Consider the following 144,179-nt stretch of genomic DNA (forward strand, 5'->3'; position numbering starts at 1 on the left):
TGCCTGTCAGTAGGAAGATAACAGGAACGGATCTAGCTGAACACTGTGAGCAGGACGCACTGTACTAAATGTAAATAGTCTAGCTGCCTGACCGTGGTACTAATAGGATCAAATAGAACACCTGTAATTTTCTTCAGGTAGCTTTATATACTGTAACCAGACAAGCCTGCCTGTCAGTAGGAAGATAACAGGAACGGATCTAGCTGAACACTGTGAGCAGGACGCACTGCACTAAATGTAAATAGCAGGAACGGATCTAGCTGAACACTGTGAGCAGGACGCACTGTACTAAATGTAAATAGTCTAGCTGCCTGACCGTGGTACTAATAGGATCAAATAGAACACCTGTAATTTTCTTCAGGTAGCTTTATATACTGTAACCAGACAAGCCTGCCTGTCAGTAGGAAGATAACAGGAACGGATCTAGCTGAACACTGTGAGCAGGACGCACTGTACTAAATGTAAATAGTCTAGCTGTCTGACCGTGGTACTAATAGGATCAAATAGAACACCTGTAATTTTCTTCAGGTAGCTTTATATACTGTAACCAGACAAGCCTGCCTGTCAGTAGGAATTTAACAGGAACGGATCTAGCTGAACACTGTGAGCAGGACGCACTGCACTAAATGTAAATAGTCTAGAAGATAACAGGAACGGATCTAGCTGAACACTGTGAGCAGGACGCACTGCACTAAATGTAAATAGTCTAGAAGATAACAGGAACGGATCTAGCTGAACACTGTGAGCAGGACGCACTGCATTAAATGTAAATAGTCTAGATAGAAGATAACAGGAACGGATCTAGCTGAACACTGTGAGCAGGACGCACTGCACTAAATGTAAATAGTCTAGAAGATAACAGGAACGGATCTAGCTGAACACTGTGAGCAGGACGCACTGCACTAAATGTAAATAGTCTAGATAGAAGATAACAGGAACGGATCTAGCTAAACTGAATACAGTGTATATATATATATGCAACACCTGGGATGCATATATATACACAATACACTGTAAGTGCAGCTAACTGACTGACTGTTCTGCCTAATCTATCTAACTCAAATCAAATGACACTGTCTCTCTCTCTCTCTATCTCTCAGCACACCGGAACACACACTACACAGGGCCGCCGTGCAGGCGGCCTTATATAGTGTGGGGTGTGTACTAAATCCCCTGAGCCATAATTGGCCAAAGCCACCCTGGCTTTGGCCAATTACAGCTCTCTCTACTGACGGCGCTGTGATTGGCCAAGCATGCGGGTCATAGTGCATGCTTGGCCAATCATCAGCCAGCAATGCACTGCGATGCCGCAGTGAATTATGGGCCGTGACGCGCCACACGAATTTAGCGCGAACGGCCCATAACGTTCGCAATTCGGCGAACGATCGAACAGCCGATGTTCGAGTCGAACATGGGTTCGACTCGAACACGAAGCTCATCCCTAGTGCCATCCAAACTCTGGGAGCCCCGCTCATGAGGGAACTCCACTTGTAGATGTTATTGAAGTCACCTAAGTATCTGTGACATCTTCAGACTCACCCACAAGGGAACTCCCCATGTAGATGCTGCTGCAGTCACCTGAGTATCTGTGACACCTCCAGGCCTGCCTATGAGGGAACTCCCCATGTAGATGTTATTGTAGTTACCTGAGTATCTGTGACACCTCCAGACCTGCCTATGAGGGAACTCCCCATGTAGATGTTATTGTAGTCACCTGAATATCTGTGACACCTCCAGACCTGCCTATGAGGGAACTCCCCTTATAGATGTTATAGTAGTCACCTGAGTATCTGTGACACCTCTAGACCTGCCTATGAGGGAACTCCCCTTAGATGTTATTGTAGTCACCTGAGTATCTGTGACACCTCCAGACCTGCCTATGAGGGAACTCCCCTTATAGATGTTATAGTAGTCACCTGAGTATCTGTGACACCTCCAGACCTGCTTATGAGGGAACTCCCCTTATAGATGTTATAGTAGTCACCTGAGTATCTGTGACACCTCCAGACCTGCTTATGAGGGAACTCCCCTTATAGATGTTATAGTAGTCACCTGAGTATCTGTGACACCTCTAGACCTGCCTATGAGGGAACTTCCCTTATAGATGTTATAGTAGTCACCTGAGTATATGTGACACCTCTAGACCTGCCTATGAGGGAACTCCCCTTAGATGTTATTGTAGTAACCTGAGTATCTGTGACACCTCCAGACCTGCCTATGAGGGAACTCCCCATATAGATGTTATAGTAGTCACCTGAGTATCTGTGACACCTTTAGACCTGCCTATGAGGGAACTCTCCATACAGATGTTATAGTAGTCACCTGAATATCTGTGACACCTCCAGACCTGCTTATGAGGGAACTCCCCTTATAGATGTTATAGTAGTCACCTGAGTATCTGTGACACCTCCAGACCTGCCTATGAGGGAACTCCCCTTATAGATGTTATAGTAGTCACCTGAGTATCTGTGACACCTCCAGACCTGCCTATGAGGGAACTCCCCTTGTAGCTGTTATAGTAGTCACCTGAGTATCTGTGACACCTCCAGACCTGCCTATGAGGGAACTCCCCTTATAGATGTTATAGTAGTCACCTGAGTATCTGTGACACCTCCAGACCTGCCTATGAGGGAACTCCCCTTGTAGCTGTTATAGTAGTCACCTGAGTATCTGTGACACCTCCAGACCTGCCTATGAGGGAACTCCCCTTGTAGCTGTTATAGTAGTCACCTGAGTATCTGTGACACCTTTAGACCTGCCTATGAGGGAACTCTCCATACAGATGTTATAGTAGTCACCTGAGTATCTGTGACACCTCCAGACCTGCCTATGAGGGAACTCCCCTTATAGATGTTATAGTAGTCACCTGAGTATCTGTGACACCTCCAGACCTGCCTATGAGGGAACTCCCCTTATAGATGTTATAGTATTCACCTGAGTATCTGTGACACCTCCAGACCTGCCTATGAGGGAACTCCCCTTGTAGCTGTTATAGTAGTCTCCTGAGTATCTGTGACACCTTTAGACCTGCCTATGAGGGAAATCTCCATACAGATGTTATAGTAGTCACCTGAGTATCTGTGACACCTCCAGACCTGCCTATGAGGGAACTCCCCTTATAGATGTTATAGTAGTCACCTGAGTATCTGTGACACCTCTAGACCTGCCTATGAGGGAACTCCCCTTAGATGTTATTGTAGTCACCTGAGTATCTGTGACTCCTCTAGACCTGCCTATGAGGGAACTTCCCTTATAGATGTTATAGTAGTCACCTGAGTATCTGTGACACCTTTAGACCTGCCTATGAGGGAACTCCCTATATAGATGTTATAGTAGTCACCTGAGTTTCTTTAACACTTCCAGACTTGCCTATGAGGGAACTCCTCTTATAGATGCTGCTGTAGTCACCTGAGTATCTGTGACACCTCCAGACCTGCTTATGAGTAAACTCCTGTTGTAGATGTTATAGTAGTCACCTGAGTATCTATGACACCTTTAGACCTGCCTATAAGGAAACTGCCCATATAGATGTTATAGTAGTCACCTGAGTATCTGTGACACCTCCAGACCTACTTATGAGGAAACTCCTGTTGTAGATGTTATAGTAGTCACCTGAGTATCTATGACACCTTTAGACCTGCCTATGAGGAAACTGCCCATATAGATGTTATAGTAGTCACCTGAGTATTTATGACACCTTTAGACCTGCCTATGAGGAAACTCCCCATATAGATGTTATAGTAGTCACCTGAGTATTTATGACACCTTTAGACCTGCCTATGAGGAAACTCCCCATATAGATGTTATAGTAGTCACCTGAGTATCTGTGATACCTCTAGACCTGCCTATGAGGGAACTCCCCTTGTAGATGTTGCTGTAGTCACCGGAATATCCGTGATGCCTGCAGACGTGCTGATGAGGGAACTCCCCTTGTAGATGTTATCGTAGTCACCTGAGTATCCGAGACACCTCAAGTCTAGACCTGCTACTGATGGAACTCCTCATTTACAGTAGATTTTATTATAGTCACCTGAGTATCTGTGACACCTCCAGATCCATTCACGAATGAATTTCCCTTGTAGATGTTACTGTAGTCACTTAAGTTTCTTTAACACTTCCAGACCTGCCTATGAGGGAACTCCTCTTATAGATGCTTCTGTAGTCACCTGAGTATCCATGACACCTCCAGACCCGCCCATGAGGGAACTCCCCATATAGATGTTATAGTAGTCACCTGAGTATCTGTGACACCTTTAGACCTGCCTATGAGGGAACTCCCCATATAGATGTTATAGTAGTCACCTGAGTATCTGTGACACCTCTAGACCTGCCTATGAGGGAACTCCTCTTGTAGATGTTATTGTAGTCACCTGAGTATCTGTGACACCTCCAGACCTGCCTATGAGGGAACTCCTCTTGTAGATGTTATTGTAGTAGTCACCTGAGTATCTGTGACACCTCCAGAGCTGCCTATGAGGGAACTCCCCATATAGATGTTATTGTAGTCACCTGAGTATTTGTGACCCCTCCAGACCTGTCTATGAGGGAACTCCCCTTGTAGCTGTTATTGTAGTCACCTGAATATCTGTGACACCTCCAGACCTGCTTATGAGGGAACTCCCCTTGTAGCTGTTATTGTAGTGACCTGAGTATACGTAACACCTCCCGGGCTGCCTATGAAGGAACTGTGGCAGACTCACCCGGGACAGAGGCTTTTGGAGGGGACTGAATGCTATCCTCTTGCCTACCGACTATGGGCCCTGGTATTTGAGGGATTTGTAATGCAAAAGGTCATTATTAAGGAGACCATGATGGTCTCTGCCAGCTTGGGAATCAGGGGACAGATGTATGTGAAAGGAATGCTGATTAATGAGCTCTGGAAAGCCCGGGGTCTTTCACCCAATAGTTTAATGTGCTCATTAACACACCTTTATCTGCTAGCAAACTATTAGGGGATGTGTTTCTACTTATGTCTGCTGGTATTTCCTGATAGTCCCAGGCAAAGGGAGGCCACCCCTGGAGCTGAGCAGAGTCTAGCAGCTGTCTGTAGGCGATCTCCAGCTCCCATTCCTGAATGGCCAGAAACTCCAAATCTTCCAGTGCCCAGTGCACTTCCGAGACGTTCAGTAACTCTGCTCTGAAATCTATGATTTCATCCAACCGCCACTTCAAATCGCTCCCAAAGTTAGGGCCCCCTGTCAGCTTCACATACAACAGTCCCAAGCCGTCGTAACCAAAGCCTTCTGTTGGGCTGTCATCTGCTATCTAAGGGCATGCTTGAGATACATGCCACCAGAGGGCTCTGTAGCTCTCATCCAGCTTTATCTCTGTCCAGACCATCTGGCTTAATTCAGCTGTCTGCTCCTTGTTTCTCCCAAAAACAGCACCCACAATCCGTACTGCGACCAGTACCTTTCCTGGATGGAGGGGAGAACTTTTCCCTGGTGTCGCTGCTCACAGGCTAGTGTTTCTTCCAGAGTTCGCAATGGATAGAATCATACCGTCCCAGCAGGACCTGCTCTGATACTGGTCCTCTGTGCTGTATCTGCATCTCTCGCAACCTTCTTCTGAATTCCTCTTCCATGGTGGCTGGTATCTGTACCTCTCCTCTCCTGGTATCCGGACCTTGGATCCAGGTGATGGTTTGGATGTCCCAGACTGCAGGAAGCGTCCCACTGCTTGCCACCAATGTAAAGAAACGTCCCACACTCTGTTTGACTGCTTTCGTCATATACAGCTTCCTCCCAGCCTGAATATAGATATCAGATATTCCAACTGCTAACAACAACAAACAAGACAATACTCATTTGGTTGCTGAACATGGACTGAACTGATTTATTTGAAATGACACAAATATATACAGCAGGCTGACAATACAAACTGTAACCAGAAACCTAATTAACATGAGCTAATTATCTAATCATTTACCCAGGCTAGGTGACTCGGAGATATGACCTTTCAGGGTAGACGTGGTGTCTCTACGCTCCCAACTTACAATACACATAAGTAGAAACACATCCCCCAATAGTTTGCTAGGGGACAAAGGTGTGTTAATGAGCACAATAAACTATTGGGTGAAAGACCTGGACTTTCCAGATCTCATTCAGCATTCCTTTCACATACATCTGTCCCCTGAGTTCCAAGATGGCAGAGACCATCATGGCCTCCTTAATAATGTCCTTTTGTAATAAAAAAAACAGAATATCTTCCTAAATGCTTGTAGCTCCCTCAAATGCCAGGGCCCATAGTTGGTAGGCAAGTGGCTAGCATTTAGTCCCCTCCAAAAGCCTTTGTCCCGGGTGAGTCTGTCACAGGAACTCCCCTTGTAGATGTTATTGAGTCAAGTGAGTATCCATGACACCTCCAGACCTGCTTATGAGGGAACTCCCCTTGTAGATTTTATTGTAGTCACCCAAGTATCCGTGACACCTTCAGACCTGCCTGTGAGGGAACTCCTCATGTAGATGTTATTGTAGTCACTTGAGTATCCGTGACACCTCCAGACTTGCTGATGAGGGAAGTCCCCTTGTAGATGTTATTGTAGTCACCTGAGTATCCGTGACACCTTCAGACCTGCCTATGAGGGAACTCCACATGTAGATGTTATTGTAGTCACCTGAGTATCCGTGACACCTCCAGGCCTGCCTATGAGGGAACTCCTCTTGTAGATGTTACTGTAGTCACCTGAGAATCCCTGACACCTCCAGACCTGCTTATGAGGGAACTCCCCTTGTAGATTTTATTGTAGTCACCCAAGTATCCGTGACACCTTCAGACCTGCCTGTGAGGGAACTCCTCATGTAGATGTTATTGTAGTCACCTGAGTATCCGTGACACCTCCAGACTTGCTGATGAGGGAAGTCCCCTTGTAGATGTTATTGTAGTCACCTGAGTATCCGTGACACCTTCAGACCTGCCTATGAGGGAACTCCACATGTAGATGTTATTGTAGTCACCTGAGTATCCGTGACACCTCCAGGCCTGCCTATGAGGGAACTCCTCTTGTAGATGTTACTGTAGTCACCTGAGAATCCCTGACACCTCCAGACCTGCTGATGAGGGAACTCCCCTTGTAGATGTTATCGTAGCCACCTGAGTATCCGTGACACCTCCAGTCCAGACCTGCTTCTGATGGAACTCCTCATTTACAGTAGATTTTATTATAGTCACCTGAGAATCTGTGACACCTCCAGATCCACTCACGAGTGAATTTCCCTTGTAGATGTTGCTGTAGTCACTTAAGTTTCTTTAACACTTCCAGACCTGGCTATGAGGGAACTCCTCTTATAGATGCTGCTGTGGTCACCTGAGTATCAAAGACACCTCCAGACCCGCCCATGAGGGAACTCCCCTTGTAGATGTTATTGCAGTCATCTGAGTATCTGTGACACCTCCAGACCTGCCCATGAGGGAACTCCCCTTGTAGATGTTATTGTAGTCATCTGAGTAACTGTGACACCTCCAGACCCGCCCACAAGGACGATCCATAACTCAGCACAGGGTAATGTTTCGTTTATGTGATATCAGCATCCCAAGTGTCTCATGATTACTATTCAGATTTTAAGCCCCCCCAAGGATTGAAGGGGATTGTGGAAAAGCCTTGCAGAGATGATAATTTGTAGTATGGTGAGGTTATTTACCTCAGACACGCTGACCTGACATGATAGGGTGCAATCTGGGGACATTTATCGTGTATTGATGACAATCATCACATTGTATCCTCCACCACTGCCATTAAGAGAGTTGTGATCCTGAGGGGAAGACATTCTCCAGCACACACCTGTCTTCCTGACTCTGATCCCATTTCCTCATGAACAGCAGCCTTTCCCAGCCTGAAATGGTTGACTACCGAGAACAATGTACAGGGATCCGGAGAGGAAACACAACAAGAGCCATTTATAAACGGTACACAGGCCGAACACTCAGCACATCCAGCACCTTGGGGAGATTATTGATCATTGATTTTTTATTTTTTGTTCACCTTTAAATTATTTCAAAACTCTGTAGCCAACGAAGGGCTGAAATTGCCCCAATTATATATGCCCCCAATGGAGATCTGAGTAGAATGAAGGACACTGACATGGAGATCTGAGTAGAATGAAGGACACTGACATGGAGGTCTGAGTAGAATGAAGGACACTGACATGGAGATCTGAGTAGAATGAAGGACACTGACATGAAGGTCTGAGTAGAATGAAGGGCACTGACATGAAGGTCTGTGTAGAATGAAGGACACTGACATGAAGGTCTGAGTGGAATGAAGGACACTGACATGAAGGTCTGAGTGGAATGAAGGACATTGACATGAAGGTCTGAGTAGAATGAAGGACACTGACATGGAGATCTGAGTAGAATGAAGGGCACTGACATGAAGGTCTGAGTAGAATGAAGGACACTGACATGGAGATCTGAGTAGAATGAAGGACACTGACATGAAGGTCTGAGTAGAATGAAGGACACTGACATGGAGATCTGAGTAGAATGAAGGGCACTGACATGAAGGTCTGAGTAGAATGAAGGACACTGACATGGAGGTCTGAGTAGAATGAAGGACACTGACATGGAGATCTGAGTAGAATGAAGGGCACTGACATGAAGGTCTGAGTAGAATGAAGGACACTGACATGGAGGTCTGAGTACAATAAAGGACACTGACATGGAGATCTGAGTAGAATGAAGGACACTGACATGGAGATCTGAGTAGAATGAAGGACACTGACATGAAGGTCTGAGTAGAATGAAGGATACTGACATGGAGATCTGAGTAGAATGAAGGACACTGACATGGAGATCTGAGTAGAATGAAGGACACTGACATGGAGATCTGAGTAGAATGAAGGACACTGACATGGAGATCTGAGTAGAATGAAGGACACTGACATGGAGGTCTGAGTACAATAAAGGACACTGACATGGAGATCTGAGTAGAAAGAAGGACACTGACATGGAGATCTGAGTAGAATGAAGGACACTGACATGAAAGTCTGAGTAGAATGAAGGACATTGACATGGAGATCTGAGTAGAATGAAGGACACTGACATGAAGGTCTGAGTAGAATGAAGGACATTGACATGGAGATCTGAGTAGAATGAAGGGCACTGACATCGAGATCTGAGTAGAATGAAGGGCACTGACATGAAGGTGTGAGTAGAATGAAGGACACTGACATGAAGGTCTGAGTAGAATGAAGGACACTGACATGAAGGTCTGAGTAGAATGAAGGACACTGACATGGAGATCTGAGTAGAATGAAGGACACTGACATGAAGGTCTGAGTAGAATGAAGGACACTGACATGGAGGTCTGAGTAGAATGAAGGACACTGACATGGAGGTCTGAGTACAATAAAGGACACTGACATGGAGATCTGAGTAGAATGAAGGACACTGACATGGAGATCTGAGTAGAATGAAGGACACTGACATGGAGGTCTGAGTAGAATGAAGGACACTGACATGGAGATCTGAGTAGAATGAAGGACACTGACATGAAGGTCTGAGTAGAATGAAGGACACTGACATGGAGGTCTGAGTAGAATGAAGGACACTGACATGGAGGTCTGAGTAGAATGAAGGACACTGACATTGAGGTCTGAGTACAATAAAGGACACTGACATGGAGATCTGAGTAGAAAGAAGGATACTGACATGGAGATCTGAGTAGAATGAAGGACACTGACATGGAGGTCTGAGTAGAATGAAGGACACTGACATACAGATCTGAGTAGAATGAAGGACACTGACATGGAGATCTGAGTAGAATGAAGGATACTGACATGGAGATCTGAGTAGAATGAAGGGCACTGACATGGAGGTCTGAGTAGAATGAAGGACACTGACATGGAGATCTGAGTAGAATGAAGGACACTGACATGGAGATCTGAGTAGAATGAAGGACACTGACGTGAAGGTCTGAGTAGAATGAAGGACACTGACATGGAGATCTGAGTAGAATGAAGGACACTGACATGAAGGTCTGAGTGGAATGAAGGACACTGACATGGAGGTCTGAGTAGAATGAAGGACACTGACATGGAGGTCTGAGTAGAATGAAGGACACTGACATTGAGGTCTGAGTACAATAAAGGACACTGACATGGAGATCTGAGTAGAAAGAAGAATACTGACATGGAGATCTGAGTAGAATGAAGGACACTGACATGGAGATCTGAGTAGAATGAAGGACACTGACATGAAGGTCTGAGTGGAATGAAGGACATTGACATGAAGGTCTGAGTAGAATGAAGGACACTGACATGAAGATCTGAGTAGAATGAAGGACACTGACATGAAGGTCTGAGTGGAATGAAGGACACTGACATGAAGGTCTGAGTAGAATGAAGGACACTGACATGGAGATCTGAGTAGAATGAAGGACACTGACATGAAGGTCTGAGTAGAATGAAGGATACTGACATGGAGATCTGAGTAGAATGAAGGACACTGACATGGAGATCTGAGTACAATGAAGGACACTGACATGAAGGTCTGAGTGGAATGAAGGACACTGACATGAAGGTCTGAGTAGAATGAAGGATACTGACATGGAGATCTGAGTAGAATGAAGGACACTGACATGAAGGTCTGAGTGGAATGAAGGACACTGACATGAAGGTCTGAGTAGAATGAAGGATACTGACATGGAGATCTGAGTAGAATGAAGGACACTGACATACAGATCTGACTAGAATGAAGGACACTGACATACAGATCTGAGTAGAATGAAGGACACTGACATGGAGGTCTGTGCTATTCGTCCATGTTGAAGTTCCCTGTGCAGTAACACGTGCAGCATGCTCTGTGTGTCAGAGATAAACTTAGCCAAGAATTTGGCCGAGGCCCAGGTGTGGAGGACATTGGATCCGTACACCCCTCTCCCTCCCTGCTAACATGTTACTCAGCAATCAGTGACCTTCCCAAAACACCCAGACACTGACTGCGTCCCCAACACAGCTGAGAATGGTGATCCCCGGGGCTCCGATATTCCGGAGGGCCATGGCCACTGCAGCCCATGGACATGGATCCGGAGGAGGTGAGGAACCAGCTTCACTGCAACCTCTAATACTACTACTACCCTCCAATACTACTCTACTATTACTACTGTCCACACTACTCCGCTCACTACACCTTCCTCTACTACTATTACTTCTTTACCACTACCCCTATTACTATTCCCTTCACTACTACTCTTACTACCCCCCCATTACTACTCCCTTCACTACTACTCTTACTACCCCTATTACTACTCCCTTCACTACTACTCTTACTACCCCCCATTACTACTCCCATCACTACTACTCTTACTACCCCCATTACTACTCCCTTCACTACTTCTCTTACTACCCCCATTACTACTCCCATCACTACTACTCTTACTTATATATAACACACTGTGCAGAACTGATATATATGGAAACAATACTAATATAAATATATGACTCCAGTAAACACTATAAATAACGTAAATGTCTAAAGCATAACAACATATAAACACTATAAATAAAGTGCTGGTGCTCCTTGACCTTCAATTAGTCCTTGATGAGTATTTAAACTAAACAGCAAAAGTCCATATTAACACCAACCATGTGATAATTGTGTCTTCATGCGTTGTGCACACACAGCCCCCACCGGGTGTGCCCTCACCTTAGGGGCTTAAATAATAAGCCTGTGATTGATAGCAATAGCCTGCAGAGATCCTCCTGTGCTTCCTTTATCCTATGCAGGTTTATGGGACACTTGTATGGAGCACAGGCCACCTGCTCCTTCCCATAATAACCCAGCTCAGAGGTCACTATTTTCTCCTGGTTTGTTCAGAGACTCTCCTCATATACATCACATGCGGGAATGATAGAGGTATGAAATAGCGTTTAAAAAAATGTAATTGCAAACAGAACTCCACATACATACAACTCCCATTTCACATAAATAAAAACCGCCTTTTAAAGTGCTATGGTGCTGAGGGGTGGTAGAGTCACCTGTGGTCCGGTTCTGCATCCCCAGTTTATACGGCGTTTCCCCCATGTCCTATGCCAGCTCTGCAACACTTCCTGGTACCTCTCTTGTCAGACGATCAAGCTCCTCCTACCGGTTTCGTCACAGTCTCGTGACTTCCTCTGGGAGCAGGGCCGCCTTCAAGGGGGGGGGTGTTACAGCCGATACCCATGTACCTGGACCGAGCATCTGGAGGGGCTTCACACGTGTGTCATATAGGTGTCCGCTGATGTCACCATGTTCAAAGGACAGCAATATGGGCAGCATCACAGTGACTGTTATTAGTCCAGGTTCACTAAACTAGCCAATGCTCTGAAAAGATGTGGATTGTTTTTCAGGCCCCTTTCACATGATCGGTCCGATCGGGTTCTCCTTTACTTTTTTGAGGCAAACCTGTTCGGACCGCCCATTGTTCTCTATTAATCGACAGATTTCAATAGAAATGTGTCAGTTTCCCCCCCTTTCCCCCCACCTACCTCCAATCTGATCTGGCAAAAAGAAGAGATGGAAGACCTCCATACCCCTCCATCTGGTTGGATCGGAGGACAGTTGACTGTAGACGGACAGCATGAGTGGACACAGACCTGTCATTTACCCGCTCAGCTCAGCAAGGGATCCATGGACAGGCCCCCGGATCGCCCCCCATAAGGATGGCCCCCCCCCCCCCGAAGATTGCAGCTAGAGTGCAGATAAGGCCGGCCATGGAAGGTTTGAATCTCGGTCTGAGACTGGCCGAGATTCAAACTATGTATGGGCAGGCTGAATGCACCCAAGTTAATCGATCGACTTGAGTACAACCAGCCTGTCAGATTTTACATACAATTATCACTGGCAGCTCTTGTAGCCACTAGCAATAATCACTGTTTTCTCCAGGCGGTGGCGGTCGTGGTCATTGCAGCAGATTTCCCCTCACTTCCTGTCTTAGTGTCACCAGAACAGGAAGTGAGGGAATCTCCCTGTGGGGATATGGCCAGCCATTGTTTCTATATATATATATAAAAAATATAATATGGACATTATAAGGCAACAATTGCAAGCTATTTCCCCACAGGGAGATCCCCCCCCACTTCCTGTTCTGGTGACACTAAGACAGGAAGTGAGGGGAAATCTCCTGCAATGACATAACCCTGTAAGATGTTCTAGTTATGTATAAAAAGTATATATAAAGCAAGCAATTTTTTTCCCATGTTGGCTAAATGATGGAAGAGTTAAAACCATATTCTTTTTTTTACCATCTGTGTCCCATTGTAAGGTCCCATAGACACAACAGGTAGTGAGAGAGTAATGCCCTTGGAGACAGTTGCCACCAGAACCGGAGTCCCAGGATGGAGGAGATGGGACTGGAGGAGGAGGACATGGGATAGAGGACATGGGATGGAGGAGATGGGACTGAAGGTGGAGAAGGAGATGGGATGGAGGAGATGGGTCTGGAGGAGAATAAGGACATGGGATGGAGGAGATGGGACTGGAGGAGGAGGACATGGGATAGAGGACATGGGATAGAGGAGATGGGACTGGAGAAGGAGATAGAATGGAGGAGATGGGTCTGGAGGAGAAGGATGATGTGGGATGGAGGAGATGGGACTGGAGGAGGAGGAGATGGGACTGGAGGAGAATAAGGACATGGGATGGAGGAGATGGGACTGGAGGAGGAGGACATGGGATGGAGGAGATGGGACTGGAGAAGGAGATGGGATGAAGGAGGAGATGGGACTGGCGGAGAATAAGCACATGAGATGGAGGGGATGGGACTGGAGGAGGAGGTATGATGGATGAGATGGGACTGGAGGAGAAGGAGGGTGTGGGATGGAGGAGATGGGACCGGAGGAGGAGGTATGATGGATGAGATGGGACTGGAGGAGGAGGAGAGGGGACTGGATGAGAATAAGGACATGGGATGGAGGAGATGGGACTGGAGGAGGAGGACATGGGATAGAGGACATGGGATGGAGGAGATGGGACTGGAGAATGAGATGGGATGGAGGAGGAGATGGGACTGGAGAAGAATAAGGACACAGGATGGAGGGGATGGGACTGGAGGAGGATAAGGACATGGGATAGAGGAGATGGGACTGGAGGAGGAGGAGATGGGACTGGAGGAGAATAAGAACATGGGATGGAGGAGATGGGACTGGAGAATGATAAGGACATGGGACTGGAGGAGAAGGAGATGGGACTGGAGGAGGAGAAGGAGATGGGATGGAGGAGATGGGACTGGAGAAGGAGATGGAATGGAGGAGATGGGCCTGGAGGAGGAGGACGATGTGGGATGAAGGAGATGGGACTGGAGGAGGAGGAGGAGGTGGGATGGAGGACATGGGACTGGAGGAGGAGGAGATGGGACTGGAGGAGAATAAAGACATGGGATGGAGGAGATGGGACTGGAGGAGGAGGACATGGGATAGAGGACATGGGACTGGAGAAGGATAAGGACGGCCGTGGAAGGTTTGAATCTCGGTCTGAGACTGGCCGAGATTCAAACTATGTATGGGCAGGCTGAATGTACCCAAGTTAATCGATCGACTTGAGTACAACCAGCCTGTCAGATTTTACATACAATTATCACTGGCAGCTCTTGTAGCCACTAGCAATAATCACTGTTTTCTCCAGGCAGTGGCGGTCGTGGTCATTGCAGCAGATTTCCCCTCACTTCCTGTCTTAGTGTCACCAGAACAGGAAGTGAGGGAATCTCCCTGTGGGGATATGGCCAGCCATTGTTTCTATATATATATAAAAAATATAATATGGACATTATAAGGCAACAATTGCAAGCTATTTCCCCACAGGGAGATCCCCCCCCCACTTCCTGTTCTGGTGACACTAAGACAGGAAGTGAGGGGAAATCTCCTGCAATGACATAACCCTGTAAGATGTTCTAGTTATGTATAAAAAGTATATATAAAGCAAGCAATTTTTTTCCCATGTTGGCTAAATGATGGAAGAGTTAAAACCATATTCTTTTTTTTACTATCTGTGTCCCATTGTAAGGTCCCATAGACACAACAGGTAGTGAGAGAGTAATGCCCTTGGAGACAGTTGCCACCAGAACCGGAGTCCCAGGATGGAGGAGATGGGACTGGAGGAGGAGGACATGGGATAGAGGACATGGGATGGAGGAGATGGGACTGAAGGTGGAGAAGGAGATGGGATGGAGGAGATGGGTCTGGAGGAGAATAAGGACATGGGATGGAGGAGATGGGACTGGAGGAGGAGGACATGGGATAGAGGACATGGGATAGAGGAGATGGGACTGGAGAAGGAGATGGGATGGAAGAGATGGGTCTGGAGGAGGAGGACAATGTGGGATGGAGGAGATGGGACTGGAGGAGGAGGTGGGATGGAGGAGATGGGATTGGAGGAGATGGGACTGGAGGAGAATAAGGACATGGGATGGAGGAGATGGGACTGGAGGAGGAGGACATGGGATAGAGGACATGGGATAGAGGAGATGGGACTGGAGAAGGAGATAGAATGGAGGAGATGGGTCTGGAGGAGAAGGATGATGTGGGATGGAGGAGATGGGACTGGAGGAGGAGGAGATGGGACTGGAGGAGAATAAGGACATGGGATGGAGGAGATGGGACTGGAGGAGGAGGACATGGGATGGAGGAGATGGGACTGGAGAAGGAGATGGGATGAAGGAGGAGATGGGACTGGCGGAGAATAAGCACATGAGATGGAGGGGTTGGGACTGGAGGAGGAGGTATGATGGATGAGATGGGACTGGAGGAGGAGGAGAGGGGACTGGATGAGAATAAGGACATGGGATGGAGGAGATGGGACTGGAGGAGGAGGACATGGGATAGAGGACATGGGATGGAGGAGATGGGACTGGAGAATGAGATGGGATGGAGGAGGAGATGGGACTGGAGAAGAATAAGGACACGGGATGGAGGGGATGGGACTGGAGGAGGATAAGGACATGGGATAGAGGAGATGGGACTGGAGGAGGAGGAGATGGGACTGAAGGAGAATAAGGACATGGGATGGAGGAGATGGGACTGGAGGAGGAGGAGATGGGACTGGAGGAGAATAAGATAATGGGATGGAGGAGATGGGACTGGAGAATGATAAGGACATGGGACTGGAGGAGAAGGAGATGGGACTGGAGGAGGAGAAGGAGATGGGATGGAGGAGATGGGACTGGAGAAGGAGATGGAATGGAGGAGATGGGCCTGGAGGAGGAGGACGATGTGGGATGAAGGAGATGGGACTGGAGGAGGAGGAGGAGGTGGGATGGAGGACATGGGACTGGAGGAGGAGGAGATGGGACTGGAGGAGAATAAAGACATGGGATGGAGGAGATGGGACTGGAGGAGGAGGACATGGGATGGAGGAGATGGGACTGGAGAAGGATAAGGACATGGGACTGGAGGAGAAGGAGATGGGACTGGAGAAGGAGAAGGAGATGGGACTGGAGGAGGAGATGGGACTGGAGAAGGAGATGGGATGGAGAAGATGGGTCTGGAGGAGGAGGACGATATGGGATGGAGGAGATGGGACTGGAGGAGGAGAAGATGGGACTGGAGGAGAATAAGGACATGGGATGGAGGAGATGGGACTGGAGGAGAATAAGGACATGGGATGGAGAAGATGGGACTGGAGGAGGAGGACATGGGATAGAGGACATGGGATGGGGGAGATGGGACTGGAGAAGGATAAGGACATGGGACTGGAGGAGAAGGAGATGGGACTGGAGGAGGAGAAGGAGATGGGATGGAGGAGATGAGACTGGAGAAGGAGATGGAATGGAGGAGATGGGTCTGGAGGAGGACGACGATGTGGGATAGAGGAGATGGGACTGGAGGAGGAGGTGGGATGGAGGAGATGGGACTGGAGGAGGAGGAGATGGGACTGGAGGAGAATAAGGACATGTGATGGAGGAGATGGGACTGGAGGAGGAGGACATGGGATAGAGGACATGGGACTGGAGAAGGATAAGGACATGGGACTGGAGGAGAAGGAGATGGGACTGGAGGAGGAGAAGGAAAAGGGATGGAGGAGATGGGACTGGAGGAGGAGAAGGGAATGGAGAAGGAGATGGGATGGAGGAGATGGGTCTGAAGGAGGAGGATGATGTGGGATGGAGGAGATGGGACTGGAGGAGGAGGAGAAGATGGGACTGGAGGAGAATAAAGACATGGGATGGAGGAGATGGGACTGGAAGAGGATAAGGACATGGGATGGAGGAGATGGGACTGGAGGAGGAGGACATGGGATAGAGGACATTGGACTGGAGAAGGATAAGGACATGGGACTGGAGGAGAAGGAGATGGGACTGGAGGAGGAGAAGGAAAAGGGATGGAGGAGATGGGACTGGAGGAATAGAAGGATGTGGGATGGAGGAGATGGACGGAAGGAGGAGGATGTGGGATGAAGGAGATGGGACTGGAGGAGGATGTGGGATGGAGGAGATGGGACTGAAGGAGGAGGATGTGGGATGGAGGAGATGGGACTGGAAGAGGATAAGGACATGGGATGGAGGAGATGGGACTGGAGGAGGAGGACATGGGATAGAGGACATGGGATGGAGGAGATGGGACTGGAGAAGGATAAGGACATGGGACTGGAGGAGAAGGAGATGGGACTGGAGGAGAAGGAGATGGGACTGGAGGAGAAGGAGATGGGATGGAGGAGATGGGACTGGAGAAGGAGATGGGATGGAGGAGATGGGTCTGAAGGAGGAGGATGATGTGGAATGGAGGAGATGGGACTGGAGGAGGAGGAGATGGGACTAGAGGAGAATAAGGACATGGGATGGAGGAGATGGGACTGGAGGAGGATAAGGGCATGGGACTGGAGGAAGATAAGGACACAGGACTGGAGGAGGAGAAGGAAATGGGATGGAGAAGATGGGACTGGAGGAGGAGAAGGATGTGGGATGGAGGAGATGGGACTGAAGGAGGAGGATGTGGGACTGGAGAAGGAGATGGGATGGAGGAGATGGGTCTGAAGGAGGAGGATGATGTGGGATGGAGAAGATGGGACTGGAGGAGGAGGAGATGGGACTGGAGGAGACTAAGGACATGGGATGGAGGAGATGGGACTGGAGGAGGATAAGGACATGGGACTGGAGGAAGATAAGGACACGGGACTGGAGGAGGAGAAGGAAATGGGATGGAGAAGATGGGACTGGAGGAGGAGAAGGATGTGGGATGGAGGAGATGGGACTGAAGGAGGAGGATGTGGGACTGGAGAAGGAGATGGGATGGAGGAGATGGGTCTGAAGGAGGAGGATGATGTGGGATGGAGAAGATGGGACTGGAGGAGGAGGAGATGGGACTGGAGGAGACTAAGGACATGGGATGGAGGAGATGGGACTGGAGGAGGATAAGGACATGGGACTGGAGGAAGATAAGGACACGGGACTGGAGGAGGAGAAGGAAATGGGATGGAGAAGATGGGACTGGAGGAGGAGAAGGATGTGGGATGGAGGAGATGGGACTGAAGGAGGAGGATGTGGGATGAAGGAGATGGGACTGGAGGAGGAGGATGTGGGATGGAGAAGAAGGGACTGGAGGAGGACGAGGATGTGGGGAGGAGGAGGAGGATGTGGGATGGAGAAGATGGGACTGGAAGAGGAGGATGTGGGATGGAGGAGATGGGACTGGAGGAGAAGGAGGATGTGGGATGGAGGAGATGGGACTGGAGGAGGAGGTAGGATGGATGAGATGGGACTGGAGGAGGAGGAGAGGGGACTGGATGAGAATAAGGAGATGGGATGGAGGAGATGGGACTGGAGGAAGAGAAGGACATGGGATCGGGGAGATGAGACTGAAAGAGGAGGACATGGGATGGGAATCGGTAGGACTTCCAAACGGGCAGGCCCTGGGGAATGTTGATGATCAGGTCCGGGGATGGGCGCAGCCCAGGCCTAAAACTGTGTAAGGGGCCCCAAAATTTCTGATGGCGGCCCTGTCTGGGAGTCACGAGACTGTGACGAAACCAGTGGGAGGAGCTTGATTGTCTGACGAGAGAGGTACCAGGAAGTGTTGCAAAGCTGGCATAGGACAGGGGGAACGCCGTGTAAACCGGGGCTGCAGAACCGGACCACAGGTGACTCTACCACCCCTCAGCACTATAGCACTTTAAAAGGCGTTTTTGATTCATGTGAAATGTGAGTTGTATAGATGTGGAGTTATCAGGCTATTGTATACCTGTCATTTCCCGCATGTGATGTATATGAGGAGAGTCTCTGATAATTGAAAGTCACGGAGTGCGAGCTCTTTATCTATAGACATTTATGTTATATATTTGTATATATATCGTGTTTACTGGAGTCATATTGTTATATTAGTATTGTTTCCATATATATCAGCTCTGCACAGTGTGTTGTATATAGAGATCACATTATGACCATCTGGTGAGTGCTGCCCGATGATCATAGTTCTCTCTTCTGTCTTTATTTTGGGTTCATTTAGGCTTAGTGTGGCAGCTCACAAGGTTTTTACCCATTGTTGTATTACTTTTACTACCCCCATTACTACCCCCTTCACTACTACTTTTACTACTCAATTTACTAAAACCCCTCCATTGCTACTACCCCCATTACTATTCCCTTTACTGCTACTATTATAATACTCTTACTACCCCTATTAATGATCAGTTCACTAAAATTTCTCCATTACTACTACCCCCATTACTACCCCCTTCACTACTACCCTTATTCTACACTTACTACCCCTATTACTACTCAATTCTTTAAAACCCCTCCATTACTACTACAACCCCCATTACTGCCCCCTCACTACTACCCTTATACTACTCTTACTACCCCTATTACAGCTCAATTCACTAAAGACCCTCCATTACTACTACTCCCTTCACTACTACCCTAATACTTCTCGTACTACCCCGATTACTGCTCAGTTCACTAAAACCCCTCCATTACTACTACAACCTCCATTTCTCCCTTTACAGATTCTTCTATTGCTACTACCTTTATACTACTCCTCCTTCCCATATTAATACTCAATTCACAAAAAAACCCTCAACTACTACTACCATCTCCATTACTACTACCTTAACTACACCATCATTTATTACTACCCCTCCACTACTACTACCTTTATTACTACTCCCTTTGCTAAAACCCTTCCACTACTACTCACTAACTACACCTTCCTCTACTACTATCCCTCCACTACTACTACCCCATAACTATTTCCATAACTACCAAACCTTCTACTACTACCCTTATACTAGTCCTACTTCCCCTATTACAACTCAGTTCACTACAACCCTTCTACAACCACTACTACCTCCACTACAACTTGTTCTACTACCCTTATACTATTACTACTACCCCCATTTTCACTCCCTTTAGTACAACCTCTTCTACTATTTCCCTTTCACTCCTCTTACCCATATAATACTCATTTGCCATTTTTCCCCCAGTACTACTAACTCCATTAGAACTCCCTACACTAGACCTTCATTTACTACTACCCCTTCACTACAACTAACTTTATTAGGGTTTATTCCCCATCACTACTACCCCCATTACAACTTCCTCTACTACTACTACCCTTCTAGTAATACTAAGTCCATTACTACTCTCTTAACTACAACTCCTCTGCTAATACTCACTGACTACAACTCCTTCTACTACTATACTTCCACTACTCCTACCCTCTATACCACTCTCTTCACTAAAACCTTCTCTACTACTACCCTTCTACTACTACGAATACCACTTAACTTTTCTCTTTACTACAACACCCCCACTTACTGCCTTCATTACAACTTCCTTCACTCCAACCTCTCCTCCACTACTACTAGCTCCATTATTTCTCCCATAATCACAACCCCTCCTTTACTACTACCCCCATTACTACTCCCTTCATGACACGTTCCTTTCCTACTACCTTTCTACAGCTACTACTGCCGTTAACACTCCCTATACTACACCTTCCTTTACAACCAACCCACCACCTCTACTACCATTACTTCCCATAATAACTCTCTACTATTACTCACTTCAATACAACTTCCTCTACTACTATCCTCCCCCTTACTATCCCCTGCTATAATTCCCTCTACTACTACCACCTCTAATAACACTAGTAACACTTTCTACGACTACTGGTTTTCCACTGCACTTTTCTGTATTACATTTCCCTCTAACACTATCCATCTACTACTACATTTTCTCCTTCTTTTACCCCTCCACTGCAAAAGCTCCTCCTACTAACCACAACTACAACTGCCTTCACTACCACATACTCCATTACTACTAATACTCCTTCCCACTACTACTCCACTACTATAACACCTCTCCTCTACTACTTCCCTCCTACCCCCCACTACTACTCCACTACTATACCATCTCTCCTCTACTACTACTTCCCTCCTATCAACCACTACTACTCCACTACTATAACATCTCTCCTCTACTACTACTTCCCTCCTACCCCCCACTACTATAACATCCCTCCTCTACTACTACTTCCCTCCTACCCCCAATACTACTCCACTACTATAACATCTCTCTTCTACTACTACTTACCTCCTACCCCCCACTACTAATCCACTACTATACATCTCTCCTCTACTACTACTTCCCTCCTACCCCCACTACTACTCCACTACTATACCATCTCTCTTCTACTACTACTTCCCTCCTACATCCCCCACACTACTACTCCATTACTATACCATCTCTCTTCTACAACTACTTACCTCCTACCCCCACTACTACTCCACTACTAATTCCCTCCTACCCCCACTACTACTCCACTACTATACCTTCTCTCTTCTACTACTACTTCCCTCCTACCCACCCACTACTACTCCACTACTATACAATCTCTCTTTTGCTACTACTTCCCTCCTACCCCCCTCTACTACTCCACTACTATACATTTCTCCTCTCCTGCTACTTCCCTCCTACCCTCCACTATTACTCCTCTACTATACCATCTCTCTTCTACTACTACTTCCCTCCTACTCCCCACTACTACTCCACTACTATACATCTCTCCTCTCCTACTACTTCCCTCCTACCCCCCACAACTATAACATCCCTCCTCTACTACGACTTCCCTCCTACCCCCACTACTACTCCAATACTATAACATCTCTCCTCTACTACTACTTCCCTCCTACCCCCACTACTACTCCACTACTATAACATCTCTCTTCTACTACTGCTTCCCTCCTACCCCCCACTACTACTCCATTACTATACCATCTCTCTTCTACAACTACTTACCTCCTACCCCCACTACTACTCCACTACTATACCATCTCTCCTCTACTACTACCTCCCTCCTACCCTCACTACTACTCCACTACTATACCATTTCTCTTCTACTACTACTTCCCTCCTAACCCCACTACTACTACACTACTATACCATCTCTCCTCTACTACTACTTCCCTCCTACCCCCCTCTACTATTCCACTGCTATACCATCTCTCCTCTACCACTACTTCCCTCCTACCCCCCGCTACTACTCCGCTACTATACCATCTCTTCTCTACAACTACTTCCCTCCTACCCCTCACTACTACTCTACTACTATACCATCTCTCCTCTACTACTACTTCCCTCCCAACCCCACTACTACTACACTACTATACCATCTCTCTTCTACTACTATTTCCCTCCTACCCCCACTACTATTCCACTGCTATTCCATTTCTCCTCTACCACTACTTCCCTCCTACCCCCACTTCTACTCCACTGCTATACCATCTCTCCTCTACTACTACTTCCCTCCTACCCTCCACTACTATACCATTTCTCTTCTACTACTACTTCCCTCCTAACCCCACTACTACTACACTACTATACCATCTCTCTTCTACTACTACTTCCCTCCTACCCCCCACTACTACTCCACTGCTATTCCATCTTTCCTCTACCACTACTTCCCTCCTACCCCCCGCTACTACTCCACTACTATACCATCTCTCCTCTACTACTACTCCCCTCCTACCCCCCACTACTAATCCACTACTATACATCTCTCCTCTACTACTACTTCCCTCCTACCCTCCACTACTACTCCACTGCTATTCCATCTCTCCTCTACCACTACTTCCCTCCTAACCCCCACTACTACTCCACTACTATACCATCTCTCTTCTACTACTACTTCCCTCCTACCCCCCACTACTACTTCACTACTATACCATCTCTCCTCTACTACTACTCCCCTCCTACCCCCCACTACTACTCCACTACTATACCATCTCTCCTCTATTACTACTTCCCTCCTACCCCCCACTACTACTCCACTACTATACCATCTCTTCTCTACTACTACTTCCTTCCTACCCCCCACTACTACTTCACTACTATACCATCTCTCCTCTACTACTACTCCCCTCCTACCCCCCACTACTACTCCACTACTATACCATCTCTCCTCTACTACTACTTCCCTCCTACCCCCCACTACTACTCCACTACTATACCATCTCTCCTCTACTACTACTTCCTTCCTACCCCCCACTACTACTTCACTACTATACCATCTCTCCTCTACTACTACTCCCCTCCTACCCCCCACTACTACTCCACTACTATACCATCTCTCCTCTACTACTACTTCCCTCCTACCCCCCACTACTACTCCACTACTATACCATCTCTCCTCTACTACTACTTCCTTCCTACCCCCCACTACTACTCCACTACTATACCATCTCTCCTCTACTACTACTCCCCTCCTACCCCCCACTACTACTCCACTACTATACCATCTCTCCTCTACTACTACTCCCCTCCTACCCCCCACTACTACTCCACTACTATACCATCTCTCTTCTACTACTACTTCCCTCCTACCCCCCACTACAGACAGACTGACCCCCCAGATGCCCTCCTGTCCCCCACTAGTCCCGGTCACCAGGAGCTCTGACCCTTGTGGGGGGGAAATAACAACCCCCCAGATAATGACCCCCTTCTCTCCCCCTCAGCTCGTACCTGGAAGATCCTGACCTTCGTGGTGGCCCTTCCGGGTGTCGGGGTTTGTATGCTCAACGCCTGGCTGATGACTCAGAATCACCCCCATCACAATCCCGACTTCAAGGCCTACAGTCACCTGAGGATCCGCACCAAGGTGAGTCCCAACCACCAGGGGCCACACACATCCAATCTGTGTATTCACCGTCCAGAAACCAATCATCCAATCTCTACATCCAATCACTGATCATCCAATCTCTACATCCAATCACTGATCATCCAATCTCTACATCCAATCACTGATCATCCAACCTCTACATCCAATCACCGATCATCCAATCTCTACATCCACTCACTGATCATCCAATCTCTACATCCAATCACTGATCATCCAATCTCTACATCCAATCACTGATCATCCAATCTCTACATCCAATCACTGATCATCCAACCTCTACATCCAATCACCGATCATCCAATCTCTACATCCAATCACTGATCATCCAATCTCTACATCCAATCACTGATCATCCAATCTCTACATCCAATCACTGATCATCCAATCTCTACATCCAATCACTGATCATCCAACCTCTACATCCAATCACCGATCATCCAATCTCTACATCCAATCACTGATCATCCAATCTCTACATCCAATCACTGATCATCCAATCTCTACATCCAATCACTGATCATCCAATCTCTACATCCAATCACTGATCATCCAACCTCTACATCCAATCACCAATCATCCAATCTCTACATCCAATCACTGATCATCCAATCTCTACATCCAATCACTGATCATCCAATCTCTACATCCAATCACTGATCATCCAATCTCTACATCCACTCACTGATCATCCAATCTCTACATCCAATCATCGATCATCCAATCTCTACATCCAATCACCAATCATCCAATCTCTACATCCAATCACCAATCATCCAATCTCTACATCCAATCATCAATCATCCAATCTCTACATCCAATCACCGATCATCCAATCTCTACATCCAATCACCGATCATCCAATCTCTACATCCAATCACCAATCATCCAATCTCTACATCCAATCACCGATCATCCAATCTCTACATCCAATCACCGATCATCCAATCTCAACATCCAATTACTGATCATCCAATCTCAACATCCAATCACCAATCATCCAATCTCTACATCCAATCACCGATCATCCAATCTCTACATCCAATCATCGATCATCCAATCTCTACATCCAATCACCGATCATCCAATCTCTACATCTAATTACTGATCATCCAATCTCTACATCCAATCACCGATCATCCAATCTCTACATCCAATTACTGATCATCCAATCTCTACATCCAATCACTGATCATCCAATCTCTACATCCAATCACCAATCATCCAATCTCTACATCCAATCACCGATCATCCAATCTCTACATCCAATCACCGATCATCCAATCTCTACATCCAATCACCGATCATCCAATCTCTACATCCAATCACCGATCATCCAATCTCTACATCCAATCACCGATCATCCAATCTCTACATCCAATCACCAATCATCCAATCTCTACATCCAATCATCGATCATCCAATCTCTACATCCAATCACCGATCATCCAATCTCTACATCCAATTACTGATCATCCAATCTCTACATCCAATCACCAATCATCCAATCTCTACATCCAATCATCGATCATCCAATCTCTACATCCACTCACTGATCATCCAATCTCTACATCCAATCATCGATCATCCAATCTCTATATCCACTCACCGATCATCCAATCTCTACATCCAATCATCGATCATCCAATCTCTACATCCAATCACCGATCATCCAATCTCTACATCTAATTACTGATCATCCAATCTCTACATCCAATCACCGATCATCCAATCTCTACATCCAATTACTGATCATCCAATATCTACATCCAATTACTGATCATCCAATCTCTACATCCACTCACCGATCATCCAATCTCTACATCCAATCACTGATCATCCAATCTCTACATCCAATCACCAATCATCCAATCTCTACATCCAATCACCGATCATCCAATCTCTACATCCAATCACCGATCATCCAATCTCTACATCCAATCACCGATCATCCAATCTCTACATCCAATCATCGATCATCCAATCTCTACATCCAATCACCGATCATCCAATCTCTACATCCAATTACTGATCATCCAACCTCTACATCCAATCACTGATCATCCAATCTCTACATCCAATCACCAATCATCCAATCTCTACATCCAATCATCGATCATCCAATCTCTACATCCACTCACTGATCATCCAATCTCTACATCCAATCATCGATCATCCAATCTCTACATCCAATCACTGATCATCCAATCTCTACATCCACTCACCGATCATCCAATCTCTACATCCAATTACTGATCATCCAATCTCTACATCCAATCACCGATCATCCAATCTCTACATCCAATCATCGATCATCCAATCTCTACATCCACTCACCGATCATCCAATCTCTACATCCACTCACCGATCATCCAATCTTTACATCCAATCATCGATCATCCAATCTCTACATCCACTCACCGATCATCCAATCTCTACATCCAATCACCGATCATCCAATCTCTATATCCAATCATCGATCATCCAATCTCTACATCCAATCACCGATCATCAAATCTCTACATCCAATCACCGATCATCCAATCTCTACATCCAATCACCGATCATCCAATCTCTACATCCAATCACCGATCATCCAATCTCTACATCCAATCACCGATCATCCAATCTCTACATCCAATCATCAATCATCCAATCTCTACATCCAATCACCGATCATCCAATCTCTACATCCAATCACCGATCATCCAATCTCTACATCCAATTACTGATCATCCAATCTCTACATCCAATCACCGATCATCCAATCTCTACATCCAATCACCGATCATCCAATCTCTACATCCAATCACCAATCATCCAATCTCTACATCCAATCATCGATCATCCAATCTCTACATCCACTCACTGATCATCCAATCTCTACATCCAATCATCGATCATCCAATCTCTACATCCACTCACCGATCATCCAATCTCTACATCCAATCATCGATCATCCAATCTCTACATCCAATCACCGATCATCCAATCTCTACATCCAATTACTGATCATCCAATCTCTACATCCAATCACTGATCATCCAATCTCTACATCCAATCATCGATCATCCAATCTCTACATCCACTCACCGATCATCCAATCTCTACATCCAATCATCGATCATCCAATCTCTACATCCAATCACCGATCATCCAATCTCTACATCCAATTACTAATCATCCAATCTCTACATCCAATCACTGATCATCCAATCTCTACATCCAATCACAGATCATCCAATCTCTACATCCAATTACTGATCATCCAATCTCTACATCCAATCACCGATCATCCAATCTCTACATCCAATCACCAATCATCCAATCTCTACATCCAATCACCGATCATCCAATCTCTACATCCAATCACCGATCATCCAATCTCTACATCCAATCACCGATCATCCAATCTCTACATCCAATCACGATCATCCAATCTCTACATCCAATCACCAATCATCCAATCTCTACATCCAATCACCGATCATCCAATCTCTACATCCAATCACCGATCATCCAATCTCTACATCCAATTACTGATCATCCAATCTCTACATCCACTCACCGATCATCCAATCTCTACATCCAATCATCGATCATCCAATCTCTACATCCAATCATCGATCATCCAATCTCTACATCCAATCATCGATCATCCAATCTCTACATCCAATCATCGATCATCCAATCTCTACATCCACTCATCGATCATCCAATCTCTACATCCAATCACCTATCATCCAATCTCTACATCCAATCATCGATCATCCAATCTCTACATCCAATCACCGATCATCCAATCTCTACATCCAATCACCGATTATCCAATCACCAATCATCCAATCTCTACATCCAATCACTGATCATCCAATCTCAACATCCAATCACTGATCATCCAATCTCTACATCCAATCACCGATCATCCAATCTCTACATCCAATCACCGAACATCCAATCTCTACATCCACTCACTGATCATCCAATCTCTACATCCAATCACCGATCATCCAATCTCAACATCCAATCACCGATCATCCAATCTCTACATCCAATTACTGATCATCCAATCTCAACATCCAATCACTGATCATCCAATCTCTACATCCAATCACTGATCATCCAATCTCTACATCCAATCACCGATCATCCAATCTCTACATCCAATCACCGATCATCCAATCTCTACATCCAATCACCAATCATCCAATCTCTACATCCAATCACCGATCATCCAATCTTTACATCCAATCACCGATCATCCAATCTCTACATCCAATCACCGATCATCCAATCTCTACATCCAATCACCGATCATCCAATCTCTACATCCAATCACCGATCATCCAATCTCAACATCCACTCACCAATCATCCAATCTCTACATCCAATCACCAATCATCCAATCTCTACATCCCATCACCGATCATCCAATCTCTATATCCAATCACCGATCATCCAATCTCTACATCCAATCACCAATCATCCAATCTCAACATCCACTCACCAATCATCCAATCTCTACATCCAATCACCGATCATCCAATCTCTACATCCAATCACCAATCATCCAATCTCTACATCCAATCAACAATCATCCAATCTCTACATCCAATCACCGATTATCCAATCACCGATCATCCAATCTCAACATCCACTCACCAATCATCCAATCTCTACATCCAATCACTGATCATCCAATCTCTACATCCAATCACCGATCATCCAATCTCTACATCCAATCACCAATCATCCAATCTCTACATCCAATCACCAATCATCCAATCTCTACATCCAATCACCGATCATCCAATCTCTACATCCAATCACCGATTATCCAATCACCGATCATCCAATCTCAACATCCACTCACCAATCATCCAATCTCTACATCCAATCACTGATCATCCAATCTCTACATCCAATCACCGATCATCCAATCTCTACATCCAATCACTGATCATCCAATCTCTACATCCAATCACCAATCATCCAATCTCTACATCCAATCACCAATCATCCAATCTCTACATCCAATCACCAATCATCCAATCTCTACATCCAATCACCAATCATCCAATCTCTACATCCAATCACCGATCATCCAATCTCTACATCCAATCACCGATTATCCAATCTCTACATCCAATCATTGATCATCCAATCTCTACATCCAATCACCGATCATCCAATCTCTACATCCAATAATCGATCATCCAATCTCTACATCCAATCACCAATCATCCAATCTCTACATCCAATCACTGATCATCCAATCTCTACATCCAATCATCGATCATCCAATCTCTACATCCAATCACCCATCATCCAATCTCTACATCCAATCACTGATCATCCAATCTCTACATCCAATCACCAATCATCCAATCTCTACATCCAATCACCGATCATCCAATCTCTACATTCAATCACCGATCATCCAATCTCTACATTCAATCACCGATCATCCAATCTCTACATCCAATCACTGATCTTCCAATCTCTACATCCAATCACCGATCATCCAATCTCTACATCCAATCACCGATCATCCAATCTCTACATCCAATCACCAATCATCCAATCTCTACATCCAATCACTGATCATCCAATCTCTACATCCACTCACCAATCATCCAATCTCTACATCCAATCACTGATCATCCAATCTCTACATCCAATCATCGAACATCCAATCTCTACATCCAATCACCAATCATCCAATCTCTACATCCAATCACCAATCATCCAATCTCTACATCCAATCATCGATCATCCAATCTCTACATCCAATCACCGATCATCCAATCTCTACATCCAATCATCGATCATCCAATCTCTACATCCAATCACCAATCATCCAATCTCTACATCCAATCATCGATCATCCAATCTCTACATCCAATCACCAATCATCCAATCTCTACATCCAATCACTGATCATCCAATCTCTACATCCACTCACCAATCATCCAATCTCTACATCCAATCACTGATCATCCAATCTCTACATCCAATCATCGAACATCCAATCTCTACATCCAATCACCAATCATCCAATCTCTACATCCAATCACCAATCATCCAATCTCTACATCCAATTATCGATCATCCAATCTCTACATCCAATCACCGATCATCCAATCTCTACATCCAATCATCGATCATCCAATCTCTACATCCAATCACCGATCATCCAATCTCTACATCCAATCATCGATCATCCAATCTCTACATCCAATCACCGATCATCCAATCTCTACATCCAATTACTGATCATCCAATCTCTACATCCAATCACTGATCATCCAATCTCTACATCCAATCACCGATCATCCAATCTCTACATCCAATCATCGATCATTTAATCTCTACATCCACTCACTGATCATCCAATCTCTACATCCAATCACCGATCATCCAATCTCTACATCCAATCACCGATCATCCAATCTCAACATCCAATTACTGATCATCCAATCTCAATATCCAATCACCGATCATCCAATCTCTACATCCACTCACCGATCATCCAATCTCTACATCCAATTACTGATCATCCAATCTCTACATCCAATCAACAATCATCCAATCTCTACATCCAATCACCGATCATCCAATCTCTACATCCAATCATCGATCATCCAATCTCTACATCCAATCACCCATCATCCAATCTCTACATCCAATCACCGATCATCCAATCTCTACATCCAATCACTGATCATCCAATCTCTACATCCAATTACTGATCATCCAATCTCTACATCCAATCACTGATCATCCAATCTCTACATCCAATCACTGATCATCCAATCTCTACATCCAATCACCGATCATCCAATCTCTACATCCAATCACCGATCATCCAATCTCTACATCCAATCACCGATCATCCAATCTCTACATCCAATCACCAATCATCCAATCTCAACATCCACTCACCAATCATCCAATCTCTACATCCAATCACCGATCATCCAATCTCTACATCCAATCACCAATCATCCAATCTCTACATCCAATCACCGATCATCCAATCTCTACATCCAATCACCGATCATCCAATCTCTACATCCAATCACCGATCATCCAATCTCTACATCCAATCACCGATCATCCAATCTCTACATCCAATCACCAATCATCCAATCTCTACATCCAATCATCGATCATCCAATCTCTACATCCAATCACCGATCATCCAATCTCCACATCCAATTACTGATCATCCAATCTCTACATCCAATCACCAATCATCCAATCTCTACATCCAATCATCGATCATCCAATCTCTACATCCACTCACTGATCATCCAATCTCTACATCCAATCATCGATCATCCAATCTCTATATCCACTCACCGATCATCCAATCTCTACATCCAATCATCGATCATCCAATCTCTACATCCAATCACCGATCATCCAATCTCTACATCTAATTACTGATCATCCAATCTCTACATCCAATCACCGATCATCCAATCTCTACATCCAATTACTGATCATCCAATATCTACATCCAATTACTGATCATCCAATCTCTACATCCACTCACCGATCATCCAATCTCTACATCCAATCACTGATCATCCAATCTCTACATCCAATCACCAATCATCCAATCTCTACATCCAATCACCGATCATCCAATCTCTACATCCAATCACCGATCATCCAATCTCTACATCCAATCACCGATCATCCAATCTCTACATCCAATCATCGATCATCCAATCTCTACATCCAATCACCGATCATCCAATCTCTACATCCAATTACTGATCATCCAACCTCTACATCCAATCACTGATCATCCAATCTCTACATCCAATCACCAATCATCCAATCTCTACATCCAATCATCGATCATCCAATCTCTACATCCACTCACTGATCATCCAATCTCTACATCCAATCATCGATCATCCAATCTCTACATCCAATCACTGATCATCCAATCTCTACATCCACTCACCGATCATCCAATCTCTACATCCAATTACTGATCATCCAATCTCTACATCCAATCACCGATCATCCAATCTCTACATCCAATCATCGATCATCCAATCTCTACATCCACTCACCGATCATCCAATCTCTACATCCACTCACCGATCATCCAATCTTTACATCCAATCATCGATCATCCAATCTCTACATCCACTCACCGATCATCCAATCTCTACATCCAATCACCGATCATCCAATCTCTATATCCAATCATCGATCATCCAATCTCTACATCCAATCACCGATCATCAAATCTCTACATCCAATCACCGATCATCCAATCTCTACATCCAATCACCGATCATCCAATCTCTACATCCAATCACCGATCATCCAATCTCTACATCCAATCACCGATCATCCAATCTCTACATCCAATCATCAATCATCCAATCTCTACATCCAATCACCGATCATCCAATCTCTACATCCAATCACCGATCATCCAATCTCTACATCCAATTACTGATCATCCAATCTCTACATCCAATCACCGATCATCCAATCTCTACATCCAATCACCGATCATCCAATCTCTACATCCAATCACCAATCATCCAATCTCTACATCCAATCACTGATCATCCAATCTCTACATCCACTCACTGATCATCCAATCTCTACATCCAATCACCGATCATCCAATCTCTACATCCAATCACCGATCATCCAATCTCTACATCCAATTACTGATCATCCAATCTCTACATCCAATCACCGATCATCCAATCTCTACATCCAATCACCGATCATCCAATCTCTACATCCAATCACCAATCATCCAATCTCTACATCCAATCACTGATCATCCAATCTCTACATCCACTCACTGATCATCCAATCTCTACATCCAATCACCAATCATCCAATCTCTACATCCAATCACTGATCATCCAATCTCTACATCCACTCACTGATCATCCAATCTCTACATCCAATCATCAATCATCCAATCTCTACATCCAATCACCGATCATCCAATCTCTACATCCAATCATCGATCATCCAATCTCTACATCCACTCACTGATCATCCAATCTCTACATCCAATCATCGATCATCCAATCTCTACATCCACTCACCGATCATCCAATCTCTACATCCAATCATCGATCATCCAATCTCTACATCCAATCACCGATCATCCAATCTCTACATCCAATTACTGATCATCCAATCTCTACATCCAATCACTGATCATCCAATCTCTACATCCAATCATCGATCATCCAATCTCTACATCCACTCACCGATCATCCAATCTCTACATCCAATCATCGATCATCCAATCTCTACATCCAATCACCGATCATCCAATCTCTACATCCAATTACTAATCATCCAATCTCTACATCCAATCACTGATCATCCAATCTCTACATCCAATCACAGATCATCCAATCTCTACATCCAATTACTGATCATCCAATCTCTACATCCAATCACCGATCATCCAATCTCTACATCCAATCACCAATCATCCAATCTCTACATCCAATCACCGATCATCCAATCTCTACATCCAATCACCGATCATCCAATCTCTACATCCAATCACCGATCATCCAATCTCTACATCCAATCACGATCATCCAATCTCTACATCCAATCACCAATCATCCAATCTCTACATCCAATCACCGATCATCCAATCTCTACATCCAATCACCGATCATCCAATCTCTACATCCAATTACTGATCATCCAATCTCTACATCCACTCACCGATCATCCAATCTCTACATCCAATCATCGATCATCCAATCTCTACATCCAATCATCGATCATCCAATCTCTACATCCAATCATCGATCATCCAATCTCTACATCCAATCATCGATCATCCAATCTCTACATCCACTCATCGATCATCCAATCTCTACATCCAATCACCTATCATCCAATCTCTACATCCAATCATCGATCATCCAATCTCTACATCCAATCACCGATCATCCAATCTCTACATCCAATCACCGATTATCCAATCACCAATCATCCAATCTCTACATCCAATCACTGATCATCCAATCTCAACATCCAATCACTGATCATCCAATCTCTACATCCAATCACCGATCATCCAATCTCTACATCCAATCACCGAACATCCAATCTCTACATCCACTCACTGATCATCCAATCTCTACATCCAATCACCGATCATCCAATCTCAACATCCAATCACCGATCATCCAATCTCTACATCCAATTACTGATCATCCAATCTCAACATCCAATCACTGATCATCCAATATCTACATCCAATCACCGATCATCCAATCTCTACATCCAATCACCGATCATCCAATCTCTACATCCAATCACCAATCATCCAATCTCTACATCCAATCACCGATCATCCAATCTCTACATACAATCACCGATCATCCAATCTCAACATCCACTCACCAATCATCCAATCTCTACATCCAATCACCAATCATCCAATCTCTACATCCCATCACCGATCATCCAATCTCTATATCCAATCACCGATCATCCAATCTCTACATCCAATCACCAATCATCCAATCTCAACATCCACTCACCAATCATCCAATCTCTACATCCAATCACCGATCATCCAATCTCTACATCCAATCACCAATCATCCAATCTCTACATCCAATCAACAATCATCCAATCTCTACATCCAATCACCGATTATCCAATCACCGATCATCCAATCTCAACATCCACTCACCAATCATCCAATCTCTACATCCAATCACTGATCATCCAATCTCTACATCCAATCACCGATCATCCAATCTCTACATCCAATCACCAATCATCCAATCTCTACATCCAATCACCAATCATCCAATCTCTACATCCAATCACCGATCATCCAATCTCTACATCCAATCACCGATTATCCAATCACCGATCATCCAATCTCAACATCCACTCACCAATCATCCAATCTCTACATCCAATCACTGATCATCCAATCTCTACATCCAATCACCGATCATCCAATCTCTACATCCAATCACTGATCATCCAATCTCTACATCCAATCACCAATCATCCAATCTCTACATCCAATCACCAATCATCCAATCTCTACATCCAATCACCAATCATCCAATCTCTACATCCAATCACCGATCATCCAATCTCTACATCCAATCACCGATCATCCAATCTCTACATCCAATCACCGATCATCCAATCTCTACATCCAATCATTGATCATCCAATCTCTACATCCAATCACCGATCATCCAATCTCTACATCCAATAATCGATCATCCAATCTCTACATCCAATCACCAATCATCCAATCTCTACATCCAATCACCGATCATCCAATCTCTACATCCAATCATCGATCATCCAATCTCTACATCCAATCACCCATCATCCAATCTCTACATCCAATCACTGATCATCCAATCTCTACATCCAATCACCAATCATCCAATCTCTACATCCAATCACCGATCATCCAATCTCTACATTCAATCACCGATCATCCAATCTCTACATTCAATCACCGATCATCCAATCTCTACATCCAATCACTGATCTTCCAATCTCTACATCCAATCACCGATCATCCAATCTCTACATCCAATCACCGATCATCCAATCTCTACATCCAATCACCAATCATCCAATCTCTACATCCAATCACTGATCATCCAATCTCTACATCCACTCACCAATCATCCAATCTCTACATCCAATCACTGATCATCCAATCTCTACATCCAATCATCGAACATCCAATCTCTACATCCAATCACCAATCATCCAATCTCTACATCCAATCACCGAACATCCAATCTCTACATCCAATCACCCATCATCCAATCTCTACATCCAATCACTGATCATCCAATCTCTACATCCAATCACCAATCATCCAATCTCTACATCCAATCATCGATCATCCAATCTCTACATCCAATCACCGATCATCCAATCTCTACATCCAATCATCGATCATCCAATCTCTACATCCAATCACCAATCATCCAATCTCTACATCCAATCATCGATCATCCAATCTCTACATCCAATCACCAATCATCCAATCTCTACATCCAATCACTGATCATCCAATCTCTACATCCACTCACCAATCATCCAATCTCTACATCCAATCACTGATCATCCAATCTCTACATCCAATCATCGAACATCCAATCTCTACATCCAATCACCAATCATCCAATCTCTACATCCAATCACCAATCATCCAATCTCTACATCCAATTATCGATCATCCAATCTCTACATCCAATCACCGATCATCCAATCTCTACATCCAATCATCGATCATCCAATCTCTACATCCAATCACCGATCATCCAATCTCTACATCCAATCATCGATCATCCAATCTCTACATCCAATCACCGATCATCCAATCTCTACATCCAATTACTGATCATCCAATCTCTACATCCAATCACTGATCATCCAATCTCTACATCCAATCACCGATCATCCAATCTCTACATCCAATCATCGATCATTTAATCTCTACATCCACTCACTGATCATCCAATCTCTACATCCAATCACCGATCATCCAATCTCTGCATCCAATCACCGATCATCCAATCTCAACATCCAATTACTGATCATCCAATCTCAATATCCAATCACCGATCATCCAATCTCTACATCCACTCACCGATCATCCAATCTCTACATCCAATTACTGATCATCCAATCTCTACATCCAATCAACAATCATCCAATCTCTACATCCAATCACCGATCATCCAATCTCTACATCCAATCATCGATCATCCAATCTCTACATCCAATCACCCATCATCCAATCTCTACATCCAATCACCGATCATCCAATCTCTACATCCAATCACTGATCATCCAATCTCTACATCCAATTACTGATCATCCAATCTCTACATCCAATCACTGATCATCCAATCTCTACATCCAATCACTGATCATCCAATCTCTACATCCAATCACCGATCATCCAATCTCTACATCCAATCACCGATCATCCAATCTCTACATCCAATCACCGATCATCCAATCTCTACATCCAATCACCAATCATCCAATCTCAACATCCACTCACCGATCATCCAATCTCTACATCCAATCACCGATCATCCAATCTCTACATCCAATCACCGATCATCCAATCTCTACATCCAATCACCGATCATCCAATCTCTACATCCAATCACCGATCATCCAATCTCTACATCCAATCACCGATCATCCAATCTCTACATCCAATCACCGATCATCCAATCTCTACATCCAATCACCGATCATCCAATCTCTACATCCAATCACCGATCATCCAATCTCTACATCCAATCACCAATCATCCAATCTCTACATCCAATCATCGATCATCCAATCTCTACATCCAATCACCGATCATCCAATCTCTACATCCAATTACTGATCATCCAATCTCTACATCCAATCACCGATCATCCAATCTCTACATCCAATCACCGATCATCCAATCTCTCCATCCAATTACTGATCATCCAATCTCTACATCCAATCACCGATCATCCAATCTCTACATCCAATCACCAATCATCCAATCTCTACATCCAATCACCAATCATCCAATCTCTACATTCTATCATCGATCATCCAATCTCTACATCCACTCACTGATCATCCAATCTCTACATCCAATCATCGATCATCCAATCTCTACATCCACTCACCGATCATCCAATCTCTACATCCAATCATCGATCATCCAATCTCTACATCCAATCACCGATCATCCAATCTCTACATCTAATTACTGATCATCCAATCTCTACATCCAATCACCGATCATCCAATCTCTACATCCAATTACTGATCATCCAATCTCTACATCCAATTACTGATCATCCAATCTCTACATCCAATCACTGATCATCCAATCTCTACATCCAATCACCAATCATCCAATCTCTACATCCAATCACCGATCATCCAATCTCTACATCCAATCACCGATCATCCAATCTCTACATCCAATCACCGATCATCCAATCTCTACATCCAATCACCAATCATCCAATCTCTACATCCAATCATCGATCATCCAATCTCTACATCCAATCACCGATCATCCAATCTCTACATCCAATTACTGATCATCCAACCTCTACATCCAATCACTGATCATCCAATCTCTACATCCAATCACCAATCATCCAATCTCTACATCCAATCATCGATCATCCAATCTCTACATCCACTCACTGATCATCCAATCTCTACATCCAATCATCGATCATCCAATCTCTACATCCACTCACCGATCATCCAATCTCTACATCCAATTACTGATCATCCAATCTCTACATCCAATCACCGATCATCCAATCTCTACATCCAATCACCGATCATCCAATCTCTACATCCAATCATCAATCATCCAATCTCTACATCCAATCACCGATCATCCAATCTCTACATCCAATCACCGATCATCCAATCTCTACATCCAATTACTGATCATCCAATCTCTACATCCAATCACCGATCATCCAATCTCTACATCCAATCACCAATCATCCAATCTCTACATCCAATCACCAATCATCCAATCTCTACATCCAATCATCGATCATCCAATCTCTACATCCACTCACTGATCATCCAATCTCTACATCCAATTATCGATCATCCAATCTCTACATCCACTCACCGATCATCCAATCTCTACATCCAATCATCGATCATCCAATCTCTACATCCAATCACCGATCATCCAATCTCTACATCCAATTACTGATCATCCAATCTCTACATCCAATCACTGATCATCCAATCTCTACATCCAATCATCGATCATCCAATCTCTACATCCACTCACCGATCATCCAATCTCTACATCCAATCAGCGATCATCCAATCTCTACATCCAATCACCGATCATCCAATCTCTACATCCAATTACTGATCATCCAATCTCTACATCCAATCACTGATCATCCAATCTCTACATCCAATCACCGATCATCCAATCCCTACATCCAATCACCAATCATCCAATCTCTACATCCAATCACCGATCATCCAATCTCTACATCCAATCACCGATCATCCAATCTCTACATCCAATCACCGATCATCCAATCTCTACATCCAATCACCGATCATCCAATCTCTACATCCAATCACCAATCATCCAATCTCTACATCCAATCACCGATCATCCAATCTCTACATCCAATCACCGATCATCCAATCTCTACATCCAATCATCGATCATCCAATCTCTACATCCACTCACCGATCATCCAATCTCTACATCCACTCACCGATCATCCAATCTTTACATCCAATCATCGATCATCCAATCTCTACATCCACTCACCGATCATCCAATCTCTACATCCAATCACCAATCATCCAATCTCTACATCCAATCACCGATCATCAAATCTCTACATCCAATCACCAATCATCCAATCTCTACATCCAATCACCAATCATCCAATCTCTACATCCAATCACCGATCATCCAATCTCTACATCCAATCACCGATCATCCAATCTCTACATCCAATCATCGATCATCCAATCTCTACATCCACTCACCGATCATCCAATCTCTACATCCAATCATCGATCATCCAATCTCTACATCCACTCACCGATCATCCAATCTCTACATCCACTCACCGATCATCCAATCTTTACATCCAATCATCGATCATCCAATCTCTACATCCACTCACCGATCATCCAATCTCTACATCCAATCACCGATCATCCAATCTCTACATCCAATCACCGATCATCCAATCTCTACATCCAATTACTGATCATCCAATCTCTACATCCAATCACCGATCATCCAATCTCTACATCCAATCACCAATCATCCAATCTCTACATCCAATCACCAATCATCCAATCTCTACATCCAATCATCGATCATCCAATCTCTACATCCACTCACTGATCATCCAATCTCTACATCCAATCATCGATCATCCAATCTCTACATCCACTCACCGATCATCCAATCTCTACATCCAATCATCGATCATCCAATCTCTACATCCAATCACCGATCATCCAATCTCTACATCCAATTACTGATCATCCAATCTCTACATCCAATCACTGATCATCCAATCTCTACATCCAATCATCGATCATCCAATCTCTACATCCACTCACCGATCATCCAATCTCTACATCCAATCATCGATCATCCAATCTCTAGATCCAATCACCGATCATCCAATCTCTACATCCAATTACTAATCATCCAATCTCTACATCCAATCACCAATCATCCAATCTCTACATCCAATTACTAATCATCCAATCTCTACATCCAATCACCAATCATCCAATCTCTACATCCAATCATCGATCATCCAATCTCTACATCCAATCACCGATCATCCAATCTCTACATCCAATTACTGATCATCCAATCTCTACATCCAATCACCGATCATCCAATCTCTACATCCAATCACCGATCATCCAATCTCTACATCCAATCACCGATCATCCAATCTCTACATCCAATCACCGATCATCCAATCTCTACATCCAATCACCGATCATCCAATCTCTACATCCAATCACTGATCATCCAATCTCTACATTAAAATCATCGATCATCCAATCTCTACATCCAATCATCGATCATCCAATCTCTACATCCAATCATCGATCATCCAATCTCTACATCCAATCATCGATCATCCAATCTCTACATCCACTCATCGATCATCCAATCTCTACATCCAATCACCTATCATCCAATCTCTACATCCAATCATCGATCATCCAATCTCTACATCCAATCACCGATCATCCAATCTCTACATCCAATCACCGATTATCCAATCACCAATCATCCAATCTCTACATCCAATCACTGATCATCCAATCTCAACATCCAATCACTGATCATCCAATCTCTACATCCAATCACCGATCATCCAATCTCTACATCCAATCACCGAACATCCAATCTCTACATCCACTCACTGATCATCCAATCTCTACATCCAATCACCGATCATCCAATCTCAACATCCAATCACCGATCATCCAATCTCTACATCCAATTACTGATCATCCAATCTCTACATCCAATCATCAATCATCCAATCTCTACATCCAATCACTGATCATCCAATCTCAACATCCAATCACTGATCATCCAATCTCTACATCCAATCACCGATCATCCAATCTCTACATCCAATCACCGAACATCCAATCTCTACATCCAATCACCAATCATCCAATCTCAACATCCAATCACCGATCATCCAATCTCTACATCCAATCACCGAACATCCAATCTCTACATCCAATCACCAATCATCCAATCTCAACATCCAATCACCGATCATCCAATCTCTACATCCAATCACCGATCATCCAATCTCTACATCCAATCACCGATCATCCAATCTCTACATCCACTCACCGATCATCCAATCTCTACATCCAATCACCGATCATCCAATCTCTACATCCAATTACTGATCATCCAATCTCAACATCCAATCACTGATCATCCAATCTCTACATCCAATCACTGATCATCCAATCTCTACATCCAATCACCGATCATCCAATCTCTACATCCAATCACCGATCATCCAATCTCTACATCCAATCACCAATCATCCAATCTCTACATCCAATCACCGATCATCCAATCTCTACATCCAATCACCGATCATCCAATCTCAACATCCACTCACCAATCATCCAATCTCTACATCCAATCACCAATCATCCAATCTCTACATCCCATCACCGATCATCCAATCTCTACATCCAATCACCGATCATCCAATCTCTACATCCAATCACCAATCATCCAATCTCAACATCCACTCACCAATCATCCAATCTCTACATCCAATCACCGATCATCCAATCTCTACATCCAATCACCAATCATCCAATCTCTACATCCAATCAACAATCATCCAATCTCTACATCCAATCACCGATTATCCAATCACCGATCATCCAATCTCAACATCCACTCACCAATCATCCAATCTCTACATCCAATCACTGATCATCCAATCTCTACATCCAATCACCGATCATCCAATCTCTACATCCAATCACCAATCATCCAATCTCTACATCCAATCACCAATCATCCAATCTCTACATCCAATCACCGATCATCCAATCTCTACATCCAATCACCGATTATCCAATCACCGATCATCCAATCTCAACATCCACTCACCAATCATCCAATCTCTACATCCAATCACTGATCATCCAATCTCTACATCCAATCACCGATCATCCAATCTCTACATCCAATCACTGATCATCCAATCTCTACATCCAATCACCAATCATCCAATCTCTACATCCAATCACCGATCATCCAATCTCTACATCCAATCACCAATCATCCAATCTCTACATCCAATCACTGATCATCCAATCTCTACATCCAATCACCAATCATCCAATCTCTACATCCAATCACCGATCATCCAATCTCTACATCCAATCACCGATCATCCAATCTCTACATCCAATCACCAATCATCCAATCTCTACATCCAATCACCAATCATCCAATCTCTACATCCAATCACCGATCATCCAATCTCTACATCCAATCACCGATTATCCAATCTCTACATCCAATCATTGATCATCCAATCTCTACATCCAATCACCGATCATCCAATCTCTACATCCAATAATCGATCATCCAATCTCTACATCCAATCACCAATCATCCAATCTCTACATCCAATCACCGATCATCCAATCTCTACATCCAATCATCGATCATCCAATCTCTACATCCAATCATCGATCATCCAATCTCTACATCCAATCACCGATCATCCAATCTCTACATCCAATCACTGATCATCCAATCTCTACATCCAATCATTGATCATCCAATCTCTACATCCAATCATCGATCATCCAATCTCTACATCCAATCATCGATCATCCAATCTCTACATCCAATCACCGATCATCCAATCTCTACATCCAATCACCAATCATCCAATCTCTACATCCAATCACCGATCATCCAATCTCTACATCCAATTACTGATCATCCAATCTCTACATCCAATCACTGATCATCCAATCTCTACATCCAATCACCAATCATCCAATCTCTACATCCAATCATCGATCATCCAATCTCTACATCCACTCACTGATCATCCAATCTCTACATCAAATCATCGATCATCCAATCTCTACATCCACTCACTGATCATCCAATCTCTACATCCAATCACTGATCATCCAATCTCTACATCCACTCACTGATCATCCAATCTCTACATCCAATCATCGATCATCCAATCTCTACATCCAATCACCAATCATCCAATCTCTACATCCAATCACCGATCATCCAATCTCTACATCCAATCACCGATCATCCAATCTCTACATCCAATCACCAATCATCCAATCTCTACATCCAATCACCGATCATCCAATCTCTACATCCAATCACCGATCATCCAATCTCTACATCCAATCATCAATCATCCAATCTCTACATCCAATCACCGATCATCCAATCTCTACATCCAATCACCGATCATCCAATCTCTACATCCAATCACTGATCATCCAATCTCTACATCCAATCACCGATCATCCAATCTCTACATCCAATCACCCATCATCCAATCTCTACATCCAATCACTGATCATCCAATCTCTACATCCAATCATCGATCATCCAATCTCTACATCCAATCACCCATCATCCAATCTCTACATCCAATCACTGATCATCCAATCTCTACATCCAATCACCGATCATCCAATCTCTACATTCAATCACCGATCATCCAATCTCTACATCCAATCACTGATCATCCAATCTCTACATCCAATCACCGATCATCCAATCTCTACATCCAATCACCGATCATCCAATCTCTACATCCAATCACCGATCATCCAATCTCTACATCCAATCACCGATCATCCAATCTCTACATCCAATCACCGATCATCCAATCTCTACATCCAATCACCAATCATCCAATCTCTACATCCAATCATCGATCATCCAATCTCTACATCCAATCACCGATCATCCAATCTCTACATCCAATTACTGATCATCCAATCTCTACATCCAATCACCAATCATCCAATCTCTACATCCAATCATCGATCATCCAATCTCTACATCCACTCACTGATCATCCAATCTCTACATCCAATCATCGATCATCCAATCTCTACATCCTCTCACCAATCATCCAATCTCTACATCCAATTACTGATCATCCAATCTCTACATCCAATCACCGATCATCCAATCTCTACATCCAATCACCGATCATCCAATCTCTACATCCAATTACTGATCATCCAATCTCTACATCCAATCACCGATCATCCAATCTCTACATCCAATCACCAATCATCCAATCTCTACATCCAATCACCAATCATCCAATCTCTACATCCAATCATCGATCATCCAATCTCTACATCCACTCACTGATCATCCAATCTCTACATCCAATCATCGATCATCCAATCTCTACATCCAATCATCGATCATCCAATCTCTACATCCACTCACCGATCATCCAATCTCTACATCCAATCATCGATCATCCAATCTCTACATCCAATCACTGATCATCCAATCTCTACATCCAATCACCGATCATCCAATCTCTACATCCAATTACTGATCATCCAATCTCTACATCCAATTACTGATCATCCAATCTCTACATCCAATCACTGATCATCCAATCTCTACATCCAATCACCGATCATCCAATCTCTACATCCAATCATCGATCATCCAATCTCTACATCCAATCACCGATCATCCAATCTCTACATCCAATCACCAATCATCCAATCTCTACATCCAATCACCGATCATCCAATCTCTACATCCAATCACCGATCATCCAATCTCTACATCCAATCACCGATCATCCAATCTCTACATCCAATCACCGATCATCCAATCTCTACATCTAATTACTGATCATCCAATCTCTACATCCAATCACCGATCATCCAATCTCTACATCCAATTACTGATCATCCAATCTCTACATCCAATCACTGATCATCCAATCTCTACATCCAATCACCGATCATCCAATCTCTACATCCAATCATCGATCATCCAATCTCTACATCCAATCACCGATCATCCAATCTCTACATCCAATCACCAATCATCCAATCTCTACATCCAATCACCGATCATCCAATCTCTACATCCAATCACCGATCATCCAATCTCTACATCCAATCACCGATCATCCAATCTCTACATCCAATCACCAATCATCCAATCTCTACATCCAATCATCGATCATCCAATCTCTACATCCAATCACCGATCATCCAATCTCTACATCCAATCATCGATCATCCAATCTCTACATCCAATCACCGATCATCCAATCTCTACATCTAATTACTGATCATCCAATCTCTACATCCAATCACCGATCATCCAATCTCTACATCCAATTACTGATCATCCAATCTCTACATCCAATTACTGATCATCCAATCTCTACATCCAATCACTGATCATCCAATCTCTACATCCAATCACCAATCATCCAATCTCTACATCCAATCACCGATCATCCAATCTCTACATCCAATCACCAATCATCCAATCTCTACATCCAATCACCGATCATCCAATCTCTACATCCAATCACCGATCATCCAATCTCTACATCCAATCACCGATCATCCAATCTCTACATCCAATCACCAATCATCCAATCTCTACATCCAATCATCGATCATCCAATCTCTACATCCAATCACCGATCATCCAATCTCTACATCCAATTACTGATCATCCAATCTCTACATCCACTCACTGATCATCCAATCTCTACATCCAATCATCGATCATCCAATCTCTACATCCAATCACTGATCATCCAATCTCTACATCCACTCACCGATCATCCAATCTCTACATCCAATTACTGATCATCCAATCTCTACATCCAATCACTGATCATCCAATCTCTACATCCAATCACCGATCATCCAATCTCTACATCCAATCACCGATCATCCAATCTCTACATCCAATCATCAATCATCCAATCTCTACATCCAATCACCGATCATCCAATCTCTACATCCAATCACCGATCATCCAATCTCTACATCCAATTACTGATCATCCAATCTCTACATCCAATCACCGATCATCCAATCTCTACATCCAATCACCAATCATCCAATCTCTACATCCAATCACCAATCATTCAATCTCTACATCCAATCATCGATCATCCAATCTCTACATCCACTCACTGATCATCCAATCGCTACATCCAATCATCGATCATCCAATCTCTACATCCACTCACCGATCATCCAATCTCTACATCCAATCATCGATCATCCAATCTCTACATCCAATCACCGATCATCCAATCTCTACATCCAATTACTGATCATCCAATCTCTACATCCAATCACTGATCATCCAATCTCTACATCCAATCATCGATCATCCAATCTCTACATCCACTCACCGATCATCCAATCTCTACATCCAATCATCGATCATCCAATCTCTACATCCAATCACCGATCATCCAATCTCTACATCCAATTACTGATCATCCAATCTCTACATCCAATCACTGATCATCCAATCTCTACATCCAATCACCGATCATCCAATCTCTACATCCAATTACTGATCATCCAATCTCTACATCCAATCACCGATCATCCAATCTCTACATCCAATCACCAATCATCCAATCTCTACATCCAATCACCGATCATCCAATCTCTACATCCAATCACCGATCATCCAATCTCTACATCCAATCACCGATCATCCAATCTCTACATCCAATCACCGATCATCCAATCTCTACATCCAATCACCAATCATCCAATCTCTACATCCAATTACTGATCATCCAATCTCTACATCCAATCATCGATCATCCAATCTCTACATCCAATCATCGATCATCCAATCTCTACATCCACTCACCGATCATCCAATCTCTACATCCACTCACCGATCATCCAATCTTTACATCCAATCATCGATCATCCAATCTCTACATCCAATCACCGATCATCCAATCTCTACATCCAATCACCGATCATCCAATCTCTACATCCAATCACCAATCATCCAATCTCTACATCCAATCATCGATCATCCAATCTCTACATCCAATCACCGATCATCAAATCTCTACATCCAATCACCAATCATCCAATCTCTACATCCAATCACCGATCATCCAATCTCTACATCCAATCACCGATCATCCAATCTCTACATCCAATCACCGATCATCCAATCTCTACATCCAATCATCAATCATCCAATCTCTACATCCAATCACCGATCATCCAATCTCTACATCCAATCACCGATCATCCAATCTCTACATCCAATTACTGATCATCCAATCTCTACATCCAATCACCGATCATCCAATCTCTACATCCAATCACCAATCATCCAATCTCTACATCCAATCACCAATCATCCAATCTCTACATCCAATCATCGATCATCCAATCTCTACATCCACTCACTGATCATCCAATCTCTACATCCAATCATCGATCATCCAATCTCTACATCCACTCACCGATCATCCAATCTCTACATCCAATCATCAATCATCCAATCTCTACATCCAATCACCGATCATCCAATCTCTACATCCAATTACTGATCATCCAATCTCTACATCCAATCACTGATCATCCAATCTCTACATCCAATCATCGATCATCCAATCTCTACATTAACTCACCGATCATCCAATCTCTACATCCAATCATCGATCATCCAATCTCTACATCCAATCACCGATCATCCAATCTCTACATCCAATTACTGATCATCCAATCTCTACATCCAATCACTGATCATCCAATCTCTACATCCAATCACCGATCATCCAATCTCTACATCCAATCACCAATCATCCAATCTCTACATCCAATCATCGATCATCCAATCTCTACATCCAATCACCGATCATCCAATCTCTACATCCAATTACTGATCATCCAATCTCTACATCCAATCACCGATCATCCAATCTCTACATCCAATCACCGATCATCCAATCTCTACATCCAATCACCAATCATCCAATCTCTACATCAAATCATCGATCATTTAATCTCTACATCCAATCACTGATCATCCAATCTCTACATCCACTCACTGATCATCCAATCTCTACATCCAATCACTGATCATCCAATCTCTACATCCACTCACTGATCATCCAATCTCTACATCCAATCATCGATCATCCAATCTCTACATCCAATCACCAATCATCCAATCTCTACATCCAATCACCGATCATCCAATCTCTACATCCAATCATCGATCATCCAATCTCTACATCCAATCACCAATCATCCAATCTCTACATCCAGTCACCGATCATCCAATCTCTACATCAAATCATCGATCATCCAATCTCTACATCCACTCACTGATCATCCAATCTCTACATCCAATCACTGATCATCCAATCTCTACATCCAATCACTGATCATCCAATCTCTACATCCAATCATCGATCATCCAATCTCTACATCCAATCACCAATCATCCAATCTCTACATCCAATCACCGATCATCCAATCTCTACATCCAATCACCGATCATCCAATCTCTACATCCAATCACCAATCATCCAATCTCTACATCCAATCACCGATCATCCAATCTCTACATCCAATCACCGATCATCCAATCTCTACATCCAATCATCAATCATCCAATCTCTACATCCAATCACCGATCATCCAATCTCTACATCCAATCACCGATCATCCAATCTCTACATCCAATCACTGATCATCCAATCTCTACATCCAATCACCGATCATCCAATCTCTACATCCAATCACCCATCATCCAATCTCTACATCCAATCACTGATCATCCAATCTCTACATCCAATCATCGATCATCCAATCTCTACATCCAATCACCCATCATCCAATCTCTACATCCAATCACTGATCATCCAATCTCTACATCCAATCACCAATCATCCAATCTCTACATCCAATCACCGATCATCCAATCTCTACATTCAATCACCGATCATCCAATCTCTACATTCAATCACCGATCATCCAATCTCTACATCCAATCACTGATCTTCCAATCTCTACATCCAATCACCGATCATCCAATCTCTACATCCAATCACCGATCATCCAATCTCTACATCCAATCACCAATCATCCAATCTCTACATCCAATCACTGATCATCCAATCTCTACATCCACTCACCAATCATCCAATCTCTACATCCAATCACTGATCATCCAATCTCTACATCCAATCATCGATCATCCAATCTCTACATCCAATCACCCATCATCCAATCTCTACATCAAATCACTGATCATCCAATCTCTACATCCAATCACCAATCATCCAATCTCTACATCCAATCATCGATCATCCAATCTCTACATCCAATCACCGATCATCCAATCTCTACATCCAATTACTGATCATCCAATCTCTACATCCAATCACTGATCATCCAATCTCTACATCCAATCACCGATCATCCAATCTCTACATCCAATCATCGATCATTTAATCTCTACATCCACTCACTGATCATCCAATCTCTACATCCAATCACCGATCATCCAATCTCTACATCCAATCACCGATCATCCAATCTCAACATCCAATTACTGATCATCCAATCTCAACATCCAATCACCGATCATCCAATCTCTACATCCAATCACCGATCATCCAATCTCTACATCCAATCATCGATCATCCAATCTCTACATCCAATCACCCATCATCCAATCTCTACATCCAATCACCGATCATCCAATCTCTACATCCAATCACTGATCATCCAATCTCTACATCCAATTACTGATCATCCAATCTCTACATCCAATCACTGATCATCCAATCTCTACATCCAATCACTGATCATCCAATCTCTACATCCAATCACCAATCATCCAATCTCTACATCCAATCACCGATCATCCAATCTCTACATCCAATCACCGATCATCCAATCTCTACATCCAATCACCAATCATCCAATCTCAACATCCACTCACCAATCATCCAATCTCTACATCCAATCACCGATCATCCAATCTCTACATCCAATCACCAATCATCCAATCTCTACATCCAATCACCGATCATCCAATCTCTACATCCAATCACCGATCATCCAATCTCTACATCCAATCACCGATCATCCAATCTCTACATCCAATCACCGATCATCCAATCTCTACATCCAATAACCGATCATCCAATCTCTACATCCAATCACCGATCATCCAATCTCTACATCCAATCACCAATCATCCAATCTCTACATCCAATCATCGATCATCCAATCTCTACATCCAATCACCGATCATCCAATCTCTACATCCAATTACTGATCATCCAATCTCTACATCCAATCACCAATCATCCAATCTCTACATCCAATCACCGATCATCCAATCTCTACATCCAATTACTGATCATCCAATCTCTACATCCAATCACCGATCATCCAATCTCTACATCCAATCACCAATCATCCAATCTCTACATCCAATCACCGATCATCCAATCTCTACATCCAATCACTGATCATCCAATCTCTACATCCAATCACCGATCATCCAATCTCTACATCCACTCACTGATCATCCAATCTCTACATCCAATCATCGATCATCCAATCTCTACATCCACTCACCGATCATCCAATCTCTACATCCAATCATCGATCATCCAATCTCTACATCCAATCACCGATCATCCAATCTCTACATCTAATTACTGATCATCCAATCTCTACATCCAATCACCGATCATCCAATCTCTACATCCAATTACTGATCATCCAATCTCTACATCCAATAACTGATCATCCAATCTCTACATCCAATCACCGATCATCCAATCTCTACATCCAATTACTGATCATCCAATCTCTACATCCAATTACTGATCATCCAATCTCTACATCCAATTACTGATCATCCAATCTCTACATCCAATCACTGATCATCCAATCTCTACATCCAATCACCAATCATCCAATCTCTACATCCAATCACCGGTCATCCAATCTCTACATCCAATCACCGATCATCCAATCTCTACATCCAATCACCGATCATCCAATCTCTACATCCAATCACCAATCATCCAATCTCTACATCCAATCATCGATCATCCAATCTCTACATCCAATCACCGATCATCCAATCTCTACATCCAATTACTGATCATCCAACCTCTACATCCAATCACTGATCATCCAATCTCTACATCCAATCACCAATCATCCAATCTCTACATCCAATCATCGATCATCCAATCTCTACATCCACTCACTGATCATCCAATCTCTACATCCAATCATCGATCATCCAATCTCTACATCCACTCACCGATCATCCAATCTCTACATCCAATTACTGATCATCCAATCTCTACATCCAATCACCGATCATCCAATCTCTACATCCAATCACCGATCATCCAATCTCTACATCCAATCATCAATCATCCAATCTCTACATCCAATCACCGATCATCCAATCTCTACATCCAATCACCGATCATCCAATCTCTACATCCAATTACTGATCATCCAATCTCTACATCCAATCACCGATCATCCAATCTCTACATCCAATCACCAATCATCCAATCTCTACATCCAATCACCAATCATCCAATCTCTACATCCAATCATCGATCATCCAATCTCTACATCCACTCACTGATCATCCAATCTCTACATCCAATCATCGATCATCCAATCTCTACATCCACTCACCGATCATCCAATCTCTACATCCAAACATCGATCATCCAATCTCTACATCCAATCACCGATCATCCAATCTCTACATCCAATTACTGATCATCCAATCTCTACATCCAATCACTGATCATCCAATCTCTACATCCAATCATCGATCATCCAATCTCTACATCCACTCACCGATCATCCAATCTCTACATCCAATCATCGATCATCCAATCTCTACATCCAATCACCGATCATCCAATCTCTACATCCAATTACTGATCATCCAATCTCTACATCCAATCACTGATCATCCAATCTCTACATCCAATCACCGATCATCCAATCTCTACATCCAATCACCAATCATCCAATCTCTACATCCAATCACCGATCATCCAATCTCTACATCCAATCACCGATCATCCAATCTCTACATCCAATCACCAATCATCCAATCTCTACATCAAATCATCGATCATCCAATCTCTACATCCACTCACTGATCATCCAATCTCTACATCCAATCACTGATCATCCAATCTCTACATCCACTCACTGATCATCCAATCTCTACATCCAATCATCGATCATCCAATCTCTACATCCAATCACCAATCATCCAATCTCTACATCCAATCACCGATCATCCAATCTCTACATCCAATCATCGATCATCCAATCTCTACATCCAATCACCAATCATCCAATCTCTACATCCAATCACCGATCATCCAATCTCTACATCAAATCATCGATCATCCAATCTCTACATCCACTCACTGATCATCCAATCTCTACATCCAATCACTGATCATCCAATCTCTACATCCACTCACTGATCATCCAATCTCTACATCCAATCATCGATCATCCAATCTCTACATCCAATCACCAATCATCCAATCTCTACATCCAATCACCGATCATCCAATCTCTACATCCAATCACCGATCATCCAATCTCTACATCCAATTACTGATCATCCAATCTCTACATCCAATCACCGATCATCTAATCTCTACATCCAATCACCAATCATCCAATCTCTACATCCAATCACTGATCATCCAATCTCTACATCCAATCACCGATCATCCAATCTCTACATCCAATCACCGATCATCCAATCTCTACATCCAATCACCGATCATCCAATCTCTACATCCAATCACCAATCATCCAATCTCTACATCCAATCACAGATCATCCAATCTCTACATCCAATCACCGATCATCCAATCTCTACATCCAATCATCAATCATCCAATCTCTACATCCAATCACCGATCATCCAATCTCTACATCCAATCACCGATCATCCAATCTCTACATCCAATCACTGATCATCCAATCTCTACATCCAATCACCGATCATCCAATCTCTACATCCAATCACCCATCATCCAATCTCTACATCCAATCACTGATCATCCAATCTCTACATCCAATCATCGATCATCCAATCTCTACATCCAATCACCCATCATCCAATCTCTACATCCAATCACTGATCATCCAATCTCTACATCCAATTACCAATCATCCAATCTCAACATCCAATCACCGATCATCCAATCTCTACATTCAATCACCGATCATCCAATCTCTACATTCAATCACCGATCATCCAATCTCTACATCCAATCACTGATCTTCCAATCTCTACATCCAATCACCGATCATCCAATCTCTACATCCAATCACCGATCATCCAATCTCTACATCCAATCACCAATCATCCAATCTCTACATCCAATCACTGATCATCCAATCTCTACATCCACTCACCAATCATCCAATCTCTACATCCAATCACTGATCATCCAATCTCTACATCCAATCATCGAACATCCAATCTCTACATCCAATCACCAATCATCCAATCTCTACATCCAATCACCAATCATCCAATCTCTACATCCAATCATCGATCATCCAATCTCTACATCCAATCACCGATCATCCAATCTCTACATCCAATCATCGATCATCCAATCTCTACATCCAATCACCAATCATCCAATCTCTACATCCAATCATCGATCATCCAATCTCTACATCCAATCACCGATCATCCAATCTCTACATCCAATTACTGATCATCCAATCTCTACATCCAATCACTGATCATCCAATCTCTACATCCAATCACCGATCATCCAATCTCTACATCCAATCATCGATCATTTAATCTCTACATCCACTCACTGATCATCCAATCTCTACATCCAATCACCGATCATCCAATCTCTACATCCAATCACCGATCATCCAATCTCAACATCCAATTACTGATCATCCAATCTCAACATCCAATCACCGATCATCCAATCTCTACATCCAATCACCGATCATCCAATCTCTACATCCAATCATCGATCATCCAATCTCTACATCCAATCACCCATAATCCAATCTCTACATCCAATCACCGATCATCCAATCTCTACATCCAATCACTGATCATCCAATCTCTACATCCAATTACTGATCATCCAATCTCTACATCCAATCACTGATCATCCAATCTCTACATCCAATCACTGATCATCCAATCTCTACATCCAATCACCAATCATCCAATCTCTACATCCAATCACCGATCATCCAATCTCTACATCCAATCACCGATCATCCAATCTCTACATCCAATCACCAATCATCCAATCTCAACATCCACTCACCAATCATCCAATCTCTACATCCAATCACCGATCATCCAATCTCTACATCCAATCACCAATCATCCAATCTCTACATCCAATCACCGATCATCCAATCTCTACATCCAATCACCGATCATCCAATCTCTACATCCAATCACCGATCATCCAATCTCTACATCCAATCACCGATCATCCAATCTCTACATCCAATCACCGATCATCCAATCTCTACATCCAATCACCGATCATCCAATCTCTACATCCAATCACCAATCATCCAATCTCTACATCCAATCATCGATCATCCAATCTCTACATCCAATCACCGATCATCCAATCTCTACATCCAATCACCGATCATCCAATCTCTACATCCAATCACCGATCATCCAATCTCTACATCCAATTACTGATCATCCAATCTCTACATCCAATCACCGATCATCCAATCTCTACATCCAATCACCAATCATCCAATCTCTACATCCAATCACCGATCATCCAATCTCTACATCCAATCACTGATCATCCAATCTCTACATCCAATCACCGATCATCCAATCTCTACATCCACTCACTGATCATCCAATCTCTACATCCAATCATCGATCATCCAATCTCTACATCCACTCACCGATCATCCAATCTCTACATCCAATCATCGATCATCCAATCTCTACATCCAATCACCGATCATCCAATCTCTACATCTAATTACTGATCATCCAATCTCTACATCCAATCACCGATCATCCAATCTCTACATCCAATTACTGATCATCCAATCTCTACATCCAATCACCAATCATCCAATCTCTACATCCAATCACTGATCATCCAATCTCTACATCCAATCACCAATCATCCAATCTCTACATCCAATCACCGGTCATCCAATCTCTACATCCAATCACCGATCATCCAATCTCTACATCCAATCACCGATCATCCAATCTCTACATCCAATCACCAATCATCCAATCTCTACATCCAATCATCGATCATCCAATCTCTACATCCAATCACCGATCATCCAATCTCTACATCCAATTACTGATCATCCAACCTCTACATCCAATCACTGATCATCCAATCTCTACATCCAATCACCAATCATCCAATCTCTACATCCAATCATCGATCATCCAATCTCTACATCCACTCACTGATCATCCAATCTCTACATCCAATCATCGATCATCCAATCTCTACATCCACTCACCGATCATCCAATCTCTACATCCAATTACTGATCATCCAATCTCTACATCCAATCACCGATCATCCAATCTCTACATCCAATCACCGATCATCCAATCTCTACATCCAATCATCAATCATTCAATCTCTACATCCAATCACCGATCATCCAATCTCTACATCCAATCACCGATCATCCAATCTCTACATCCAATTACTGATCATCCAATCTCTACATCCAATCACCGATCATCCAATCTCTACATCCAATCACCAATCATCCAATCTCTACATCCAATCATCGATCATCCAATCTCTACATCCACTCACTGATCATCCAATCTCTACATCCAATCATCGATCATCCAATCTCTACATCCACTCACCGATCATCCAATCTCTACATCCAATCATCGATCATCCAATCTCTACATCCAATCACCGATCATCCAATCTCTACATCCAATTACTGATCATCCAATCTCTACATCCAATCACTGATCATCCAATCTCTACATCCAATCATCGATCATCCAATCTCTACATCCACTCACCGATCATCCAATCTCTACATCCAATTACTGATCATCCAATCTCTACATCCAATCACTGATCATCCAATCTCTACATCCAATCACCGATCATCCAATCTCTACATCCAATCACCAATCATCCAATCTCTACATCCAATCACCGATCATCCAATCTCTACATCCAATCACCGATCATCCAATCTCTACATCCAATCACCGATCATCCAATCTCTACATCCAATCACCGATCATCCAATCTCTACATCCAATCACCAATCATCCAATCTCTACATCCAATCACAGATCATCCAATCTCTACATCCAATCACCGATCATCCAATCTCTACATCCAATCATCGATCATCCAATCTCTACATCCACTCACCGATCATCCAATCTCTACATCCACTCACCGATCATCCAATCTTTACATCCAATCATCGATCATCCAATCTCTACATCCACTCACCGATCATCCAATCTCTACATCCAATCACCGATCATCCAATCTCTACATCCAATCATCGATCATCCAATCTCTACATCCAATCACCGATCATCAAATCTCTACATCCAATCACCGATCATCCAATCTCTACATCCAATCACCGATCATCCAATCTCTACATCCAATCACCGATCATCCAATCTCTACATCCAATCACCGATCATCCAATCTCTACATCCAATCATCGATCATCCAATCTCTACATCCACTCACTGATCATCCAATCTCTACATCCAATCATCGATCATCCAATCTCTACATCCAATCACTGATCATCCAATCTCTACATCCAATCATCAATCATCCAATCTCTACATCCAATCACCGATCATCCAATCTCTACATCCAATCACCGATCATCCAATCTCTACATCCAATTACTGATCATCCAATCTCTACATCCAATCACCGATCATCCAATCTCTACATCCAATCATCAATCATCCAATCTCTACATCCAATCACCGATCATCCAATCTCTACATCCAATCACCGATCATCCAATCTCTACATCCAATTACTGATCATCCAATCTCTACATCCAATCACTGATCATCCAATCTCTACATCCAATCACCGATCATCCAATCTCTACATCCAATCACCAATCATCCAATCTCTACATCCAATCATCGATCATCCAATCTCTACATCCACTCACTGATCATCCAATCTCTACATCCAATCATCGATCATCCAATCTCTACATCCACTCACCGATCATCCAATCTCTACATCCAATCATCGATCATCCAATCTCTACATCCAATCACCGATCATCCAATCTCTACATCCAATTACTGATCATCCAATCTCTACATCCAATCACTGATCATCCAATCTCTACATCCAATCACCGATCATCCAATCTCTACATCCAATTACTGATCATCCAATCTCTACATCCAATCACCGATCATCCAATCTCTACATCCAATCACCGATCATCCAATCTCTACATCCAATCACCGATCATCCAATCTCTACATCCAATCACCGATCATCCAATCTCTACATCCAATCACCGATCATCCAATCTCTACATCCAATCACCGATCATCCAATCTCTACATCCAATCACCAATCATCCAATCTCTACATCCAATTACTGATCATCCAATCTCTACATCCAATCATCGATCATCCAATCTCTACATCCAATCATCGATCATCCAATCTCTACATCCACTCACCGATCATCCAATCTCTACATCCACTCACCGATCATCCAATCTTTACATCCAATCATCGATCATCCAATCTCTACATCCAATCACCGATCATCCAATCTCTACATCCAATCACCGATCATCCAATCTCTACATCCAATCACCAATCATCCAATCTCTACATCCAATCATCGATCATCCAATCTCTACATCCAATCACCGATCATCAAATCTCTACATCCAATCACCAATCATCCAATCTCTACATCCAATCACCGATCATCCAATCTCTACATCCAATCACCGATCATCCAATCTCTACATCCAATCACCGATCATCCAATCTCTACATCCAATCATCAATCATCCAATCTCTACATCCAATCACCGATCATCCAATCTCTACATCCAATCACCGATCATCCAATCTCTACATCCAATTACTGATCATCCAATCTCTACATCCAATCACCGATCATCCAATCTCTACATCCAATCACCAATCATCCAATCTCTACATCCAATCACCAATCATCCAATCTCTACATCCAATCATCGATCATCCAATCTCTACATCCACTCACTGATCATCCAATCTCTACATCCAATCATCGATCATCCAATCTCTACATCCACTCACCGATCATCCAATCTCTACATCCAATCATCAATCATCCAATCTCTACATCCAATCACCGATCATCCAATCTCTACATCCAATTACTGATCATCCAATCTCTACATCCAATCACTGATCATCCAATCTCTACATCCAATCATCGATCATCCAATCTCTACATTAACTCACCGATCATCCAATCTCTACATCCAATCATCGATCATCCAATCTCTACATCCAATCACCGATCATCCAATCTCTACATCCAATTACTGATCATCCAATCTCTACATCCAATCACTGATCATCCAATCTCTACATCCAATCACCGATCATCCAATCTCTACATCCAATCACCAATCATCCAATCTCTACATCCAATCATCGATCATCCAATCTCTACATCCAATCACCGATCATCCAATCTCTACATCCAATTACTGATCATCCAATCTCTACATCCACTCACCGATCATCCAATCTCTACATCCAATCACCGATCATCCAATCTCTACATCCAATCACCGATCATCCAATCTCTACATCCAATCACCAATCATCCAATCTCTACATCAAATCATCGATCATCCAATCTCTACATCCACTCACTGATCATCCAATCTCTACATCCAATCACTGATCATCCAATCTCTACATCCACTCACTGATCATCCAATCTCTACATCCAATCATCGATCATCCAATCTCTACATCCAATCACCAATCATCCAATCTCTACATCCAATCACCGATCATCCAATCTCTACATCCAATCACCGATCATCCAATCTCTACATCCAATCATCAATCATCCAATCTCTACATCCAATCACCGATCATCCAATCTCTACATCCAATCACCGATCATCCAATCTCTACATCCAATCACTGATCATCCAATCTCTACATCCAATCACCGATCATCCAATCTCTACATCCAATCACCCATCATCCAATCTCTACATCCAATCACTGATCATCCAATCTCTACATCCAATCATCGATCATCCAATCTCTACATCCAATCACCCATCATCCAATCTCTACATCCAATCACTGATCATCCAATCTCTACATCCAATCACCAATCATCCAATCTCTACATCCAATCACCGATCATCCAATCTCTACATTCAATCACCGATCATCCAATCTCTACATTCAATCACCGATCATCCAATCTCTACATCCAATCACTGATCTTCCAATCTCTACATCCAATCACCGATCATCCAATCTCTACATCCAATCACCGATCATCCAATCTCTACATCCAATCACCAATCATCCAATCTCTACATCCAATCACTGATCATCCAATCTCTACATCCACTCACCAATCATCCAATCTCTACATCCAATCACTGATCATCCAATCTCTACATCCAATCATCGATCATCCAATCTCTACATCCAATCACCCATCATCCAATCTCTACATCCAATCACTGATCATCCAATCTCTACATCCAATCACCAATCATCCAATCTCTACATCCAATCATCGATCATCCAATCTCTACATCCAATCACCGATCATCCAATCTCTACATCCAATTACTGATCATCCAATCTCTACATCCAATCACTGATCATCCAATCTCTACATCCAATCACCGATCATCCAATCTCTACATCCAATCATCGATCATTTAATCTCTACATCCACTCACTGATCATCCAATCTCTACATCCAATCACCGATCATCCAATCTCTACATCCAATCACCGATCATCCAATCTCAACATCCAATTACTGATCATCCAATCTCAACATCCAATCACCGATCATCCAATCTCTACATCCAATCACCGATCATCCAATCTCTACATCCAATCATCGATCATCCAATCTCTACATCCAATCACCCATCATCCAATCTCTACATCCAATCACCGATCATCCAATCTCTACATCCAATCACTGATCATCCAATCTCTACATCCAATTACTGATCATCCAATCTCTACATCCAATCACTGATCATCCAATCTCTACATCCAATCACTGATCATCCAATCTCTACATCCAATCACCAATCATCCAATCTCTACATCCAATCACCGATCATCCAATCTCTACATCCAATCACCGATCATCCAATCTCTACATCCAATCACCAATCATCCAATCTCAACATCCACTCACCAATCATCCAATCTCTACATCCAATCACCGATCATCCAATCTCTACATCCAATCACCAATCATCCAATCTCTACATCCAATCACCGATCATCCAATCTCTACATCCAATCACCGATCATCCAATCTCTACATCCAATCACCGATCATCCAATCTCTACATCCAATCACCGATCATCCAATCTCTACATCCAATCACCGATCATCCAATCTCTACATCCAATCACCGATCATCCAATCTCTACATCCAATCACCAATCATCCAATCTCTACATCCAATCATCGATCATCCAATCTCTACATCCAATCACCGATCATCCAATCTCTACATCCAATTACTGATCATCCAATCTCTACATCCAATCACCAATCATCCAATCTCTACATCCAATCACCGATCATCCAATCTCTACATCCAATTACTGATCATCCAATCTCTACATCCAATCACCGATCATCCAATCTCTACATCCAATCACCAATCATCCAATCTCTACATCCAATCACCGATCATCCAATCTCTACATCCAATCACTGATCATCCAATCTCTACATCCAATCACCGATCATCCAATCTCTACATCCACTCACTGATCATCCAATCTCTACATCCAATCATCGATCATCCAATCTCTACATCCACTCACCGATCATCCAATCTCTACATCCAATCATCGATCATCCAATCTCTACATCCAATCACCGATCATCCAATCTCTACATCTAATTACTGATCATCCAATCTCTACATCCAATCACCAATCATCCAATCTCTACATCCAATCATCAATCATCCAATCTCTACATCCAATCACCGATCATCCAATCTCTACATCCAATTACTGATCATCCAATCTCTACATCCAATTACTGATCATCCAATCTCTACATCCAATCACTGATCATCCAATCTCTACATCCAATCACCAATCATCCAATCTCTACATCCAATCACCGGTCATCCAATCTCTACATCCAATCACCGATCATCCAATCTCTACATCCAATCACCGATCATCCAATCTCTACATCCAATCACCAATCATCCAATCTCTACATCCAATCATCGATCATCCAATCTCTACATCCAATCACCGATCATCCAATCTCTACATCCAATTACTGATCATCCAACCTCTACATCCAATCACTGATCATCCAATCTCTACATCCAATCACCAATCATCCAATCTCTACATCCAATCATCGATCATCCAATCTCTACATCCACTCACTGATCATCCAATCTCTACATCCAATCATCGATCATCCAATCTCTACATCCACTCACCGATCATCCAATCTCTACATCCAATTACTGATCATCCAATCTCTACATCCAATCACCGATCATCCAATCTCTACATCCAATCACCGATCATCCAATCTCTACATCCAATCATCAATCATCCAATCTCTACATCCAATCACCGATCATCCAATCTCTACATCCAATCACCGATCATCCAATCTCTACATCCAATTACTGATCATCCAATCTCTACATCCAATCACCGATCATCCAATCTCTACATCCAATCACCAATCATCCAATCTCTACATCCAATCACCAATCATCCAATCTCTACATCCAATCATCGATCATCCAATCTCTACATCCACTCACTGATCATCCAATCTCTACATCCAATCATCGATCATCCAATCTCTACATCCACTCACCGATCATCCAATCTCTACATCCAATCATCGATCATCCAATCTCTACATCCAATCACCGATCATCCAATCTCTACATCCAATTACTGATCATCCAATCTCTACATCCAATCACTGATCATCCAATCTCTACATCCAATCATCGATCATCCAATCTCTACATCCACTCACCGATCATCCAATCTCTACATCCAATCATCGATCATCCAATCTCTACATCCAATCACCGATCATCCAATCTCTACATCCAATTACTGATCATCCAATCTCTACATCCAATCACTGATCATCCAATCTCTACATCCAATCATCGATCATCCAATCTCTACATCCAATCACCAATCATCCAATCTCTACATCCAATCACCGATCATCCAATCTCTACATCCAATCACCGATCATCCAATCTCTACATCCAATCACCAATCATCCAATCTCTACATCAAATCATCGATCATCCAATCTCTACATCCACTCACTGATCATCCAATCTCTACATCCAATCACTGATCATCCAATCTCTACATCCACTCACTGATCATCCAATCTCTACATCCAATCATCGATCATCCAATCTCTACATCCAATCACCAATCATCCAATCTCTACATCCAATCACCGATCATCCAATCTCTACATCCAATCATCGATCATCCAATCTCTACATCCAATCACCAATCATCCAATCTCTACATCCAATCACCGATCATCCAATCTCTACATCAAATCATCGATCATCCAATCTCTACATCCACTCACTGATCATCCAATCTCTACATCCAATCACTGATCATCCAATCTCTACATCCACTCACTGATCATCCAATCTCTACATCCAATCATCGATCATCCAATCTCTACATCCAATCACCAATCATCCAATCTCTACATCCAATCACCGATCATTCAATCTCTACATCCAATCACCGATCATCCAATCTCTACATCCAATCACCAATCATCCAATCTCTACATCCAATCACCGATCATCCAATCTCTACATCCAATCACCGATCATCCAATCTCTACATCCAATCATCAATCATCCAATCTCTACATCCAATCACCGATCATCCAATCTCTACATCCAATCACCCATCATCCAATCTCTACATCCAATCACTGATCATCCAATCTCTACATCCAATCATCGATCATCCAATCTCTACATCCAATCACCCATCATCCAATCTCTACATCCAATCACTGATCATCCAATCTCTACATCCAATTACCAATCATCCAATCTCTACATCCAATCACCGATCATCCAATCTCTACATTCAATCACCGATCATCCAATCTCTACATTCAATCAACGATCATCCAATCTCTACATCCAATCACTGATCTTCCAATCTCTACATCCAATCACCGATCATCCAATCTCTACATCCAATCACCGATCATCCAATCTCTACATCCAATCACCAATCATCCAATCTCTACATCCAATCACTGATCATCCAATCTCTACATCCACTCACCAATCATCCAATCTCTACATCCAATCACTGATCATCCAATCTCTACATCCAATCATCGAACATCCAATCTCTACATCCAATCACCAATCATCCAATCTCTACATCCAATCACCAATCATCCAATCTCTACATCCAATCATCGATCATCCAATCTCTACATCCAATCACCGATCATCCAATCTCTACATCCAATCATCGATCATCCAATCTCTACATCCAATCACCAATCATCCAATCTCTACATCCAATCATCGATCATCCAATCTCTACATCCAATCACCGATCATCCAATCTCTACATCCAATTACTGATCATCCAATCTCTACATCCAATCACGGATCATCCAATCTCTACATCCAATCACCGATCATCCAATCTCTACATCCAATCATCGATCATTTAATCTCTACATCCACTCACCGATCATCCAATCTCTACATCCAATCACCGATCATCCAATCTCTACATCCAATCACCGATCATCCAATCTCAACATCCAATTACTGATCATCCAATCTCAACATCCAATCACCGATCATCCAATCTCTACATCCAATCACCGATCATCCAATCTCTACATCCAATCATCGATCATCCAATCTCTACATCCAATCACCCATAATCCAATCTCTACATCCAATCACCGATCATCCAATCTCTACATCCAATCACTGATCATCCAATCTCTACATCCAATTACTGATCATCCAATCTCTACATCCAATCACTGATCATCCAATCTCTACATCCAATCACTGATCATCCAATCTCTACATCCAATCACCAATCATCCAATCTCTACATCCAATCACCGATCATCCAATCTCTACATCCAATCACCGATCATCCAATCTCTACATCCAATCACCAATCATCCAATCTCAACATCCACTCACCAATCATCCAATCTCTACATCCAATCACCGATCATCCAATCTCTACATCCAATCACCAATCATCCAATCTCTACATCCAATCACCGATCATCCAATCTCTACATCCAATCACCGATCATCCAATCTCTACATCCAATCACCGATCATCCAATCTCTACATCCAATCACCGATCATCCAATCTCTACATCCAATCACCGATCATCCAATCTCTACATCCAATCACCGATCATCCAATCTCTACATCCAATCACCAATCATCCAATCTCTACATCCAATCATCGATCATCCAATCTCTACATCCAATCACCGATCATCCAATCTCTACATCCAATCACCGATCATCCAATCTCTACATCCAATCACCGATCATCCAATCTCTACATCCAATTACTGATCATCCAATCTCTACATCCAATCACCGATCATCCAATCTCTACATCCAATCACCAATCATCCAATCTCTACATCCAATCACCGATCATCCAATCTCTACATCCAATCACTGATCATCCAATCTCTACATCCAATCACCGATCATCCAATCTCTACATCCACTCACTGATCATCCAATCTCTACATCCAATCATCGATCATCCAATCTCTACATCCACTCACCGATCATCCAATCTCTACATCCAATCATCGATCATCCAATCTCTACATCCAATCACCGATCATCCAATCTCTACATCTAATTACTGATCATCCAATCTCTACATCCAATCACCGATCATCCAATCTCTACATCCAATCACCAATCATCCAATCTCTACATCTAATTACTGATCATCCAATCTCTACATCCAATCACCGATCATCCAATCTCTACATCCAATCACCGATCATCCAATCTCTACATCCAATTACTGATCATCCAATCTCTACATCCAATCACTGATCATCCAATCTCTACATCCAATCACCAATCATCCAATCTCTACATCCAATCACCGGTCATCCAATCTCTACATCCAATCACCGATCATCCAATCTCTACATCCAATCACCGATCATCCAATCTCTACATCCAATCACCAATCATCCAATCTCTACATCCAATCATCGATCATCCAATCTCTACATCCAATCACCGATCATCCAATCTCTACATCCAATTACTGATCATCCAACCTCTACATCCAATCACTGATCATCCAATCTCTACATCCAATCACCAATCATCCAATCTCTACATCCAATCATCGATCATCCAATCTCTACATCCACTCACTGATCATCCAATCTCTACATCCAATCATCGATCATCCAATCTCTACATCCACTCACCGATCATCCAATCTCTACATCCAATTACTGATCATCCAATCTCTACATCCAATCACCGATCATCCAATCTCTACATCCAATCACCGATCATCCAATCTCTACATCCAATCATCAATCATCCAATCTCTACATCCAATCACCGATCATCCAATCTCTACATCCAATCACCGATCATCCAATCTCTACATCCAATTACTGATCATCCAATCTCTACATCCAATCACCGATCATCCAATCTCTACATCCAATCACCAATCATCCAATCTCTACATCCAATCACCAATCATCCAATCTCTACATCCAATCATCGATCATCCAATCTCTACATCCACTCACTGATCATCCAATCTCTACATCCAATCATCGATCATCCAATCTCTACATCCACTCACCGATCATCCAATCTCTACATCCAATCATCGATCATCCAATCTCTACATCCAATCACCGATCATCCAATCTCTACATCCAATTACTGATCATCCAATCTCTACATCCAATCACTGATCATCCAATCTCTACATCCAATCATCGATCATCCAATCTCTACATCCACTCACCGATCATCCAATCTCTACATCCAATCATCGATCATCCAATCTCTACATCCAATCACCGATCATCCAATCTCTACATCCAATTACTGATCATCCAATCTCTACATCCAATCACTGATCATCCAATCTCTACATCCAATCACCGATCATCCAATCTCTACATCCAATCACCAATCATCCAATCTCTACATCCAATCACCGATCATCCAATCTCTACATCCAATCACCGATCATCCAATCTCTACATCCAATCACCGATCATCCAATCTCTACATCCAATCACCGATCATCCAATCTCTACATCCAATCACCAATCATCCAATCTCTACATCCAATCACAGATCATCCAATCTCTACATCCAATCACCGATCATCCAATCTCTACATCCAATCATCGATCATCCAATCTCTACATCCACTCACCGATCATCCAATCTCTACATCCACTCACCGATCATCCAATCTTTACATCCAATCATCGATCATCCAATCTCTACATCCACTCACCGATCATCCAATCTCTACATCCAATCACCGATCATCCAATCTCTACATCCAATCATCGATCATCCAATCTCTACATCCAATCACCGATCATCAAATCTCTACATCCAATCACCGATCATCCAATCTCTACATCCAATCACCGATCATCCAATCTCTACATCCAATCACCGATCATCCAATCTCTACATCCAATCACCGATCATCCAATCTCTACATCCAATCATCGATCATCCAATCTCTACATCCACTCACTGATCATCCAATCTCTACATCCAATCATCGATCATCCAATCTCTACATCCAATCACTGATCATCCAATCTCTACATCCAATCATCGATCATCCAATCTCTACATCCAATCACCGATCATCCAATCTCTACATCCAATCACCGATCATCAAATCTCTACATCCAATCATCAATCATCCAATCTCTACATCCAATCACCGATCATCCAATCTCTACATCCAATCACCGATCATCCAATCTCTACATCCAATTACTGATCATCCAATCTCTACATCCAATCACCGATCATCCAATCTCTACATCCAATCATCAATCATCCAATCTCTACATCCAATCACCGATCATCCAATCTCTACATCCAATCACCGATCATCCAATCTCTACATCCAATTACTGATCATCCAATCTCTACATCCAATCACCGATCATCCAATCTCTACATCCAATCACCGATCATCCAATCTCTACATCCAATCACCAATCATCCAATCTCTACATCCAATCATCGATCATCCAATCTCTACATCCACTCACTGATCATCCAATCTCTACATCCAATCATCGATCATCCAATCTCTACATCCACTCACCGATCATCCAATCTCTACATCCAATCATCGATCATCCAATCTCTACATCCAATCACCGATCATCCAATCTCTACATCCAATTACTGATCATCCAATCTCTACATCCAATCACTGATCATCCAATCTCTACATCCAATCATCGATCATCCAATCTCTACATCCACTCACCGATCATCCAATCTCTACATCCAATCATCGATCATCCAATCTCTACATCCAATCACCGATCATCCAATCTCTACATCCAATTACTAATCATCCAATCTCTACATCCAATCACTGATCATCCAATCTCTACATCCAATCACAGATCATCCAATCTCTACATCCAATTACTGATCATCCAATCTCTACATCCAATCACCGATCATCCAATCTCTACATCCAATCACCAATCATCCAATCTCTACATCCAATCACCGATCATCCAATCTCTACATCCAATCACCGATCATCCAATCTCTACATCCAATCACCGATCATCCAATCTCTACATCCAATCACGATCATCCAATCTCTACATCCAATCACCAATCATCCAATCTCTACATCCAATCACCGATCATCCAATCTCTACATCCAATCACCGATCATCCAATCTCTACATCCAATTACTGATCATCCAATCTCTACATCCACTCACCGATCATCCAATCTCTACATCCAATCATCGATCATCCAATCTCTACATCCAATCATCGATCATCCAATCTCTACATCCAATCATCGATCATCCAATCTCTACATCCAATCATCGATCATCCAATCTCTACATCCACTCATCGATCATCCAATCTCTACATCCAATCACCTATCATCCAATCTCTACATCCAATCATCGATCATCCAATCTCTACATCCAATCACCGATCATCCAATCTCTACATCCAATCACCAATCATCCAATCTCTACATCCAATCACTGATCATCCAATCTCAACATCCAATCACTGATCATCCAATCTCTACATCCAATCACCGATCATCCAATCTCTACATCCAATCACCGAACATCCAATCTCTACATCCACTCACTGATCATCCAATCTCTACATCCAATCACCGATCATCCAATCTCAACATCCAATCACCGATCATCCAATCTCTACATCCACTCACCGATCATCCAATCTCTACATCCAATCACCGATCATCCAATCTCTACATCCAATTACTGATCATCCAATCTCAACATCCAATCACTGATCATCCAATCTCTACATCCAATCACTGATCATCCAATCTCTACATCCAATCACCGATCATCCAATCTCTACATCCAATCACCGATCATCCAATCTCTACATCCAATCACCAATCATCCAATCTCTACATCCAATCACCAATCATCCAATCTCTACATCCAATCACCGATCATCCAATCTCTACATCCAATCACCGATCATCCAATCTCAACATCCACTCACCAATCATCCAATCTCTACATCCAATCACCAATCATCCAATCTCTACATCCCATCACCGATCATCCAATCTCTACATCCAATCACCGATCATCCAATCTCTACATCCAATCACCAATCATCCAATCTCAACATCCACTCACCAATCATCCAATCTCTACATCCAATCACCGATCATCCAATCTCTACATCCAATCACCAATCATCCAATCTCTACATCCAATCAACAATCATCCAATCTCTACATCCAATCACCGATTATCCAATCACCGATCATCCAATCTCAACATCCACTCACCAATCATCCAATCTCTACATCCAATCACCGATCATCCAATCTCTACATCCAATCACCGATCATCCAATCTCTACATCCAATCACCAATCATCCAATCTCTACATCCAATCACCAATCATCCAATCTCTACATCCAATCACCGATCATCCAATCTCTACATCCAATCACCGATTATCCAATCACCGATCATCCAATCTCAACATCCACTCACCAATCATCCAATCTCTACATCCAATCACTGATCATCCAATCTCTACATCCAATCACCGATCATCCAATCTCTACATCCAATCACTGATCATCCAATCTCTACATCCAATCACCAATCATCCAATCTCTACATCCAATCACCAATCATCCAATCTCTACATCCAATCACCAATCATCCAATCTCTACATCCAATCACCAATCATCCAATCTCTACATCCAATCACCGATCACCCAATCTCTACATCCAATCACCGATTATCCAATCTCTACATCCAATCATTGATCATCCAATCTCTACATCCAATCACCGATCATCCAATCTCTACATCCAATAATCGATCATCCAATCTCTACATCCAATCACCAATCATCCAATCTCTACATCCAATCACCGATCATCCAATCTCTACATCCAATCATCGATCATCCAATCTCTACATCCAATCATCGATCATCCAATCTCTACATCCAATCACCGATCATCCAATCTCTACATCCAATCACTGATCATCCAATCTCTACATCCAATCACCGATCATCCAATCTCTACATCCAATCACCGATCATCCAATCTCTACATCCAATCACCAATCATCCAATCTCTACATCCAATTACTGATCATCCAATCTCTACATCCAATCATCGATCATCCAATCTCTACATCCAATCACCGATCATCCAATCTCTACATCCACTCACCGATCATCCAATCTTTACATCCAATCATCGATCATCCAATCTCTACATCCAATCACCAATCATCCAATCTCTACATCCAATCACCGATCATCCAATCTCTACATCCAATCACCGATCATCCAATCTCTACATCCAATCACCGATCATCCAATCTCTACATCCAATCATCGATCATCCAATCTCTACATCCAATCATCGATCATCCAATCTCTACATCCAATCACCGATCATCAAATCTCTACATCCAATCACCAATCATCCAATCTCTACATCCAATCACCGATCATCCAATCTCTACATCCAATCACCGATCATCCAATCTCTACATCCAATCACCGATCATCCAATCTCTACATCCAATCATCGATCATCCAATCTCTACATCCAATCACCGATCATCAAATCTCTACATCCAATCACCAATCATCCAATCTCTACATCCAATCACCGATCATCCAATCTCTACATCCAATTACTGATCATCCAATCTCTACATCCAATCACCGATCATCCAATCTCTACATCCAATCACCAATCATCCAATCTCTACATCCAATCACCAATCATCCAATCTCTACATCCAATCATCGATCATCCAATCTCTACATCCACTCACTGATCATCCAATCTCTACATCCAATCATCGATCATCCAATCTCTACATCCACTCACCGATCATCCAATCTCTACATCCAATTACTGATCATCCAATCTCTACATCCAATCACTGATCATCCAATCTCTACATCCAATCATCGATCATCCAATCTCTACATTAACTCACCGATCATCCAATCTCTACATCCAATCATCGATCATCCAATCTCTACATCCAATCACCGATCATCCAATCTCTACATCCAATTACTGATCATCCAATCTCTACATCCAATCACTGATCATCCAATCTCTACATCCAATCACCGATCATCCAATCTCTACATCCAATCACCGATCATCCAATCTCTACATCCAATCACTGATCATCCAATCTCTACATCCAATCACCGATCATCCAATCTCTACATCCAATCACCAATCATCAAATCTCTACATCCAATCACCGATCATCCAATCTCTACATCCAATCACCGATCATCCAATCTCTACATCCAATCACCGATCATCCAATCTCTACAACCAATCACCAAAAATCCAATCTCTACATCCAATCACCGATCATCCAATCTCTACATCCAATCACCGATCATCCAATCTCTACATCCAATCATCGATCATCCAATCTCTACATCCACTCACTGATCATCCAATCTCTACATCAAATCATCGATCATCCAATCTCTACATCCACTCACTGATCATCCAATCTCTACATCCAATCACTGATCATCCAATCTCTACATCCACTCACTGATCATCCAATCTCTACATCCAATCATCGATCATCCAATCTCTACATCCAATCACCAATCATCCAATCTCTACATCCAATCACCGATCATCCAATCTCTACATCCAATCACCGATCATCCAATCTCTACATCCAATCACCAATCATCCAATCTCTACATCCAATCACCGATCATCCAATCTCTACATCCAATCACCGATCATCCAATCTCTACATCCAATCATCAATCATCCAATCTCTACATCCAATCACCGATCATCCAATCTCTACATCCAATCACCGATCATCCAATCTCTACATCCAATCACCGATCATCCAATCTCTACATCCACTCACCGATCATCCAATCTTTACATCCAATCACCGATCATCCAATCTCTACATCCAATCACCGATCATCCAATCTCTACATCCAATCACTGATCATCCAATCTCTACATCCAATCACCGATCATCCAATCTCTACATCCAATCACCGATCATCCAATCTCTACATCCAATCATCAATCATCCAATCTCTACATCCAATCACCGATCATCCAATCTCTACATCCAATCACCGATCATCCAATCTCTACATCCAATCACTGATCATCCAATCTCTACATCCAATCACCGATCATCCAATCTCTACATCCAATCACTGATCATCCAATCTCTACATCCAATCATCGATCATCCAATCTCTACATCCAATCACCGATCATCCAATCTCTACATCCAATCACTGATCATCCAATCTCTACATCCAATCACCGATCATCCAATCTCTACATCCAATCACCGATCATCCAATCTCTACATCCAATCACTGATCATCCAATCTCTACATCCAATCACCGATCATCCAATCTCTACATCCAATCACTGATCATCCAATCTCTACATCCAATCATCGATCATCCAATCTCTACATTCAATCACCGATCATCCAATCTCTACATCCAATCACTGATCTTCCAATCTCTACATCCAATCACCGATCATCCAATCTCTACATCCAATCACCGATCATCCAATCTCTACATCCAATCACCAATCATCCAATCTCTACATCCAATCACTGATCATCCAATCTCTACATCCACTCACCAATCATCCAATCTCTACATCCAATCACTGATCATCCAATCTCTACATCCAATCATCGAACATCCAATCTCTACATCCAATCACCAATCATCCAATCTCTACATCCAATCACCAATCATCCAATCTCTACATCCAATCATCGATCATCCAATCTCTACATCCAATCACCGATCATCCAATCTCTACATCCAATCATCGATCATCCAATCTCTACATCCAATCACCAATCATCCAATCTCTACATCCAATCATCGATCATCCAATCTCTACATCCAATCACCAATCATCCAATCTCTACATCCAATCACTGATCATCCAATCTCTACATCCACTCACCAATCATCCAATCTCTACATCCAATCACTGATCATCCAATCTCTACATCCAATCATCGAACATCCAATCTCTACATCCAATCACCAATCATCCAATCTCTACATCCAATCACCAATCATCCAATCTCTACATCCAATTACTGATCATCCAATCTCTACATCCAATCACCGATCATCCAATCTCTACATCCAATCATCGATCATCCAATCTCTACATCCAATCACCAATCATCCAATCTCTACATCCAATCATCAATCATCCAATCTCTACATCCAATCACCGATCATCCAATCTCTACATCCAATTACTGATCATCCAATCTCTACATCCAATCACTGATCATCCAATCTCTACATCCAATCACCGATCATCCAATCTCTACATCCAATCATCGATCATTTAATCTCTACATCCACTCACTGATCATCCAATCTCTACATCCAATCACCGATCATCCAATCTCTACATCCAATCACCGATCATCCAATCTCAACATCCAATTACTGATCATCCAATCTCAATATCCAATCACCGATCATCCAATCTCTACATCCAATCACCGATCATCCAATCTCTACATCCAATCATCGATCATCCAATCTCTACATCCAATCACCCATCATCCAATCTCTACATCCAATCACCGATCATCCAATCTCTACATCCAATCACTGATCATCCAATCTCTACATCCAATTACTGATCATCCAATCTCTACATCCAATCACCCATCATCCAATCTCTACATCCAATCACCGATCATCCAATCTCTACATCCAATCACTGATCATCCAATCTCTACATCCAATCACTGATCATCCAATCTCTACATCCAATCACTGATCATCCAATCTCTACATCCAATCACCGATCATCCAATCTCTACATCCAATCACCGATCATCCAATCTCTACATGCAATCACCGATCATCCAATCTCTACATCCAATCACCAATCATCCAATCTCAACATCCACTCACCAATCATCCAATCTCTACATCCAATCACCGATCATCCAATCTCTACATCCAATCACCGATCATCCAATCTCTACATCCAATCACCGATCATCCAATCTCTACATCCAATCACCGATCATCCAATCTCTACATCCAATCACCGATCATCCAATCTCTACATCCAATCACCAATCATCCAATCTCTACATCCAATCATCGATCATCCAATCTCTACATCCAATCACCGATCATCCAATCTCTACATCCAATTACTGATCATCCAATCTCTACATCCAATCACCGATCATCCAATCTCTACATCCAATCACCGATCATCCAATCTCTACATCCAATTACTGATCATCCAATCTCTACATCCAATCACCGATCATCCAATCTCTACATCCAATTACTGATCATCCAATCTCTACATCCAATCACCGATCATCCAATCTCTACATCCAATCACCAATCATCCAATCTCTACATCCAATCACCAATCATCCAATCTCTACATTCTATCATCGATCATCCAATCTCTACATCCACTCACTGATCATCCAATCTCTACATCCAATCATCGATCATCCAATCTCTACATCCACTCACCGATCATCCAATCTCTACATCCAATCATCGATCATCCAATCTCTACATCCAATCACCGATCATCCAATCTCTACATCTAATTACTGATCATCCAATCTCTACATCCAATCACCGATCATCCAATCTCTACATCCAATTACTGATCATCCAATCTCTACATCCAATTACTGATCATCCAATCTCTACATCCAATCACTGATCATCCAATCTCTACATCCAATCACCAATCATCCAATCTCTACATCCAATCACCGATCATCCAATCTCTACATCCAATCACCGATCATCCAATCTCTACATCCAATCACCGATCATCCAATCTCTACATCCAATCACCAATCATCCAATCTCTACATCCAATCATCGATCATCCAATCTCTACATCCAATCACCGATCATCCAATCTCTACATCCAATTACTGATCATCCAACCTCTACATCCAATCACTGATCATCCAATCTCTACATCCAATCACCAATCATCCAATCTCTACATCCAATCATCGATCATCCAATCTCTACATCCACTCACTGATCATCCAATCTCTACATCCAATCATCGATCATCCAATCTCTACATCCACTCACCGATCATCCAATCTCTACATCCAATTACTGATCATCCAATCTCTACATCCAATCACCGATCATCCAATCTCTACATCCAATCACCGATCATCCAATCTCTACATCCAATCATCAATCATCCAATCTCTACATCCAATCACCGATCATCCAATCTCTACATCCAATCACCGATCATCCAATCTCTACATCCAATTACTGATCATCCAATCTCTACATCCAATCACCGATCATCTAATCTCTACATCCAATCACCAATCATCCAATCTCTACATCCAATCACCAATCATCCAATCTCTACATCCAATCATCGATCATCCAATCTCTACATCCACTCACTGATCATCCAATCTCTACATCCAATTATCGATCATCCAATCTCTACATCCACTCACCGATCATCCAATCTCTACATCCAATCATCGATCATCCAATCTCTACATCCAATCACCGATCATCCAATCTCTACATCCAATTACTGATCATCCAATCTCTACATCCAATCACTGATCATCCAATCTCTACATCCAATCATCGATCATCCAATCTCTACATCCACTCACCGATCATCCAATCTCTACATCCAATCATCGATCATCCAATCTCTACATCCAATCACCGATCATCCAATCTCTACATCCAATTACTGATCATCCAATCTCTACATCCAATCACTGATCATCCAATCTCTACATCCAATCACCGATCATCCAATCTCTACATCCAATCACCGATCATCCAATCTCTACATCCAATCACCGATCATCCAATCTCTACATCCAATCACCGATCATCCAATCTCTACATCCAATCACCAATCATCCAATCTCTACATCCAATCACCGATCATCCAATCTCTACATCCAATCACCGATCATCCAATCTCTACATCCAATCATCGATCATCCAATCTCTACATCCACTCACCGATCATCCAATCTCTACATCCACTCACCGATCATCCAATCTTTACATCCAATCATCGATCATCCAATCTCTACATCCACTCACCGATCATCCAATCTCTACATCCAATCACCAATCATCCAATCTCTACATCCAATCATCGATCATCCAATCTCTACATCCAATCACCAATCATCCAATCTCTACATCCAATCACCGATCATCCAATCTCTACATCCAATCACCGATCATCCAATCTCTACATCCAATCACCGATCATCCAATCTCTACATCCAATCATCAATCATCCAATCTCTACATCCAATCACCAATCATCCAATCTCTACATCCAATCACCGATCATCCAATCTCTACATCCAATTACTGATCATCCAATCTCTACATCCAATCACCGATCATCCAATCTCTACATCCAATCACCAATCATCCAATCTCTACATCCAATCACCAATCATCCAATCTCTACATCCAATCATCGATCATCCAATCTCTACATCCACTCACTGATCATCCAATCTCTACATCCAATCATCGATCATCCAATCTCTACATCCACTCACCGATCATCCAATCTCTACATCCAATCATCGATCATCCAATCTCTACATCCAATCACCGATCATCCAATCTCTACATCCAATTACTGATCATCCAATCTCTACATCCAATCACTGATCATCCAATCTCTACATCCAATCATCGATCATCCAATCTCTACATCCACTCACCGATCATCCAATCTCTACATCCAATCATCGATCATCCAATCTCTACATCCAATCACCGATCATCCAATCTCTACATCCAATTACTAATCATCCAATCTCTACATCCAATCACTGATCATCCAATCTCTACATCCAATCACCGATCATCCAATCTCTACATCCAATCACCGATCATCCAATCTCTACATCCAATCACCAATCATCCAATCTCTACATCCAATCACCGATCATCCAATCTCTACATCCAATCACCGATCATCCAATCTCTACATCCAATCACCGATCATCCAATCTCTACATCCAATCACTGATCATCCAATCTCTACATCCAATCATCGATCATCCAATCTCTACATCCAATCATCGATCATCCAATCTCTACATCCAATCATCGATCATCCAATCTCTACATCCAATCATCGATCATCCAATCTCTACATCCACTCATCGATCATCCAATCTCTACATCCAATCACCGATCATCCAATCTCTACATCCAATCACCGATCATCCAATCTCTACATCCAATCACTGATCATCCAATCTCTACATCCAATCACTGATCATCCAATCTCTACATCCAATCACCGATCATCCAATCTCTACATCCAATCACCGATCATCCAATCTCTACATGCAATCACCGATCATCCAATCTCTACATCCAATCACCAATCATCCAATCTCAACATCCACTCACCAATCATCCAATCTCTACATCCAATCACCGATCATCCAATCTCTACATCCAATCACCGATCATCCAATCTCTACATCCAATCACCGATCATCCAATCTCTACATCCAATTACTGATCATCCAATCTCTACATCCAATCACCGATCATCCAATCTCTACATCCAATTACTGATCATCCAATCTCTACATCCAATCACCGATCATCCAATCTCTACATCCAATCACCAATCATCCAATCTCTACATCCAATCATCGATCATCCAATCTCTACATCCAATCATCGATCATCCAATCTCTACATCCACTCATCGATCATCCAATCTCTACATCCAATCACCGATCATCCAATCTCTACATCCAATCACCGATCATCCAATCTCTACATCCAATCACTGATCATCCAATCTCTACATCCAATCACTGATCATCCAATCTCTACATCCAATCACCGATCATCCAATCTCTACATCCAATCACCGATCATCCAATCTCTACATGCAATCACCGATCATCCAATCTCTACATCCAATCACCAATCATCCAATCTCAACATCCACTCACCAATCATCCAATCTCTACATCCAATCACCGATCATCCAATCTCTACATCCAATCACCGATCATCCAATCTCTACATCCAATCACCGATCATCCAATCTCTACATCCAATCACCGATCATCCAATCTCTACATCCAATCACCGATCATCCAATCTCTACATCCAATCACCAATCATCCAATCTCTACATCCAATCATCGATCATCCAATCTCTACATCCAATCACCGATCATCCAATCTCTACATCCAATTACTGATCATCCAATCTCTACATCCAATCACCGATCATCCAATCTCTACATCCAATCACCGATCATCCAATCTCTACATCCAATTACTGATCATCCAATCTCTACATCCAATCACCGATCATCCAATCTCTACATCCAATTACTGATCATCCAATCTCTACATCCAATCACCGATCATCCAATCTCTACATCCAATCACCAATCATCCAATCTCTACATCCAATCACCAATCATCCAATCTCTACATTCTATCATCGATCATCCAATCTCTACATCCACTCACTGATCATCCAATCTCTACATCCAATCATCGATCATCCAATCTCTACATCCACTCACCGATCATCCAATCTCTACATCCAATCATCGATCATCCAATCTCTACATCCAATCACCGATCATCCAATCTCTACATCTAATTACTGATCATCCAATCTCTACATCCAATCACCGATCATCCAATCTCTACATCCAATTACTGATCATCCAATCTCTACATCCAATTACTGATCATCCAATCTCTACATCCAATCACTGATCATCCAATCTCTACATCCAATCACCAATCATCCAATCTCTACATCCAATCACCGATCATCCAATCTCTACATCCAATCACCGATCATCCAATCTCTACATCCAATCACCGATCATCCAATCTCTACATCCAATCACCAATCATCCAATCTCTACATCCAATCATCGATCATCCAATCTCTACATCCAATCACCGATCATCCAATCTCTACATCCAATTACTGATCATCCAACCTCTACATCCAATCACTGATCATCCAATCTCTACATCCAATCACCAATCATCCAATCTCTACATCCAATCATCGATCATCCAATCTCTACATCCACTCACTGATCATCCAATCTCTACATCCAATCATCGATCATCCAATCTCTACATCCACTCACCGATCATCCAATCTCTACATCCAATTACTGATCATCCAATCTCTACATCCAATCACCGATCATCCAATCTCTACATCCAATCACCGATCATCCAATCTCTACATCCAATCATCAATCATCCAATCTCTACATCCAATCACCGATCATCCAATCTCTACATCCAATCACCGATCATCCAATCTCTACATCCAATTACTGATCATCCAATCTCTACATCCAATCACCGATCATCCAATCTCTACATCCAATCACCAATCATCCAATCTCTACATCCAATCACCAATCATCCAATCTCTACATCCAATCATCGATCATCCAATCTCTACATCCACTCACTGATCATCCAATCTCTACATCCAATTATCGATCATCCAATCTCTACATCCACTCACCGATCATCCAATCTCTACATCCAATCATCGATCATCCAATCTCTACATCCAATCACCGATCATCCAATCTCTACATCCAATTACTGATCATCCAATCTCTACATCCAATCACTGATCATCCAATCTCTACATCCAATCATCGATCATCCAATCTCTACATCCACTCACCGATCATCCAATCTCTACATCCAATCATCGATCATCCAATCTCTACATCCAATCACCGATCATCCAATCTCTACATCCAATTACTGATCATCCAATCTCTACATCCAATCACTGATCATCCAATCTCTACATCCAATCACCGATCATCCAATCTCTACATCCAATTACTGATCATCCAATCTCTACATCCACTCACCGATCATCCAATCTCTACATCCAATCATCGATCATCCAATCTCTACATCCAATCACCGATCATCCAATCTCTACATCCAATTACTGATCATCCAATCTCTACATCCAATCACTGATCATCCAATCTCTACATCCAATCACCGATCATCCAATCTCTACATCCAATTACTGATCATCCAATCTCTACATCCAATCACCGATCATCCAATCTCTACATCCAATTACTGATCATCCAATCTCTACATCCAATCACTGATCATCCAATCTCTACATCCACTCACCGATCATCCAATCTCTACATCCAATCATCGATCATCCAATCTCTACATCCAATCACCGATCATCCAATCTCTACATCCAATCACCAATCATCCAATCTCTACATCCAATCACCGATCATCCAATCTCTACATCCAATCACCGATCATCCAATCTCTACATCCAATCACCGATCATCCAATCTCTACATCCAATCACCGATCATCCAATCTCTACATCCAATCACCAATCATCCAATCTCTACATCCAATCACCGATCATCCAATCTCTACATCCAATCACCGATCATCCAATCTCTACATCCAATCATCGATCATCCAATCTCTACATCCACTCACCGATCATCCAATCTCTACATCCACTCACCGATCATCCAATCTTTACATCCAATCATCGATCATCCAATCTCTACATCCACTCACCGATCATCCAATCTCTACATCCAATCACCAATCATCCAATCTCTACATCCAATCATCGATCATCCAATCTCTACATCCAATCACCAATCATCCAATCTCTACATCCAATCACCGATCATCCAATCTCTACATCCAATCACCGATCATCCAATCTCTACATCCAATCACCGATCATCCAATCTCTACATCCAATCATCAATCATCCAATCTCTACATCCAATCACCAATCATCCAATCTCTACATCCAATCACCGATCATCCAATCTCTACATCCAATTACTGATCATCCAATCTCTACATCCAATCACCGATCATCCAATCTCTACATCCAATCACCAATCATCCAATCTCTACATCCAATCACCAATCATCCAATCTCTACATCCAATCATCGATCATCCAATCTCTACATCCACTCACTGATCATCCAATCTCTACATCCAATCATCGATCATCCAATCTCTACATCCACTCACCGATCATCCAATCTCTACATCCAATCATCGATCATCCAATCTCTACATCCAATCACCGATCATCCAATCTCTACATCCAATTACTGATCATCCAATCTCTACATCCAATCACTGATCATCCAATCTCTACATCCAATCATCGATCATCCAATCTCTACATCCACTCACCGATCATCCAATCTCTACATCCAATCATCGATCATCCAATCTCTACATGCAATCACCGATCATCCAATCTCTACATCCAATTACTAATCATCCAATCTCTACATCCAATCACTGATCATCCAATCTCTACATCCAATCACCAATCATCCAATCTCTACATCCAATCACTGATCATCCAATCTCTACATCCAATCACCAATCATCCAATCTCTACATCCAATCACCGATCATCCAATCTCTACATCCAATTACTGATCATCCAATCTCTACATCCAATCACCGATCATCCAATCTCTACATCCAATCACCAATCATCCAATCTCTACATCCAATCACCGATCATCCAATCTCTACATCCAATCACCGATCATCCAATCTCTACATCCAATCACCGATCATCCAATCTCTACATCCAATCACTGATCATCCAATCTCTACATCCAATCATCGATCATCCAATCTCTACATCCAATCATCGATCATCCAATCTCTACATCCAATCATCGATCATCCAATCTCTACATCCAATCATCGATCATCCAATCTCTACATCCACTCATCGATCATCCAATCTCTACATCCAATCACCTATCATCCAATCTCTACATCCAATCATCGATCATCCAATCTCTACATCCAATCACCGATCATCCAATCTCTACATCCAATCATCGATCATCCAATCTCTACATCCAATCACTGATTATCCAATCACCAATCATCCAATCTCTACATCCAATCACTGATCATCCAATCTCAACATCCAATCACTGATCATCCAATCTCTACATCCAATCACCGATCATCCAATCTCTACATCCAATCACCGATCATCCAATCTCTACATCCAATCACCGAACATCCAATCTCTACATCCACTCACTGATCATCCAATCTCTACATCCAATCACCGATCATCCAATCTCAACATCCAATCACCGATCATCCAATCTCTACATCCAATTACTGATCATCCAATCTCTACATCCAATCATCAATCATCCAATCTCTACATCCAATCACTGATCATCCAATCTCTACATCCAATCACCGATCATCCAATCTCAACATCCAATCACCGATCATCCAATCTCTACATCCAATTACTGATCATCCAATCTCTACATCCAATCACCGATCATCCAATCTCTACATCCAATCACCGATCATCCAATCTCTACATCCACTCACCGATCATCCAATCTCTACATCCAATCACCGATCATCCAATCTCTACATCCAATTACTGATCATCCAATCTCAACATCCAATCACTGATCATCCAATCTCTACATCCAATCACTGATCATCCAATCTCTACATCCAATCACCGATCATCCAATCTCTACATCCAATCACCGATCATCCAATCTCTACATCCAATCACCAATCATCCAATCTCTACATCCAATCACCGATCATCCAATCTCTACATCCAATCACCGATCATCCAATCTCAACATCCACTCACCAATCATCCAATCTCTACATCCAATCACCAATCATCCAATCTCTACATCCCATCACCGATCATCCAATCTCTACATCCAATCACCGATCATCCAATCTCTACATCCAATCACCAATCATCCAATCTCAACATCCACTCACCAATCATCCAATCTCTACATCCAATCACCGATCATCCAATCTCTACATCCAATCACCAATCATCCAATCTCTACATCCAATCAACAATCATCCAATCTCTACATCCAATCACCGATTATCCAATCACCGATCATCCAATCTCAACATCCACTCACCAATCATCCAATCTCTACATCCAATCACTGATCATCCAATCTCTACATCCAATCACCGATCATCCAATCTCTACATCCAATCACCAATCATCCAATCTCTACATCCAATCACCAATCATCCAATCTCTACATCCAATCACCGATCATCCAATCTCTACATCCAATCACCGATTATCCAATCACCGATCATCCAATCTCAACATCCACTCACCAATCATCCAATCTCTACATCCAATCACTGATCATCCAATCTCTACATCCAATCACCGATCATCCAATCTCTACATCCAATCACCGATCATCCAATCTCTACATCCAATCACCGGTCATCCAATCTCTACATCCAATCACCAATCATCCAATCTCTACATCCAATCACCGATCATCCAATCTCTACATCCAATCACCAATCATCCAATCTCTACATCCAATCACTGATCATCCAATCTCTACATCCAATCACCAATCATCCAATCTCTACATCCAATCACCGATCATCCAATCTCTACATCCAATTACTGATCATCCAATCTCTACATCCAATCACCAATCATCCAATCTCTACATCCAATCATCGATCATCCAATCTCTACATCCACTCACTGATCATCCAATCTCTACATCCAATCATCGATCATCCAATCTCTACATCCTCTCACCAATCATCCAATCTCTACATCCAATTACTGATCATCCAATCTCTACATCCAATCACCGATCATCCAATCTCTACATCCAATCACCGATCATCCAATCTCTACATCCAATTACTGATCATCCAATCTCTACATCCAATCACCGATCATCCAATCTCTACATCCAATCACCAATCATCCAATCTCTACATCCAATCACCAATCATCCAATCTCTACATCCAATCATCGATCATCCAATCTCTACATCCACTCACTGATCATCCAATCTCTACATCCAATCATCGATCATCCAATCTCTACATCCACTCACCGATCATCCAATCTCTACATCCAATCATCGATCATCCAATCTCTACATCCAATCACCGATCATCCAATCTCTACATCTAATTACTGATCATCCAATCTCTACATCCAATCACCGATCATCCAATCTCTACATCCAATTACTGATCATCCAATCTCTACATCCAATTACTGATCATCCAATCTCTACATCCAATCACTGATCATCCAATCTCTACATCCAATCACCGATCATCCAATCTCTACATCCAATCATCGATCATCCAATCTCTACATCCAATCACCGATCATCCAATCTCTACATCCAATCACCAATCATCCAATCTCTACATCCAATCTCCGATCATCCAATCTCTACATCCAATCACCGATCATCCAATCTCTACATCCAATCACCGATCATCCAATCTCTACATCCAATCACCGATCATCCAATCTCTACATCTAATTACTGATCATCCAATCTCTACATCCAATCACCGATCATCCAATCTCTACATCCAATTACTGATCATCCAATCTCTACATCCAATCACTGATCATCCAATCTCTACATCCAATCACCGATCATCCAATCTCTACATCCAATCATCGATCATCCAATCTCTACATCCAATCACCGATCATCCAATCTCTACATCCAATCACCAATCATCCAATCTCTACATCCAATCACCGATCATCCAATCTCTACATCCAATTACTGATCATCCAATCTCTACATCCAATCACCGATCATCCAATCTCTACATCCAATTACTGATCATCCAATCTCTACATCCAATCACTGATCATCCAATCTCTACATCCAATCACCGATCATCCAATCTCTACATCCAATCACCAATCATCCAATCTCTACATCCAATCACCGATCATCCAATCTCTACATCCAATCACCGATCATCCAATCTCTACATCCAATCACCGATCATCCAATCTCTACATCCAATCACCAATCATCCAATCTCTACATCCAATCATCGATCATCCAATCTCTACATCCAATCACCGATCATCCAATCTCTACATCCAATTACTGATCATCCAATCTCTACATCCAATCACCAATCATCCAATCTCTACATCCAATCATCGATCATCCAATCTCTACATCCACTCACTGATCATCCAATCTCTACATCCAATCATCGATCATCCAATCTCTACATCCTCTCACCAATCATCCAATCTCTACATCCAATTACTGATCATCCAATCTCTACATCCAATCACCGATCATCCAATCTCTACATCCAATCACCGATCATCCAATCTCTACATCCAATTACTGATCATCCAATCTCTACATCCAATCACCGATCATCCAATCTCTACATCCAATCACCAATCATCCAATCTCTACATCCAATCACCAATCATCCAATCTCTACATCCAATCATCGATCATCCAATCTCTACATCCACTCACTGATCATCCAATCTCTACATCCAATCATCGATCATCCAATCTCTACATCCACTCACCGATCATCCAATCTCTACATCCAATCACCAATCATCCAATCTCTACATCCAATCATCGATCATCCAATCTCTACATCCAATCACCGATCATCCAATCTCTACATCCAATTACTGATCATCCAATCTCTACATCCAATCACCGATCATCCAATCTCTACATCCAATTACTGATCATCCAATCTCTACATCCAATCACTGATCATCCAATCTCTACATCCAATCACCAATCATCCAATCTCTACATCCAATCACTGATCATCCAATTTCTACATCCAATCACCGATCATCCAATCTCTACATCCAATCATCAATCATCCAATCTCTACATCCAATCACCGATCATCCAATCTCTACATCCAATCACCAATCATCCAATCTCTACATCCAATCATCGATCATCCAATCTCTACATCCAATCACCGATCATCCAATCTCTACATCCAATTACTGATCATCCAATCTCTACATCCAATCACCAATCATCCAATCTCTACATCCAATCATCGATCATCCAATCTCTACATCCACTCACTGATCATCCAATCTCTACATCCAATCATCGATCATCCAATCTCTACATCCACTCACCGATCATCCAATCTCTACATCCAATTACTGATCATCCAATCTCTACATCCAATCTCCGATCATCCAATCTCTACATCCAATCACCGATCATCCAATCTCTACATCCAATTACTGATCATCCAATCTCTACATCCAATCACCGATCATCCAATCACCGATCATCCAATCATCGATCATCCAATCTCTACATCCACTCACTGATCATCCAATCTCTACATCCAATCACCAATCATCCAATCTCTACATCCAATCACCGATCATCCAATCTCTACATCCAATCACCGATCATCCAATCTCTACATCCAATCACCGATCATCCAATCTCTACATCCAATCACCGATCATCCAATCTCTACATCCAATCACCAATCATCCAATCTCTACATCCAATCACCGATCATCCAATCTCTACATCCAATCACCAATCATCCAATCTCTACATCCAATCATCGATCATCCAATCTCTACATCCAATCACCGATCATCAAATCTCTACATCCAATCACCAATCATCCAATCTCTACATCCAATCACCGATCATCCAATCTCTACATCCACTCACCGATCATCCAATCTCTACATCCAATTACTGATCATCCAATCTCTACATCCAATCACCGATCATCCAATCTCTACATCCAATCACCGATCATCCAATCTCTACATCCAATCACCGATCATCCAATCTCTACATCCAATCACCAATCATCCAATCTCTACATCCAATCACCAATCATCCAATCTCTACATCCAATCATCGATCATCCAATCTCTACATCCACTCACTGATCATCCAATCTCTACATCCAATCATCGATCATCCAATCTCTACATCCAATCATCGATCATCCAATCTCTACATCCACTCACTGATCATCCAATCTCTACATCCAATCATCGATCATCCAATCTCTACATCCAATCACCGATCATCCAATCTCTACATCCAATCACCGATCATCCAATCTCTACATCCAATCACCGATCATCCAATCTCTACATCCACTCACCGATCATCCAATCTCTACATCCAATCATCGATCATCCAATCTCTACATCCAATCATCGATCATCCAATCTCTACATCCACTCACTGATCATCCAATCTCTACATCCAATCATCGATCATCCAATCTCTACATCCAATCACCGATCATCCAATCTCTACATCCAATCACCGATCATCCAATCTCTACATCCAATCACCGATCATCCAATCTCTACATCCAATCATCGATCATCCAATCTCTACATCCACTCACCGATCATCCAATCTCTACATCCAATCACCAATCATCCAATCTCTACATCCAATCATCGATCATCCAATCTCTACATCCAATCACCGATCATCCAATCTCTACATCCAATTACTGATCATCCAATCTCTACATCCAATCACCGATCATCCAATCTCTACATCCAATTACTGATCATCCAATCTCTACATCCAATCACTGATCATCCAATTTCTACATCCAATCACCGATCATCCAATCTCTACATCCAATCACCAATCATCCAATCTCTACATCCAATTACTGATCATCCAATCTCTACATCCAATCACCAATCATCCAATCTCTACATCCAATCATCGATCATCCAATCTCTACATCCACTCACTGATCATCCAATCTCTACATCCAATCATCGATCATCCAATCTCTACATCCACTCACCGATCATCCAATCTCTACATCCAATTACTGATCATCCAATCTCTACATCCAATCTCCGATCATCCAATCTCTACATCCAATCACCGATCATCCAATCTCTACATCCAATTACTGATCATCCAATCTCTACATCCAATCACCGATCATCCAATCACCGATCATCCAATCTCTACATCCAATCATCGATCATCCAATCTCTACATCCACTCACTGATCATCCAATCTCTACATCCAATCATCGATCATTCAATCTCTACATCCACTCACCGATCATCCAATCTCTACATCCAATCATCGATCATCCAATCTCTACATCCAATCACCGATCATCCAATCTCTACATCCAATTACTGATCATCCAATCTCTACATCCAATCACTGATCATCCAATCTCTACATCCAATCATCGATCATCCAATCTCTACATCCAATCACCAATCATCCAATCTCTACATCCAATCACCGATCATCCAATCTCTACATCCAATCACCGATCATCCAATCTCTACATCCAATCACCGATCATCCAATCTCTACATCCAATCACCGATCATCCAATCTCTACATCCAATCACCAATCATCCAATCTCTACATCCAATCACCGATCATCCAATCTCTACATCCAATCACCAATCATCCAATCTCTACATCCAATCATCGATCATCCAATCTCTACATCCAATCACCGATCATCAAATCTCTACATCCAATCACCAATCATCCAATCTCTACATCCAATCACCGATCATCCAATCTCTACATCCACTCACCGATCATCCAATCTCTACATCCAATTACTGATCATCCAATCTCTACATCCAATCACCGATCATCCAATCTCTACATCCAATCACCGATCATCCAATCTCTACATCCAATCACCGATCATCCAATCTCTACATCCAATCACCAATCATCCAATCTCTACATCCAATCACCAATCATCCAATCTCTACATCCAATCATCGATCATCCAATCTCTACATCCACTCACTGATCATCCAATCTCTACATCCACTCACTGATCATCCAATCTCTACATCCAATCATCGATCATCCAATCTCTACATCCAATCACCGATCATCCAATCTCTACATCCAATCACCGATCATCCAATCTCTACATCCAATCACCGATCATCCAATCTCTACATCCACTCACCGATCATCCAATCTCTACATCCAATCATCGATCATCCAATCTCTACATCCAATCATCGATCATCCAATCTCTACATCCAATCATCGATCATCCAATCTCTACATCCAATCATCGATCATCCAATCTCTACATCCACTCATCGATCATCCAATCTCTACATCCACTCACCGATCATCCAATCTCTACATCCAATCATCGATCATCCAATCTCTACATCCAATCATCGATCATCCAATCTCTACATCCAATCATCGATCATCCAATCTCTACATCCAATCATCGATCATCCAATCTCTACATCCACTCATCGATCATCCAATCTCTACATCCAATCACCAATCATCCAATCTCTACATCCAATCATCGATCATCCAATCTCTACATCCAATCACCGATCATCCAATCTCTACATCCAATCACCGATTATCCAATCACCAATCATCCAATCTCTACATCCAATCACCGATCATCCAATCTCAACATCCAATCACCAATCATCCAATCTCTACATCCAATCACCGATCATCCAATCTCTACATCCAATCATCGATCATCCAATCTCTACATCCAATCATCGATCATCCAATCTCTACATCCAATCACTGATCATCCAATCTCTACATCCAATCATCGATCATCCAATCTCTACATCCAATCACCGATCATCCAATCTCTACATCCAATCACCGATCATCCAATCTCTACATCCAATCACCAATCATCCAATCTCTACATCCAATCACTGATCATCCAATCTCTACATCCAATCACCAATCATCCAATCTCTACATCCAATCACCGATCATCCAATCTCTACATCCAATTACTGATCATCCAATCTCTACATCCAATCACCGATCATCCAATCTCTACATCCAATCACCAATCATCCAATCTCTACATCCAATCACCGATCATCCAATCTCTACATCCAATCACCGATCATCCAATCTCTACATCCAATCACCGATCATCCAATCTCTACATCCAATCACTGATCATCCAATCTCTACATCCAATCATCGATCATCCAATCTCTACATCCAATCATCGATCATCCAATCTCTACATCCAATCATCGATCATCCAATCTCTACATCCAATCATCGATCATCCAATCTCTACATCCACTCATCGATCATCCAATCTCTACATCCAATCACCTATCATCCAATCTCTACATCCAATCATCGATCATCCAATCTCTACATCCAATCACCGATCATCCAATCTCTACATCCAATCATCGATCATCCAATCTCTACATCCAATCACTGATTATCCAATCACCAATCATCCAATCTCTACATCCAATCACTGATCATCCAATCTCAACATCCAATCACTGATCATCCAATCTCTACATCCAATCACCGATCATCCAATCTCTACATCCAATCACCGATCATCCAATCTCTACATCCAATCACCGAACATCCAATCTCTACATCCACTCACTGATCATCCAATCTCTACATCCAATCACCGATCATCCAATCTCAACATCCAATCACCGATCATCCAATCTCTACATCCAATTACTGATCATCCAATCTCTACATCCAATCATCAATCATCCAATCTCTACATCCAATCACTGATCATCCAATCTCTACATCCAATCACCGATCATCCAATCTCAACATCCAATCACCGATCATCCAATCTCTACATCCAATTACTGATCATCCAATCTCTACATCCAATCACCGATCATCCAATCTCTACATCCAATCACCGATCATCCAATCTCTACATCCACTCACCGATCATCCAATCTCTACATCCAATCACCGATCATCCAATCTCTACATCCAATTACTGATCATCCAATCTCAACATCCAATCACTGATCATCCAATCTCTACATCCAATCACTGATCATCCAATCTCTACATCCAATCACCGATCATCCAATCTCTACATCCAATCACCGATCATCCAATCTCTACATCCAATCACCAATCATCCAATCTCTACATCCAATCACCGATCATCCAATCTCTACATCCAATCACCGATCATCCAATCTCAACATCCACTCACCAATCATCCAATCTCTACATCCAATCACCAATCATCCAATCTCTACATCCCATCACCGATCATCCAATCTCTACATCCAATCACCGATCATCCAATCTCTACATCCAATCACCAATCATCCAATCTCAACATCCACTCACCAATCATCCAATCTCTACATCCAATCACCGATCATCCAATCTCTACATCCAATCACCAATCATCCAATCTCTACATCCAATCAACAATCATCCAATCTCTACATCCAATCACCGATTATCCAATCACCGATCATCCAATCTCAACATCCACTCACCAATCATCCAATCTCTACATCCAATCACTGATCATCCAATCTCTACATCCAATCACCGATCATCCAATCTCTACATCCAATCACCAATCATCCAATCTCTACATCCAATCACCAATCATCCAATCTCTACATCCAATCACCGATCATCCAATCTCTACATCCAATCACCGATTATCCAATCACCGATCATCCAATCTCAACATCCACTCACCAATCATCCAATCTCTACATCCAATCACTGATCATCCAATCTCTACATCCAATCACCGATCATCCAATCTCTACATCCAATCACCGATCATCCAATCTCTACATCCAATCACCGGTCATCCAATCTCTACATCCAATCACCAATCATCCAATCTCTACATCCAATCACCGATCATCCAATCTCTACATCCAATCACCAATCATCCAATCTCTACATCCAATCACTGATCATCCAATCTCTACATCCAATCACCAATCATCCAATCTCTACATCCAATCACCGATCATCCAATCTCTACATCCAATTACTGATCATCCAATCTCTACATCCAATCACCAATCATCCAATCTCTACATCCAATCATCGATCATCCAATCTCTACATCCACTCACTGATCATCCAATCTCTACATCCAATCATCGATCATCCAATCTCTACATCCTCTCACCAATCATCCAATCTCTACATCCAATTACTGATCATCCAATCTCTACATCCAATCACCGATCATCCAATCTCTACATCCAATCACCGATCATCCAATCTCTACATCCAATTACTGATCATCCAATCTCTACATCCAATCACCGATCATCCAATCTCTACATCCAATCACCAATCATCCAATCTCTACATCCAATCACCAATCATCCAATCTCTACATCCAATCATCGATCATCCAATCTCTACATCCACTCACTGATCATCCAATCTCTACATCCAATCATCGATCATCCAATCTCTACATCCACTCACCGATCATCCAATCTCTACATCCAATCATCGATCATCCAATCTCTACATCCAATCACCGATCATCCAATCTCTACATCTAATTACTGATCATCCAATCTCTACATCCAATCACCGATCATCCAATCTCTACATCCAATTACTGATCATCCAATCTCTACATCCAATTACTGATCATCCAATCTCTACATCCAATCACTGATCATCCAATCTCTACATCCAATCACCGATCATCCAATCTCTACATCCAATCATCGATCATCCAATCTCTACATCCAATCACCGATCATCCAATCTCTACATCCAATCACCAATCATCCAATCTCTACATCCAATCTCCGATCATCCAATCTCTACATCCAATCACCGATCATCCAATCTCTACATCCAATCACCGATCATCCAATCTCTACATCCAATCACCGATCATCCAATCTCTACATCTAATTACTGATCATCCAATCTCTACATCCAATCACCGATCATCCAATCTCTACATCCAATACTGATCATCCAATCTCTACATCCAATCACTGATCATCCAATCTCTACATCCAATCACCGATCATCCAATCTCTACATCCAATCATCGATCATCCAATCTCTACATCCAATCACCGATCATCCAATCTCTACATCCAATCACCAATCATCCAATCTCTACATCCAATCACCGATCATCCAATCTCTACATCCAATTACTGATCATCCAATCTCTACATCCAATCACCGATCATCCAATCTCTACATCCAATTACTGATCATCCAATCTCTACATCCAATCACTGATCATCCAATCTCTACATCCAATCACCGATCATCCAATCTCTACATCCAATCACCAATCATCCAATCTCTACATCCAATCACCGATCATCCAATCTCTACATCCAATCACCGATCATCCAATCTCTACATCCAATCACCGATCATCCAATCTCTACATCCAATCACCAATCATCCAATCTCTACATCCAATCATCGATCATCCAATCTCTACATCCAATCACCGATCATCCAATCTCTACATCCAATTACTGATCATCCAATCTCTACATCCAATCACCAATCATCCAATCTCTACATCCAATCATCGATCATCCAATCTCTACATCCACTCACTGATCATCCAATCTCTACATCCAATCATCGATCATCCAATCTCTACATCCTCTCACCAATCATCCAATCTCTACATCCAATTACTGATCATCCAATCTCTACATCCAATCACCGATCATCCAATCTCTACATCCAATCACCGATCATCCAATCTCTACATCCAATTACTGATCATCCAATCTCTACATCCAATCACCGATCATCCAATCTCTACATCCAATCACCAATCATCCAATCTCTACATCCAATCACCAATCATCCAATCTCTACATCCAATCATCGATCATCCAATCTCTACATCCACTCACTGATCATCCAATCTCTACATCCAATCATCGATCATCCAATCTCTACATCCACTCACCGATCATCCAATCTCTACATCCAATCACCAATCATCCAATCTCTACATCCAATCATCGATCATCCAATCTCTACATCCAATCACCGATCATCCAATCTCTACATCCAATTACTGATCATCCAATCTCTACATCCAATCACCGATCATCCAATCTCTACATCCAATTACTGATCATCCAATCTCTACATCCAATCACTGATCATCCAATCTCTACATCCAATCACCAATCATCCAATCTCTACATCCAATCACTGATCATCCAATTTCTACATCCAATCACCGATCATCCAATCTCTACATCCAATCATCAATCATCCAATCTCTACATCCAATCACCGATCATCCAATCTCTACATCCAATCACCAATCATCCAATCTCTACATCCAATCATCGATCATCCAATCTCTACATCCAATCACCGATCATCCAATCTCTACATCCAATTACTGATCATCCAATCTCTACATCCAATCACCAATCATCCAATCTCTACATCCAATCATCGATCATCCAATCTCTACATCCACTCACTGATCATCCAATCTCTACATCCAATCATCGATCATCCAATCTCTACATCCACTCACCGATCATCCAATCTCTACATCCAATTACTGATCATCCAATCTCTACATCCAATCTCCGATCATCCAATCTCTACATCCAATCACCGATCATCCAATCTCTACATCCAATTACTGATCATCCAATCTCTACATCCAATCACCGATCATCCAATCACCGATCATCCAATCATCGATCATCCAATCTCTACATCCACTCACTGATCATCCAATCTCTACATCCAATCACCAATCATCCAATCTCTACATCCAATCACCGATCATCCAATCTCTACATCCAATCACCGATCATCCAATCTCTACATCCAATCACCGATCATCCAATCTCTACATCCAATCACCGATCATCCAATCTCTACATCCAATCACCAATCATCCAATCTCTACATCCAATCACCGATCATCCAATCTCTACATCCAATCACCAATCATCCAATCTCTACATCCAATCATCGATCATCCAATCTCTACATCCAATCACCGATCATCAAATCTCTACATCCAATCACCAATCATCCAATCTCTACATCCAATCACCGATCATCCAATCTCTACATCCACTCACCGATCATCCAATCTCTACATCCAATTACTGATCATCCAATCTCTACATCCAATCACCGATCATCCAATCTCTACATCCAATCACCGATCATCCAATCTCTACATCCAATCACCGATCATCCAATCTCTACATCCAATCACCAATCATCCAATCTCTACATCCAATCACCAATCATCCAATCTCTACATCCAATCATCGATCATCCAATCTCTACATCCACTCACTGATCATCCAATCTCTACATCCAATCATCGATCATCCAATCTCTACATCCAATCATCGATCATCCAATCTCTACATCCACTCACTGATCATCCAATCTCTACATCCAATCATCGATCATCCAATCTCTACATCCAATCACCGATCATCCAATCTCTACATCCAATCACCGATCATCCAATCTCTACATCCAATCACCGATCATCCAATCTCTACATCCACTCACCGATCATCCAATCTCTACATCCAATCATCGATCATCCAATCTCTACATCCAATCATCGATCATCCAATCTCTACATCCACTCACTGATCATCCAATCTCTACATCCAATCATCGATCATCCAATCTCTACATCCAATCACCGATCATCCAATCTCTACATCCAATCACCGATCATCCAATCTCTACATCCAATCACCGATCATCCAATCTCTACATCCAATCATCGATCATCCAATCTCTACATCCACTCACCGATCATCCAATCTCTACATCCAATCACCAATCATCCAATCTCTACATCCAATCATCGATCATCCAATCTCTACATCCAATCACCGATCATCCAATCTCTACATCCAATTACTGATCATCCAATCTCTACATCCAATCACCGATCATCCAATCTCTACATCCAATTACTGATCATCCAATCTCTACATCCAATCACTGATCATCCAATTTCTACATCCAATCACCGATCATCCAATCTCTACATCCAATCACCAATCATCCAATCTCTACATCCAATTACTGATCATCCAATCTCTACATCCAATCACCAATCATCCAATCTCTACATCCAATCATCGATCATCCAATCTCTACATCCACTCACTGATCATCCAATCTCTACATCCAATCATCGATCATCCAATCTCTACATCCACTCACCGATCATCCAATCTCTACATCCAATTACTGATCATCCAATCTCTACATCCAATCTCCGATCATCCAATCTCTACATCCAATCACCGATCATCCAATCTCTACATCCAATTACTGATCATCCAATCTCTACATCCAATCACCGATCATCCAATCACCGATCATCCAATCTCTACATCCAATCATCGATCATCCAATCTCTACATCCACTCACTGATCATCCAATCTCTACATCCAATCATCGATCATTCAATCTCTACATCCACTCACCGATCATCCAATCTCTACATCCAATCATCGATCATCCAATCTCTACATCCAATCACCGATCATCCAATCTCTACATCCAATTACTGATCATCCAATCTCTACATCCAATCACTGATCATCCAATCTCTACATCCAATCATCGATCATCCAATCTCTACATCCAATCACCAATCATCCAATCTCTACATCCAATCACCGATCATCCAATCTCTACATCCAATCACCGATCATCCAATCTCTACATCCAATCACCGATCATCCAATCTCTACATCCAATCACCGATCATCCAATCTCTACATCCAATCACCAATCATCCAATCTCTACATCCAATCACCGATCATCCAATCTCTACATCCAATCACCAATCATCCAATCTCTACATCCAATCATCGATCATCCAATCTCTACATCCAATCACCGATCATCAAATCTCTACATCCAATCACCAATCATCCAATCTCTACATCCAATCACCGATCATCCAATCTCTACATCCACTCACCGATCATCCAATCTCTACATCCAATTACTGATCATCCAATCTCTACATCCAATCACCGATCATCCAATCTCTACATCCAATCACCGATCATCCAATCTCTACATCCAATCACCGATCATCCAATCTCTACATCCAATCACCAATCATCCAATCTCTACATCCAATCACCAATCATCCAATCTCTACATCCAATCATCGATCATCCAATCTCTACATCCACTCACTGATCATCCAATCTCTACATCCACTCACTGATCATCCAATCTCTACATCCAATCATCGATCATCCAATCTCTACATCCAATCACCGATCATCCAATCTCTACATCCAATCACCGATCATCCAATCTCTACATCCAATCACCGATCATCCAATCTCTACATCCACTCACCGATCATCCAATCTCTACATCCAATCATCGATCATCCAATCTCTACATCCAATCATCGATCATCCAATCTCTACATCCAATCATCGATCATCCAATCTCTACATCCAATCATCGATCATCCAATCTCTACATCCACTCATCGATCATCCAATCTCTACATCCACTCACCGATCATCCAATCTCTACATCCAATCATCGATCATCCAATCTCTACATCCAATCATCGATCATCCAATCTCTACATCCAATCATCGATCATCCAATCTCTACATCCAATCATCGATCATCCAATCTCTACATCCACTCATCGATCATCCAATCTCTACATCCAATCACCAATCATCCAATCTCTACATCCAATCATCGATCATCCAATCTCTACATCCAATCACCGATCATCCAATCTCTACATCCAATCACCGATTATCCAATCACCAATCATCCAATCTCTACATCCAATCACCGATCATCCAATCTCAACATCCAATCACCAATCATCCAATCTCTACATCCAATCACCGATCATCCAATCTCTACATCCAATCATCGATCATCCAATCTCTACATCCAATCATCGATCATCCAATCTCTACATCCAATCACTGATCATCCAATCTCTACATCCAATCATCGATCATCCAATCTCTACATCCAATCACCGATCATCCAATCTCTACATCCAATCACCGATCATCCAATCTCTACATCCAATCACCAATCATCCAATCTCTACATCCAATCACCGATCATCCAATCTCTACATCCAATCACCAATCATCCAATCTCTACATCCAATCATCGATCATCCAATCTCTACATCCAATCACCGATCATCAAATCTCTACATCCAATCACCAATCATCCAATCTCTACATCCAATCACCGATCATCCAATCTCTACATCCACTCACCGATCATCCAATCTCTACATCCAATTACTGATCATCCAATCTCTACATCCAATCACCGATCATCCAATCTCTACATCCAATCACCGATCATCCAATCTCTACATCCAATCACCGATCATCCAATCTCTACATCCAATCACCAATCATCCAATCTCTACATCCAATCACCGATCATCCAATCTCTACATCCAATCACCGATCATCCAATCTCTACATCCAATCACCGATCATCCAATCTCTACATCTAATTACTGATCATCCAATCTCTACATCCAATCACCGATCATCCAATCTCTACATCCAATTACTGATCATCCAATCTCTACATCCAATCACTGATCATCCAATCTCTACATCCAATCACCGATCATCCAATCTCTACATCCAATCATCGATCATCCAATCTCTACATCCAATCACCGATCATCCAATCTCTACATCCAATCACCAATCATCCAATCTCTACATCCAATCACCGATCATCCAATCTCTACATCCAATTACTGATCATCCAATCTCTACATCCAATCACCGATCATCCAATCTCTACATCCAATTACTGATCATCCAATCTCTACATCCAATCACTGATCATCCAATCTCTACATCCAATCACCGATCATCCAATCTCTACATCCAATCACCAATCATCCAATCTCTACATCCAATCACCGATCATCCAATCTCTACATCCAATCACCGATCATCCAATCTCTACATCCAATCACTGATCATCCAATCTCTACATCCAATCACCGATCATCCAATCTCTACATCCAATCACCAATCATCCAATCTCTACATCCAATCACCAATCATCCAATCTCTACATCCAATCATCGATCATCCAATCTCTACATCCAATCACCGATCATCCAATCTCTACATCCAATTACTGATCATCCAATCTCTACATCCAATCACCAATCATCCAATCTCTACATCCAATCATCGATCATCCAATCTCTACATCCACTCACTGATCATCCAATCTCTACATCCAATCATCGATCATCCAATCTCTACATCCTCTCACCAATCATCCAATCTCTACATCCAATTACTGATCATCCAATCTCTACATCCAATCACCGATCATCCAATCTCTACATCCAATCACCGATCATCCAATCTCTACATCCAATTACTGATCATCCAATCTCTACATCCAATCACCGATCATCCAATCTCTACATCCAATCACCAATCATCCAATCTCTACATCCAATCACCAATCATCCAATCTCTACATCCAATCATCGATCATCCAATCTCTACATCCACTCACTGATCATCCAATCTCTACATCCAATCATCGATCATCCAATCTCTACATCCAATGGTTGATCATCCAATCTCTACATCCAATCACCAATCATCCAATCTCTACATCCAATGGTTGATCATCCAATCTCTACATCCAATCATCGATCATCCAATCTCTACATCCAATCACCAATCATCCAATCTCTACATCCAATTACTGATCATCCAATCTCTACATCCAATCATCGATCATCCAATCTCTACATCCAATCATCGATCATCCAATCTCTACATCCACTCACCGATCATCCAATCTCTTCATCCACTCACCGATCATCCAATCTCTACATCCAATCACCAATCATCCAATCTCTACATCCAATCACCAATCATCCAATCTCTACATCCAATCATCGATCATCCAATCTCTACATCCAATCACCGATCATCCAATCTCTACATCCAATTACTGATCATCCAATCTCTACATCCAATCACCGATCATCCAATCTCTACATCCAATTACTGATCATCCAATCTCTACATCCAATCACTGATCATCCAATTTCTACATCCAATCACCGATCATCCAATCTCTACATCCAATCATCAATCATCCAATCTCTACATCCAATCACCGATCATCCAATCTCTACATCCAATCACCAATCATCCAATCTCTACATCCAATCATCGATCATCCAATCTCTACATCCAATCACCGATCATCCAATCTCTACATCCAATTACTGATCATCCAATCTCTACATCCAATCACCAATCATCCAATCTCTACATCCAATCATCGATCATCCAATCTCTACATCCACTCACTGATCATCCAATCTCTACATCCAATCATCGATCATCCAATCTCTACATCCACTCACCGATCATCCAATCTCTACATCCAATTACTGATCATCCAATCTCTACATCCAATCTCCGATCATCCAATCTCTACATCCAATCACCGATCATCCAATCTCTACATCCAATTACTGATCATCCAATCTCTACATCCAATCACCGATCATCCAATCACCGATCATCCAATCTCTACATCCAATCATCGATCATCCAATCTCTACATCCACTCACTGATCATCCAATCTCTACATCCAATCATCGATCATTCAATCTCTACATCCACTCACCGATCATCCAATCTCTACATCCAATCATCGATCATCCAATCTCTACATCCAATCACCGATCATCCAATCTCTACATCCAATTACTGATCATCCAATCTCTACATCCAATCACTGATCATCCAATCTCTACATCCAATCATCGATCATCCAATCTCTACATCCAATCACCAATCATCCAATCTCTACATCCAATCACCGATCATCCAATCTCTACATCCAATCACCGATCATCCAATCTCTACATCCAATCACCGATCATCCAATCTCTACATCCAATCACCGATCATCCAATCTCTACATCCAATCACCAATCATCCAATCTCTACATCCAATCACCGATCATCCAATCTCTACATCCAATCACCAATCATCCAATCTCTACATCCAATCATCGATCATCCAATCTCTACATCCAATCACCGATCATCAAATCTCTACATCCAATCACCAATCATCCAATCTCTACATCCAATCACCGATCATCCAATCTCTACATCCACTCACCGATCATCCAATCTCTACATCCAATCACCGATCATCCAATCTCTACATCCAATCACCAATCATCCAATCTCTACATCCAATCACCGATCATCCAATCTCTACATCCAATCACCAATCATCCAATCTCTACATCCAATCATCGATCATCCAATCTCTACATCCAATCACCGATCATCAAATCTCTACATCCAATCATCGATCATTCAATCTCTACATCCACTCACCGATCATCCAATCTCTACATCCAATCATCGATCATCCAATCTCTACATCCAATCACCGATCATCCAATCTCTACATCCAATTACTGATCATCCAATCTCTACATCCAATCACTGATCATCCAATCTCTACATCCAATCATCGATCATCCAATCTCTACATCCAATCACCAATCATCCAATCTCTACATCCAATCACCGATCATCCAATCTCTACATCCAATCACCGATCATCCAATCTCTACATCCAATCACCGATCATCCAATCTCTACATCCAATCACCGATCATCCAATCTCTACATCCAATCACCAATCATCCAATCTCTACATCCAATCACCGATCATCCAATCTCTACATCCAATCACCAATCATCCAATCTCTACATCCAATCATCGATCATCCAATCTCTACATCCAATCACCGATCATCAAATCTCTACATCCAATCACCAATCATCCAATCTCTACATCCAATCACCGATCATCCAATCTCTACATCCACTCACCGATCATCCAATCTCTACATCCAATTACTGATCATCCAATCTCTACATCCAATCACCGATCATCCAATCTCTACATCCAATCACCGATCATCCAATCTCTACATCCAATCACCGATCATCCAATCTCTACATCCAATCACCAATCATCCAATCTCTACATCCAATCACCAATCATCCAAGCTCTACATCCAATCATCGATCATCCAATCTCTACATCCACTCACTGATCATCCAATCTCTACATCCAATCATCGATCATCCAATCTCTACATCCAATCATCGATCATCCAATCTCTACATCCACTCACTGATCATCCAATCTCTACATCCAATCATCGATCATCCAATCTCTACATCCAATCACCGATCATCCAATCTCTACATCCAATCACCGATCATCCAATCTCTACATCCAATCACCGATCATCCAATCTCTACATCCACTCACCGATCATCCAATCTCTACATCCAATCATCGATCATCCAATCTCTACATCCAATCATCGATCATCCAATCTCTACATCCAATCATCGATCATCCAATCTCTACATCCAATCATCGATCATCCAATCTCTACATCCACTCATCGATCATCCAATCTCTACATCCACTCACCGATCATCCAATCTCTACATCCAATCATCGATCATCCAATCTCTACATCCAATCATCGATCATCCAATCTCTACATCCAATCATCGATCATCCAATCTCTACATCCAATCATCGATCATCCAATCTCTACATCCACTCATCGATCATCCAATCTCTACATCCAATCACCAATCATCCAATCTCTACATCCAATCATCGATCATCCAATCTCTACATCCAATCACCGATCATCCAATCTCTACATCCAATCACCGATTATCCAATCACCAATCATCCAATCTCTACATCCAATCACCGATCATCCAATCTCAACATCCAATCACCAATCATCCAATCTCTACATCCAATCACCGATCATCCAATCTCTACATCCAATCATCGATCATCCAATCTCTACATCCAATCATCGATCATCCAATCTCTACATCCAATCACTGATCATCCAATCTCTACATCCAATCATCGATCATCCAATCTCTACATCCAATCACCGATCATCCAATCTCTACATCCAATCACCGATCATCCAATCTCTACATCCAATCACCAATCATCCAATCTCTACATCCAATCACCGATCATCCAATCTCTACATCCAATCACCAATCATCCAATCTCTACATCCAATCATCGATCATCCAATCTCTACATCCAATCACCGATCATCAAATCTCTACATCCAATCACCAATCATCCAATCTCTACATCCAATCACCGATCATCCAATCTCTACATCCACTCACCGATCATCCAATCTCTACATCCAATTACTGATCATCCAATCTCTACATCCAATCACCGATCATCCAATCTCTACATCCAATCACCGATCATCCAATCTCTACATCCAATCACCGATCATCCAATCTCTACATCCAATCACCAATCATCCAATCTCTACATCCAATCACCGATCATCCAATCTCTACATCCAATCACCGATCATCCAATCTCTACATCCAATAATCGATCATCCAATCTCTACATCCAATCACCAATCATCCAATCTCTACATCCAATCACCAATCATCCAATCTCTACATCCAATCACCGATCATCCAATCTCTACATCCAATCACCGATTATCCAATCTCTACATCCAATCATTGATCATCCAATCTCTACATCCAATCACCGATCATCCAATCTCTACATCCAATAATCGATCATCCAATCTCTACATCCAATCACCAATCATCCAATCTCTACATCCAATCACCGATCATCCAATCTCTACATCCAATCATCGATCATCCAATCTCTACATCCAATCATCGATCATCCAATCTCTACATCCAATCACCAATCATCCAATCTCTACATCCAATCACCGATCATCCAATCTCTACATCCAATCACCGATCATCCAATCTCTACATCCAATCACTGATCATCCAATCTCTACATCCAATCACCAATCATCCAATCTCTACATCCAATCACCCATCATCCAATCTCTACATCCAATCACAGATCATCCAATCTCTACATCCAATCACCGATCATCCAATCTCTACATCCAATCACCAATCATCCAATCTCTACATCCAATCACCGATTATCCAATCATCGATCATCCAATCTCTACATCCAATCATCGATCATCCAATCTCTACATCCAATCACCGATCATCCAATCTCTACATCCAATCACTGATCATCCAATCTCTACATCCAATCACCAATCATCCAATCTCTACATCCAATCACCGATCATCCAATCTCTACATCCAATCACCGATCATCCAATCTCTACATCCAATCACTGATCATCCAATCTCTACATCCAATCACCGATCATCCAATCTCTACATCCAATCATCGATCATCCAATCTCTACATCCAATGGTTGATCATCCAATCTCTACATCCAATCACCGATCATCCAATCTCTACATCCAATCATCGATCATCCAATCTCTACATCCAATGGTTGATCATCCAATCTCTACATCCAATCACTGATCATCCAATCTCTACATCCAATGGTTGATCATCCAATCTCTACATCCAATCACTGATCATCCAATCTCTACATCCAATGGTTGATCATCCAATCTCTACATCCAATCACTGATCATCCAATCTCTACATCCAATCACTGATCATCCAATCTCTACATCCAATCACTGATCATCCAATCTCTACATCAAATCACTGATCATCCAATCTCTACATCCAATCTCTGATCATCCAATCTCTACATCCAATGGTTGATCATCCAATCTCTACATCCAATCACTGATCATCCAATCTCTACATCCAATCACCGATCATCCAATCTCTACATCCAATCATCGATCATCCAATCTCTACATCCAATGGTTGATCATCCAATCTCTACATCCAATCACTGGTCATCCAATCTCTACATCCAATGGTTGATCATCCAATCTCTACATCCAATCACTGATCATCCAATCTCTACATCAAATCACTGATCATCCAATCTCTACATCCAATCACTGATCATCCAATCTCTACATCCAATCACTGATCATCCAATCTCTACATCCAATCATCGATCATCCAATCTCTACATCCAATCACTGATCATCCAATCTCTACATCCAATGGTTGATCATCCAATCTCTACATCCAATCACTGATCATCCAATCTCTACATCCAATGGTTGATCATCCAATCTCTACATCCAATCACTGATCATCCAATCTCTACATCAAATCACTGATCATCCAATCTCTACATCCAATCACTGATCATCCAATCTCTACATCCAATCACTGATCATCCAATCTCTACATCCAATCATTGATCATCCAATCTCTACATCCAATCACTGATCATCCAAACTCTACATCCAATCACCAATCATCCAATCTCTACATCCAATTACTGATCATCCAATCTCTACATCCAATCACCGATCATCCAATCTCTACATCCAATCACCGATCATCCAATCTCTACATCCAATGATTGATCATCCAATGAACAATCATACAATCAGTCAGGAACCCCCACACAGGCAGACACCCCAGTCCGGTATAATGACCCCCATGTGACGGAGAACCCTCATTGTCTCTTGCAGCGCTTCCCCTGGGGTGACGGCAATCACTCTCTCTTCCACAATCCACACGCCAACCCACTTCCCTCCGGATACGAGGAGTCGCACCACAAGCACTGATCCGGAACCTGCACAGGGGCCCCATGGAGGGGACCCCATACACGTATTGTATGAGCTGTAATAAAAGCAGAACTAAATTGTGTCGTGTCCTGTCTCTTCCAGCATCCGAGGGTTCTGGATAATGACCTGACCGGAGGATTCTGGGTAATGACCTGACCGGAGGGTTCTGACCGGAGGATTCTGGGTAATGACCTGACCGGAGGGTTCTGACCGGAGGATTCTGGGTAATGACCTGACCGGAGGGTTCTGACCGGAGGATTCTGGGTAATGACCTGACCGGAGGGTTCTGGGTAATGACCTGACCGGAGGGTATTGAGTAATGACCTGACCGGAGGATTCTGGGTAATGACCTGACCGGAGGGTATTGAGTAATGACCTGACTGGAGGATTCTGGGTAATGACCTGACCGGAGGGTTCTGACCGGAGGGTTCTGGGTAATGACCTGACCGGAGGGTATTGAGTAATGACCTGACCGGAGGATTCTGGGTAATGACCTGACCGGAGGGTATTGAGTAATGACCTGACTGGAGGATTCTGGGTAATGACCTGACCGGAGGGTTCTGACCGGAGGATTCTTGGTAATGACCTGACCGGAGGGTTCTGGTTATGACCTGACCGGAGGGTTCTGACCGGAGGATTCTGGGTAATGACCTGACCGGGGGGTATTGAGTAATGACCTGACCGGAGGATTCTGGGTAATGACCTGACCGGAGGGTTCTGACCGGAGGATTCTGGGTAATGACCTGACCGGAGGGTTCTGACCGGAGGATTCTTGGTAATGACCTGACTGGAGGGTTCTGGGTAATGACCTGACCGGAGGGTATTGAGTAATGACCTGACCGGAGGGTTCTGACCGGAGGATTCTGGGTAATGACCTGACCGGAGGGTTCTGACTGGAAGATTCTGGGTAATGACCTGACCGGAGGGTTCTGACCGGAGGATTCTTGGTAATGACCTGACCGGAGGGTTCTGGGTAATGACCTGACCGGAGGGTATTGAGTAATGACCTGACCGGAGGGTTCTGACCGGAGGATTCTGGGTAATGACCTGACCGGAGGGTTCTGACCGGAGGGTTCTGGGTAATGACCTGACCGGAGGGTTCTGACCGGAGGGTTCTGGGTAATGACCTGACCGGAGGGTTCTGGGTAATGACCTGACCGGAGGGTTCTGGGTAATGACCTGACCGGAGGGTTCTGGGTAATGACCTGACCGGAGGGTTCTGGGTAATGACCTGACCGGGGGGTATTGAGTAATGACCTGACCGGAGGGTTCTGGGTAATGACCTGACCGGAGGGTATTGAGTAATGACCTGACCGGAGGGTTCTGGGTAATGACCTGACCGGAGGGTATTGAGTAATGACCTGACCGGAGGATTCTGGGTAATGACCTGACCGGAGGATTCTGGGTAATGACCTGACTGGAGGGTTCTGACCGGAGGATTCTGGGTAATGACCTGACCGGAGGGTTCTGACCGGAGGATTCTGGGTAATGACCTGACCGGAGGGTTCTGACCGGAGGATTCTTGGTAATGACCTGACCGGAGGGTTCTGACCGGAGGATTCTTGGTAATGACCTGACCGGAGGGTTCTGGGTAATGACCTGACCGGAGGGTATTGAGTAATGACCTGACCGGAGGGTATTGAGTAATGACCTGACCGGAGGGTTCTGGGTAATGACCTGACCGGAGGGTTCTGACCGGAGGATTCTGGGTAATGACCTGACTGGAGGGTTCTGACCGGAGGATTCTGGGTAATGACCTGACCGGGGGGTATTGAGTAATGACCTGACCGGAGGATTCTGGGTAATGACCTGACCGGAGGGTTCTGACCGGAGGATTCTGGGTAATGACCTGACCGGAGGGTTCTGACCGGAGGATTCTTGGTAATGACCTGACTGGAGGGTTCTGGGTAATGACCTGACCGGAGGGTATTGAGTAATGACCTGACCGGAGGGTTCTGACCGGAGGATTCTGGGTAATGACCTGACCGGAGGGTTCTGACCGGAGGATTCTGGGTAATGACCTGACCGGAGGGTTCTGACCGGAGGATTCTTGGTAATGACCTGACTGGAAGGTTCTGGGTAATGACCTGACCGGAGGGTATTGAGTAATGACCTGACCGGAGGGTTCTGGGTAATGACCTGACCGGGGGGTATTGAGTAATGACCTGACCGGAGGGTTCTGGGTAATGACCTGACCGGAGGGTATTGAGTAATGACCTGACCGGAGGATTCTGGGTAATGACCTGACTGGAGGGTTCTGACCGGAGGATTCTGGGTAATGACCTGACCGGAGGGTTCTGGGTAATGACCTGACCGGAGGGTATTGAGTAATGACCTGACCGGAGGGTTCTGACCGGAGGATTCTGGGTAATGACCTGACCGGAGGGTTCTGACCGGAGGATTCTGGGTAATGACCTGACCGGAGGGTTCTGACCGGAGGATTCTTGGTAATGACCTGACCGGTGGGTTCTGGGTAATGACCTGACCGGAGGGTATTGAGTAATGACCTGACCGGAGGGTTCTGAGTAATGACCTGACCGGAGGGTATTGAGTAATGACCTGACCGGAGGGTTCTGGGTAATGACCTGACCGGAGGGTTCTGGGTAATGACCTGACCGGAGGGTATTGAGTAATGACCTGACCGGAGGGTTCTGGGTAATGACATGACCGGAGGGTTCTGGGTAATGACCTGACCGGAGGGTATTGAGTAATGACCTGACCGGAGGGTTCTGGGTAATGACCTGACCGGAGGGTATTGAGTAATGACCTGACCGGAGGGTTCTGGGTAATGACCTGACTGGAGGGTTCTGGGTAATGACCTGACCGGAGGGTTCTGGGTAATGACCTGACCGGGGGGTATTGAGTAATGACCTGACCGGAGGGTTCTGGGTAATGACCTGACCGGAGGGTTCTGGGTAATGACCTGACCGGAGGGTATTGAGTAATGACCTGACCGGAGGGTTCTGGGTAATGACCTGACCGGAGGGTTCTGACCGGAGGATTCTGGGTAATGACCTGACCGGAGGGTTCTGGGTAATGACCTGACCGGGGGGTATTGAGTAATGACCTGACCGGAGGGTTCTGGGTAATGACCTGACCGGAGGGTTCTGGGTAATGACCTGACCGGAGGGTATTGTGTAATGACCTGACCGGAGGGTTCTGGGTAATGACCTGACCGGAGGGTTCTGGATAATGACCTGACCGGAGGGTATTGAGTAATAACCTGACCGGAGGGTTCTGGGTAATAACCTGACCGGAGGGTTCTGACTGGAGGATTCTGGGTAATGACCTGACTGGAGGGTTCTGGGTAATGACCTGACCGGGGGGTATTGAGTAATGACCTGACCGGAGGGTTCTGGGTAATGACCTGACCGGAGGGTTCTGGGTAATGACATGACCGGAGGGTTCTGGTTAATGACCTGACGGTATTGAGTAATTACCTGACCGGAGGGTTCTGGGTAATGACCTGACCGGAGGGTTCTGGGTAATGACCTGACCGGGGGTTATTGAATAATGACCTGACCGGAGGGTTCTGGGTAATGACCTGACCGGAGGGTATTGAGTAATGACCTGACCGGAGGGTTCTGGGTAATGACCTGACCGGGGGGTATTGAGTAATGACCTGACCGGAGGGTTCTGGGTAATGACCTGACCGGAGGGTTCTGGGTAATGACCTGACCGGGGGTATTGAGTAAATGACCTGACCGGAGGGTTCTGGGTAATGACCTGACCGGAGGGTTCTGGGTAATGACCTGACCGGAGGGTTCCGGGTAATGACCTGACTGGAGGGTTCTGGGTAATGACCTGACCGGAGGATTCTGGATAATGACCTGACCGGAGGGTATTGAGTAATGACCTGACCGGAGGGTTCTGGGTAATGACCTGACCGGGGGGTATTGAGTAATGACCTGACCAGAGGGTTCTGGGTAATGACCTGACCGGAGGGTTCTGGGTAATGACCTGACCGGGGGTATTGAGTAATGACCTGACCGGAGGGTTCTGGGTAATGACCTGACCGGAGGGTTCTGGGTAATGACCTGACCGGAGGGTTCCGGGTAATGACCTGACTGGAGGGTTCTGGGTAATGACCTGACCGGAGGATTCTGGATAATGACCTGACCGGAGGGTATTGAGTAATAACCTGACAGGAGGGTTCTGGGTAATGACCTGACCGGAGGGTTCTGACCGCAGGATTCTGGGTAATGACCTGACTGGAGGGTTCTGGGTAATGACCTGACCGGGGGGTATTGAGTATTGACCTGACCGGGGGGTTCTGGGTAATGACCTGACCGGAGGGTTCTGGGTAATGACCTGACCGGAGGGTTCTGGGTAATGACCTGACCGGAGGGTTCTGGGTAATGACCTGACCGGGGGTATTGAGTAATGACCTAGCTGGAGGGTTCTGGGTAATGACCTAACCGGAGGGTTCTGCGTAATGACCTGACCAAAGGATTCTGGGTAATGACCTGACCGGAGGGTTCTGACCGGAGGATTCTGGGTAATGACCTGATCGGAGGGTTCTGTGTAATGACCTGACCGGAGGGTTCTGGGTAATGACCTGACCGGAGGGTTCTGACCGGAGGATTCTGGGTAATGACCTGACCGGAGGGTTCTGGGTAATGACCTGACCGGAGGGTATTGAGTAATGACCTGACCGGAGGGTTCTGGGTAATGACCTGACCGGAGGGTTCTGGGTAATGACCCGACCGGAGGGTATTGAGTAATGACCTGACCGGAGGGTTCTGGGTAATGACCTGACGGAGGGTTCTGGGTAATGACCTGACCGGGGGGTATTGAGTAATGACCTGACCGGAGGGTTCTGGGTAATGACCTGACCGGAGGGTTCTGACCGGAGGATTCTGGGTAATGACCTGACCGGAGGGTTCTGGGTAATGACCTGACCGGGGGGTATTGAGTAATGACTTGACCGGAGGGTTCTGGGTAATGACCTGACCGGAGGGTTCTGGGTAATGACCTGACCGGAGGGTTCTGGGTAATGACCTGACCGGAGGGTATTGAGTAATGACCTGACCGGAGGGTTCTGGGTAATGACCTGACCGGAGGGTTCTGGGTAATGACCTGACCGGAGGGTTCTGGGGAATGACCTGACCGGGGGGTATTGAGTAATGACCTGACCGGAGGGTTCTGGGTAATGACCTGACCGGAGGGTTCTGGGTAATGACCTGACCGGAGGGTTCTGGGTAATGACCTGACCGGGGGGTATTGAGTAATGACCTGACCGGAGGGTTCTGGGTAATGACCTGACCGGAGGGTTCTGGGTAATGACCTGACCGGGGGTATTGAGTAATGACCTGACCGGAGGGTTCTGGGTAATGACCTGACTGGAGGGTTCTGGGTAATGACCTGACCGGAGGGTTCCGGGTAATGACCTGACTGGAGGGTTCTGGGTAATGACCTGACCGGAGGATTCTGGATAATGACCTGACCGGAGGGTATTGAGTAATGACCTGACCGGAGGGTTCTGGGTAATGACCTGACCGGAGGGTTCTGACTGGAGGATTCTGGGTAATGACCTGACCGGAGGGTTCTGACTGGAGGATTCTGGGTAATGACCTGACCGGAGGGTTCTGACTGGAGGATTCTGGGTAATGACCTGACCGGAGGGTTCTGACTGGAGGATTCTTGGTAATGACCTGACCGGAGGGTATTGAGTAATGACCTGACCGGAGGGTTCTGACCGGAGGATTCTGGGTAATGACCTGACCGGAGGGTTCTGACCGGAGGATTCTTGGTAATGACCTGACCGGAGGGTTCTGGGTAATGACCTGACCGGAGGGTTCTGGGTAATGACCTGACCGGGGGGTATTGAGTAATGACCTGACCGGAGGGTTCTGGGTAATGACCTGACCGGAGGGTATTGAGTAATGACCTGACCGGAGGGTTCTGGGTAATGACCTGACCGGAGGGTATTGAGTAATGACCTGACCGGAGGATTCTGGGTAATGACCTGACTGGAGGGTTCTGACCGGAGGATTCTGGGTAATGACCTGACCGGAGGGTTCTGACCGGAGGATTCTGGGTAATGACCTGACCGGAGGGTTCTGACCGGAGGATTCTTGGTAATGACCTGACCGGAGGGTTCTGGGTAATGACCTGACCGGAGGGTATTGAGTAATGACCTGACCGGAGGGTATTGAGTAATGACCTGACCGGAGGGTTCTGGGTAATGACCTGACCGGAGGGTTCTGACCGGAGGATTCTGGGTAATGACCTGACCGGGGGGTATTGAGTAATGACCTGACCGGAGGATTCTGGGTAATGACCTGACCGGAGGGTTCTGACCGGAGGATTCTGGGTAATGACCTGACCGGAGGGTTCTGACCGGAGGATTCTTGGTAATGACCTGACTGGAGGGTTCTGGGTAATGACCTGACCGGAGGGTATTGAGTAATGACCTGACCGGAGGGTTCTGACCGGAGGATTCTGGGTAATGACCTGACCGGAGGGTTCTGACTGGAGGATTCTGGGTAATGACCTGACCGGAGGGTTCTGACCGGAGGATTCTTGGTAATGACCTGACCGGAGGGTTCTGGGTAATGACCTGACCGGAGGGTATTGAGTAATGACCTGACCGGAGGGTTCTGACCGGAGGATTCTGGGTAATGACCTGACCGGAGGGTTCTGACCGGAGGATTCTGGGTAATGACCTGACCGGAGGGTACTGACCGGAGGGTTCTGGGTAATGACCTGACCGGAGGGTTCTGGGTAATGACCTGACCGGAGGGTTCTATGTAATGACCTGACCGGAGGGTTCTGGGTAATGACCTGACCGGGGGGTATTGAGTAATGACCTGACCGGAGGGTTCTGGGTAATGACCTGACCGGAGGGTATTGAGTAATGACCTGACCGGAGGGTTCTGGGTAATGACCTGACCGGAGGGTATTGAGTAATGACCTGACCGGAGGATTCTGGGTAATGACCTGACTGGAGGGTTCTGACCGGAGGATTCTGGGTAATGACCTGACCGGAGGGTTCTGACCGGAGGATTCTGGGTAATGACCTGACCGGAGGGTTCTGACCGGAGGATTCTTGGTAATGACCTGACCGGAGGGTTCTGGGTAATGACCTGACCGGAGGGTATTGAGTAATGACCTGACCGGAGGGTATTGAGTAATGACCTGACCGGAGGGTTCTGGGTAATGACCTGACCGGAGGGTTCTGACCGGAGGATTCTGGGTAATGACCTGACTGGAGGGTTCTGACCGGAGGATTCTGGGTAATGACCTGACCGGGGGGTATTGAGTAATGACCTGACCGGAGGATTCTGGGTAATGACCTGACCGGAGGGTTCTGACCGGAGGATTCTGGGTAATGACCTGACCGGAGGGTTCTGACCGGAGGATTCTTGGTAATGACCTGACTGGAGGGTTCTGGGTAATGACCTGACCGGAGGGTATTGAGTAATGACCTGACCGGAGGGTTCTGACCGGAGGATTCTGGGTAATGACCTGACCGGAGGGTTCTGACCGGAGGATTCTGGGTAATGACCTGACCGGAGGGTTCTGACCGGAGGATTCTTGGTAATGACCTGACTGGAAGGTTCTGGGTAATGACCTGACCGGAGGGTATTGAGTAATGACCTGACCGGAGGGTTCTGGGTAATGACCTGACCGGGGGGTATTGAGTAATGACCTGACCGGAGGGTTCTGGGTAATGACCTGACCGGAGGGTATTGAGTAATGACCTGACCGGAGGATTCTGGGTAATGACCTGACTGGAGGGTTCTGACCGGAGGATTCTGGGTAATGACCTGACCGGAGGGTTCTGGGTAATGACCTGACCGGAGGGTATTGAGTAATGACCTGACCGGAGGGTTCTGACCGGAGGATTCTGGGTAATGACCTGACCGGAGGGTTCTGACCGGAGGATTCTGGGTAATGACCTGACCGGAGGGTTCTGACCGGAGGATTCTTGGTAATGACCTGACCGGAGGGTTCTGGGTAATGACCTGACCGGAGGGTATTGAGTAATGACCTGACCGGAGGGTTCTGGGTAATGACCTGACCGGAGGGTATTGAGTAATGACCTGACCGGAGGGTTCTGGGTAATGACCTGACCGGAGGGTTCTGGGTAATGACCTGACCGGAGGGTATTGAGTAATGACCTGACCGGAGGGTTCTGGGTAATGACATGACCGGAGGGTTCTGGGTAATGACCTGACCGGAGGGTATTGAGTAATGACCTGACCGGAGGGTTCTGGGTAATGACCTGACCGGGGGGTATTGAGTAATGACCTGACCGGAGGGTTCTGGGTAATGACCTGACCGGAGGGTTCTGGGTAATGACCTGACCGGAGGGTATTGTGTAATGACCTGACCGGAGGGTTCTGGGTAATGACCTGACCGGAGGGTTCTGGATAATGACCTGACCGGAGGGTATTGAGTAATAACCTGACCGGAGGGTTCTGGGTAATAACCTGACCAGAGGGTTCTGACGGGAGGATTCTGGGTAATGACCTGACTGGAGGGTTCTGGGTAATGACCTGACCGGGGGGTATTGAGTAATGACCTGACCGGAGGGTTCTGGGTAATGACCTGACCGGAGGGTTCTGGGTAATGACATGACCGGAGGGTTCTGGGTAATGACCTGACGGTATTGAGTAATTACCTGACCGGAGGGTTCTGGGTAATGACCTGACCGGAGGGTTCTGGGTAATGACCTGACCGGGGGTTATTGAATAATGACCTGACCGGAGGGTTCTGGGTAATGACCTGACCGGAGGGTATTGAGTAATGACCTGACCGGAGGGTTCTGGGTAATGACCTGACCGGGGGGTATTGAGTAATGACCTGACCGGAGGGTTCTGGGTAATGACCTGACCGGAGGGTTCTGGGTAATGACCTGACCGGGGGTATTGAGTAATGACCTGACCGGAGGGTTCTGGGTAATGACCTGACCGGAGGGTTCTGGGTAATGACCTGACCGGAGGGTTCCGGGTAATGACCTGACTGGAGGGTTCTGGGTAATGACCTGACCGGAGGATTCTGGATAATGACCTGACCGGAGGGTATTGAGTAATGACCTGACCGGAGGGTTCTGGGTAATGACCTGACCGGGGGGTATTGAGTAATGACCTGACCAGAGGGTTCTGGGTAATGACCTGACCGGAGGGTTCTGGGTAATGACCTGACCGGGGGTATTGAGTAATGACCTGACCGGAGGGTTCTGGGTAATGACCTGACCGGAGGGTTCTGGGTAATGACCTGACCGGAGGGTTCCGGGTAATGACCTGACTGGAGGGTTCTGGGTAATGACCTGACCGGAGGATTCTGGATAATGACCTGACCGGAGGGTATTGAGTAATAACCTGACAGGAGGGTTCTGGGTAATGACCTGACCGGAGGGTTCTGACCGCAGGATTCTGGGTAATGACCTGACTGGAGGGTTCTGGGTAATGACCTGACCGGGGGGTATTGAGTATTGACCTGACCGGGAGGTTCTGGGTAATGACCTGACCGGAGGGTTCTGGGTAATGACCTGACCGGAGGGTTCTCGGTAATGACCTGACCGGAGGGTTCTGGGTAATGACCTGACCGGGGGTATTGAGTAATGACCTAGCTGGAGGGTTCTGGGTAATGACCTAACCGGAGGGTTCTGCGTAATGACCTGACCAAAGGATTCTGGGTAATGACCTGACCGGAGGGTTCTGACCGGAGGATTCTGGGTAATGACCTGACCGGAGGGTTCTGTGTAATGACCTGACCGGAGGGTTCTGGGTAATGACCTGACCGGAGGGTTCTGACCGGAGGATTCTGGGTAATGACCTGACCGGAGGGTTCTGGGTAATGACCTGACCGGAGGGTATTGAGTAATGACCTGACCGGAGGGTTCTGGGTAATGACCTGACCGGAGGGTTCTGGGTAATGACCCGACCGGAGGGTATTGAGTAATGACCTGACCGGAGGGTTCTGGGTAATGACCTGACGGAGGGTTCTGGGTAATGACCTGACCGGGGGGTATTGAGTAATGACCTGACCGGAGGGTTCTGGGTAATGACCTGACCGGAGGGTTCTGACCGGAGGATTCTGGGTAATGACCTGACCGGAGGGTTCTGGGTAATGACCTGACCGGGGGGTATTGAGTAATGACTTGACCGGAGGGTTCTGGGTAATGACCTGACCGGAGGGTTCTGGGTAATGACCTGACCGGAGGGTTCTGGGTAATGACCTGACCGGAGGGTATTGAGTAATGACCTGACCGGAGGGTTCTGGGTAATGACCTGACCGGAGGGTTCTGGGTAATGACCTGACCGGAGGGTTCTGGGGAATGACCTGACCGGGGGGTATTGAGTAATGACCTGACCGGAGGGTTCTGGGTAATGACCTGACCGGAGGGTTCTGGGTAATGACCTGACCGGAGGGTTCTGGGTAATGACCTGACCGGGGGGTATTGAGTAATGACCTGACCGGAGGGTTCTGGGTAATGACCTGACCGGAGGGTTCTGGGTAATGACCTGACCGGGGGTATTGAGTAATGACCTGACCGGAGGGTTCTGGGTAATGACCTGACTGGAGGGTTCTGGGTAATGACCTGACCGGAGGGTTCCGGGTAATGACCTGACTGGAGGGTTCTGGGTAATGACCTGACCGGAGGATTCTGGATAATGACCTGACCGGAGGGTATTGAGTAATGACCTGACCGGAGGGTTCTGGGTAATGACCTGACCGGGGGGTATTGAGTAATGACCTGACCGGAGGGTTCTGGGTAATGACCTGACCGGAGGGTTCTGGGTAATGACCTGACCGGGGGTATTGAGTAATGACCTGACCGGAGGGTTCTGGGTAATGACCTGACCGGAGGGTTCTGGGTAATGACCTGACCGGAGGGTTCCGGGTAATGACCTGACTGGAGGGTTCTGGGTAATGACCTGACCGGAGGATTCTGGATAATGACCTGACCGGAGGGTATTGAGTAATAACCTGACAGGAGGGTTCTGGGTAATGACCTGACCGGAGGGTTCTGACCGCAGGATTCTGGGTAATGACCTGACTGGAGGGTTCTGGGTAATGACCTGACCGGGGGGTTCTGGGTAATGACCTGACCGGAGGGTTCTGGGTAATGACCTGACCGGAGGGTTCTGGGTAATGACCTGACCGGGGGTATTGAGTAATGACCTAGCTGGAGGGTTCTGGGTAATGACCTAACCGGAGGGTTCTGCGTAATGACCTGACCAAAGGATTCTGGGTAATGACCTGACCGGAGGGTTCTGACCGGAGGATTCTGGGTAATGACCTGACCGGAGGGTTCTGTGTAATGACCTGACCGGAGGGTTCTGGGTAATGACCTGACCGGAGGGTTCTGACCGGAGGATTCTGGGTAATGACCTGACCGGAGGGTTCTGTGTAATGACCTGACCGGAGGGTTCTGGGTAATGACCTGACCGGAGGGTATTGAGTAATGACCTGACCGGAGGGTTCTGGGTAATGACCTGACCGGAGGGTTCTGGGTAATGACCTGACCGGAGGGTATTGAGTAATGACCTGACCGGAGGGTTCTGGGTAATGACCTGACCGGAGGGTTCTGGGTAATGACCTGACCGGGGGGTATTGAGTAATGACCTGACCGGAGGGTTCTGGGTAATGACCTGACCGGAGGGTTCTGACCGGAGGATTCTGGGTAATGACCTGACCGGAGGGTTCTGGGTAATGACCTGACCGGGGGGTATTGAGTAATGACCTGACCGGAGGGTTCTGGGTAATGACCTGACCGGAGGGTTCTGGGTAATGACCTGACCGGAGGGTTCTGGGTAATGACCTGACCGGAGGGTATTGAGTAATGACCTGACCGGAGGGTTCTGGGTAATGACCTGACCGGAGGGTTCTGGGTAATGACCTGACCGGAGGGTTCTGGGTAATGACCTGACCGGGGGGTATTGAGTAATGACCTGACCGGAGGGTTCTGGGTAATGACCTGACCGGAGGGTTCTGGGTAATGACCTGACCGGAGGGTTCTGGGTAATGACCTGACCGGGGGGTATTGAGTAATGACCTAGCTGGAGGGTTCTGGGTAATGACCTGACCAAAGGATTCTGGGTAATGACCTGACCGGAGGGTTCTAGGTAATGACCTGACCGGGGGGTATTGAGTAATGACCTAGCTGGAGGGTTCTGGGTAATGACCTGACCGGAGGGTTCTGCGTAATGACCTGACCGGAGGGTTCTGTGTAATGGCCTGACCAAAGGATTCTGGGTAATGACCTGACCGGAGGGTTCTGGGTAATGACCTGACCGGAGGGTTCTGGGTAATGACCTGACCGGAGGGTATTGAGTAATGACCTGACCGGAGGGTTCTGGGTAATGACCTGACCGGAGGGTTCTGGATAATGACCTGACCGGAGGGTATTGAGTAATAACCTGACCGGAGGGTTCTGGGTAATGACCTGACCGGAGGGTTCTGACCGGAGGATTCTTGGTAATGACCTGACCGGAGGGTTCTGGGTAATGACCTGACCGGAGGGTTCTGGGTAATGACCTGACTGGGGGGTATTGAGTAATGACCTGACCGGAGGGTTCTGGGTAATGACCTGACCGGAGGGTTCTGGGTAATGACCTGACCGGAGGGTTCTGGGTAATGATCTGACCGGGGGGTATTGAGTAATGACCTAGCTGGAGGGTTCTGGGTAATGACCTAACCCGAGGGTTCTGCGTAATGACCTGACCAAAGGATTCTGGGTAATGACCTGACCGGAGGGTTCTGGGTAATGACCTGACCGGAGGATATTGGGTAATGACCTAGCTGGAGGGTTCTAGGTAATGACCTGACCGGAGGGTTCTGGGAAATGACCTGACCGGAGGATATTGGGTAATGACCTAGCCGGAGGGTTCTGGGTAATGACCTGACCGGAGGGTTCTGGGTAATGACCTGACCGGAGGGTTCTGGGTAATGACCTGACCGGGGGGTATTGAGTAATGACCTAGCTGGACGGTTCTGGGTAATGACCTGACAGGAGGGTTCTGGGTAATGACCTGACCGGAGGATATTGGGGAATGACCTAGCTGGAGGGTTCTGGGTAATAAACTGACCGGAGGGTTCTGTGTAATGGCCTGACTTGAGGGCTCTGTGTAATGACCTGACCGGAGGGTTCTGGGTAATGACCTGACCGGAGGGTTCTGGGTAATAAACTGACCGGAGGGTTCTGGGTAATGACCTGACCGGAGGGTTCTGACCGGAGGATTCTGGGTAATGACCTGACCGGAGGGTTCTGGGTAATGACCTGATCGGAGGGTTCTGTGTAATGACCTGACCGGAGGGTTCTGGGTAATGACCTGACCGGATGGTTCCGGGTAATGACCGGAGGGTTCTGGGTAATGACCTGACCGGAGGGTTCTGTGTAATGACCGGAGGGTTCCGGGTAATGACCTGACCGGAGGGTTTCGGGTAATGACCTGACCGGAGGGTTTTGGGTAATGACCTGACCGGAGGGTTCTGGGTAATGACCTGACTGGAGGGTTCTGGGTAATGACCTGACCGGAGGGTTCTGTGTAATGACCTGACCGGAGGGTTCTGGGTAATGACCTGACCGGATGGTTCCGGGTAATGACCGGAGGGTTCTGGGTAATGACCTGACCTGAGGGTTCTGTGTAATGGCCTGACCAAAGGATTCTGGGTAATGACCTGACCGGAGGGTTCTGGGTAATGACCTGACCGGGGGGTATTGAGTAATGACCTAGCTGGAGGGTTCTGGGTAATGACCTGACCGGAGGGTTCTGCGTAATGACCTGACCGGAGGGTTCTGTGTAATGGCCTGACCAAAGGATTCTGGGTAATGACCTGACCGGAGGGTTCTGGGTAATGACCTGACCGGAGGGTTCTGGGTAATGACCTGACCGGGGGGTATTGAGTAATGACCTAGCTGGAGGGTTCTGGGTAATGACCTGACCGGAGGGTTCTGCGTAATGACTTGACCGGAGGGTTCGTTGTAATGACCTGACCGGAGGGTATTGAATAATGACTTGACCGGAGGGTTCTGGGTAATGACCTGACCGGAGGGTTCTGGGTAGTGACCTGACCGGAGGGTATTGAGTAATGACCTGACCGGAGGGTTCTGGGTAATGACCTGACCGGAGGGTTCTGGATAATGACCTGACCGGAGGGTATTGAGTAATAACCTGACCGGAGGGTTCTGGGTAATGACCTGACCGGAGGGTTCTGACCGGAGGATTCTGGGTAATGACCTGACGGGAGGGTTCTGGGTAATGACCTGACCGGGGGGTATTGAGTAATGACCTGACCGGAGGGTTCTGGGTAATGACCTGACCGGAGGGTTCTGGGTAATGACCTGACCGGAGGGTTCTGGGTAATGATCTGACCGGGGGGTATTGAGTAATGACCTAGCTGAAGGGTTCTGGGTAATGACCTAACCGGAGGGTTCTGCGTAATGACTTGACCAAAGGATTCTGGGTAATGACCTGACCGGAAGGTTCTGGGTAATGACCTGACCGGAGGGTTCTGTGTAATGACCTGACCGGAGGGTTCTGGGTAATGACCTGACCGGATGGTTCCGGGTAATGACCGGAGGGTTCTGGGTAATGACCTGACCGGAGGGTTCTGGGTAATGACCTGACCGGATGGTTCCGGGTAATGACCGGAGGGTTCTGTGTAATGACCTGACCGGAGGGTTCTGGGTAATGACCTGACCGGATGGTTCCGGGTAATGACCGAAGGGTTCTGGGTAATGACCTGACCGGAGGGTTCTGGGTAATGATCTGACCGGGGGGTATTGAGTAATGACCTAGCTGAAGGGTTCTGGGTAATGACCTAACCGGAGGGTTCTGCGTAATGACCTGACCAAAGGATTCTGGGTAATGACCTGACCGGAGGGTTCTGGGTAATGACCTGACCGGAGGGTTCTGTGTAATGACCTGACCGGAGGGTTCTGGGTAATGACCTGACCGGATGGTTCCGGGTAATGACCGGAGGGTTCTGGGTAAAGACCTGACCGGAGGGTTCTGGGTAATGACCTGACCGGAGGGTTCCGGGTAATGACCTGACCGGAGGGTTCTGGGTAATGACCGGAGGGTTCTAAATGGATGACAGGAACCCCCTACAATGGGTTGAGGAGGGGAGCAGTGTAGAGTATACAGGAGATCTATATACTCCTCTCAGCAGACGGTTGCAGAAGGTTTCGGAGACGGTGATTTCATGTCACATTGAACAACCACAGAGCTCCTCCACCCAAACCTCAAACCACCAACCAGGTGTGACCTCCATCCTGCCGTACCGACTCCGCCCCAAACTCCAACCCCCCCCACCCCACCCAGAGATCAGGAGTCCCTGCAGAGACACCTCTGAGGACATGGCATGACCAAAGGGGAGGCTGGAGGGAGGATATAAGGCCAAAGGGGAGGCTGGAGGGAGGATATGAGGCTGAAAGGGAGGCTGGAGGGAGGATATGAGGCCGAAGGGGAGGCTAGAGGGAGGATATGAGACCGAAAGGTAGGCTGGAGGGAGGATTTGAGGCCAGAGGGGAGGCTGGAGGGAGGATATGAGGCCGAAAGGGAGTCTGGAAGGAGGATATGAGGCCGAAAGGGAGGCTGGAAGGAGGATATGAGGCCGAAGGGGAGGCTGGAAGGAGGATATGAGGCCGAAAGGGAGGCTGGAAGGAGGATATGAGGCCGAAGGGGAGGCTGGAGGGAGGATATAAGGCCGAAGGGGAGGCTGGAGGGAGGATATGAGGCTGAAAGGGAGGCTGGAGGGAGGATATGAGGCCGAAGGGGAGGCTGGAGGGAGGATATGAGGCCGAAAGGTAGGCTGGAGGGAGGATTTGAGGCCAGAGGGGAGGCTGGAGGGAGGATATGAGGCCGAAAGGGAGGCTGGAAGGAGGATATGAGGCCGAAAGGGAGACTGGAAGGAGGATATGAGGCCGAAGGGGAGGCTGGAAGGAGGATATGAGGCCAGACGGGAGGCTGGAGGGAGGATATGAGGCCAGAGGGGAGGCTGGAGGGAGGATATGAGGCCAGAGGGGAGGCTGGAGTGGGGATTAGAGGCCGAAAGGGAGGCTGAAAGGAGGATATGAGGCCGAAGGGGAGTCTGGAGGGAGGATATGAGGCCGAAGGGGAGGCTGGAGGGAGGATATGAGGCTGAAAGGGAGGCTGGAGGGAGGATATGAGACCGAAGATGAGGCTGGAGGGAGGATATGAGGCCGAAAGGTAGGCTGGAGGGAGGATTTGAGGCCAGAGGGGAGGCTGGAGGGAGGATATGAGGCCAAAAGGGAGGCTGGAAGGAGGATATGAGGCTGGAAGTAGGATACGAGGCAGAAGGGGAGGCTGGAAGGAGGATATGAGGCCGAAAGGGAGGCTGGAAGGAGGATATGAGGCCGCAGGGGAGGCTGGAAGGAGGATATGAGGCCGAAGGGGAGGCTGGAAGGAGGATATGAGGCCAGAGGGGAGGCTGGAGGGAGGATATGAGGCCAGAGGGGAGGCTGGAGGGAGGATATGAGGCAAGAGGGGAGGCTGGAGTGGGGATAAGAGGCCGAAAGGGAGGCTGGAAGGAGGATATGAGGCCAAAAGGGAGGCTGGAAGGAGGATATGAGGCCGAAGGGGAGGCTGGAGGGAGGATATGAGGCTGAAAGGGAGGCTGGAGGGAGGATATGAGGCTGAAGGGGAGGCTGGAGGGAGGATATGAGGCCAGAGGGGAGGCTGGAGGGAGGATATGAGGCCGAAAGGGAGGCTGGAAGGAGGATATGAGGCCAGAGGGGAGGCTGGAGGGAGGATATGAGGCCAGAGGGGAGGCTGGAGTGGGGATTAGAGGCCGAAAGGGAGGCTGGAAGGAGGATATGAGGCCGAAAGGGAGGCTGGAAGGAGGATATGAGGCCGAAGGGGAGTCTGGAGGGAGGATATGAGGCCGAAGGGGAGGCTGGAGGGAGGATATGAGGCTGAAAGGGAGGCTGGAGGGAGGATATGAGACCGAAGGGGAGGCTGGAGGGAGGATATGAGGCCGAAAGGTAGGCTGGAGGGAGGATTTGAGGCCAGAGGGGAGGCTGGAGGGAGGATATGAGGCCAAAAGGGAGGCTGGAAGGAGGATATGAGGCTGGAAGGAGGATACGAGGCTGAAGGGGAGGCTGGAAGGAGGATATGAGGCCGAAAGGGAGGCTGGAAGGAGGATATGAGGCCGAAGGGGAGGCTGGAAGGATTATATGAGGCCGAAGGGGAGGCTGGAAGGAGGATATGAGGCCAGAGGGGAGGCTGGAGGGAGGATATGAGGCCAGAGGGGAGGCTGGAGGGAGGATATGAGGCAAGAGGGGAGGCTGGAGTGGGGATAAGAGGCCGAAAGGGAGGCTGGAAGGAGGATATGAGGCCAAAAGGGAGGCTGGAAGGAGGATATGAGGCCGAAGGGGAGGCTGGAGGGAGGATATGAGGCTGAAAGGGAGGCTGGAGGGAGGATATGAGGCTGAAGGGGAGGCTGGAGGGAGGATATGAGGCCAGAGGGGAGGCTGGAGGGAGGATATGAGGCCGAAAGGGAGGCTGGAAGGAGGATATGAGGCCAAAAGGAAGGCTGGAGGGAGGATATGAGGCCGAAGGGGAGGCTGGAAGGAGGATATGAGGCCGAAGGGGAGGCTGGAGGGAGGATATAAGGCCGAAGGGGAGGCTGGAGGGAGGATATGAGGCCAGAGGGGAGGCTGGAGGGAGGATATGAGGCCGAAAGGGAGGCTGGAAGGAGGATATGAGGCCAAAAGGGAGGCTGGAGGGAGGATATGAGGCCGAAGGGGAGGCTGGAAGGAGGATAAGAGGCCAGAGGGGAGACTGGAGGGAGGATATGAGGCCAAAGGGGAGGCTGGAGGGAGGATATGAGGCCAGAGGGGAGGCTGGAGGGAGGATATGAGGCCAAAGGGGAGGCTGGAGGGAGGATATGAGGCCAGAGGGGAGGCTGGAGGGAGGATATGAGGCCGAAAGGGAGGCTGGAGGGAGGATATGAGGCCGAAAGGGAGGCTGGAAGGAGGATATGAGGCCAAAAGGGAGGCTGGAGGGAGGATATGAGGCCGAAGGGGAGGCTGGAAGGAGGATATGAGGCCAGAGGGGAGACTGGAGGGAGGATATGAGGCCAAAGGGGAGACTGGAGGGGGGATATGAGGCCAGAGGGGAGGCTGGAGGGAGGATATGAGGCCAGAGGGGAGGCTGGAGGGAGGATACGAGGCCAAAGGGGAGGCTGGAGGGAAGATATGAGGCCAAAGTGGAGGCTGGAAGGAGGATATGAGGCCAGAGGGGAGGCTGGAGGGAGGATATGAGGCCAAAGGGGAGGCTGGAGGGAGGATATGAGGCCAGAGGGGAGGCTGGAGGGAGGATATGAGGCCGAAAGGGAGGCTGGAAGGAGGATATGAGGCCAAAAGGGAGGCTGGAGGGAGGATATGAGGCCGAAGGGGAGGCTGGAAGGAGGATATGAGGCCGAAAGGGAGGCTGGAAGGAGGATATGAGACCGAAGGGGAGGCTGGAGGGAGGATATGAGGCCGAAGGGGAGGCTGGAGGGAGGATATGAGGCCGAAAGGGAGGCTGGAAGGAGGATTTGAGGCCAGAGGGGAGGCTGGAGGGAGGATATGAGGCCGAAAGGGAGGCTGGAAGGAGGATATGAGGCCAGAGGGGAGACTGGAGGGAGGATATGAGGCCAAAGGGGAGACTGGAGGGGGGATATGAGGCCAGAGGGGAGGCTGGAGGGAGGATTCGAGGCCGAAGGGGAGGCTGGAGGGAGGATATGAGGCCGAAAGGGAGGCTGGAAGGAGGATTTGAGGCCAGAGGGGAGGCTGGAGGGAGGATATGAGGCCGAAAGGGAGGCTGGAAGGAGGATATGAGGCCAGAGGGGAGACTGGAGGGAGGATATGAGGCCAAAGGGGAGGCTGGAGGGAGGATTCGAGGCCGAAGGGGAGGCTGGAGGGAGGATATGAGGCCAAAGGGAAGACTGGAGGGGGGATATGAGGCCAGAGGGGAGGCTGGAGGGAGGATTCGAGGCCGAAGGGGAGGCTGGAGGGAGGATATGAGGCCAAAGGGGAGGCTGGAGGGAAGATATGAGGCCGAAAGGGAGGCTGGAAGGAGGATATGAGGCCAGAGGGGAGGCTGGAGGGGGGATATGAGGCCAGAGAAGAGGTTGGAGGGAGGATATGAGGCCGACGGGGAGGCTGGAGGGAGGAAATGAGGCCAGAGGGGAGGCTGGAGGGATGATATGAGACCGTATTGGAGGCTGGAGGGAGGATATGAGGCCGTAGGAGAGGCTGGAGGGAGGATATGAGACCGTATGGGAGTCTGGAGGAAGGATATGAGGCCGTAGGAGAGGCTGGAGGGAGGAAATGAGGCCGAAGGGGAGGCTGGAGGGAGGATATGAGGCCGTAGGAGAGGCTGGAGGGGGGATATGAGGCCGAAGGGGAGGCTGGAGGGAGGATATGAGGCCGAAGGGGAGGCTGGAGGGAGGATATGAGGCCGTAGGAGAGGCTGGAGGGAGGAAATGAGGCCGAAGGGGAGGCTGGAGGGAGGATATGAGGCCGGAGTGGATTCTGATGCATTGTCTTCATTATCATAGATAAGATTATTATTTCTTTGTAAGAGGAATTTGCCTCCTTTTACCCGTCTTTTCCTAGACTGAGATGATGTCGTCAGTCTGCTGCAGGTAGGAGGAGGCATTTCCTCAGTCTCCCCTCCCCCAGTGATTGGACTGTACATTGTGATCTCACTGAGACTTTGCAGTCACAAGGGGCTGATCTGTGTCAGACATTTGTGAACACCACTTTGCTAGCAGCCTGGACCCGGGTCTTTTGCACAGGACTCTGTCTGTCAGGAGGACTCCAAATTAGGAAAAACAAACTGAGATCATTCAGAGACCAAAACCACAATGAAGGTGGGGGGGGGGGGAGGGGCGGATGTGAGTGTCAGCGAAGTTCCTCATTCCTTATCAGAGCATCACCTTTCCTTCCCTCCATTTCACCATCAACCTCCTGCCAGAGGAAATCACACCGGACTGATGTCACCCGGGGCCACATATAGGACCCCCCCCCCCCCGGTCATATCACAGGCTCAGTTTTTCAGGACTGGTGAGATTAGAAAACATTTCACAAATCAGCAGATAATGACCCCAAAGGTGAGATGTCGGGGGGACGATCGATATCAGACCAATCGCTTCTCACTTCATTTCTACCGAATAACACAGGAAAAAACAGCGAGCAATATGAGTCAGCAAAGCTCAGCTCACCGATGTCACACCCACACGTCATCCAATCATCCGTCAGTAATTGGGTGGGAGTGTATATACAGTATATATATATATAATCTAGTGGTTGTCACTGAACACATACCCTACAGAGACATGGGTCCAAGTCATTGATTTATATATATATATATATAATACATAATCAATAAAATATGAATATTATTTATTATTATATATGAAATGTTATGTTCAATTATTATTATTATAATAAACAGTATATACATATTAATATTTATTTAAAAAAACACATATATACAATATAAAACAGTTTCTTTTCTTCATGGATGGTGAGGATGGAGTCAGCGCAGTGTACCCTCCCCCCTGTAGATGGCGCTAGGAGAGCAGTGTACCCTCCCCCCTGTAGGTGTCACTAGGAGAGCAGTGTACCCTCCCCCCTGTAGGTGTCACTAGGAGAGCAGTGTACCCTCCCCCCTGTAGGTGTCACTAGGAGAGCAGTGTACCCTCCCCCCTGTAGGTGTCACTAGGAGAGCAGTGTACCCTCCCCCCTGTAGGTGTCACTAGGAGAGCAGTGTACCCTCCCCCCTGTAGGTGTCACTAGGAGAGCAGTGTACCCTCCCCCCTGTAGGTGTCACTAGGAGAGCAGTGTACCCTCCCCCCTGTAGATGTCACTAGGAGAGCAGTGTACCCTCCCCCCTGTAGATGTCACTAGGAGAGCAGTGTACCCTCCCCCCTGTAGGTGTCACTAGGAGAGCAGTGTAGCCTCCCCCCTGTAGGTGTCTCTAGGAGAGCAGTGTACCCTCCCCCCTGTAGGTGTCACTAGGAGAGCAGTGTACCCTCCCCCCTGTAGGTGTCACTAGGAGAGCAGTGTACCCTCCCCCCTGTAGGTGTCACTAGGAGAGCAGTGTACCCTCCCCCCTGTAGGTGTCACTAGGAGAGCAGTGTACCCTCCCCCCTGTAGATGGCACTAGGAGAGCAGTGTACCCTCCCCCCTGTAGATGGCACTAGGAGAGCAGTGTAGCCTCCCCCCTGTAGGTGTCACTAGGAGAGCAGTGTACCCTCCCCCCTGTAGGTGTCACTAGGAGAGCAGTGTAGCCTCCCCCCTGTAGGTGGCGCTAGGAGAGCAGTGTACCCTCCCCCCTGTAGGTGTCGCTAGGAGAGCAGTGTACCCTCCCCCCTGTAGATGTCACTAGGAGAGCAGTGTACCCTCCCCCCTGTAGATGTCACTAGGAGAGCAGTGTACCCTCCCCCCTGTAGATGTCACTAGGAGAGCAGTGTACCCTCCCCCTGTACGTGTCACTAGAAGAGCAGTGTACCCTCCCCCCTGTAGGTGTCACTAGGAGAGCAGTGTACCCTCCCCCCTGTAGATGTCACTAGGAGAGCAGTGTACCCTCCCCCCTGTAGGTGTCACTAGAAGAGCAGTGTACCCTCCCCCCTGTAGATGTCACTAGGAGAGCAGTGTACCCTCCCCCCTGTAGGTGTCACTAGGAGAGCAGTGTACCCTCCCCCCTGTAGGTGTCACTAGGAGAGCAGTGTACCCTCCCGCCTCTAGATGTCACTAGGAGAGCAGTGTACCCTCCCCCCTGTAGATGTCACTAGGAGAGCAGTGTACCCTCCCCCTGTAGGTGTCACTAGGAGAGCAGTGTACCCTCCCCCCTGTAGGTGTCACTAGGAGAGCAGTGTACCCTCCCCCCTGTAGGTGTCACTAGGAGAGCAGTGTACCCTCCCCCCTGTAGGTGTCACTAGGAGAGCAGTGTACCCTCCCCCCTGTAGATGTCACTAGGAGAGCAGTGTACCCTCCCCCCTGTAGGTGTCACTAGGAGAGCAGTGTACCCTCCCCCCTGTAGGTGTCACTAGGAGAGCAGTGTACCCTCCCCCCTGTAGGTGTCACTAGGAGAGCAGTGTACCCTCCCCCCTGTAGGTGTCACTAGGAGAGCAGTGTACCCTCCCCCCTGTAGGTGTCACTAGGAGAGCAGTGTACCCTCCCCCCTGTAGATGTCACTAGGAGAGCAGTGTACCCTCCCCCCTGTAGGTGTCACTAGGAGAGCAGTGTACCCTCCCCCCTGTAGATGTCACTAGGAGAGCAGTGTACCCTCCCCCCTGTAGATGTCACTAGGAGAGCAGTGTACCCTCCCCCCTGTAGGTGTCACTAGGAGAGCAGTGTACCCTCCCCCCTGTAGATGTCACTAGGAGAGCAGTGTACCCTCCCCCTGTAGGTGTCACTAGGAGAGCAGTGTACCCTCCCCCCTGTAGGTGTCACTAGGAGAGCAGTGTACCCTCCCCCCTGTAGGTGTCACTAGGAGAGCAGTGTACCCTCCCCCCTGTAGATGGCGCTAGGAGAGCAGTGTACCCTCCCCCCTGTAGGTGTCACTAGGAGAGCAGTGTACCCTCCCCCCTGTAGGTGTCACTAGGAGAGCAGTGTACCCTCCCCCTGTAGGTGGCGCTAGGAGAGCAGTGTACCCTCCCCCCTGTAGGTGTCACTAGGAGAGCAGTGTACCCTCCCCCCTGTAGATGTCACTAGGAGAGCAGTGTACCCTCCCCCCTGTAGGTGTCACTAGGAGAGCAGTGTACCCTCCCCCCTGTAGGTGTCACTAGGAGAGCAGTGTAGCCTCCCCTCTGTAGGTGTCACTAGGAGAGCAGTGTACCCTCCCCCCTGTAGGTGGCGCTAGGAGAGCAGTGTACCCTCCCCCCTGTAGATGTCACTAGGAGAGCAGTGTACCCTCCCCCCTGTAGATGTCACTAGGAGAGCAGTGTACCCTCCCCCCTGTAGGTGTCACTAGGAGAGCAGTGTACCCTCCCCCCTGTAGATGTCACTAGGAGAGCAGTGTACCCTCCCCCCTGTAGATGTCACTAGGAGAGCAGTGTACCCTCCCCCCTGTAGATGTCACTAGGAGAGCAGTGTACCCTCCCCCCTGTAGGTGTCACTAGGAGAGCAGTGTACCCTCCCCCCTGTAGGTGTCACTAGGAGAGCAGTGTACCCTCCCCCCTGTAGATGTCACTAGGAGAGCAGTGTACCCTCCCCCTGTAGATGTCACTAGGAGAGCAGTGTACCCTCCCCCCTGTAGGTGTCACTAGGAGAGCAGTGTACCCTCCCCCCTGTAGATGTCACTAGGAGAGCAGTGTACCCTCCCCCCTGTAGGTGTCACTAGGAGAGCAGTGTAGCCTCCCCCCTGTAGGTGGCGCTAGGAGAGCAGTGTACCCTCCCCCTGTAGGTGTCACTAGGAGAGCAGTGTACCCTCCCCCCTGTAGGTGGCACTAGGAGAGCAGTGTACCCTCCCCCCTGTAGGTGGCGCTAGGAGAGCAGTGTACCCTCCCCCCTGTAGGTGTCACTAGGAGAGCAGTGTACCCTCCCCCCTGTAGATGTCACTAGGAGAGCAGTGTACCCTCCCCCCTGTAGGTGTCACTAGGAGAGCAGTGTACCCTCCCCCCTGTAGGTGTCACTAGGAGAGCAGTGTACCCTCCCCCCTGTAGGTGGCACTAGGAGAGCAGTGTACCCTCCCCCCTGTAGGTGTCACTAGGAGAGCAGTGTACCCTCCCCCCTGTAGATGTCACTAGGAGAGCAGTGTACCCTCCCCCCTGTAGATGTCACTAGGAGAGCAGTGTACCCTCCCCCCTGTAGGTGGCACTAGGAGAGCAGTGTACCCTCCCCCCTGTAGGTGTCACTAGGAGAGCAGTGTACCCTCCCCCCTGTAGATGTCACTAGGAGAGCAGTGTACCCTCCCCCCTGTAGATGTCACTAGGAGAGCAGTGTACCCTCCCCCCTGTAGATGTCACTAGGAGAGCAGTGTACCCTCCCCCCTGTAGGTGTCACTAGGAGAGCAGTGTACCCTCCCCCCTGTAGATGTCACTAGGAGAGCAGTGTACCCTCCCCCCTGTAGGTGTCACTAGGAGAGCAGTGTATCCTCCCCCCTGTAGATGTCACTAGGAGAGCAGTGTACCCTCCACCCTGTAGGTGTCACTAGGAGAGCAGTGTACCCTCCCCCCTGTAGGTGTCACTAGGAGAGCAGTGTACCCTCCCCCCTGTAGGTGTCACTAGGAGAGCAGTGTACCCTCCCCCCTGTAGGTGTCACTAGGAGAGCAGTGTACCCTCCCCCCTGTAGGTGTCACTAGGAGAGCAGTGTACCCTCCCCCCTGTAGGTGTCACTAGGAGAGCAGTGTACCCTCCCCCCTGTAGGTGTCACTAGGAGAGCAGTGTACCCTCCCCCCTGTAGATGTCACTAGGAGAGCAGTGTACCCTCCCCCCTGTAGATGTCACTAGGAGAGCAGTGTACCCTCCCCCCTGTAGATGTCACTAGGAGAGCAGTGTACCCTCCCCCCTGTAGATGGCGCTAGGAGAGCAGTGTACCCTCCCCCCTGTAGATGTCACTAGGAGAGCAGTGTACCCTCCCCCCTGTAGATGTCACTAGGAGAGCAGTGTACCCTCCCCCCTGTAGATGTCACTAGGAGAGCAGTGTACCCTCCCCCCTGTAGGTGTCACTAGGAGAGCAGTGTACCCTCCCCCCTGTAGATGGCGCTAGGAGAGCAGTGTACCCTCCCCCCTGTAGGTGTCACTAGGAGAGCAGTGTACCCTCCCCCCTGTAGGTGTCACTAGGAGAGCAGTGTACCCTCCCCCCTGTAGGTGTCACTAGGAGAGCAGTGTACCCTCCCCCCTGTAGGTGTCACTAGGAGAGCAGTGTACCCTCCCCCCTGTAGATGGCGCTAGGAGAGCAGTGTACCCTCCCCCCTGTAGATGTCACTAGGAGAGCAGTGTACCCTCCCCCCTGTAGGTGTCACTAGGAGAGCAGTGTACCCTCCCCCCTGTAGGTGTCACTAGGAGAGCAGTGTACCCTCCCCCCTGTAGATGTCACTAGGAGAGCAGTGTACCCTCCCCCCTGTAGGTGTCACTAGGAGAGCAGTGTACCCTCCCCCCTGTAGGTGTCACTAGGAGAGCAGTGTACCCTCCCCCCTGTAGGTGGCGCTAGGAGAGCAGTGTACCCTCCCCCCTGTAGGTGTCACTAGGAGAGCAGTGTACCCTCCCCCCTGTAGGTGTCACTAGGAGAGCAGTGTACCCTCCCCCTGTAGGTGTCACTAGGAGAGCAGTGTACCCTCCCCCCTGTAGATGTCACTAGGAGAGCAGTGTACCCTCCCCCCTGTAGATGTCACTAGGAGAGCAGTGTACCCTCCCCCCTGTAGGTGGCGCTAGGAGAGCAGTGTACCCTCCCCCCTGTAGGTGTCACTAGGAGAGCAGTGTACCCTCCCCCCTGTAGGTGTCACTAGGAGAGCAGTGTACCATCCCCCCTGTAGATGTCACTAGGAGAGCAGTGTACCCTCCCCCTGTAGGTGTCACTAGGAGAGCAGTGTACCCTCCCCCCTGTAGGTGGCGCTAGGAGAGCAGTGTACCCTCCCCCCTGTAGGTGTCACTAGGAGAGCAGTGTACCCTCCCCCCTGTAGGTGTCACTAGGAGAGCAGTGTACCCTCCCCCTGTAGGTGTCACTAGGAGAGCAGTGTACCCTCCCCCCTGTAGATGTCACTAGGAGAGCAGTGTACCCTCCCCCCTGTAGATGTCACTAGGAGAGCAGTGTACCCTCCCCCCTGTAGGTGGCGCTAGGAGAGCAGTGTACCCTCCCCCCTGTAGGTGTCACTAGGAGAGCAGTGTACCCTCCCCCCTGTAGGTGTCACTAGGAGAGCAGTGTACCCTCCCCCCTGTAGGTGGCACTAGGAGAGCAGTGTACCCTCCCCCCTGTAGATGTCACTAGGAGAGCAGTGTACCCTCCCCCCTGTAGGTGGCGCTAGGAGAGCAGTGTACCCTCCCCCCTGTAGGTGTCACTAGGAGAGCAGTGTACCCTCCCCCCTGTAGATGTCACTAGGAGAGCAGTGTACCCTCCCCCCTGTAGGTGTCACTAGGAGAGCAGTGTAGCCTCCCCCCTGTAGGTGGCGCTAGGAGAGCAGTGTACCCTCCCCCCTGTAGGTGTCACTAGGAGAGCAGTGTACCCTCCCCCCTGTAGGTGTCACTAGGAGAGCAGTGTACCCTCCCCCCTGTAGGTGGCGCTAGGAGAGCAGTGTACCCTCCCCCCTGTAGGTGTCACTAGGAGAGCAGTGTACCCTCCCCCCTGTAGGTGTCACTAGGAGAGCAGTGTACCCTCCCCCCTGTAGGTGTCACTAGGAGAGCAGTGTACCCTCCCCCTGTAGGTGTCACTAGGAGAGCAGTGTACCCTCCCCCCTGTAGGTGTCACTAGGAGAGCAGTGTACCCTCCCCCCTGTAGGTGTCACTAGGAGAGCAGTGTACCCTCCCCCCTGTAGATGTCACTAGGAGAGCAGTGTACCCTCCCCCCTGTAGATGTCACTAGGAGAGCAGTGTACCCTCCCCCCTGTAGATGTCACTAGGAGAGCAGTGTACCCTCCCCCCTGTAGGTGTCACTAGGAGAGCAGTGTACCCTCCCCCCTGTAGGTGTCACTAGGAGAGCAGTGTACCCTCCCCCCCTGTAGATGTCACTAGGAGAGCAGTGTACCCTCCCCCCTGTAGATGTCACTAGGAGAGCAGTGTACCCTCCCCCCTGTAGATGTCACTAGGAGAGCAGTGTACCCTCCCCCCTGTAGATGTCACTAGGAGAGCAGTGTACCCTCCCCCCTGTAGATGTCACTAGGAGAGCAGTGTACCCTCCCCCCTGTAGATGTCACTAGGAGAGCAGTGTACCCTCCCCCCTGTAGATGTCACTAGGAGAGCAGTGTACCCTCCCCCCTGTAGGTGTCACTAGGAGAGCAGTGTACCCTCCCCCCTGTAGGTGTCACTAGGAGAGCAGTGTACCCTCCCCCCTGTAGATGTCACTAGGAGAGCAGTGTACCCTCCCCCCTGTAGGTGTCACTAGGAGAGCAGTGTAGCCTCCCCCCTGTAGGTGGCGCTAGGAGAGCAGTGTACCCTCCCCCCTGTAGATGTCACTAGGAGAGCAGTGTACCCTCCCCCCTGTAGGTGTCACTAGGAGAGCAGTGTACCCTCCCCCCTGTAGGTGTCACTAGGAGAGCAGTGTACCCTCCCCCCTGTAGGTGTCACTAGGAGAGCAGTGTACCCTCCCCCCTGTAGGTGTCACTAGGAGAGCAGTGTACCCTCCCCCTGTAGGTGTCACTAGGAGAGCAGTGTACCCTCCCCCCTGTAGGTGTCACTAGGAGAGCAGTGTACCCTCCCCCCTGTAGATGTCACTAGGAGAGCAGTGTACCCTCCCCCCTGTAGATGTCACTAGGAGAGCAGTGTACCCTCCCCCCTGTAGGTGTCACTAGGAGAGCAGTGTACCCTCCCCCCTGTAGATGGCGCTAGGAGAGCAGTGTACCCTCCCCCTGTAGGTGTCACTAGGAGAGCAGTGTACCCTCCCCCCTGTAGATGGCGCTAGGAGAGCAGTGTACCCTCCCCCTGTAGGTGTCACTAGGAGAGCAGTGTACCCTCCCCCCTGTAGGTGTCACTAGGAGAGCAGTGTACCCTCCCCCTGTAGGTGTCACTAGGAGAGCAGTGTACCCTCCCCCCTGTAGGTGTCACTAGGAGAGCAGTGTACCCTCCCCCCTGTAGATGTCACTAGGAGAGCAGTGTACCCTCCCCCCTGTAGGTGTCACTAGGAGAGCAGTGTACCCTCCCCCCTGTAGGTGTCACTAGGAGAGCAGTGTACCCTCCCCCCTGTAGATGTCACTAGGAGAGCAGTGTACCCTCCCCCCTGTAGATGGCGCTAGGAGAGCAGTGTACCCTCCCCCCTGTAGATGTCACTAGGAGAGCAGTGTACCCTCCCCCCTGTAGATGTCACTAGGAGAGCAGTGTACCCTCCCCCCTGTAGATGTCACTAGGAGAGCAGTGTACCCTCCCCCCTGTAGATGTCACTAGGAGAGCAGTGTACCCTCCCCCCTGTAGATGTCACTAGGAGAGCAGTGTACCCTCCCCCCTGTAGGTGTCACTAGGAGAGCAGTGTACCCTCCCCCCTGTAGGTGGCGCTAGGAGAGCAGTGTACCCTCCCCCCTGTAGGTGTCACTAGGAGAGCAGTGTACCCTCCCCCCTGTAGGTGGCGCTAGGAGAGCAGTGTACCCTCCCCCCTGTAGGTTGGTCTAGGAGAGCAGTGTACCCTCCCCCCTGTAGGTGTCACTAGGAGAGCAGTGTACCCTCCCCCCTGTAGGTGTCACTAGGAGAGCAGTGTACCCTCCCCCCTGTAGGTGTCACTAGGAGAGCAGTGTACCCTCCCCCCTGTAGGTGGCGCTAGGAGAGCAGTGTACCCTCCCCCCTGTAGATGTCACTAGGAGAGCAGTGTACCCTCCCCCCTGTAGGTGTCACTAGGAGAGCAGTGTACCCTCCCCCCTGTAGGTGTCACTAGGAGAGCAGTGTACCCTCCCCCCTGTAGGTGGCGCTAGGAGAGCAGTGTACCCTCCCCCCTGTAGGTGTCACTAGGAGAGCAGTGTACCCTCCCCCCTGTAGATGTCACTAGGAGAGCAGTGTACCCTCCCCCCTGTAGATGGCGCTAGGAGAGCAGTGTACCCTCCCCCCTGTAGGTGGCGCTAGGAGAGCAGTGTACCCTCCCCCCTGTAGGTGGCGCTAGGAGAGCAGTGTACCCTCCCCCCTGTAGGTGTCACTAGGAGAGCAGTGTACCATCCCCCCTGTAGATGTCACTAGGAGAGCAGTGTACCCTCCCCCCTGTAGGTGTCACTAGGAGAGCAGTGTACCCTCCCCCCTGTAGATGTCACTAGGAGAGCAGTGTACCCTCCCCCCTGTAGATGTCACTAGGAGAGCAGTGTACCCTCCCCCTGTAGATGTCACTAGGAGAGCAGTGTACCCTCCCCCCTGTAGATGGCGCTAGGAGAGCAGTGTATCCTCCCCCCTGTAGGTGTCACTAGGAGAGCAGTGTACCCTCCCCCCTGTAGGTGTCACTAGGAGAGCAGTGTACCCTCCCCCCTGTAGATGGCGCTAGGAGAGCAGTGTATCCTCCCCCCTGTAGGTGTCACTAGGAGAGCAGTGTACCCTCCCCCCTGTAGGTGTCACTAGGAGAGCAGTGTACCCTCCCCCCTGTAGATGGCGCTAGGAGAGCAGTGTACCCTCCCCCCTGTAGGTGTCACTAGGAGAGCAGTGTACCCTCCCCCCTGTAGGTGGCACTAGGAGAGCAGTGTACCCTCCCCCCTGTAGGTGTCACTAGGAGAGCAGTGTACCCTCCCCCCTGTAGATGTCACTAGGAGAGCAGTGTACCCTCCCCCCTGTAGATGTCACTAGGAGAGCAGTGTACCCTCCCCCCTGTAGGTGGCACTAGGAGAGCAGTGTACCCTCCCCCCTGTAGGTGTCACTAGGAGAGCAGTGTACCCTCCCCCCTGTAGATGTCACTAGGAGAGCAGTGTACCCTCCCCCCTGTAGATGTCACTAGGAGAGCAGTGTACCCTCCCCCCTGTAGATGGCGCTAGGAGAGCAGTGTACCCTCCCCCCTGTAGATGTCACTAGGAGAGCAGTGTACCCTCCCCCCTGTAGATGTCACTAGGAGAGCAGTGTACCCTCCCCCCTGTAGGTGTCACTAGGAGAGCAGTGTACCCTCCCCCCTGTAGATGTCACTAGGAGAGCAGTGTACCCTCCCCCCTGTAGGTGTCACTAGGAGAGCAGTGTACCCTCCCCCCTGTAGGTGTCACTAGGAGAGCAGTGTACCCTCCCCCCTGTAGGTGTCACTAGGAGAGCAGTGTACCCTCCCCCCTGTAGGTGTCACTAGGAGAGCAGTGTACCCTCCCCCCTGTAGGTGTCACTAGGAGAGCAGTGTACCCTCCCCCCTGTAGGTGTCACTAGGAGAGCAGTGTACCCTCCCCCCTGTAGGTGTCACTAGGAGAGCAGTGTACCCTCCCCCCTGTAGGTGTCACTAGGAGAGCAGTGTACCCTCCCCCCTGTAGGTGTCACTAGGAGAGCAGTGTACCCTCCCCCCTGTAGGTGTCACTAGGAGAGCAGTGTACCCTCCCCCCTGTAGATGTCACTAGGAGAGCAGTGTACCCTCCCCCCTGTAGATGTCACTAGGAGAGCAGTGTACCCTCCCCCCTGTAGATGTCACTAGGAGAGCAGTGTACCCTCCCCCCTGTAGATGGCGCTAGGAGAGCAGTGTACCCTCCCCCCTGTAGATGTCACTAGGAGAGCAGTGTACCCTCCCCCCTGTAGATGTCACTAGGAGAGCAGTGTACCCTCCCCCCTGTAGGTGTCACTAGGAGAGCAGTGTACCCTCCCCCCTGTAGGTGTCACTAGGAGAGCAGTGTACCCTCCCCCCTGTAGGTGTCACTAGGAGAGCAGTGTACCCTCCCCCCTGTAGGTGTCACTAGGAGAGCAGTGTACCCTCCCCCCTGTAGATGTCACTAGGAGAGCAGTGTACCCTCCCCCCTGTAGATGGCGCTAGGAGAGCAGTGTACCCTCCCCCCTGTAGGTGTCACTAGGAGAGCAGTGTACCCTCCCCCCTGTAGGTGTCACTAGGAGAGCAGTGTACCCTCCCCCCTGTAGGTGTCACTAGGAGAGCAGTGTACCCTCCCCCCTGTAGGTGTCACTAGGAGAGCAGTGTACCCTCCCCCCTGTAGATGGCGCTAGGAGAGCAGTGTACCCTCCCCCCTGTAGATGTCACTAGGAGAGCAGTGTACCCTCCCCCCTGTAGGTGTCACTAGGAGAGCAGTGTACCCTCCCCCCTGTAGGTGTCACTAGGAGAGCAGTGTACCCTCCCCCCTGTAGGTGTCACTAGGAGAGCAGTGTACCCTCCCCCCTGTAGATGTCACTAGGAGAGCAGTGTACCCTCCCCCCTGTAGATGTCACTAGGAGAGCAGTGTACCCTCCCCCCTGTAGATGTCACTAGGAGAGCAGTGTACCCTCCCCCCTGTAGATGTCACTAGGAGAGCAGTGTACCCTCCCCCCTGTAGGTGTCACTAGGAGAGCAGTGTACCCTCCCCCCTGTAGGTGTCACTAGGAGAGCAGTGTACCCTCCCCCCTGTAGGTGTCACTAGGAGAGCAGTGTACCCTCCCCCCTGTAGATGGCACTAGGAGAGCAGTGTACCCTCCCCCTGTAGATGTCACTAGGAGAGCAGTGTACCCTCCCCCTGTAGGTGTCACTAGGAGAGCAGTGTACCCTCCCCCCTGTAGGTGTCACTAGGAGAGCAGTGTACCCTCCCCCCTGTAGGTGTCACTAGGAGAGCAGTGTAGCCTCCCCCCTGTAGGTGTCACTAGGAGAGCAGTGTACCCTCCCCCTGTAGGTGTCACTAGGAGAGCAGTGTAGCCTCCCCCCTGTAGATGTCACTAGGAGAGCAGTGTACCCTCCCCCCTGTAGGTGGCGCTAGGAGAGCAGTGTACCCTCCCCCCTGTAGGTGTCACTAGGAGAGCAGTGTACCCTCCCCCCTGTAGGTGTCACTAGGAGAGCAGTGTACCCTCCCCCCTGTAGGTGTCACTAGGAGAGCAGTGTACCCTCCCCCCTGTAGGTGTCACTAGGAGAGCAGTGTACCCTCCCCCCTGTAGGTGTCACTAGGAGAGCAGTGTACCCTCCCCCCTGTAGGTGTCACTAGGAGAGCAGTGTACCCTCCCCCCTGTAGGTGTCACTAGGAGAGCAGTGTACCCTCCCCCTGTAGGTGTCACTAGGAGAGCAGTGTACCCTCCCCCCTGTAGGTGTCACTAGGAGAGCAGTGTACCCTCCCCCCTGTAGATGTCACTAGGAGAGCAGTGTACCCTCCCCCCTGTAGATGTCACTAGGAGAGCAGTGTACCCTCCCCCCTGTAGGTGTCACTAGGAGAGCAGTGTACCCTCCCCCCTGTAGATGGCGCTAGGAGAGCAGTGTACCCTCCCCCTGTAGGTGTCACTAGGAGAGCAGTGTACCCTCCCCCCTGTAGATGGCGCTAGGAGAGCAGTGTACCCTCCCCCTGTAGGTGTCACTAGGAGAGCAGTGTACCCTCCCCCCTGTAGGTGTCACTAGGAGAGCAGTGTACCCTCCCCCTGTAGGTGTCACTAGGAGAGCAGTGTACCCTCCCCCCTGTAGGTGTCACTAGGAGAGCAGTGTACCCTCCCCCCTGTAGATGTCACTAGGAGAGCAGTGTACCCTCCCCCCTGTAGATGTCACTAGGAGAGCAGTGTACCCTCCCCCCTGTAGATGTCACTAGGAGAGCAGTGTACCCTCCCCCCTGTAGGTGTCACTAGGAGAGCAGTGTACCCTCCCCCCTGTAGATGTCACTAGGAGAGCAGTGTACCCTCCCCCCTGTAGATGTCACTAGGAGAGCAGTGTACCCTCCCCCTGTAGGTGTCACTAGGAGAGCAGTGTACCCTCCCCCCTGTAGGTGGCGCTAGGAGAGCAGTGTACCCTCCCCCCTGTAGGTGTCACTAGGAGAGCAGTGTACCCTCCCCCCTGTAGATGTCACTAGGAGAGCAGTGTACCCTCCCCCCTGTAGATGGCGCTAGGAGAGCAGTGTACCCTCCCCCCTGTAGGTGTCACTAGGAGAGCAGTGTACCCTCCCCCCTGTAGGTGTCACTAGGAGAGCAGTGTACCCTCCCCCCTGTAGATGTCACTAGGAGAGCAGTGTACCCTCCCCCCTGTAGATGTCACTAGGAGAGCAGTGTACCCTCCCCCCTGTAGATGTCACTAGGAGAGCAGTGTACCCTCCCCCCTGTAGATGTCACTAGGAGAGCAGTGTACCCTCCCCCCTGTAGATGTCACTAGGAGAGCAGTGTACCCTCCCCCCTGTAGATGTCACTAGGAGAGCAGTGTACCCTCCCCCCTGTAGGTGTCACTAGGAGAGCAGTGTACCCTCCCCCCTGTAGGTGGCGCTAGGAGAGCAGTGTACCCTCCCCCCTGTAGGTGTCACTAGGAGAGCAGTGTACCCTCCCCCCTGTAGGTGTCACTAGGAGAGCAGTGTACCCTCCCCCCTGTAGGTGGCGCTAGGAGAGCAGTGTACCCTCCCCCCTGTAGGTTGGTCTAGGAGAGCAGTGTACCCTCCCCCCTGTAGGTGTCACTAGGAGAGCAGTGTACCCTCCCCCCTGTAGGTGTCACTAGGAGAGCAGTGTACCCTCCCCCCTGTAGGTGTCACTAGGAGAGCAGTGTATCCTCCCCCCTGTAGGTGTCACTAGGAGAGCAGTGTACCCTCCCCCCTGTAGGTGTCGCTAGGAGAGCAGTGTACCCTCCCCCCTGTAGGTGGCGCTAGGAGAGCAGTGTACCCTCCCCCCTGTAGGTGTCGCTAGGAGAGCAGTGTACCCTCCCCCCTGTAGATGTCACTAGGAGAGCAGTGTACCCTCCCCCCTGTAGGTGTCACTAGGAGAGCAGTGTACCATCCCCCCTGTAGATGTCACTAGGAGAGCAGTGTACCCTCCCCCCTGTAGGTGTCACTAGGAGAGCAGTGTACCCTCCCCCCTGTAGATGGCGCTAGGAGAGCAGTGTACCCTCCCCCCTGTAGGTGTCACTAGGAGAGCAGTGTACCCTCCCCCCTGTAGATGGCGCTAGGAGAGCAGTGTAGCCTCCCCCCTGTAGGTGTCACTAGGAGAGCAGTGTAGCCTCCCCCCTGTAGATGTCACTAGGAGAGCAGTGTACCCTCCCCCCTGTAGGTGGCGCTAGGAGAGCAGTGTACCCTCCCCCCTGTAGGTGTCACTAGGAGAGCAGTGTACCCTCCCCCCTGTAGGTGTCACTAGGAGAGCAGTGTACCCTCCCCCCTGTAGGTGTCACTAGGAGAGCAGTGTACCATCCCCCCTGTAGATGTCACTAGGAGAGCAGTGTACCCTCCCCCCTGTAGGTGTCACTAGGAGAGCAGTGTACCCTCCCCCCTGTAGATGGCGCTAGGAGAGCAGTGTACCCTCCCCCCTGTAGGTGTCACTAGGAGAGCAGTGTACCCTCCCCCTGTAGGTGTCACTAGGAGAGCAGTGTACCCTCCCCCCTGTAGGTGTCACTAGGAGAGCAGTGTACCCTCCCCCTGTAGGTGTCACTAGGAGAGCAGTGTATCCTCCCCCCTGTAGGTGTCACTAGGAGAGCAGTGTACCCTCCCCCTGTAGGTGTCACTAGGAGAGCAGTGTACCCTCCCCCCTGTAGGTGTCACTAGGAGAGCAGTGTACCCTCCCCCCTGTAGGTGGCACTAGGAGAGCAGTGTACCCTCCCCCCTGTAGGTGTCACTAGGAGAGCAGTGTACCCTCCCCCCTGTAGGTGTCACTAGGAGAGCAGTGTACCCTCCCCCCTGTAGGTGTCACTAGGAGAGCAGTGTACCCTCCCCCCTGTAGGTGTCACTAGGAGAGCAGTGTACCCTCCCCCCTGTAGGTGTCACTAGGAGAGCAGTGTACCCTCCCCCCTGTAGGTGGCACTAGGAGAGCAGTGTACCCTCCCCCCCTGTAGGTGTCACTAGGAGAGCAGTGTACCCTCCCCCCTGTAGATGTCACTAGGAGAGCAGTGTACCCTCCCCCCTGTAGGTGTCACTAGGAGAGCAGTGTACCCTCCCCCCTGTAGATGGCGCTAGGAGAGCAGTGTACCCTCCCCCCTGTAGGTGTCACTAGGAGAGCAGTGTACCCTCCCCCCTGTAGGTGTCACTAGGAGAGCAGTGTACCCTCCCCCCTGTAGGTGTCACTAGGAGAGCAGTGTACCCTCCCCCCTGTAGGTGTCACTAGGAGAGCAGTGTACCCTCCCCCCTGTAGGTGTCACTAGGAGAGCAGTGTACCCTCCCCCCTGTAGGTGTCACTAGGAGAGCAGTGTACCCTCCCCCTGTAGGTGTCACTAGGAGAGCAGTGTAGCCTCCCCCCTGTAGGTGTCACTAGGAGAGCAGTGTACCCTCCCCCCTGTAGGTGGCGCTAGGAGAGCAGTGTACCCTCCCCCCTGTAGATGTCACTAGGAGAGCAGTGTACCCTCCCCCTGTAGGTGGCGCTAGGAGAGCAGTGTAGCCTCCCCCCTGTAGGTGTCACTAGGAGAGCAGTGTACCCTCCCCCCTGTAGGTGTCACTAGGAGAGCAGTGTACCCTCCCCCCTGTAGGTGTCACTAGGAGAGCAGTGTAGCCTCCCCCCTGTAGGTGTCACTAGGAGAGCAGTGTACCCTCCCCCCTGTAGGTGGCGCTAGGAGAGCAGTGTACCCTCCCCCCTGTAGATGTCACTAGGAGAGCAGTGTACCCTCCCCCCTGTAGATGTCACTAGGAGAGCAGTGTACCCTCCCCCCTGTAGGTGTCACTAGGAGAGCAGTGTACCCTCCCCCCTGTAGGTGTCACTAGGAGAGCAGTGTACCCTCCCCCCTGTAGATGGCGCTAGGAGAGCAGTGTACCCTCCCCCCTGTAGGTGTCACTAGGAGAGCAGTGTAGCCTCCCCCCTGTAGGTGGCGCTAGGAGAGCAGTGTAGCCTCCCCCCTGTAGGTGGCGCTGTGTTGCTGACTGCTGTATGATGGGAATGGAGGAACTTTGTTCCTCTGCAGCCTCTGTAGGTGTCACTAGGAGGGCAGTGGTCCAATTGAGTGCTGCAACATTGGATGACCACCCCCCCCAGTGGCCATCTTTAGTGAGGGCAATGCTAATAAATAGCAGTGATCCGCAATCATTGGTGCCCAGCTACAAAATGCAAACCTCCACAGCGGTGTTCCTGAGGGGCGGGGCTCCCGGCATTCTATGTGGTGAAAGGGTCAAGTCGCGTACTTTGGCGCTGGACTCCATACCTTGTTTGCCTTCATACAACGTAACCAAAAAGGAATTCTGCCAATGGCTTTGAGTTTCTGTGTGACGTTCTTCCACATTTGGTACCAACTCGGCGCCGCCCACAAGTCTATCTCTTCCAATAGTGATGGGTGGGTGCGGTTGGCAGTGATCTATGGCCGGCCAGAGACGGTTCCACTCTCTCCTATTGGTTGGACGGATGGGATGCGCGGTGGTGGTCGAACGCAGTTTATGGAGGTCCTCCTCCTCTGCTGAGCGCTGTGTGGCAGGATCAGAAGTCCAGGAGATTAACCATTCAGGGACTCATCACTGCCACAGTCAGTCCAAAGCCAGACCGGGCCCCCCAGGGCCACTGAGTCCAGGAACCGTTTTATACACTTCTAGGACTCCACAGATCAGAACTCAACGTCCCATCTTCTCTGTATAGAAATGTCATTTCAGAAGTCCCAACTACACCCAGGAAGATCCCTCAAAGACCCTGATCATATATGGTACCCCCAAAGACTCTGATCATATATGGTACCCCCAAAGACTCCGATCATATATGGTACCCCCAAAGACTCTGATCATATATGGTACCCCCAAAGACTCTGATCATATATGGTACCCCCAAAGACTCCGATCATATATGGTACCCCCAAAGACTCTGATCATATATGGTACCCCCAAAGACTCCGATCATATATGGTACCCCCAAAGACTCTGATCATATATGGTACCCCCAAAGACTCTGATCATATATGGTACCCCCAAAGACTCTGATCATATATGGTACCCCCAAAGACTGATCATATATGGTACTGCCCAAAGACTCTGATCATATATGGTACCCCCAAAGACTGATCATATATGGTACCCCCCAAGACTCTGATCCTGTATGGTACCCCCAAAGACTCTGATTATATATGGTACCACCCAAAGACTCTGATCATATATGGTACCCCCAAAGACTGATCATATATGGTACCCCCAAAGACTCTGATCCTATATGGTACCCCCAAAGACTCTGATCATATATGGCTCCCCCAAAGACTCTGATCATATATGGCTCCCCCAAAGACTCTGATCATATATGGTACCCCAAAGACTCTGATCTTATATGGTACCCCCAAAGACTCTGATCTTATATGGTACCCCCAAAGACTCTGATTATATATAGTACCACCCAAAGACTCTGATCTTATATGGTACCCCCAAAGACTCTGATCATATATGGTACCCCAAAGACTCTGATCTTATATGGTACCCCCAAAGACTCTGATCATATATGGTACCCCAAAGACTCTGATTATATATGGCACCCCCAAAGACTCTGATCATCCCCCAAAGACTCTGATCTTATATGGTAACCCAAAGACTCTGATCTTATATGGTACCCCCAAAGACTCTGATCTTATATGGTACCCCCAAAGACTCTGATCACATATGGTACCCCAAAGACTCTGATCTTATATGGTACCCCCAAAGACTCTGATCTTATATGGTACCCCAAAGACTCTGATCTTATATGGTACCCCCAAAGACTCTGATCATATATGGTACCCCAAAGACTCTGATCTTATATGGTACCCCCAAAGACTCTGATCTTATATGGTACCCCAAAGACTCTGATCTTATATGGTACCCCCAAAGACTCTGATCATATATGGCACCCCCAAAGACTCTGATCATCCCCCAAAGACTCTGATCTTATATGGTAACCCAAAGACTCTGATCTTATATGGTACCCCCAAAGACTCTGATTATATATGGTACCCCAAAGACTCTGATCCTATATGGTACCCCTAAAGACTCTGATCTTATATGGTACCCCCAAAGACTCTGATCATATATGGTACCCCCAAAGACTCTGATCATATATGGTACCCCCAAAGACTCTGATCCTATATGGTACCCCCAAAGACTCTGATCCTGTATGGTACCCCCAAAGACTCTGATTATATATAGTACCACCCAAAGACTCTGATCATATATGGCTCCCCCAAAGACTCTGATCATATATGGTACCCCCAAAGACTCTGATCTTATATGGTACCCCCAAAGACTCTGATCTTATATGGTACCCCCAAAGACTCTGATCTTATATGGTACCCCCAAAGACTCTGATTATATATGGCACCCCCAAAGACTCTGATCCTATATGGTACCCCCAAAGACTCTGATCCTATATGGTACCCCCAAAGACTCTGATCTTATATGGTACCCCCAAAGACTCTGATCTTATATGGTACCCCCAAAGACTCTGATCTTATATGGTACCCCCAAAGACTCTGATCTTATATGGTACCCCCAAAGACTCTGATTATATATAGTACCACCCAAAGACTCTGATCATATATGGCTCCCCCAAAGACTCTGATCATATATGGTACCCCCAAAGACTCTGATCTTATATGGTACCCCCAAAGACTCTGATCTTATATGGTA

General features: G+C 45.9%; 1 protein-coding gene across 1 annotated transcript; it reads left to right on the forward strand.

Moving 5' to 3' along the window:
* The first annotated feature begins 10,829 nt into the window (after positions 1–10,829).
* LOC141147469 (cytochrome c oxidase subunit 6A, mitochondrial-like) lies at positions 10,830–106,078 on the forward strand. Its single transcript, XM_073634707.1, has 3 exons — positions 10,830–11,032; positions 23,920–24,062; positions 105,906–106,078. Exons 1-3 carry the CDS (start codon positions 10,960–10,962, stop codon positions 105,999–106,001), a joined length of 312 nt encoding a protein of 103 aa, XP_073490808.1. The 5' UTR covers positions 10,830–10,959; the 3' UTR covers positions 106,002–106,078.
* The last annotated feature ends 38,101 nt before the right edge of the window (positions 106,079–144,179 follow it).

The sequence above is a fragment of the Aquarana catesbeiana genome, linkage group LG06, assembly GCF_042186555.1.
Source record: "Aquarana catesbeiana isolate 2022-GZ linkage group LG06, ASM4218655v1, whole genome shotgun sequence".
Lineage (NCBI taxonomy): Eukaryota > Metazoa > Chordata > Amphibia > Anura > Ranidae > Aquarana > Aquarana catesbeiana.

Coding starts and splice junctions, on each gene's coding strand:
- LOC141147469 (XM_073634707.1), top strand. CDS start 10,960: ATGGTGATCCCCGGGGCTCCGATATTCCGGAGGGCCATGGCCACTGCA. Junction 11,033..23,919: donor TGGACATGGATCCGGAGGAG/GTGAGGAACCAG, acceptor TCTCCCCCTCAG/CTCGTACCTGGAAGATCCTG. Junction 24,063..105,905: donor ACCTGAGGATCCGCACCAAG/GTGAGTCCCAAC, acceptor TGTCTCTTGCAG/CGCTTCCCCTGGGGTGACGG.